The sequence below is a fragment of the Phocoena sinus genome, chromosome 3 (assembly GCF_008692025.1).
Source record: "Phocoena sinus isolate mPhoSin1 chromosome 3, mPhoSin1.pri, whole genome shotgun sequence".
In the NCBI taxonomy this organism is placed as follows: Eukaryota; Metazoa; Chordata; class Mammalia; order Artiodactyla; family Phocoenidae; genus Phocoena; species Phocoena sinus.
In genome coordinates, this window is record NC_045765.1 from 58764069 (window position 1) to 58884263 (window position 120195).

Below are 120195 nucleotides of genomic sequence, written 5' to 3' on the forward strand. Positions count from 1 at the left end.
TTTTAAGGGTTCTTTTATAGTCTGTACACAAGCCCTTTATCGGGTACATGATTAGCCAAGATTTTACTTTCAGTCCATGGTTTTCTTATTCTCTTAACAGCATCTTTCAAAGAGCAGTTTTAAACCTTCATGAAGTTCAATTGATGAGTTTTTTCTTTTATGAAGTATGCTTTTTGCTCTCATATCTAAGAAACCTTTGCCGAACTCAAGGTCAAAAATATTTCCTCCTAAAAGTTTTATGGTTTTTAGATTTTACTATGATCCATCATTAGTTAGCTTTTAAAAATAATTCCATTTTGTATATGGTGAGAGGAATGGCTCAAACTTTTTTGGGGGGGGCATATGGAGAACCAGTTATTTCAGCCTCATTCATTGAGAAGACTACCACTTTCTCCACTGAACTTTGCAACTTCGTGGAGAATCAGTTGTCTTTATATGCATGGGTCTATTTTTGGAGTCTCTGTCCTGTTCCATTGACCTATTTGTCCATCTTGATGCCAATATCACGCTGTTTTAACTATTACCATCTTAATGTCAGGTAGTGTTAGTGCTCTAGTTTTATTCTTCCTTTTTAAAGTTGTTTTGGCTACTCTAGGTCCTTTAATTTTTATATGAATTAAAAAAAATCTGATTATCAACAAAAAATCCAGCTGGGATTTTGACTGGGAGAGTATTGACTCTATAGAACAATTTGGAGGGAATTGACAGCAACATCGAATCTTTTGAGCCATGAACAAGGTATGTTTCTCCGTTTAGTTAGGTTTTCTTTAATTTGTCTCAGCACCGTTTTACAGTTTTCTGTCTATGGATCTTGCACATATTATATTCATCCCGAAGTATTTCATAAATTTTGTTGCTATTGTAAATGGTATTTTCGAAAATTTCAATTTCAGTCATTTATTGCTGTAGATGAAAATACAATTGATTTTTGTATGCTGATCTTGTATCCTGTAACCTTGCTAAAATCACTTATTAGTTCTAGGAGCTTTTTGTATATTCCATTGGATTTTCTACGTAGACAATTGTGTCATTGGCCAATAAGAACAGGTTCACTTCTTTCTGAATTGGATAACTTATTTCTCTTGACTTATTGCATTGAGTAGAACCTTCAGTGTAATAGTAAATAAAAGTGATAAGAGTGGACATTCCTGTTTGGTTCTTCATCTTAAAGGGGGGAACCATTCAGTCTTTGACATTTAGGTATGATGTTGGACATAGGTCTTTTATAGATCCCCATTATCAGGTTGAGGACGTCCCCTGCTGTTCCTAGGTTGCTGAGTTTTTTTAAAAAATCAGGAATGGATATTGGATTTTTGAATGCCTTTTCTGTATCCACTGCTATGATTTCATGTGTGTTTATGTATCTGTGTGTGCATGTGTATGTATGTGTATACATATTTTTTTAGTTTGTTAAATAGTGAACTATATGCTAGTTAACCAACTATATGAAGGTTAAACAAACCTTCCATTTCTGGGATAAACCCTATTTAGTCATGATATTTTATCCCTTTTATAGATTGTTCGATTCTGCTAAGATTTTGTTTAGAATTTTTACATCTATCTATGCTCATGGGGTATTGCCGGTCTGTTGTTTTATAATAATGAGTTTTTCTGGTGTAGTATTAGAGTGATGCTATCAACATAAAAATAAATTGGCTTCTCCTTGGGTGGGGTCTGTTCTTGGGAGGATATCCTGAGAAAAAGGCCCACATAGACCCTGGAAGACCATCAGGGCCCTTCTGGCAGGTGATTTTTGTATTCCAGTCACCTAGAGTATGATCTAGAAGAGTCCTGGGGATGCATTTTCCCTTGGTTCTTCAACAATTCTTTCCTGCCTCGTGGAGAGCCTTGCAGACAAGGCTCTTTAAAGCCCTAGGCATAGGGCAGGGGCCGTTTTTGCCCAGGTCTAAGGTACACCACCTCCAAGAAGTCTTCTGGAACCCTGACTAGCCATCCTCTGGAACCTCTGCCCACTTTGAATCTCACCCCCCTCTCACTGTCCTCTGTGAATCGTGCAAGTAAAGACACTGTCTGGGGAGTGTTCAACTTCTCCTTGCTACCGCCTCCTCCCCAACAGCCTTGAGACACGCACAAGGCTCTCATCTGAAAGCCCAACAATAAAACAAAGCTCTCCTCACTCCTGAAGGCCCTCACCACCCTTGCTTCCTCTCTCCTTTCACAGCCCAACTTCCAGAAAGAACTTAACACCCTCACTCTGTCCGCATAGCCTATTCACCTCTCAGTAAACATGACTGACTCTCATCCTCGTCACTCCTGCCAAGGTCACCAACGAACTCCTTGCTGCCAGTCACTTGGGAGCCCTTCTCTGCTTGACTCTTCAGGGCCTTTGGTGCTGTTGGCTACCTCTCCATCTTGATTCCTCTTCTGTTGGTTCCTCTAACAGCCTGGTCTTCCTCCTGCCTCTCTGGCTTTTGCTTCTTCCACAGACTCCTACATACTGGTGCTCTCCTGAGATCTAGACTCTCTTCTCAGACTGATCACCTAGTTCCAGATGACTTACCCCATCCCCATCAGGAGCTACATACATTTGCTCAGGTTGCAAACTGCTCAGCTCCAGAGAGCCCCATTCACATTGTGGTCATTCTGAAAGGCAAGGCCCAGATTTGAAGTATGCACAACACGGCCATGGGGCTTCCCTGCTTGTCCACGGTCCAAACATAACACTTGACATCCTACAGAACAATGGTCTATTACATCTCTTGACTGTGAGGCTTTTGAAGGCTGAATTCACCTCTTAATCATGTCTGAGGGGCCTGGCACACTGTAGATGATTTTAAGGGTGTGTCCACCACCCAATCCCAGCCAGTGTAGATCTCTCCACTGACAAGGGCCACCATGCCATAAGTGTGGGGCTGTACTTCCTTTAGACAATGTGTCCTTTTGGACTAGAGGAAAAGATTGTTTGCTAACCCTCCTCTCACCAGACACTCCCATTCTTTGAGCTGATACCAGCTGTGAATCTTACTCTGCCTCTCTGAGCGTCAGTTTGCTTATCCAGAAAATATGGTCTACCTCGTAGTCTAAGGCAAGGATTATTGAGGCGAAGATGTCAAAACCACCCCTGCCTTTGGGCGCCTTCACTCTACCGCAGAGCACCCAGGATGATAGCTCTGGCTAAAACCTACCCCAGGAAAATTGTTTCTTATTGATCATAAAGGGCATCTAAAAGAGAAACGGAGCCAAAACCCTGGGAAGTATGTTCTGCCTTAGCCCCTGGTAGCTCCCAATGTCAATTCTATTCCTGCTTCTTAGTCTTATTTAGTTATGCATTCATCCACTCAGTCAACACATGTTGAGTGCATGCTACTGCCAGGTGCTGTTGGCAGGCATTGGGAGATGGGGATCACATGTTAGACAGATATGGTCCCTGCCCTCATGACACTGCACTCTGCCACACTTGGAAACGTCTGGGTTTATTTAGGCGTGAACTTGCTAGTACAGGAAATACACAGGCTGATTAGACAAAGAGTAAGGGGTGGGGAACGGGGATGCGGAGAGTAGAGAGATGGCTCTTTAGACAGCGTGTATACAGAAGGGCCCTCTGAAGAGGTGGCGTATGAGCTGAGTATTAGAGACGAGCTTGTAGGGTGGGGAGATCTCTGAGAAAGAATGAAGGAGGTAGAAAGGGCATGCTTGAGGAACTAGAGGAGGCAATGTGGTTTTACAACAAAACAAGGGAAGAGGAGAGTGGCACGAGGTACTATGAGACAGGCACGAAGGCACCAGAGCAGCCAGCAAAATGAAGTCTGGGTGGGATTCTAAGAATGAGAGGAGGTGTATCAGGGTTCTGAGCGGGAATGAGTACCATCTGCTTCAGGGTTTACAAAGATGGGGGATTTCTTACTGTCCAGGGACATGTGCCCACCAGGGGGAGCACCTGGAACGCGGCCGCTGAGTCCTCCCCTTTCTGCTGGCCAGTTCTCATTCCTCAACCTGGCTCAAGGCACCACAGCCAGGGCTGGCTCAGATCAGGGGCTGGGCATGGATAGAAGTGAACGTTGGCAATTGCTTTGGTAAATGCTTGGCGAGCCTACCGCGCGCCTGGCCTGAATGAAGCGCATTATTGCAGTGTATCTTTCCAGGCCTCCATCCGGTAAATACTATCAGTAAAGCCATTTTCGGATGGCGACACGGCAATTACAATTTTAAATGTGTATCTTAGCCCAGCGATTCCACTTCTGGGAATTTATCCTCAAGATGTATTTGTCTCTGTTCGTGAAGAGGCTTGGGCAAACATGTTCACTGGAACAGTATTTGTAAACTGGTGCAGAAAACAGAAACAACTTCAATGTCCAGTCCTACCAGGAGAATGGCAAAATAAATCATAGTTCATGTTCTCTTGGGGAACTATTATAAATAATGAGATCTCCCCAGATGCTGTTGTGGGAACATCTCCCAGACACACGGTGAAGTTTCCCACAAAGCTGGTGCAGTACAGTCCTATCATATAAAGCAAAACAGAGCCGTAACCCAAACAAAGCTATGTGTTTTTATTTACTACTATATGTAAGTTTACAGAAAGAGGACTAGAAGGAGGCACACAAACTTTTTAAAAATAGCTGTCACCTCTGGGGAGGGGTTTGTATTGGTAGCCGGGAATATGTCAAGTATAGCTTTTATTGCCTGTAATGGTTTTAATTTTTCATGTGGTTTTTGTTTCATACAGCATGAATATAAAAAACAGTGCAGGGACTTCCCTGGTGGCACAGTGGTTAAAAATACGCCTGCCAATGCAGGGGACACGGGTTCAAGCCCTGGTCCGGGAAGATCCCACATGCCGTGGAGCAACTAAGCCCCTGAGCCACAACTACTGAGCCTGTGTGCCACAACTACTGAAGCCCACGCGCCTAGACCCCGTGCTCTGCCACAAGAGAAGCCACTGCAGTGAGAAGCCCGCACACCACAACAAAGACCCAATGCAGCCAAAACTAAATAAATTTATAAAAAAACTAAAACAAAAGCAAAAAAAACAAAACAAAACAGTGCAAAGTGTGAGTTTGAAGTCACATAGCTAGGAAGTAGGGGGAGCTGGGGTTCAACTCAGGTTGGTGGCAGCACGGTTTCTTACATAATGGGTTTCTACTGCCTCACTCACTCATTCACTCACTGCATGTTTACTGAGTGTCTACTGTGGACCTGGCACTCTGCTAGGTACAGGGAAAGAGTAAAGAGCAAAATGAGAGATCTGTCTAGTGGAGCTTACTAATTATTTGAAATATTTAAAAAGACAGATTCTACAGATAACTCTTCCCCTTTCCTGAGAGTCCAAACTTTGGTTGTGTTCCTGAATAAGTCTGTCGCTTTTTGTAATTTCTAATGTTTCAGTTATTTAGCTCTGAGTCTCAGTTTATTCATGTGCAAAATGGGCCATCATTAACAACCTCACCGAGTTTTTCTGGCCATTAAATGAGGAAAATGCTTAAGCCAGAGCTTGGTACCTGGTGTGTGCTCAATAAACGGAGACATCGTTATCCTTGAGGTCTCAGCCCCTGTGTTAGCAATTTATGGTAAGGTCTCCATCTAGCTTCCGAACCCTCCAAAAGAAAAGAAGTGGAGACAAAGGGGTGAGGTGGGGGAAAGGAAAAACAAGTCACGCTACTTTATCCTAGACATGGATTTTCTCCTGAGCTATGGGCCTTTAAACTCTTGGGCCTGTGGGCCCCATCTCGGCTTTCTCCTGGACTTCGAAACCCTGATTAATTCACCCACCTTCCCATGCAAAAAGCACTTGCTGACTACAAACTCTGTGTCCCCAGGGCCCAGCTCAACGCCTGACACGGAGCTAAAACAACCTGGCCTCAGCCCTTGGCAAGCTCAGAGACTGCTCATGGGTTATTTTATGGTTCCGTCCTCCCGCCACGGATTCCCGGCCCTTTCCGTGGTGCCAATAGAAGGGCGGGTGTGCCGGGCTGAGAGAGGCCTCCCTACGCCTGGGACAAGCTCTCAGGCACGGAGCTGGGGGCAGGGAAGGACAGGGTGATGCAAACCACTCGGGGGCGTGGCGCAGATGCAGCCCAGCCCCTCCTCGTCACTCCTTAAGCCTTTAGAGGTTAGGATCACTACTAGCTATCCGGGTTGGCTTTAGCTGAAGCGGTTACTCAGTTCCATTGGACTTTCTGATTCCTATATTGGGGTTTGAGACCCGTGGGTGCTTTCTCACCCTTTTGTCTACTGAATTAAAAATCCTTTGATGGCTGGATGGAGTGCATGGAATGGGTCACTCTTGGGTTCCAAGTCAGTCTGGCCCTAGATGACCGACTGACCAACATCTACTGCAAGGTCGGATAGATGCCGGCAAAAAAAAAAAAAAAAAGAAGAAGAAATGCACGCCACTAGAGATTTACAGTCAAGGTCAGAGTCCCCGGACCTTGAGGCCGTGGTGCGGATTATGGATATCCTACATATACAAGTACAAACAAAACGCCTCTGCAACTTTAATACAATCACTGCCATTTATCTTATCCTTGCCGACATTTTTTCTGTGTGTGCTTCGGTCGGTGGACCACATAGTGAGATCTCCCGTTCCTTACACTTCAGCTGGCCCTCCCTTGCAACTAACGCGGTTGTACTCCCATGGAACGATGCCCGTGGAACGATCGGCTGCACATCTCCCTCCCAACTAAAAGATCTCTGCCCTTATCTTTCCTCCACCTGGTTTCCACCATGATCTCCAGACATTGTACGTGACTTGGTTTAATGTGGGGTTGAGCCGCACTCAGGTAGGACCTTCGACCTTCGTAGTATCTGCCCCATCTAGCACTTTGTAGGCCAGATTGAGCGCACAGACGCGCACAAGTATTTTTGAGATGAAATGCCTGGAAGTGGAGTTGCTTTCTTCCGGGCTTTAGATACGTGCTACCTTCCGGAAAGGCCGGTTGGTATGAGGGTCCTTGGTTCTTGGGGAAGGAAATCCCAGCGACCCCGGGGAGGAGGAGACAGCGCGCTGGGGGAAGGAGGCCAGGGGCACGGAAAGGGTCTCCTGGAGGCACTCTCAAGCTACATTTCCGACTCTCCTCTCGGCTCTGAAGGATGGGGACCGCGCACCAGCCGACCTTGCCTGCCACCCGCCTTGGCGCGCCTTGGACCACGCCACCACGTATCCCGCTTTCAAGTCTTCTCAGGGGCCACTGCCCCACCCCCTCCCCTCACACTGCTCAGCCCGCAGGCTTGGTTCAGGCCTGGGGCTCCCAGCACCTCGCTTCAGCCTGTGGGCGACCCAGGCAGAGAGAATCCTTGGAACCACGCGCCCTCGGGCGATGGGTGACCAAGCCTCGTGTGGTCCCCTGATGCCCCTCAAGCTGGTGGGTACGAAGAAAGCTGAGGCTCGTGAACCCCTTCTTCTCCCCACCAGATCGGCAGCAGGATCCTGAAAGAGGACTGGGAACAGCGGACAGCCCGAAAGCAAACACCCCTCATCTGGGGGAAAATAGTCCTGGCGCAGAAAGAGGAGCTTCCCTCTCTTCTCCCATTCACCCACCCACCAACCACAGGACCTTGAACCGTGCAAGGGGGAGAAACTGAGTGAGAGGGGAACTGGTGCGCTAGGTCCAGCTTGGAAGCTGAGCTATTAGCTGTGACGGGGGAGGGGGGAGGGATTAAACTGGACCTTATTCAATCCTTATTTTCTAAATTTACCTGAAGAACACAAATTACTTAACTAAAACAAAACAAACCAGCAAACCCTTACTGCCATGCTTCAGAGGACTCACCCCCAACAGTCATCACAAGAGGATCTTGTTAAAACCTCACATTCCTGGGCTGCACCTCAGGCAGCCGAATCAGGGTCATTCAGTGGTGCTCTGGAGGCTGCATTTTTAAAGAACTCTAGGAGAATTATTTCATACCTCCTCCCCAACTGATGGCCCCGTCTTATACTTCATAAAATAAGTTCACGTACACCCAGGAGAATTTCCTCACTTCCCCGCCACCAGAGCCACGTCTCCGTTTCCTAGCATAGTTCTTGGCATGCAACAGGCATCCGATATATATCATTTGAAAGAATGAACGTTCAGAGGGATAATCCCACCCCCTCTTTTCAGGGAGGTGTTAACTTTCCCTATTTCCTCAGGCCAGGGAAATCCCTTTGCTTTCCAGAAGTGGATGTTTAGGCTCCAAAAAACTGATGCATTCAATTGAGAAAACAAACAAACTCTGTATTGCTCTCCCTGGCAGGTGTTGGTGAACCACTACATAGACATCTTGAGAGAGGGCTGAGCCAGATCTCATTAAAATCATAAAGTCAGTGGCTTCCTTTTAAGAATGTTGTTTTTGCATATTTGCATGATGATACCAACACGGCTGGAAACTGGGGGATTCATGCTGGGTTCCAGATGAGGCTGGCAGGACCTTCATCTGCTTCCTGCTCAACCTGACCTGACCCCCTGGGGAAACAACCTTTGCCTTTGGAGCCCAAAGCAGAGAAGACAGAGAACCAGACACCACTCCTCTGCCGGCCCTGAGCTGCTTTCCCAGCAGATGTGGCCATTTATCTAACAGTGGTTCTCAAACTCTGCCCTGCATCAAAATCACCTGGGAGGCTTGTTCAAATTGCTGGCTCCATCCCGAGTTTCGAATCCAATAGGTCTGAGGTGGGGTCCCCCAGATTTTCATTTCTGACCAGTTCACAGGTGTTGCTGCTGTGACGACACTTCCCGTGACTACGAGTTTAGGAACTTTCGTCTGTGGCAGTTCTTCCAAATCTGATGGGACTTTTGCCACTCAGAGTGTAACCCCCGGTCAAGTAGCATTAGTGTCACCTGGCAACTTACTTGAAATGCAGAATCTGAGCTTCCATCTTAGAACAATTAAATCAGAGTCCTCATTTTAACAAGTCCGAGAAGAACCGACCTGGGGTGTGTGTTAAATATGCTAATTCCTGGTCTTCTCCAGGACCAGCTGAAACAGAATCTCACAGGGTAGAGTGTGGAAATCTGCGTCTGTAACAAGGTCCCTAGGGGGTTCTTAGGCAGGGCAGTGGTAGAGAACCATTGCTCTGCACATTAAAATCACCAGGGGAGGTCTTGAAACTACTGAGGCCCTGATTCCCTTAAAACTAACTAAAATCAGAATCTCTGACAATGAGGTCTAGCCTTTGGGATTTTAAAAAGTCCCTCAGGATTCTAACAGGCAGCAGAATTGAGAACCACTGGTCTTGGGTCCCTGCTGGATGTAGGGGTTCCCCTTGGCTACCCAAAGTAGTGGTTAGAAGAGCTTTGAGTCAGAGTTGGGTCGGAATCCAAGAGAATGTGTCCTAGCGTTCAAATTATTATGGTTGGCATGGGGTGGGGGCGCGGGTTGGAGGAGCTCCAGGGCCCTTTGTGATCCAATTTCCCTCTTACTAGCCGGCTCTGCAGCCACCTGTGGCTACTACAGGATAGACACTTGCAGGCTGTTAAGAACGTTAAAATGCAAAGGTGGGCACTTGTTCCGAGAAGCCCCTATGAACACGCACAGGCCCAACTGATGGGCATCATAATTTGACAGTCAAGTGTAGTTCCACTGTGTGTGGGTGCCCTTGGGCTGACAGCTAACCCACCGGGGGGGGGTGCCCTACAACATGTGAGGAGGGGGTGTGGCCAACCCAAGGTAGTTCTATACCCCCAGCTCTCAGCAGGTCTCTTGTGGGTCTGGGACAGTTTTAGAGGCAGGGGATCACCCCACTTCCAGAGGAAGGGCCGTGACCTGCCCGGTGGGGCTTCACAGAGCCTGGTCCTGAAGCCCAGCCCCAGAGACCCCCATTTTGGTCCAGGACACAGGCTTTTCACGGAGCGAGGGCAATTCAGAGGCCCCCGCAGATGCTGAGTAAAGAAAATGAAACTCAGGCTTATCACCAAACATGATTTTTCTAATGTTGAAAATACAGTTAGAAAGTTGATCAAAGCGTTTTTCGTTTTAATCGTTTACCCGTTTAAATGCCTATGTTAGTTTCCATTGCCCTGTAACAAGTTACTGCAAACTTAGTGGCTTAAAACAACACCAACTATTTCGCGGTTCTATGAGAATTCCGGGTGGGCATGCCTGGATTCTCTGCTCAGGGTCCCCTGGGCTGAACTGACAGTGTCAGTGGGCTCTTACCTGGAGGCTCTGGAGAAGAATTGGGTTCTATGCTCATTTAGGTAGCGGCTGTTGAGGGTCTGAGGGCCCCATTTCCCTGCTGGCTGTCCGTGGGTCTGCTCCCTGCTCCTAGAGCCGCCCATGTGCCTTCTCACTTGGTCCCCTCCATCCTCAAAGCAGTAACCCCGCACGGAGTACTCCTCACGCTGCAAACTTCTGACTGACTCTTCTGCCACCAGCTGGAGAAAGTCTGCTTTTAAATAAGGGGCATGTGATTACATTGGACCCACCTGGATAATCTCCCTTTGGCCATCAAGGGAGTGAGGAGGTCAAGTAGGCCGTCTTATAATTTGGCCTACCACAATGCCTGTTTTATCTTGAAACTCATTAGTAAATTATTTGGGCACAATAAAGGAGGATTACAGCATGTGATGTACGCTCACATTTTCCTCAAAGACAAAATCTGGAAGAAGCTGTGGCAATAACTTAACAAAGACTATCACTGGTTGTTAGAGTTATAAGTCATCTTTACTTTTTCTTTCTGCTTCTCTATACTTTCTGAACCTTTTGCAAGGAGGAAGTGTTAATTTTACAAAAGGGAAAAAGTTATCTTCAAAAGCAAAGACATCTGACTCTATTAGATGTTAAAAGATACTAAATTAACACAAATTTAAGTGGTGTGATACAGGTACAAGCACAGATATGTGGATCAAAGGAACAGAAAAATGTGGTCGAGACGTAAGCTGATACCAATAATCAAATGTATCTCCAAGAAGGCAAAACAAAATGTTGGGAAAGGAAGGAACTGCTGGCTTCCTGGGGATGAGATAAAAATTTGGAGGTGAAATTCCCAATCTTAGACTAAATCAAATTCAAATTGGATTGAAAAGTTAACACGAAAATGATAGACATATTAGGAAATACAACTAAATGTACAACTAAGACCTAAAGCTAAACATAAGGTTAGAAAGATGAAAAAGGGCTTTTGTTTTTAATCATCCATTGGTGTAAATTCCATAATCTCCAAAAATGGTTGATAAATACCTTCAAAGATCTATTTTCTGTAGGGGGTATTCCTCCTAGATGAATGTCTCAAGTATGTAAACTATAAACCACAAATAAAGGTGTTTCCACATTATTCAGGTACGCAGGGGTTCCCACCAGTGTGGATTCTCCCATGTTGCAAACTGTTTAGGTTCTGAGTAAAGGTCTTCCCACACTCCTGACACCCGCAGGGTTTCTCACCAGTGTGTGTTTGCAGGTTTGCGCAGGTGGGCTGCTCTGTGAATGCTCTCTGAAGGCCTTTCCACATCACACCGGGTTACGACTTCTCTCCTCTCTTGCTGTCAAGCTGCTACTGTCCCATTGAGGGACAGCCACGATGCCCTGTTGTAGGCTCATAAACGGGTTGCGCTTTGATGGCCTACTCATTCTATATCTATTGACGACCTACTGTGTATCTAAGCTAGATGCTTTGGGGCAGAAGACTTGCTGGCCGCACCAAGAAGCGTGCAGTGCTGTGGAATTCAGGCCCGTATGAAAGTGTTTAGAATAGGACTCAAGGGGGAGTGGTCATCAAAACTGTGTTGTAGGTCCCTGTGCATTCCTCTGAGGAAAGGCTCCCCAGTTTTTGTCAGGAGTCCCTGGTTTATGGAAGATGAGGAATCCCTGCTCTAGGCTGGAAGTTACTAGGATCTGAATGCAGGTGTTTCTTCTCCAAGTCGGGCTGGGATTGGAAGCTGCGTCTTGGCACTTCAGAGACTGTTCTTCCTTCGTTCTCAGGCACGTTTGGAGGAGCTGCGTGACTGAAGAACTGAGGTCACAGGGTGCTTACACATTGGTCCTGTGTTCACTCTCCTCCCCCACCACGGTGGGACTGACCTTCTCCTCCACTTCCGTCATCCTCGCGTCTGGGAGCCCGACTGAGAGCTGTCATCAGGGAAAGGGCCCTGCGTACAGATGGCTTCCTTGAACTTGAATTATGTATGAGCTGTTGCCAAGAAGCCACAGGGACTCACTGGCCCCCCTGACAGTGGAGAGAGTAGTTTTCCATCTGTTCATTTAAAAACTCATTTCCACCCAAATAAGGATATTTAAAGGATATTTAATTCTCCTCTCTCTCTCTCTCTCTGCTGCTCCCAAATCTCAGACCTTCTTCCTTGTAACAGAACTGGAGGAAGAGGATCCTGGAAAGGGGGAGTAACTCTCTGAGCATGAAACTTCCTCCCCAAAGTTGTTAGAAGGTCAGGTCACCTGCTTGAGACGAAGTTACTTGTTCTGTGGTGTGATTTTTTTTTTTTTGGCTGCACCATGCGGTGTGGGATCTCAGTTCCGTGACTAGGGATCGAACCCGTGCCCCCTGCATTGGGAGCGGGGAGTCTCCTGCGGTGTGATTAAGTAGCCATATGTCTGTTCTCTGGACCCAGATGTTCTCCCTGACCTGGGGCCTGGTGATCCATGGGTGTGCTCTCTCAGGGAGTCTTCTTAGCCAAAGTGGACTGAAGCTGCCTCGGGGACAGGGATGCCCACAAGGCCACCATCTGCTTTTCTGGAAGAGACCTGAGGAGGGTGCTGGATGCAGGCTTCCTCCAACCTACATCCATGAGAGCCCCCCAGAAGGATACCCCAACTGTCTAGGAAGCCTCCTCTTCCTTTTCAGAGAGCAACAGGGCCCGCCATGTTGAATGAAGGGACCATTTGTGCTCTGGAAACCAGGCTCTGGGGTGACACCATTTGAATACTTACTGTGTGCCAGGCCCTGTGCTAGGCGCTGGGACCTGGGGGTGGGACAGAGTCCCTCCCTCACAGCAGATCACTCGCTAGCAGGGGAAGCCGAAAAGGAAGTTAGGGAATTACTCCAAATAAGTTATTAGGGCTGTGATAATGGATTCACAGGGAATGGAGGGAGGGGTTTCTGATCCAGGCATAAAGGATGAGGTTGAACAAATAGATTATTTCTGAACAAAGAGATTATTTCCAGTTTTTCATTTACTTACAGGCTTATCAGTCCTTGAAAACGGCATCCCTTCAAGCACTCAAACCAGAAAATGCACCCTTCTCACCCCCTCTTTCCCTCTCACTCCAGATTCAAGTCCTCTTGCCGAGGTTACTGATGACATTCATGTGGCCAAATCCAGTGGGCACACCAGTGATTTAACACGGTTGTTGCTCCCTCCTTCTTGAAAGGCTCTCCTCTGGTGACTTCCAGTCCTCCTCACACACCTTCTCAATCCCTTTGGCTGCTTTCTCTCCCTCCGCCAAACCTCTAAACGCTGGAGCAGCCCCAGGCTCTGTCCGAGGCACTGTCCTCTCTCCGTATTCTCTCGCTAGGTGATCTCACACAGTCAGTGTTTTTGAACAGCACCTACAGCATTTGATGACACCCAAACACCCCATCTCAGGCCTGACCTCTTCCCTGAGCTCTAAAGGCCTTTCTGACATCCCACTTGGATGTTGAACGACTTCTCCAATGTAAAATATACAAAGCAGAACCCTCACTTTTCTTCTACTGGCAGCTTCTCCCCCATTCATTTCTGGGTATACACCCAAAAGAATTGAAAGCAGGACTCAGATATCTGTCCACCCACATTCATAGCAGCATTCTTCACAACAGCCAGAAGGTAGAAGCAATCCAACTGTCCACTGATAAATGAATGAAAAAAGAAAATGTGGTATATACACAATGGAATATTATTCAGCCCTGAAAACGAAGGAAACTCTGACACGTGCTACGATGAGGATAAAGCTTGAAGACATTATGCTAAGTGAAAATAGTTGGTCACAAAAGGAAAAACGCTGTACGATTCTGTTTATATGAAGTACCTAGTGTAGTCAAATTCATAAAGACAAAAGGTCGAACAGTGGTTACCAGGGGCCGGGGGAAAGGGAGAATGAGGAATTCGTGTCAACGGATATAGTTTCAGTTTTGAAAGATGAAAAGAATCCTGGAGATGGGTCGTACAACAGCGTGAATGTACTTAATGCTATTGGACGGTCCACTTAAAAATGGTTAAAATGGGGGCTTCCCTGGTGGCGCAGTGGTTGAGAGTCCGCCTGCCGATGCAGGGGACACGGGTTCGTGCCCCGGTCTGGGAAGATCCCACATGCCGCGGAGCGGCTGGGCCCATGAGCCATGGCCGCTGAGCCTGCGCGTCCGGAGCCTGTCCTCCGCAACGGGAGAGGCCACAACAGTGAGAGGCCCGCGTAACGCATAAAAAAAAAAAAAAAAAAAAAAAAAAAAAAAAAAAAAAAAAAAAATTTAAAAAAAAAAAAAAAAAAAAAAAAAAAAAAATGGTTAAAATGGTAAACTCCATGCTACGTCTATTTTACCACAATAAAAGAAATCTGATCATGGCGCAGCTCTCCCAGCTATAGCCCACTGTGGCTCCTGTCAGAAAGGTAATGTCTAAGATCCTTACCGCAGCCCACGAGGCCAGGCATGGTCGGATCCCAGATATCTATCTCAGCAGAGGAATTTTCTCTCCTCTCCCCACTCCGGCCGTACAAGTATCTCCAGCACGTGCCTTGGAGACTTTATGCACTTCATGTTCTTTAGCCCAAATTCTCTTCCCCAGCCCCTCACTCTTCAGGTCTCAGTGTCAACTCTACCGCCCCTGTCATGCAAGGAGCTCCGTTGCCTGGGGTACAGATGGTTCTGTGGAACCCGCCCCCGGCAGGCCAGAGCTGGAAGTTTCCTGTGGGGCAACCAGACCTCAGCTGCTGTCTTCCTCCGCACCCAGAGTCCTCCCCCAACCCAGGAATAGGTGTGGAGTGCAAGGTATCTGTGCCTGAGGCTCCGTCTTGGGCTGCTCAGGCCATTGGAGGGGGGTGTGTGTGTAGAGGGTTGTACCAGACTCCCACAGCCACTCCGCTTCTTCTCTGAACTGGTTCAATCTGGGATTTGAACAAAGGATCCCGTGGAGCGGGTGTGTTCCTTTCCTCGCCAGGCAGGGAAGGCCAGGGAGGTGGCCCCATCTGACTTTTCAGGACAGGGCACCGTGCCCAACCCTCATTCCGTGGCCTTCTTTCCTGGCTTTAGAAAGATTTCTGAGCACAATATTCCGGGCAGCTCCTCTCAGACCATGACATTGAATTATGGTTTCAAGCACAGAGGTATTTTCCCCTGCATGAGAAATCCCTCTCCTCTCCCTTCTTTGCTGACATCCATGTGTCTGGGGTGTCCATGGCTGGTGCTGACCCCACTCCTGGCTCCCCAGCAGCACGTAAACAAGCTACGGTCTAGGCTGTGCAAGCAGAGTTCAGGCCTGCCGGGACTTCTCAGGAGGCCACCCATGTCTTGCTGGCCTGGGGCTGCCGGGGCTCCTCCTCAATGGACATTGGGGTGGGTGGGACACAAGGGACGGTTGAGTGTAGGGTTTGTGCGCCAGCCTCTTCCTATTCTGTGACCTGGCAAACAACCTTACCCCTTTAACCTTCCATTTCGACAGCAGTAAAATAGAGATTCTACGAGTATCTACTCATTTCACAGAAGGACGGATGTAAGAAATAGAAAAGATAATGCATTTAGGAGCATAGCCCAATGCAGTGGCCCTGGCACCATCACTGAGCTGGCCTCTGTGTGGGAAACGCACACCCTAGCCTGGAAGGCCCTGGGGCCCCAGTGCTGAGGGTCTTTGTGGTCCTCTCTAGCCCAGAGGCCTGGGAGCCCAAGAGTGACAGCAGGGAGCGAAGGGAACCAAGCAGAGCCCCTTTCCCTTCTCCTTCGCCTTCCTTTACCCGGCTGGTGCTCAGCAGGCAGTGCTCAGAGAGGCCTGGGCAACCTCCTGGCTTGGGCTGCTCTCTGACCTTCTGAGGCAACATAGGGCAGCACACCCCTCCCTCCAGCGATCACCCCTCCCTGGAGACATCCAGTGGCCGACCCCTTGGCCCTGGGCGTCCATCCTCAGATGGCAGCACCTAATGCTTTGCCTGAGTCTCCAGGAAAAACAGGGGTGGGGATGTTTAGGACCCCAAAAGGGAATTCAATCCTCTTTGGCTGGGAGGGGGAGGCAGGGCCATGACCGTGCATGCTTCTCAGTCACAAGGAGGACTCTCCAGCTGAAAGAATGGATGGAGCCCCCCGTATTGGGGAGGCTGGGGTAGGGACAGGGCTGGGGTCACAGGGACAGATGGAGGGGCTTTGGCATTTTTAAGGAAATGCGTGGTGATGTTTGTTTTCAATGAAAGGATCTATAGAAGTTATACTAATCACCTCTTTGGGTTCTGACGGCATCCTGTAGTGTCCAGGTGTGTACAATTCTGGGTGCTCAAACAGCAGCACCTCTAGGGGGAGCAGGGCATCCCAGGCAGCCCAAGCCTGTACGAGCCCCTGGGGGCGGGGAGCCGGGCAGAGCGGTGGGAAAGTGGCGGGAGCGTGCAGAAGGCTAAACCTCACCTCTTGGGACGTCTCCCGAGCCCCCCGCAGCCTGACCTCCACCCCTCCAGGTCAGCTCCCTCAACTCCTCTTACCTCCTCCCACATCCAGGAGCTCCTGGGTGTCCCTTCCTCCGGCCCCCACGTGCTCAGATTCCTTCCTGTCACAGAACCACGGTGCCGTCCTTCCGAGTCCACGTGGCTGGGCAGGCAGCACTGCCATTAGCTGACGAACGAGTCTCTTCCCCATGAGAACAGGGCCATGTCTGCTCCCCAAGGCCTAACACTCACATCTGAGGAACGGATGGATGAACGATTGTATCGGATGCCGTGTTAACGGCTGTCTTTCCCCAGACCGGAAGCCCCACCAGGGAGGGGCTGTCTGCTGCGCCACTGCTCTATTCCCGGCAGCGCCACCTTCGGGTAGTTGGTCCCCTAAGTGAAATGAGTTCTCAGTCAGCCTTGGCAGTGATGTGGGGGAAGGCGGGGCGTCCCAGTCTCCAGGAAAGGGGGCTGCCTGTGGGAAAGACACTAACAAAAGGCTCTCAGCTACGCCGATCCTGAGCAGCTCCAGACAGCGTGATAAGAATAAGGATACTTAATGCTGTGCCGAGTGCTTTACAAGAATCATGTCCCTTCATCCTCGCGACGGACCTATGAAGCTGATGCTATGGTCGTCCCTACAGACCATCCCTCAGGGCTTCTCGCCTAACTGCTCCTGGTGGAATTTCCGTGGAAGGCACATCACAGCCCCAAGAAACAGAAACCCAACCCTGTAAGATACCCAAGCCAGTACACAGTTCCCATCCACAAAGGCACACGTTTCTTTGGTTTTATTATTACAGACACACCATGTCTCTACCACAACCGGGGAAGCCTGAGCTCTGGGTGCTCTACCTACCCTCTCTTTTCTACCTGGACAGGTCACACAGAAGGGTCCAAGCCACATGTGGGTGCAAGAAATGTTTGACAGAGCAGTTCAACTCATAGCTTATAAGCATGCCATTTCTACTTCTCCAACTGTGAAAGAGCTCTACAGAAACAGTGCCACGACACCCCCATGATGCTGGATTGCTTGATTCATGTTCTGTGAGCTTCAGAAACTTTGGCTCCCTTTTCCAGAGTAAGTAGCATAGGCAGGAAGTTCCACATTTGGGACAGGTCCTTCCTGGAAGTGAATGTCAGGCAGTGACATCCAGGTCTCTGCATGCAATGGGCTAACAGTGTCGTTTAGGGGGCAAAAATTAAAAGTCTCTCTCTCTCCCTCCACCCTCCCAAGGCTCAGATCTCATTACGGTGTACACTATGGCCCAGGTACATTGAAGTGTGATATTTGGTTTCTAAAACATTCAGTCTCTTTGGCAAACGGAGAGAAACTGGTGGGGAGCTGCTGAAATGCATTCCTCCTGCGGTCCTTCGCACTAATGCTTCATCCTCTCTAATAACCGCTGGTAGACAGGGGCTGAAAGAGAGAGATGTGAAAGGTGAAAGAGTTGCAGGCTTCCCACGTCTGTCTAGGATACTGTCAGAATCACGAGCACGAGGGCCAAGCAGCCTTCTTCTGCCATCCTCTCCTGCACAGAGCAGGTGCTTTCTGGCTTGTGAAACTTTGTATCTTACTCAGTGATGTTCTGAACCGGGATTTTCTACGTCTACCAGCTTGGGGCCACGACCTCATCATGGGCTCCTGCCAAGCCCCTGTGCGATATTCCCAGGTTCTCAAACCTAAAAACTCATATCAACCCTAAAAAGGTTGGCACTCTTATTATCTCCATCTTAGGGAGAAGGAAACTAGGTGTTCTGTGTCTGACCCCAAAGGCCATGTTTTATTGTACCATGTTGTTCTTAGCTATAGACAGCAGATGGCAGGTTTGGGCCTGCCTGGGGGTAAGACCCAAACAAGTCTACAAGGACTTCAAACCCAGACCACACTTACCTAGTTTCACAGAGCTCTGGGTAGCCTGAAAGAAAACACAAGGTGTCAAGTTTTCTAGTGGATGTAATACCTACACCCGCTCATGGCAGTGGCTTTGCCCATTGCCATCCTAGCTCAGAAAAAAATGGTGGGGATGGGGGCTTCCCTGGTGGCGCAGTGGTTGAGAATCTGCCTGCTAATGCAGGGGACACGGGTTCGAGACCTGGTCTGGGAAGATCCCACATGCCACGGAGCGACTAGGCCCGTGAGCCACAACTGCTGACCCTGCGCGTCTGGAGCCTGTGCTCCGCAACAAGAGAGGCCACGATAGTGAGAGGTCCGCACACTGCGATGAAGAGGCGACCCCGCTCGCCACAACTAGAGAAAGCCCTCGCACAGAAACGAAGACCCAACACAGCAAAAATAAATAAATTAATTAATAAACTCCTACCCCCAACATCTTCTTAAAAAAAAAAAAAAAAAAATGGTGGGAATGAGGAAGAGGAAGGGGAATGTGGAACTGCTGGGCCCCGGGGAGCCGCTCAGTCAGTCGTGGTAGCCCCAAGTGATGATGCGCTAGCCCCAACCAAGGGGACTCTGAGGCGGACATTCCTGGGATGCCCCGAAGTCGGGCTTCCCCCCAGACTATTCGCTGGAGCTTGCGGAGCTGGGACCACACAGGGGGTGGCTCTCAGGAATAGGAACTCTGGGCCAAGAACCCTCCTCAAGGGGCGCGAAGGAGAGCCCTATGTCCAAAAGTAAAGGGACGTGTTCCAGCTCCATACCTCTGGGTTAAAGACTACCTCCAGCAGGCTCTTCTGCGGGAATGCAAACCTTCTGTAACATGACCCGTATTCCCAAGGGGCTCCACCTGACCTGAAGGGAGCCTGAGTGGGACCCCCGGGCCCTGGGCAAGCTGGGGAATGGGAGGAAAAGCACAGAAAGTCCGAGAGGTTCTGAGAGGGAGGTGGCGCTGAGGCAAGGAAGGGAGGTGCCCCACACAGACAGGGCCCTGGATCCGGCACCCACACCTCCGCCCAGCAGGGCCCCAGCACTGGCCATGGCGGGCTGCATCACAGAAAACAGATGAGTGACTCGGAGCCCAGGCTCAGGGCAGGCCAGTCCGCTGTAAGGAAAATTCAAGATGGAGTGCCCTTCTCGGTCAGCTGGATTCCAGAGCTGTGTCCGTTCTCACCAGCTACGGCTTCCCCATGCACTGAGGCTCAGACGCCTCGCTTGGAAGGCCTCGGCTGTCGCCCACAAAGGAAGCCGGGGCTGCCTGGGTTCTTTTCTCCAAACTCCACACGGGCCAGGGCTAAGGATGCCCCATGGGAGTGGAGAGAAATTACGGGAGAGCCCTGGGAGGACAGCCAAGGAAGACAGGAGCCCAAGCACAGGACCCAAGGCTGTTCAGGGCAGGGGCCAGCGTAGGCAGGCATCTTACCCTGGAGAACGCGGATGCCTGTCTGAAGATTTCAAGCGCAGAGTCTGCAAGCTCGTCCCCCCGTTCCTGAGGTCTGTTGGCTGCAGATAAAAGGAAAGGCAGCTTCAATGAGAGAGAAATGATTAGCGTGTCATTCATAACCACCAGGACTGAGGGGGCACTGTTGGGTCTTCTGGCTCACATTCTCAGACGAAGTCTTCCTTTATAACTTTCCATAACTCGTGGTGGAATTTGGCCCGTGGGGAGAGAGCTCAAAGAAAGGTGAATGCACAGGTTGAGGAGAGAGGCTAGGCTCCAGTGCAGCTTTGCTGGAGGTAAAGAGAGCTCACCCAGGGCGGGATGCTGCAGGAGGGGTGCTTTGACCCGTGTTCACAGCGTTCACATGTAACAACAACTGGGCTCTGTTCGAACAGGGCTAGGACAGCCGGGCAATTCAGCAAAGAGAGATCTGTCCTTGAGCTGCTGGGTGTAGTGCCTTTGAACCAAGAGTTCCTAAGTTACTTTTCAACCAGACCCAGCAATGCCGTCCACAGATGCTCAGTCCACACGTCCCACATCATTCTCATCTTTGCTTACGGCAGGGTTCTATCGAGCACCAACGGCTGCGTGTCGAGAAGGGCCAGCAGCAGGGTGAGCGGGGACGTGGTTCTTTAGGGCCTTACCCGGAGGCTGCAGGACACTGGAGATGGCGTGGACCACGCCATTGGTGGCCATGATGTCAACTTCAGTAACAGGCTCCTTATTGACATTCACCACATTGTTTTTCTGGGAGAAAAAGAGACAGCAATTGTTGAACACCAAGCACGTTTCCCTTATCCATTCTTAAACCCAGCAAATGTTTACTGAGCACTTCTGGATGCCAGACCCTGTGCTAAGTGCTGGGGATACTCTGGTGACTGGAACAGACCCTGTCAGCTACAGACCTTCGGTCTGGGAGACTCAATTTCATCCTTGTGTGGACCCAGCATGTTGCAATTTACAAAATGCTCTTTTGTGTGATTCCCTTATCCTCACAGCAGCGCGTGGTGAGGAGGTCGATATTATGGCCTCCTTTAAGCTGAGCAGGTGGGGCAGCTGGGAACAGAAGCCAGGCGTCCAGCTCCGGGTGAAGGGCTCTTTCCACTTTTCCTCCATGCCTGGCTTCAGAGTTTCTCACAGGTTAATCTGTCTCAGGCTTTCCTGAACGACCCAAGGGAGAAGGGGGAACTGGAGCCTGAGACCGACAGGACCCTGACATCCCAGACTAGGGGCTGGGAGATTCTCAGGTGACCTGCAGAAGTCAAACAAGTCATGCCATCCCTGCCTGCCTTCCCGTGCTCCCGGGAGAAGCTGGTGAGCACAGGGATGGCTGGAGGCCAGGAGAGAGGCGCAGGGGGCAGAAGCTGAGCCAGCCACATGCTGCAAGGGTGGTCCCTCCACGGGGTGTCAGTGGCCTCGGCTGGTACAGCCAGGGAGGCCACAGGCAGCTTCGCAGAGCTGGGCTGCCTATCTGTTCCCTCTCTTCAAGGTAGGGACCCTCGGAGGCAGCTCCAAAGTGGAATGTGCAGAGTAAGGGAAGGTTCACAGAACAAGCGTCAGAAGAAAAGGCCTCCTGGGTTGGTCTGGTTCATGGTACGGCTCAGTGAACCCCTGGACTTGGGGGGGGAGAGAGTGGGAAGGGGACTGGGAATTGATCTTTCAAGACTTGTAAGTAACTGTCATTTCCTTAAGGAAAGGGAGATTTAATAGCTTCTCCCAGATGCCAATCAGATGCTTTATTCCCCTGAAGACCTGGAAGTCCTTATTCCGGTCTAACCACAATCTCCCTTGATTTCCCTGAAGACTCTTTTTCTTTTCCTTTCCTTTTTTTTTTTTTTTTTGCGGTACGCGGGCCTCTCACTGCTGTGGCCTCTCCCGTAGTGGAGCACAGGCTCCGGACGCGCAGGCTCAGCGGCCATGGCTCACGGGCCTAGCCGCTCTGCAGCATGTGGGATCCTACCGGACCGGGGCACGAACCCGTGTCCCCTGCATCGGCAGGCGGACTCTCAACCACTGCGCCACCAAGGAAGCCCATTCTTTTTTCTTTTCTTTCCTTTTTTCTTCTCTTTTCTTTCAAAATACACTCAGAGATTCAAGATGCTTCTAAACACAGAGTGTGTGTCTAATGCCATCCTAGGGACGAGATGTGCCCTAAATCCCAGTGGTAGGGCACGGCCAGCCTTTTAATTGTTCAACGTACTCACCGAGCTGACTTCCAACTTGTCGCCTTGGAGAGACTTCAGCCGCACCAGGGCCCCGATGCCTCCGCTAACCAGGATTTCATCGCCAACGTGGTATTTCAGGATGTTGGCAAGCTCCTTGGCGTTGCCTGCAGGTTTGTGGGAAAAGAAAGCAGAGTTAATCCTAAGGCTGGTAACTGGTGTGGTCAGGGAGGGCCCAAAGGAGAAGATGTAAGCAGTCACCCCCAAGATGGAGGACCCCCTGCCCAGGTAATAAGCACTTATTGAGCACCTACTGTGTGCTCTGCCCTCCGACCCACCATGTGCATAATGGTCAGGGAAACAAGGCATATGACCGTGGCCATGACTCTACCTGGGCACTGGATGGGCTGCTAGGTTAAGTACATGCTTCTGTGATGCTGAGAAGGAGTTAATCTATACTCTTCTGTGAGTATGACTCATGTTTCCATGACTAAATATTTGCTTGGAAAGCCAGGGGCCTTTACAGCACTGGTATCTGAGACATCTCATCATCAACATGGCTCCCAATAGTTATAACACAGCAGTGAAATATTTACACATTCTGCCCACAAATGCATATTTTGAGACGGCTGTTTCCTGAAGGGAGAACTTAAAAGAGTCGACAGCTGCGGTCTGGAGGAGCTATGGAGCCGATGAGGTCAGGGCCGAAGGGGAGATCCCTCCACAGCGTCCCTCCTCGTCACGTCTCAGCATTCCTTCCGGCCCGCATCAGCTCCTCCACCCACTGCGGAAAGCAGCCAATTACTCATAAAGGTGCACAGGCAGTCCCCGAATTAAGAGTGGGAGGCGATTTTAAGGCTGCCAGCTGCCCTCTCCTCTGCATCGAGGCTGCCCCTGATACTCATGTTACCAGCCAAATGGCCGGGCATCCCCAGGGCTTATGGACGGCTATTTCCAGCAACTTGAAACTGAGAACAGAGGAAGCTTTAAAGTATTTTGGGGAGTTCACTTGGTTATGGACGAATCCACATGAGTGCCACGGGATGGAGGCACCAGGTACAAAGGGATTTCCAGACATCCACAGCTTGGAGCTGGCAAGAGTTTCCCTTCCACCAAAATACGGCCTGGAGGTGCTGAGGCAAGCCAGCCCCCAGGAGGGGAGAGGTCTCCTTCTTCTGAGATCTCTAACATCTGGATTGACCTCTAACACGGGGGACAGGCTCCATGCCCCAGGCGTGCTGGGGTCTAATCCTGCCCACAGGCCTGAGGGAGGGCGTGTAGGGGGAGCTTTGCCCAATCCCTCCCTCAGCTCCCGCACAGATGAAAATGAAAGGCAAGCCAAGCAGGCTTGGGACACCTGGGGAATATTCCGTTCCTCCTGAACAGAGAGAGAATGGCAAGTTTATGTCCAGGATGAATGTCTCCCCTCTCCTCAGGAACATACGTCAGCACCAGAGACACAGGCATTCACTTAGCAATAAGGAAAATTAAACAGGACACAAATTCAGTTCACAGCTACCCGAGCTTTTTGTTCTGTACTCCAGAGCAGGAAGGGAGGTGTAGACGATTTGGGTCCCAAGGCTTAGCCAAGATCCTTCCTCCTCCTCCTCAGACTCACCCTTCTGCACTGGGTGGATGCGTCGTTCACAGGCATGCGTCAGAGTAAACGCCGCAGGCCCATCCTACCTCCGCACCATCGTAGCCATTATCCCATTATCGATGGGGGACGTGTGCCCAGCATTGTGGGCAATGCTCATTTAATCCTTATTAACACTCTGAGCAAGGTACTCTTTCTTACCACCCCCATTTTACTACTGGGAAAACCGAGGCCCAGAGAGGTTAAGCAACCTGCAAGAGGTCACTCAGCTGGTAAACGCCAGAGCCAGGGTTTGGTCTGCTTTCAGGTAATCTGGGAGCCCAAGCTCTTCACCACTAGATTATCTCTCAAACATACTCAACTTAATTGCTCAGGGCCTTGAGGAGCTTCTCGGTAAAGCTTTCATCCCGAGGTACACGTGATGCAGGTAAATGGCTTCATGAGCAGGTTCTCACAGGTCCGCAGGGGACGCCATGCCTTGTTGACTGGGCTGGTGGTCATCTACCCTCAATTCCCTTCTACTCTTCTCTGGCTTGTTCACTGCCCGGGAAAGCTGACCACCGTGAAGTGCATCATCCAGGCTCCCTCACCCTCCTGCGATCAGCTGCCAGGCAGCCGCTGAAGGAGGCCAAGGCACCCAGTGGCCTCCTTGCCGTGGTTCTGACAGCAGCTGCTTGTGGCTCTAGCCACTGTGCTATACCCCTCCTCCTAGGGTCTCCCTGGACCGGCCCTCCCCCCACCATCCCCTGCCCCCGGCTCCCCCAGGCCTGGAGCGGTAAACACTGGGTACCATCACCCTTTGCTGGTTCCTTTAACCCTGCCCACACCTCTGCAAACAGTCTTGTCATTACATTCCTTACAGTCAAACGCTTCATAATGTGCCAACTGTTTCCTGCTGAAACCCTGACCGATACAGTTACTTTAGAGAAGCTGAAAAATGTACTTAGGTTGCTCTTTACCCAAGAGTTTGTTCAGTTCTCCCGGTGGCAAGGCTTGGAAGGCTTCATTGGTAGGGGCGAAGACCGTGTAGACCCCTTCCCGGTTGAGGGTCTCGGTCAGCCCGGCAGACTGGATGGCGGCTACCAGCATGCTGCGGATACATACACGGAAAAGGTCACCTCCCTCTGTGTGTGTGAGGGGGGGTTGTCATTTGCCCAAACACCGCACCGCTGTGGGTAGGTGGAGCCCAGAGCGCTGGCATTCACACCCCTTACTGGTTTTCGTACAGACAGGAAACGATTCCTTTCTGCATCTTCTCTCCATAGATGCTAAGCTCAGTTAAAAGCCAGAAGTCAGTGGCCAGAGGCGGAAGGAGGTAGGGAGAGGTCAGTGCCACGGCTGACCCAGAGACCGACCGAGCCCCAGGGCCCGAGGGATGTGATTCCGGGGAGTGGGGGTGGGGCAGAGGGTGGGTGGTCTCCTAGGCTCTTGTGCAGATGGCTGAAGTCAGTGACAGGAAATGCTCGATGTCACAGCACCCAGTGGTGAGTGAGCAAACCAGAAATGGAGAGAGCGAGGCCAGAAAACAAAGGGACACCAGGAGCCTGAGAAGGAAGGAAACTTCAGGGGCAGTAAGCAGACACGACACAGAGTGAGACTCATCACGCACGCAAAGCCAGGTGTGCTCAGCTTCCCTGGGACTTTAAACGGAGAGCAGGATGTTTCCCTTGCCCTTCAGGAATACAGGTGCAGCCCCCTCCCTGTTCCCACGGGCGTGAGGATCACACTCCCAGAAGCGACCCTTCTTCTCAACCTAAGTTTTCAAGGTGACCCTCGTCCTTTCCGAATCCCCGGCTTGGGAGATCACACGGGCGCAGGGCCAGTGTTCACTGGAGCCTCGAGGAAGTGGGGAGCTCGACAGACAGCTGAGGCCACCGTCCTGCCCCAGCACGGCCACTTGCAGAAGCACCGCCCTGAGATGGGGCCGGTTACCTGAAGCGACTGTCTCCCTTCAGCACATCCATGACGGTGCCCACTGGGGGGGTCAGCACCCGGTCCATGGTGAACAGGGTCCCGTACCTGCCCCTCTTGTCGTGGGCGGCGATGCAGCTGTTCTCAATGCACAGGCTCTGTACAAAAGAGGGGCAGAGAGAGGCCAGGTTACCCCCCAAACCAAAGCAGGGGCCTCCCGATTTGTTCAGGGCATGTCCTGATGGCTTCATCCGCAGAGATCAGTGAATATATACGGGGCTGCAGCGTCAAGACTAGGATAAAAGCATGTGTTTCCTCCAGGAAAGAAGAAAATAAAAATGGCGTTCCTTAAAGAAAGAAGAGCTATAGAGGCCCCAATGAATGTACAGAGAGGGCCCATAATGGGATTACCACGTGACACGAGAGGGCCATTGACAATGATCAAATAAAGAGATCGAGTCTCTTCATTTATTTATTTAACAAACGACAACCGTCTTTAGCCAAATGGTGCTGGCTGGTCCCGAGCCAGGGCTATGTTGTGTTGTACTTCCTATTTGATATTCCAGGGTAACTATTGGGTTTGAAGACAGAGAAGAAACAGGAGAAGAGGGAAGAGAAGCTTCTGGACCAAGGAGGGCTGAGTGTAGCTCCTGCTTATTGAACACTTTTTTTTTTTTTAACACGAATATAGCTTGCATTTCTTGGAGCTGAGACAAAGAAAGAGCACGATTGAGGACCCAGAACTTACATTACGGTAAACAAAAACTCTCAGTTTTTTGCCGCCCAGAGTTTCTAGGATCTGTCCGTGGTACAGATACTTAGAGGCCAGCTGATCTTTAATCATGTGGTTCAGAAGCAAATTCTTCAATCGGGCATCAACTGGAGGGGTTCCATCTGCAAGAGGAGGTGTGGTCAGGTCCAGACAATGCAGCAGAAAGCCCATCCCTCCTTCCATTTGGAAATAGAAATTGAGAAATCAAGCAAGGCTGCCAATATTCCTTAACATCTGGCATCTTCTGAGAATTAAAAAAAAAAAAAAAGTCTAGATAATCAAGGGTGTTTGGAATTTTGCCCTCAGAGGGAGGGGTAGGCACGGACACAACTTGGCCCTTCTCTGCCTTCCCCATGGCCATGGCTCAGCTGTATCCTCACTCTGACCTCCTGACTATCACATTGGCAACTGACCCCGCAAATCAAAAGACAAGGGAGTGCTCTGCTCTCCCAACAGATGCACACTCTTGAATTCTGAGGACAAGACTGCATCCTCTGCTCTACCAAATGAAATGGCAGAGCCTCTTCACTTTCTGGTGAAGTCACATCTGCTTTTGGCTGAGCTGGGTGGAAGCACGAATGGTCCACGGGGAGCTGTGAATTGGGGAGGGTGCCGTGGAGGTGACAGTGGTGGGGCAGCTGTCCCCACAGACAAACGCACAGGGATGCCTTCCCCACGATACCTTTGAAGACAGAATTCATGGGGGCCAGGAGAGTCAATCGCTCAGTTCCAGAGAGATGAGTGCCAAGGCCAGCTTGTCTGAAAAGGTCAACGGCTGTGGAAACATCAGACTCCGCAGCCAGCTCAAATAGCGTCTTGGCTACAAGGAAGGAGAAAGTGGGCTCAAAAGCTCGAAGTACTGTTTTCATTTATCATCCGTCCAACCCAGAGCATGACATACATCAGCAGGCATGTCATCTCTTGAGTCAACAACCCCTCTGAACACTGCTGGGGCACAGCGGGTTTGTGTCATCAGGGGAACGGTCACCCAGAAAACCTCACCGGTTGGGGAAGTGAGGTGAGGCTCAGTTGGGCAGAGGGCCTCTGTCCCAGCCCTTGGTCAGGGTCCTGTCCAATGCTAGGGAGGAAGAAAGCATTTGCCTGCGTCATGGCTTCTGAAGAGTGGACAATGCCAGTGACCACACCCACAGAAAGTGTTCTTCTGGGTTTGTTTTTTCCTGTGACATTCCCTCACTCGTTAGCAGTAGAACTGCCTGGAAATCCAGGATGGGGTAAGGATGCTGAAGGAGACCCAAGCCAAAGTCCATTCAGTCGTTTTTCCCTGGGTCAGTGACCCTGGGATCCTTGGGCATGATTGAGAAGGCAAACACTCTGAAGTCAGCAAATGGCCCTCTGCGCCCAACCAGCGTGGGCAGATCTTCTGGAAGGCTTCCGTGATTGAGTCGCTCCCTCCCCAGACACCTCCAATGGCTCTCCCCTGCCCACAAGGTAACGCCTGGACTCCCAGGCCTGCAGCTCAAGACTCTCCAAAATCTGGCTGCAACCTGCCAGGTGCCCAGGCTGTCTCTCCTGGAAGGCTGTGAGCTGGGTGCAGACATGGAAGCGGCTCCCAAGATCCCCAAATTCCCCCAGCCGCGCCACCGTGGACGGCACAGGGGACAGCAGACCCGGCAGGCCCGAGGCCCCCGAGGCCTGGATCACCTGAGTCTGGAATGAGCAGCTCGTCGATGAAGTGGATCACACCGTTGGTGGCCACGACGTCTTTGTTGGAGATGATGGGCTTCCCGTTGATGGTGAGCGTGTCCCCGCTGCAGCCCACCTCCAGCGTGGTGCCCTCCAGGGTCTCCAAGGACAGCCCCGCCACGATGGCTTCGGCACACATGGCCGACTTCAGGATGTGGTTGTTTAGTAGGTCTGGGGGCCGAACAGGACACAGGTCAAGTCAGTGCCAGCCGGGCTGACCTGAGGCGCCAGTTCGCCGCCTGCCCTGGCTAGGATTCCATTCTCTCCGAGGCTAATAATCAGACGAGCCTGGGGTACCACGTGGTCTGGATCCTCCTTTCTCTCCTCCTCCTAGCCTCTAAAACTAGTTGGGCTCCGTGCAGTCTACCTGAGTTTGAATCCCAGCTCGGCCACTTAGCAGCTGTGGGACCCTGGGCGAGTCACTGAGCCTCTTTGAGTCTCAACTTCCTCATCGGTCAAGTGGAGATAAGCACAGCATTCACCTCCTAGGGCTGATGTAAGGATGACATGAAACTCTGAATGTGAGCACCCAGCACAGCTGGGTGACGACAGAGTAAATGCCCAGCAAATGCTCGTGATTAGCTTCTTAGTACCTAAACTTCAGGGTGAATTCTCTTATTTGTATCTGAACTTCCCAGATAGGGGGAAAACTCAAATGAGTTTACCTTGGGATTTTTTTTTATCTACAACCTTTATGAAAATGTGGTAGAAAAAGATGAAAACTGTAGCAAATGAAAGTTCTGAATTATTTATACATTTTATTTGTTTTTGTTCATTTTACCCCAAGGGTCTACTTAGTTGTCAGGGCCTGTTAGAGGTTGGGGACGGTTATCAGTAAGACATGGTCTCTGCGGCCCCATTCACTCCACCCGTAAATCATAGAATCATTTAATTACTTGCCCAAGTGCTGCTTTAGGGACAGGGCAGGGGCTGGGGGCACTGAGGCTGCAGGAGCAGTGGAGGGGACGTGCCCCAGCCCCAGCCAGGCAGAGCCGTTCCGGGACTGTCGCTCACCAGGGTCCCCGGGGCCCTTTGTTTTGCGTGCTCACCACGGAGGCGAGTTCCAATGTGTCCTGAGTGTGGGAACCAAAACCGCACTGTCACAGGCAGGAGGAAGCTCTGAGGCCCCACAGAAGTGCTGAGGGCCTTGAAGGCCAGTGCTGAACCGATTCAGCCGGTGGGGAAGACAAAGGACGGCAAGACCGCGGTGGGAATGAGGTCTTGGGGATTTAGTTTCTCAGGGAAGGAAGCTGAAGACCGGGGGCGGGGAGGTGGGTGACCTGCCAGGGCCCCTCGGAGGGTGAGCCAGGCCAGGGCTGGAAGCCAGTCTGCGAACGGGCACTTCTCTTCCATCTGCCGACCCCGCTAGCAACCAGGAGGCTGTCAGGTGGACCGTGGCCGCCCGCCCTCCAGCCTGCAGTGGCAGCCCCCCACACAGCTCCCTCGCTTTGAGCAAACAGCTTAAAGTGGGAAAAGGCAGATGTGCAAAAGGGATACACTTGGGGTGTTTTTTTCACTTTATAATAAGGTGTTCTGATAGCTACAAAGATAAAAATGTGCCCCGTACAAAACATGTTTTAGGGGGAAAACAGCTCTAACTAAAAAGCTAAAATGCTGAGATGCACCCAAGTCTCATCTCCTCGGAAGCCTTCAGGATCCTCAGGCTGCGGACGCCCATCCCTGCCCTCATCCCCGTGACCTTGGGAGTATCTCTGTACTACGCTCAGCACATCAGATCCCCAGTGACCCGTGTTTAAGCCTGTTACACCAACGAGGTTTAAACTTCCTAGACTGTACCATGCTCACTTTTGCGGCCTGGGTTCCTGGCACCACAATATCTGGACATAAGAGATCCCCATCTGTGCTTTCAGAAATGTGCCCTTTCCCAGCCCTGCATAGCTGCGAGGAGAACGTTTTACATTTATGGGGTGTCTGAAATGCATTAGGCATTTCGAAGGTGGGTTTAAATAGATTCAAAAGGAATGAAGTCATCCCTGGATTATATTTGGGAGGAATAAGTGTGATTGGAGGGTTGGAGTGCGCAGGGGACCTGGGGCCTACTCCCCTTTGAAGGGGACCCAGGGACCCGCAAGCAGCATATCAGTGGTCCTGGAGTCGGGGAACTGGGGTGGCAGAGCCTGGCCTCCCTTCCTGATCTCCCTCACATGGTCCTTCCCTCTCCTCCAGCAATAATCGATACTCCTCCTAACTTATCAGCTCACTGAGAAGGTTAGGAAGGACCCAGCAATGAAGAGTCAAGAGTTGACTGTTTCGGGTTTTTCATTGTAATTTTGGATTATACCTGAGGCCCCCGGCCAGACACAGTAAGAGTTCAAGGGTCAACGTGATGATTCCATTTCGAGGATGCCAGCACCTGCCACCCCCTCCCCACACCTCCAAGCTACTGCCCACTCCGGCAGCCTCACTCTAGCTTTGATCATTTGGGCCTTTAACTCTTCCAGACTCCGGCCACAGCTTGCTTTGGACCTCCAGCTCCACCTCCCTCCTCAGCCCAGCTGTGTCCCTAGAAAAAGGCTGCTGGATTCCTCACCCGCCCCTCTGACCAGCGCTCTGCTGTGGCCTCTGCAGAGATACAGTCAGTTGGGCGCAATGGGACAGGACGGCAGGCAGCGTGTCTATCTTGGACAAGAGCAGGCCTTGGCCTTAGTCTGGCCACTCCAATGACGCGGCAGCAGAAGCCCAGGGGTGCTCACCTCTCAGGGCCTCTGGGTCCCCCAGGATCCGGTTCAAGGTCTCAGCAGGGATTTTCTCGAAGGCCTCATTGGTCGGAGCCAAGAGCGTGTACTGGCCGTCACCTTCGAGCAGGGTGTTGAGCCCCGATGCAGCCACAGCAGCCTGTGGGGAGGGGAGAAGATGCAGCGTTCCCTGAAGGCTCTGGGCACGCATGGTCTCACCAGTGCTCCTCTGGAGGGATCCAGACTTCTGTAGAAGCCCTGGATGAAAAGATAGGCCGAACCAAGGCTTACATCTTCCCACGGCCTCCAGGAGCCTTGCCAGCCTGAGCTCCGCCCACTCTGACCACCTCTTAGCTGCTGCCCTGCCTTTCTCCTTTCCACCCCGGGGCCGTTGTCCTGCTGTTCCCTCTGCCCTTCCCCCCCTTCTTTGCTTCTCTGATTCCTATTTGTTCCTTGGGCCTTGACGAAAACGCCATTTCTCTAGGTAGTCAGCTTGGCGTTGCCCAGCCCCTGCCCCTGCCCCCCGATGAAAATGAGTCTATTAGACACACTTGCACAGCTCGCCGTCCTTCTCACATCGTGCAATTCGATCGTTACTGGCGATAATTATTTGCGTGGGCTCCGTGAGCATAAGGATGATATAACCCCTTCTCTACAGAGCAGGAAAATGATCTTCTAAAAGCATCCGGCTGCTCCCAGGATGAGACACACTCCTCGCAGGGTCTGCAAGGCCCCGTAGGATCGGGCCTCACCAGCCTGGCCGCTCCCGCCTCGCCTGCTGGCTGCCTAGTACTCTTCACTCAGCCCTGCAGGCCTCCTTCCTGCTCATCCTGCTTCGGAGCCTTACCCTCCATCCCCCTTCTGCCAGCTCAGCTCTTGCCCCTGTGTCTTGTGTAACTGGCCACTTCCAATATTCAGGCCTCAGCTGAAAGGTCACCTCTTCCAGACAGATCCTTCCCGGACCAGCTGGTCCCCATGGGCCTCCTCTGCTCACCACTTACTGCCTGACTTCACAGCACTTAGCATGACCTGTGACCGCCTTGTCTGTTTCTTGTCTGTGTCCCCCGGAAGAATACCAGTGCCAGTGGGGACAGAGCTTTGTCTTGTTCTCCCCTGTTCCTCGGGCACACAGAGCACACCTGGGAAGTAGCAGGTGCTTAACGAGTATGTGTTAGCAGAAGGACAGATGGGCATTCGGAAGAGCCAAAGGGAAGAAGAAAGGAAGGAATACGTACCAAACCTAAACAGTAAGAGGACGTTACTCAGTGGGGACCAGCTGCTATAAATCAAAAGCTGTGCCACCAACTTTGTGGGAACATTGTCCCCCTGCAGACCCCTGACCTTTGAGTGACCCGGAAGGAAAGCATGGGAAGAGCTTAGAGGGCAGGTTCCCTAGGGCCCTCCAGAGCCATTTCCTGAGGACACCTGAGTGCCAGCCCAGCCCGGGGATGTTTGTCTCTCTGTGTTGGCGATCTCCAGGGGAAGAAGCATCCCACGCCCACTTGGTATCCTTTGTGGTCAGGAAGTTCTCCTTGAATCGGGGCAAAAACCCTGACAGGGCAGCCTGTGCTAACTTCCTCTGAGCGGCCGTTGCCAAGAGGAAGGCCCATTTGCCACCCCAGTAGTAAGATAAATGCCTGCTGGGCAGGGGGGCAGGAACAGCATTCTGGGGCTCCAGAGCAGGCAGAACTCAGGCCGGAAGTCTAATCCCAGACTCCGTGCCTGTGTCTATACTTGTGTCCTCTCTGATGGTCAGGGCTCCAAGGAAACAGGGGTATGGCTACATCAGGGGTCCCATGGTGGGGTCGTGTGACCCAGAAGATCATGCGGGCTGAAAGGCCATTTATCTAGTCCCACACGAGAGAACCAGCAACTGGGAGGAAGGGCCCTACCACCGCTGGAACCCACAGTGCATGCCCAGGCAGCCGTCCTGCTGCAGCCACCGCCTCTGAGCTTCCCAGGGGAGTCAAGGAAGGGAAAGTCAATAGGAGACCAGCAGGGGGAAGTTCCCAGCAGGGAATTATGATGTCTCCTTGGGGTCAAGGTGACAGCCTGATTAGTGGACTCGCCATGTTCATGGGAATTTCAAGGAACTTGCTCCACGTCACCTAAGCGCCCACGAACATGGAGACATCCTCCACCCCTCCCGCAGAAGAAGGCCCTGTTGGGAGGTGGTGGGTCCCCAGCTGGGCCTCCCCCGGGACAGTCCCTCACCCGAAGGGTCTCGAAGGTGTCCTCGATCTCGATGATCTGCTGGATGTTGTTGGAGATGGTGGAGATGACCTTATCGATGAGGTGCACCACACCATTGGTCGCGTGGTGGTCGGCTTTCAGCAGCCGAGCACAGTTGACAGTCACAATCTGCCCAGAGAAGGAGCAAGAGTGAGCAGTTAACACCTCGGAGGCACGGCCTCGAAGGCCCAGGCGGGGAAAACACAGGACAGAATGCGGCTTCCACGAGCGGCGGAGAAGCAGGGGCTGGAGGCAGATGACGATGCACAGCTGACCTCACCCGCGGGACACCACCCGAGAAGCCAGCCCCACATGTGGACCGGGCGCGGGCTCAGGGGGGGCACGGGGCAGAGCTGTGGAAGCGGGATGCCTTACCCCGTTGGGATAGTGGTGGATTTGGATGTTGGAATTCTGGTACATGGAGGTGAGGGCCATGCCATGTTTCAGCTCGTCCGTCAGGACCCGTCTGTCCACCATGTGGTAGCGGAGGGCGTTGAGCAGCTCGATGTTAACGTTGCTCACCAGTGAGTCCAGTACTTCCTAGGAGGAGGGTCAGCGCGGCAGTGAGGGGGCTGCAGGCCCCACGTTCAACAGAGGGGTCCCTGCCACTCTGGGAAAGGTTCCCCGGGGACCCCCATTCTGCCAAGGACCCCCACCCGTCAGCATCAACGTCTGTCTGGACACTTAAATGGGTGGGGCATTGGAAGCCACCTGGGGAGGCTTATTTTAGCTCAAGTGCCATGGCTTTATCTGAGGGCTTAAGGAAGACATTTCCTGAGACAGTGGGAAATCACTAGAGAGTCTCAGTAAGAGCGTCCCCAGTATGGGTCCCCGGGCAGAAGGAGGTCATCTCACAGCTGGCAAGGAAGCCCAGGCCTCGTTGCTGGGGGCGAAGATGGTGAAGCTGCCGGGCCCTTCCATCTCGGGCCTCAGCTTCTCCGTGCGGTCCGTGTACAGCTGAGTGGTGGTAGCACCAACGACTCCGAGGGTCTCGTACAAGTTGGAGAGCGGCAGGGCTGCAGGGGCAGAGGACAGAGCAGGAATGGCCTGTGGGATGCCCCTCCAACCAGACCATACCCTTGTCTGAGATGGGATGGCACACCCGCTGGAGAAGGCCAGAGAGCCTGCTGTCGGGGAGCCCAAAAGGCTGGTCACGTGCTTCTTAGAACAACTCCACAGGCCAAGTGCCTCCCTACTTGAACTCAACTGATTGGTCATTCTTAATCATTTTTAACTAAAGCAGAGCAAAGCTTTTGTTCATAGACATTTAGATAACACAGGTGGGAACATACACCGGAAACAGATATCCAGTTACAAGCTAGCCTTACGGATCTATCTAGCTGTTTTTGAAACTGGTTCCCTAATGGCCTCCACCAGAATGGAACAGATCTTGGAAGTACTTTAGGTATTTATAAGTAATAAAATGTTATTTCCTGAAACTAGCCAGAAGCTCAGGAGGCCCTTCCCCTCACACAGGGAGCTTCGTGTTCCTTTTAAAGGGCCTGAAACTAAGGCCCAGAGGCTGGGTCCCACCTCCCAGGTCATCTCCTTCCCCATCCCACGTTTCCCACCTGTCCTGCCACTTAAGTCAGGAAGGCCGCGGCTCCAGCCCATGCCGACCACACCCCCTTTGTGACCATGGCACCAATCAAATCACCCCCTTCCTTTTAAGTCTCAGTCTCACATTCTCAACTAATGAAATAGCGAAGATTTCAAAGTTAAAACAACAAAAAAATCCTCCTCTGTACAGTCCCCAGGGGTGTGTGGGACTAAAGGAAAGGATCTAGGAAATTCACAGGTACCACGTTGTCTGTGGACCTGCATGGCCATCGTGGGACCCTACGAGCTCCACTGGGACGGCTTCCGGCAGAGTGAGGTGGGGTGGCCTGGTGTTCCCAGCCCAGCTGGAGACCAGGCCCACGCCATCCACTCTCCAGCAGGGCTGATGAGAAATGCTGGATGTGTTTAGAATCACTCCCAGCCAGAGACAGCAAGGCCAGGAGCCTGTGCCTGGTGCAGAGGGCACAGGCAGGTCAGGATCGGAGTCTGTTCCCCCAGCGTGTTAAGCAGTCGGCTTGTACAGGAAGGAGCAGCGCAGGAAACCTGCTGTTTCCAGCTTCCATCCTCTGGCCCTGTCATGGAGCCCCATCCCTTGGACCCCCATTCCGACTCTGCTGCCCTTCACGTGGGTGCTCCTCTCTCCCTCCTTCCTTTCCATCCATGCCAACAGGCAAGGCTTATTCACCTGCTGGACAGCCCTTCTCTCCCGGGACCTTCTCATATCCGGGACAGCACTCGTAGCTGATGACTCTGTAACGAGACACACAAATGTGTTAGGCAGGACTTCCCTCCCGCTCTCGTGTCATCAGCCCTCACTCCGGGAAGGGACACGATGGGGCACACAGCCTGCTCTCAGAAGAGACCATATGCTCGGTCATCTTTGTGCTTTTCGTTGGCAAGTAGCTTGTCACGCCTCTTCAGCTTTGTACAAGGTGCCCAGCAGTTGCCATCACCTACAGCAATGCAACCGGGATACAGTCAGAGGATGGTGGCAGCATATCCACGGTGGCATTAGAAAACATCCTCAGCAAAAATGTATCTCCAACACAATTCATGGGGAACCCAGTGGGCAGCATTCCCGAGAGGCAGCAGGGAGGAGACGAAGGAGCCCTGGGCCTTTCTGGCTCTGAGTCTGCCACTAACTAAACCAGACCACGCCAGCCAGTCCCGTCTCCTCTCATGTATTGTGCAATGGTCATTGGATTAAACAGCCCATGGTCTTCTGGTTCTCTGACGTACTAACCAAGAAGGGTAGTGTATTGTATAAATGATCAAGTTTTCTCTCAATCTTCATGATCACACTTTAAAAACAGAGCCCTTTTTTTTATCAAGACGCTTGTTCTTCTGTTTCTTTAAATGAAAAACAAAAGTTTTTATGAATGAAAACATTATATAGTTTCAAAATCTACAAAGGATTTTATAGTAAAATGCTCCCCATCCACCCTCATCCCTCAACCATCTCCTTGTCCTTCCAGGAGGCAACTGATATTACCAGTTTGTGAGATTCTTTGTATTTGGATGAACAAGTCTGGCCGTTTATGGTTTTAAACTTTGAAGTCATTTGGCAGAAAAACTTAAAGCCTCCTCTTCTAACTCAGACTGGCCCACTGTGGAACACTCACCACCTCCTGGAGGTCTGAAACGCAAAGCTTCAGCTAAAACATCCTGGTGAGACCCCGAAGACTGAGAATATCCAAGAACGTCACAAGGAAGGAAGCGTTCTAGGAAAGACTTGCTTCATGTCAAACCCCCTATCCCGTCGAATGCCACCCCTGCACCAGCGGCGTGAGCACAGCCCCTCCTCGGAAGCCCTGGAACCAGAAGCCAACAGCCCTGTCCTGCCCCTTCCTTTCTTTCACATGGATGTGCCCTTCAGGACAGGAGAGAACTCAGCCTTGAATTGCAGCGGCTTTACCACAGAACCGCTCACCGCGGCCACTCACGGGGTGTGTAATGACATCACCAGAAGAGAAGCAGGCAGATCAGACAGAAGTCTGGCCTTTGGAGTGGGGGAGGGTGCTCTCAGTGAGCCCAGGACATTCTGCTCTTACTAATTCCACTGGAGTTGTCTCAGGGAAGCCCGGGTGAGTCATGTGAAGATGAAGCCTGGCTCATCTGTTATCCACGCTTCATCTGCTTTTAACTCATCTTTCAGAGACAGATTCGTTAGGATTCTCAGGCTGCTAGGGAGCTGTGGGTGTCACTGTGCCAGAAATGAGCCCCCAGGACATTTCTGAGGAGTGACACCATGCACATTCTTCCCTGCCCTGCTCTCTCCATCCTCCTGATTTCCTCTTCCCCCTTCTCTCCCAGCCTTCCTCCCAGCCTTTTCCTTTCTAACCTTTCAGCCCTATTTAAAAGGGTTAAACAGGCTGGTGGTCTCCGGACTGATCTTGACCAACCCACGGTTTTCTCTTTGAAAACCAGTCATCTCCTGCAGCAAACGTGAGATCTGACTGACACACAACCTTTCAAAGGCAACAGGATGCAACTAAACAGTATTAGCATCAGGAGACTAGGCTTGTCATCCATCAGTACCTAGCAGGGTGGCCTCGAAAGTCCATTTCTCTCTCTGGGTCTCAGCTTCCTGATCTTTTTTAAAATAAGGTGAAGTTAAAGTAGATGACCTCTAAGGTTACGTCCAATTTCACACTCAGAATTACAGCCAATGGGATTATTTCTAGGGGGTAGAGAAGCACTTTTTCAAAGTAGGATAGTGTCTGCCAGTTTCTCGTAGCTAAACCTAGGGAGAGCCGCAAGCCTTGGGCCCATAGGACCGGGAACACGCATGTGTGGAATCTCAGGCTTTCTCTGATAAATGCCAGGGCTCTATGGCTGGGGTTGAGGAAGTGGGATTTGGTCAAGCCCCCCAAAGCTTAGCTTCTTTCTAAAAGTGCCTGGTGACCTTCCCTGGAGTTGGAGAAGCACAGTTGGAGGGGGGGATCTTCTCCTCAAAGCCTTCATCATCTCTGGGATCCCCCATGCATGTGGTGCTGACACTCCATGCCTTGGAGCCCCCAGCCAAAGACTTTTCTGGCCAAAGACCCTTCTTCCGGGGTGTCAGCGTCCGAGTTCCATCCTACAAAGCCACAAGAGAGCTCAATAGCTCAGGGGGCCTCACCAGGATTTCCCTGAGGACAACAGAAAGTCAGCCCCCACAGTGTGAACTTACTGGTTCCTGTGGCCACGTGTGTGTGGAGGTGGGGAGAGATGGGGAGAATGACAGGAGAAATGGAGGCTGCCAGGCAGGGGAGCAGGGACAGACGTAAGCAGGGACGTCTCCGCATGCAGAAGGAAATGCAGAATGGAATCAGAGCTGAAAGGGTTCTGGGGGCAAAGGGGTTTCTTAGGATCACAGCTGGGGAGGGGCAGATCTAGGACTCTCCCCACATTTCAGCAAGTCCAGACCCTTTTCCGTTGCTCTTGACAGTGCACATGTTTGGGGGAAAGTGGACTGATTTGGAAAGTCTGACATCAGAAGGACGCAGGCGGTCTCTCCAATGTGATCAGAGCTAACCCCTGTCAGCACTCACTGCCCCTTCTCTCCAGGTGGGCTTTCTGTACCCGGGTCCCACAGAGGCTGGACGTGGGGGGACACACCACCCCCTGCAGGGGCTCAGCCCCCTAGCCAAAGGCTTTTTCCTGGTTAGCTTCTCCTAATCCTCTCGCCCTGCTGGCCTGTCCCTCCTCTTCCCTTGTGCTACCCATATTCTGGCATTCCCGGCACTCTCTAGGTGCATGGGGTGACCCACGCCTCTCACCCTCAGCCTGGTAGCCTTATGGGTTGAAACGCTTCCACAGCTGGCTGTTACCCTGCTCAACTATCCCAGCAATACCAGGTCTTTTCAGAAGCAGCCTGTCTGGCCCTGGAGAAGCAGAGGGCAGCTGTAAATTGCAGACCAAGAAGACAGCCCATTGAGGTGATCCTGACCAAACCCTTCAGGACTCACACGCCCTTTTCTCAGCCCCGTGTGCCACCTTCCTTGGGCTCTGGCCCTGGGGAGAACACACATGCTGTGGGGAGACGGGCCCCTGGGGCAATCACAGAGTCGTGGTTCTGACGGAGAGGTTCATCTCTCCAGGATGAACGCAGGAAAGGATGGACACAGGGAGCCCCCATCTGTGCCTCCCTGGTTCCCTGGCTTCCCTGCACAGAGAGAACCAATCTGCTGGTCTCTGGATCGGATCTTATCAGCAAAAGCTGCTCTGATTAAAGGCTCCTGGCTTCTCCTTGGCCTGACACAGTCCAATAAGCAGAAACCTCAGAAAAAGTATATCCTCTAGGGTAATGAGACATGAATTTTCTTATTCCAACTTCCCAGGTCAGAAGAGCAATTTGAGGAAGAAAGTCAGAGAAGGTGCCTGACTTAGAAGGGCATTTGAAAGAGGCAGGGGTGGGGTGCAAAAGGTAGTGTCAATCCAAGGCCTACAGAATTGAAATAGAGTCTCAAAGCTCTCCTCCATTCCCCTCCAAAGTTTTACTCATGACTGGATAGAGAGAAGCATTGGTTTTTCTCTCCCCAAAATAATTTTTCAAGGAGGTAATATAATAAGTTAAAACAATCACTCTCTCCCAAGCATGCTTCACAATGTTGGCCGCTGTGACGGCTGTAAACACCTAGGGATGAAGCTGACTCTGAAGTAGTGCGGTAAGGAACGGAGCCTGAGAGCCAGCTTCCTGTGACCGAAGGTAAACCATCCAGCGTGTCATGATTTCCAAGGGAATCACTGAACAAACACAGACTGACGTGGTCTAGACAGGCGCCTGCCTGGATGAGTTCATTTTCCGCACTCAGCTGAGCTCTCTTAAGCCTCCCAGGAGAAAATGAAAATCTTGAGCCCCCTGCTAAAAAAAAGGGCTTGTTTTAACCTGTCTACCACTAAAGACTCCACCACTATCCCATTCACCAGGGCCCAGCTTGGCGAGTGATGAGACGGAACCTTGGGAAAATACACTTACGTTTTTTGGTGACGTCTGTTTGCACATGGTTTGTGAGGGTATTTGGGTGGGGAGGGCTCCTGTATGCTGGCTGTGTCTCCTCAGTTCCCACGCTCTCCATCTGACTAGGGAGGGAGCCCCCTTGCAACAGGGGTTCTCAATGACCACCAGGCTGCGGGTGAGCAACCAGGAAAAGGTTGGTGGCTCTGGGCCAAAGGGCCTCTTTTCATCCCGAGGAGGCCTTCTCCCTGGGACTTAGAGTCACAGGTTTTAGGGCTGAAGAGAGAGATCTGGGGCAGTTGACCCAGGCGCTCCAGGGCTGCTCACTTGGGCTCCCCCCATGTCACCAAAACTAGCTGCTGGGCTTGGTTCTCCCCCGGAGGCAGCATGTAGAATAACTGGACCTCTCCCACTTACCAGCGGATGACTTTGAGCAGGTTGCTAAGGCTTTCTGAGCCTCTCAGTCTTCCCCTCTGTAAATGGGCTGACGATCACACTGATCTTAAGGGATGATTGTGAGAACTGAACAAGCTAACCTATGAAAAGCACTTACCAGCTACTTGATATTAGTTACTAAGCACTCAGTTGTGGAGCTTCTTCCTAAAAAATTCCAGGTATAAACTTCAAATTGAAGTTAGGTTAATAACTTCATTGAAAGCCGTGCCCTGCAGGAGACCACTGATCAAATCACATGTAATAAATTCCCCATAACACAGCTGTGGAAGTTAATAGATAGGGTCCATTGTGGTTAGAACAAATCATCACAAATTTAGTGACTTAAAACCACAAAATTTATCTTACAATTCTGGATGTTAGAGTCAGAATTTGGCCTTACGAGGCTAAAACCAAAGGCTGTATTCCTTCCAGAGGTCCTAGGGGAGAACCTACTCCTTGTCTTCTCCAGTTCTAGAGGCTGCCTGCATTTCTTGGCTTGTGGTCACATCACTCCAACTTCAGTTTTCATTGTCATATCTCCTTCTCTGACTCTGACCCTCCTGCTTTCCTCTTACAAGGACCCTTATGATTATATTAGACTCATCAGATAATTCAGGATAATCATCTGCCCCCCCACCCCCTCCAAGATCCTTAACTTAACCATATCCGCAAAGTCTCTTTTCCTTTGTAAGGTAACATATTCACAGGTTCAGGGGTGAGGATGTAGACAGCTTTAGGGGGTCATTATTATGCCTACCATAGGGTCTTACCCCAAATGGTACATGGGTTCATGTAAATACTCAACAGAACAAGATTCCCTGTCAGCTAAGCTGACTCCTAGGAGTCTACAGAATGGGAGAGAACCTTCAGGAAGCACTGCACAACAGAGGTGTTTGGCATATGTCAAACCTGAGTTATTTCAGAGCAGGTTAGCCATGCGGACCCAGGGGGCTGCACAGGGAATATGAAACAGGGAAGGAGGTGCTGGTGTGGGTCTGAGGATAGCTTGTTACCCCTAGATGGCTTCTCACCATCCTCTTCTTTTTCCTCTTGGGACCGAGGCTGTGGGATACAGGAGAGGGAGGAAAGGAAGGCTCTTCCTCAGCTTCACTGCAGATGTCCCTGGGTGCCCTGCCCGAATGAGATCTACAGGTAACAGCTCTGCCAAATGATGGAAAATCTCGACCATACACCAGCTGGCTTTGGTAGAAGTGAAATGTCTAAACTTGAAGGCAGTGCTGAAGAAGTATTAATATTTCAGCCCTTGGGCAAAGCAATGCTTGCTACTAGAGAAGGGGGAATGTCCTGCCAGCTCATCTTGGCTACTGTGCTTGTGAATTGCGTTGCTTGTCAAACAACATTAAGCCTTTTGGAATGGGCAGCTGCCACCCCTACCTGCTAGCTCCTGCGCTGGCCCTCCCTGTGCCACACTGAGGATGCCTGAGCTCCTGCTGTGATTCATTACATCCCCATGATGTCAGCTCTGACTTGGTTGTTAAATGGGCCTCCCTCTTGCCGGGGCTTCTAAAAGAAGGCCTGTCAGAGGCAGCCAGGCTTCCTGAGCACGATTTCCTGCACCATTGCTTCAGCTGCTGTATGTAAAAATGTTATGGTTACTGATCATAACTGAGGACTAAAATGACCCTCTTTGCTTGATTAGCTGTTGTATCATCACACTGGTGCTCTTTAGGATCTGAAGTTAAATGAATTTCTAAGTAATAGAGTTCACTCAAGTCACTAAATAGGGGCCCACTGGTAACTACTTCCTATAATAAAATCCATGCATCAGGCTTGACAAACAGCACCAAGACTCTTTTCGGTAATACAGAAAAGCTATCGTCTAAAGATGATGGATGCAGTGGCCTGATGGGAGTGCTGAGTGCTGAATGTGGCCATCCCCCTCCCTCCCTCTGTGGAGGTGGAGTCGGGGCCTCACTGCAGCAGACATTTGGCTCCAGGCTCCTGGGTCTCTGTGTGACCCCACCCGGCAAAGCCTTCATCCCTTGGTCCTGTACTTAGTGCCAATTATCTGCTTTCAAGTTCAAATTCTCCTGTGGGTCCTGGGCCCCCTGGTGACCTTTGCTGCCGTGCATCCCAGGGCACACCTCTGCTCCAGCCTCTTCCCTGGAGTCACGCTAGGAAGATTCCCACTGCCCAGGCTGACCCCATGCTGAGAAGGCCCTCTTTGCTCCAACCACAACCATGCTTGCGGTTTCCCAGTCTGGTCATCTCCCAAATAAATGCACCGAGGGACCCACTGTCACCAGGATGACATCAACTCCAGCCAGCACAACCCTCTCCTCTCCTGACCAGCTATGGCACTGAATTCCCGGTGCCCAGATGGCAGCCCCTTCATGGGTCTTAATCCCGGGCACGAGTAAACTACAAGGCTGCTCCTTCTCAGCTCTCTCGGGGACAGTGGAGGTGAATCCAACCACTTCCCCTTTCCCTCCCTGAGTTCTCTGGATTTCTCCCCGGTCAGCTTCACCTTCCTGACGCTGCACGCAATGTTCCAGGAAGGGACCTTCTTATCCTGGATCGTGAAGTTTTTTTTTATCAACTCATGATTTTCTGTCCCCATTTCCTCTTTTTTAAAAAATTATTATTATTATTATTTTTTGTGGTACATGGGCCTCTCACTGCCGTGGCCTCTCCCGTTGCGGAGCACAGGCTCCAGACGCGCAGGCTCAGTGGCCACGGCTCACGGGCCCAGCCGCTCCGCGGCATGTGGGATCCCCCCGGACCGGGGCACGAAGCCGTGTCCCCTGCATCGGCAGGCGGACTCTCAACCACTGCGCCACCAGGGAAGCCCCCCATTTCCTCTTTTTTAAGCTGTCCAAAGCAACAGAACATTGCAGAGTTGTAAGTGCAGGCCACCCCCTCTGGCTCTGTAAGACCAGCTCAATGGCTGGGACTGGGCCCTGGGCTCTGCTTGGCCCTGCTCTACACCTCCATTTCCCCACTCACACCTACCTGTCTATTCCTTCCCCCAGTGCCTGGGCTCCCCTGTGCTCACTGGTGCTGCACCATCACATCTTAATGACCCCTTATCAAGAACATTTGGCCAACATACAGCTGTGCCACCTGCACCCGTCCTGGCACATCAGTGGAGAAGGGTGCAGGTACCGAGAGCCAATAAGTCAAGGCGGCTCATCACCCACAACAGCATCAACCTGGGAACTGCTGGGGAATATTCCCAAGCTACTGTTAACTAGTCAGACAAATGCTTCAACACGGGCCACCCTGAAATACCATGGCCAATGCCACCCTGTTGCCAGCTTGACATCCTAAGTGGGTCCCATTTTTAGGGAAACCAGAAAGAACAAAAAGGTGGCATCTTGAAACCCAGGGCTCTGAGATGCTTGATACCAGGGCTTTGGTCATCTTCCAAGAAGCAATTATGTGAGGCCTGGCTCTGTGTTTAATGAAGTAATTCACTGCTTATTTTAGTAGATAATATACACACATGGGAAAAGTCAAAGAGTACTGAAGGTATTCTTTTTTTTTTTAACTTGGGTTCCAGGTAAGGACATGTGGTATATTATTTGCATAATCTCTTTTTGTCCACAGCAGCAAGAATTCTAGCTGGGGGTTTGTTTGCTCCCTAAACCTGGGAGGTGGGTCCTCTTAGCTCACTCAACTCTTGCCTTTGTGGCTGGGCTTGGTCAAGTGGGGAACCAATTGTCATGGCCCTGCCCTTGACAGGCTCCCAGGGAGCTACTGGTCTCTCCCCACCTCTGCCCTGATCTACAATTTCCCTGATCCATACTAGAGTTGATAACTGTGTTAAGACACAGTCAGGGTCACAAGTTGGGTATTTATTTCCAGGTACATCTCAAGGAAAGAGCGTTTTCCCTTCCTTCAGTTAGAGAAGACATCTGCTCAAAAGCAAGTCACAAGCAATACATTTAAAAATCCCTAACATGGGGAAGGCTTCAGGATCATGGCTTAGCATCTCTTAATCCTCTCATTACACAGAAGAGAAGAAGGTCCGTTCCTCACAAGTGGCTCAGGGAGTTATGCACGGCACATCTTCCTGTCTGTAGGAGAGAGCCAACTTTGAGATCTTTTGACTGTTGGTGCCAAAATAGATTAGCTTTCCCCGGAATTCTGTTAGAACACGCAGACCGCAGCAGGGCAGTTGGGGTGAATGCCGTCTCCCTCCGTGCTGATTGTGTTGACAGAGGCACCAGCAAGGCCTCCTGTAACCACAGGTGTCCACACCCCCCGTGTCTCACTTCTGTTTGAGGGGTTGAGATTTGCAAATAACAGCAGATCGCATTTACTGAGCACTTACTATGCGCCAGGTACCTAATTTAGCCTCTTCTGTGCATTATTTCATTCAATCCTCATAACAATCACATAAGGTAGTCCTACTGTTATTCCCACTTTACAGATGAGGCAATTGAGGATTCCAAGGGTGAAGCCACCTGCCCAGGTAAGTGGCAGAGCCAGCCCTTGAATCAGGGAGTCTGAGCCTGTGTTCTTAATATGCTATGCTGTCTTATTATGTGCATATTTCTAGGCGCTCTAAGTCTTTTGGATTGCAGAGCAGGAACTGGGTATAAGTTCACCAATGGGCTTTCTTTCCCAGAGTCAGAGGCTGATGGCTTCTCCACTGAATATTTGTGTTTGTATCACTTAGTGAGGATTAGGAAGCGCGCACACACACACACACACACACACACACACACACACAGACACACGCACACATACCCACACCATGTTTCATGTTTCTTGCAATCCCAAGTCAGCCCTGAAAAATGTATCCAAGTATTGTCAGGAGCCTTAAAAATGAAAAACAAAATTGGCCAGCCTACAAAAAACACCACTCCCAAGCACACAGTCCCCTGACATGTTTGCACACGCATCTTCATGGCTCCAGAAGGCTGGCCCCTGCCCAGCGGCAACTGCAGCCCGTGCACATCGAGGGCAGCCTCCCCAGCGGCTGGCGGTCTCGGGGAGCTCCAGATACTCACGTGGATTTGCCGCAGATCTTTCTCTGGTACCACTGCTTGCAGTTGGTGAAGTACTTCTTGTTGGTGCCGATGAGCTTCTGCACAGCGCACACGTTGGGGCTGAAAACAGAAGCTGCCGTGTCAGCAAGATGGTCAGCATGTCCACCCACCTCCACATCCTTCCCACCATGTGGGCCCTCCTGGGTCACCAGAATGTTCTAGATCTGGAAAAGATACAGTCATTTCGGTCTTGGTTCCAGGGGCTGGCTTGGGGGTTACATTCTGGCCCTCATGACCTAGATTTCCAGCATCCCCCTGAAAATATCCCCCCCACCACCGATTTAAAAATTGTCAAAGTATATCTCATACAGTGATGTAATTTCATTTAAGCATTCTTCTTTGACACAGACATTTGGTAAGCGTAACTACAAACATCTTAAAAATTTTAGACCCCGTGTTGTAGATGGAGAATATCAGCTAAGTAAAAGAGGTGTGCTTGCTAAGAACAGCAGCTTAGAGAGGCCCCCCAGCCTTCCTCTGTACCTCTCCTCCACACTGAGCCCAAACATCCACAGGCTTTAACCTGGCCTCCCTGTGGGCATTGCTGGTCCCGTGGTCATGAGGTCCGGGCCCCAGCACCTCCCAGGCAGCTCCACACACAGACATCCTCTGCGTCCCTAGGCAGTTGCCTGGCTCCCAAACACGGCCTATCTGAAGCGTCCACCCTGGAAACTAGGGGGCATGGCCAGCTGCTGTCAGGACCCTGGAAGGAGATGCTCACTCACTGAACTCAGTCGTTTATTACTTAGGCTCCGGCTTGCATCCCACTCCCCACAGAAAGCCCTCTCCCAGTGCCCCAGGTGACACACTTCTGTCCACCTCTGACCGGTGATACACCCCTTGTTTGCCGCTGGCTACCAAACAGAACCCAAAACTGATCAGGGCGTGTATGTCTTCTCTTCGATTACCCTCCAAAGAACCCTCAGGGCAGGTGTGCTGCCTTGTTCTTTCTTTCATGTTCTAGATGCGGCTGAGCACCAGATCAGGTGCAGAGGGGCTTGGAAAGACCTGCTCCCAGGAGCACCCAGCTCAGAAACATCCTGAGCAACCCTGTGCAAACACCCAGGTTCTGCTGAGAAGTCTGCTTTCCCAGAGACGTGGGCTTTTGTCTTTGCGTATTTTACCCAGTGTACCAAGTTCTGACCCAAACCATGCTCAGGCCATGTGGTGGCAGAACAGTTACTGGGAGCCCCTGGGGAAGGAGGCAGCTGTGGCTTTGTGGTGACAAGTGGGAGGTAGTCTTCCTGAGCCGGACGCAGGCAGTTCACCTGGCTGAATCACAAGCCAGAGAAAAGCAAAGCGGAGAGACGGGCTTTCACAAAACCTCTATGCCCAGAGAACCTCAGGTATCAGTTCTAAATATCATTTCCTCTGATACCTTACAAATATAATCAATAGTCATCATTTGAGATGCATGGTGTTTTTCGGGAAGACACTGATACCGCAGTGAGGGCAGCACCTGCCGTCCCCGTCACATGGCTACAGGAACTTGGTCAATTCTCAAATACTCAGAGTCAGGTTATTGGGTGGGAAGGCACACTGACCCTTTACCTCTCTGCCCTGTCTCTTCTACCACCTGGATGTCACCTCTTGTCCAGTTCGTGGTTCAGCAGGCAAAGGTGAGTGGGCCAAGGAAGCCCAGTAAATGTTAGTGAGTTACTGTTAAGAACCTGAGGGTGAGAGAAGCTGAGGCTAGAGAGGAAACCGCAGGCCAGCAGGGAGAACAGCCCTTATCCCCTTGCTCCTGGCTGGGTCTGACCAAATGCCCACAGCCTCCAGAGGATTTTTACAGAAGCCAACTTGCTTCTCAGTTTGCTGCTCGGCATTCATAGGTTACAGCAGTCCCAGATAACCCTGAGAGAGTCCCCGCTGGCCACACTCCAGCCATAGGTGCTGTTTATTGCTGTACAGTTTCAGAAGTTCTTCTATCTGACCAAGCAGGAAACAATTACTGTTGATGAATTCCCTGCAACTTTCCGTAGGCGTTTGCAAAATCTTCAGTGTCTCTTGTGGATGTGGCTCCAACATTCCTCTGCGGAGTGAGTTTCCACTGCTGCTGCCCTTTGAGACAGGAGCGGAGGCTGGGGGTCTCTGTGACGCACTCCCTCTCACATTGGGGTGGGAGGGGTGGGTTGTGTACACAGGAAATTTATGCTGAAGTTTAATCAAAATGTGCACCCCATTTCTGGGCCTTCTACCTCAAGCACAACAGCTCTGCTGTTCAACTTGGATTTGAAAATCAACTGCTTCAGAAAATTCAGTCCAGTTTTGGTTGTTGATATTTGGAAGTGTGACTGCATTTTTACTTCTCTTTCAGTACTGTTTTTTTCCTTCCCTATAGCAACACAGATAACAGCCGGGAGTCAAGAGACCACATCATAGTCACTAGTTTCCCAACATATTTCTGTGTTTGGACTAAGTCACTCCACCTCACTAAGCCACAGTTTCTCCATCTGTAAAATGGGAACGCACACTACAGAGCTCACTGTGTTGTGGTAAAGATGAAAGCAAAAGTGGTGACGGTGATAAAGGGTGAGCAGGGCCTGCTTATTATTTCTTCCTTCACGTCTTGTGAAGCACACATACATTTCCTTTAAAAAAGAGCTTACCTCTCCCTTCCCACCAGATTTCACTTTAAAAGATGGAGGGAGTTTGAACAAGGTTATCCATTTTGCACAGGGTGCCACCCCCAAGGGCAAAGTCAGGCAGCCCTGTGAGGTTTTCAGGGACAGTTAGATCAGAGTAAACGCAACTGTGTCTGCAACTGTTTGTCACAGTTCACCTGCCTGTGTGTCCAGACTTTATTGGGGGAGGGTGCACACCAGGGACTGCTTAGACCATCCTGTCCATCACAGATCACTATAGGCCTTTCCAACTGCACTGCAAGCAGCTAATCAAGAGGATTAGCCTGCAGGGGTGGGGGGAGGGCGGGGAGGGAGGAAACTGATCTAATGTCTGAACTTTATAATAAAGAGCGATTGCATTTAAAAAAGAAAAAGAAAACCTATTTTCCAGCTGGTCTGTGGCTTTCCTGGGCTTTGACAGGAAGGAGGCCTGCTGCAGAGGTGGCTCCTGCAGGAACCCTGTCAACACCATTGGGGAAGCTTCACTGCGGAGCGCACAGAGCCACCATTCCGGGTAACAGTGCTGCAGGGCATGCTATTGGGGCTTTCTCTTGCCTTAGTGCCTAAGAAGATACAGCAGGAACAGAAACCTCCCAGGAGGATTGCAACACCCAAACAGGACATGCTCCATTGGTAAGAAAGGCAGAGGGACAATGGTGAGCTGGGCAGAGACAATGACAATGCCAGGTGCTCACATTTTGACTTTATGCCTCGTCTCCCCCTCGTCTTTCTGCCCTGTCCCCTCACCCTTCTGTACCCGGCCTAAGTCAAAGGGGCATCTTTCACTTCCTGAAAGACCCCGGGACATCCCCTGTGCTCTCCTCTCTCTTTCAGGGCGCTGAGGCTGCAGCATAGCCTGGATGGCTTTCACTCTGCAGAGGGGTCAGACTCACTCCCATCAGTCCCCTCCCCACAGCCCTGGGCACCTGAAAGGCCAAGTAAGGCCACAAGGCCACACACAGGCAGAGGGTACAAGGATGACTGCTCCCAAGGAGGGGGCGCTTTGAAGGGCGGGGAGCCAAGGCTTTGTAAAGCCCTATGGAGACAACTCTGATCACTTCCAACGGTGAGTTTTGATCTGAGTACAGATCTGCCCAGTCACATGGTGGTCTGGGAACCACCTGGGAGCAAATGTCAGACCCAATGGTATTTGGGCTGTGACACGACTATCCACATACAGTTCTACCTAGTTGTGAAAAAGGGAGGCGGTGCACCCAGGTAGGCTGGAAGCTGCAGCAAAGCCTGGCTATGTGTGAAGCGGAAGGGCCTAGTTTGGGATGTAGAAACACTGCCCACCCCTGCCTGCGTCTGGGCCAGGGTCTTTACCAGGTCAGACCTTTTGCCTGGGTTGGCCCCCTAAAACCAACACATCTTCAGTGTCTCAAAGGAATATCTGCAATGATGATGTCCCAAATTTACAAACCCAGCCAGTGTTTTAAGACCGATTCCAATCCCAGCTCCAGTACATACTGAAGGTCCGTGGGGAAGTGGTGTGTCCCCTCCAGACTGTTTCCCCATCTGTACAATGTGTGCGAGGCTCAGCACACTCTCCTGCTTTTCATCTACCCAGGGGGCAGATGCCGCACTGCCCTTGCTGCGCCTGGAGAGCAGTGTCTGGGGCCAGGTCGCGGGTATAGGCCTGGACAGGTGAACAGGAGCCTGGGGGCCTTGGTTGCTGCCAGCTTGTGTGGCCCCAGCGACACATCTGAAGGTGCTGGACTGGAATCTGTGCCCTGCTGGGTGGGCTCCCTCTCTGCCCTGGCCACCTTCCCACGGTGATTTGGGGCAGAGAGCTGCCAAGCGCTCTCCGCTGGGAGAAGCTCAAAGCCCGGGATCCCTCTCAGGCTCTTGGCCTGAGTTGGGGTGACGGGTCAGCTCTCCCATCCGCTTCCTCTACACAGTGCCTTCTGCTGACTTTCGTCCATCGTCCCCGCCTCCCTCCCTCCACCTCCTGCAGGGCTGGTCCCTCCGAGCGTCCCACACAGCCTGCTTTAGGCTCGGGCTTTGTCTCGGGCGCCCCCAGCCCGCTCCGACGGCCCCGACGCCCAGTCCCTCCGCCCCCCATGGGGGCGCCCTCTTACCCGTGCTGCCGACCCCGGAGGCGGCTGTGTTGCAGCACCAGCTGGTAGGGAGATTTGGCGGGGCTCGCTGGCGTGGCGGCGGGGCCTAGGGCCAGTGCCAGGGCGAGGGGCAGTAGCTGCCCGAGGAGCGCCATGGAGCGAGAGGCGTCACGGAGAGGGCGGTCGAGCGGCGCGGGAGTGCGAGTACCGTAGCCGCCGGCAGGTTAAGTAAGCTGAGCGCAGGGAGCCGCCCGAGGGGCGGGGAGCGGGCGGAGGGCGGGCTGCGGACGCCCCGCCCACTCCCCCTCCGCGGCCCAAGGTCGTTCACAACTAGCCCCTCTCTCCCGTGCTCCCCAGCGTCCACCAACGGGACTACGGGGCCTCACTCCTTCACTCCCTCCTCGAGGTCTGCAGGGTCCTGAGCCCGAACATGCCTCAGCGGTCTCAGGCCATGCTGATTCCCACAATATTCTACCCATCACACTTGCCTCTGCATTCCACACGCACCCCTCTCCTCCCCCAGCTTGCTAACTTTAAGATGGATAGGGAGTAAATCTTTTGATTGACAAAAGACTATATATATATATATATATATATATATATATATATATATATATACACATATATGTATATATGTGTATATATATATATATATGTATATATGTATATATATGGCAGGTTTTGTTAGACTCCAAGCTACTCTTGGAAACCGTGGAGAAGGGTGGGGTCCGCCACCTTGGTACACGCTCATTGTCTTTTTTTTTTTACATATTTATTAGAGTATAATTGCTTTACAATGGTGTGTTAGTTTCTGCTTTATAGCAAAGTGAATCAGTTATACATATACATATGTTCTCATATCTCTTCCCTCTTGCGTCTACCTCCCTCCCACCCTCCCTATCCCACCCCTCCAGGCGGTCACAAAGCACCGAGCTGATCTCCCTGTGCTATGCGGCTGCTTCCCACTAGCTATCTACCTTATATTTGGTAGTGTATATATGTCCATGCCTCTCTCTCGCTTTGTCACAGCTTACCCTTCCCCTCCCCATATCCTCAAGTCCATTCTCTAGTAGGTCTGCGTCTTTATTCCTGTCTTACCCCTTGGTTCTTCATGACATTTTTTTTTCTTAAATTCCATATATATGTGTTAGCATACGGTATTTGTCTTTCTCTTTCTGACTTACTTCACTCTGTATGACAGACTCTACGTCTATCCACCTCATTACAAATAGCTCAATTTCCTTTCTTTTTATGACTGAGTAATATTCCATTGTATATGTGTGCCACATCTTCTTTATCCATTCATCCGATGATGGACACTTAGGTTGTTTCCATCTCCGGGCTATTGTAAATAGAGCTGCAATGAACATTTTGGTACATGACACTTTTTGAATTATGGTTTTCTCAGGGTATATGCCCAGTACTGGGATTGCTGGGTGATATGGTAGTTCTATTTGTAATTTTTTAAGGAACCTCCATACTGTTCTCCATAGTGGCTGTACCAATTCACATTCCCACCAGCAGTGCAAGAGTGTTCCCTTTTCTCCACACCCTCTCCAGCATTTATTGTTTGTAGATTTTCTGATGATGGCCATTCTGACTGGTGTGAGATGATATCTCATTGTAGTTTTGATTTGCATTTCTCTACTGATTAATGATGTTGAGCATTCTTTCATGTGTTTGTTGGCAGGCTGTATATCTTCTTTGGAGAAATGTCTCTGTTCATAAACATCTGTATAGCACTAAGTGTGAGAAAGATGCTGCAAAAAGATAGCAAAGACAAGATTTTTGCCCTGGAGGAGCTCAGAGCAAGTAAACAAATAGTCACCTGGCAGGAAGATAAGTATTCACTCAAGCACCTATTAATCGCCCACCAATTACCTGCCAATTACCTGGCACTGCTAGCCTGGGGAGACAAAGATGGATGCGTGAGTGAGATCCAGGCTCTTTCTGAATAAGTTCACAGGCCGGAGACCCGCGGGCCAGAAAACAAGCTGCTATGGGGAGGAGCAGCTGGGGCCTTGCGAGCCTCGAGGAAGCACCGGCCTGACAGGAGGTGGCACCTGCTCTAGGCTGGAAGGGTGAGAAGGAGTTAGCCAGGCAAAGTGAGGGCGTTCTGGGCCCTCAAAGTGTCCGGCTGGCTGAAGCACGGGGAGGCAGAGTCAAGGAGAGAGAGAAGGGAAGGCATGTCACAGGACCCAGACCCAAGCTAAGAGTCCTGCAGATGACGGAGAAGCAGGCCAGGGGCAGGAGCAGGCTAGGAGAGGATAACATAAAAATAAGCAAGACTGGAGGCAGGAAGGTCAGCTGACCAGGAGGGGACCAAGAGCTTGCTCCGTGGAAGTGGAGGTGGGCGTGAAGAAGGGTGGCACACCAGGGGGTGTCTAGGAGGTAACAGACTCGGCAGAACATGGAGGCTGTACCCAGAGAGTGGCGGGGGGGCGGGGAGGAGCCAGGGATATCTAAGGTGCTATTGGCAGGGGCATGGAGGGAGGTGCAGATTTGCCGCAAGAGGGTCAGTGGTTTTGGACATACTGACTTTAAGTGCTTGCGACTCATCCAGCTGTCTTGTGGGCAGTTGTATGTAAAGATCTGGGGCTCCATCGAGGATCCTGGGATGGAGATCCAAACATGGGAGTCCGCCTTAGCTGTAGGCAGCTGAAGGCATGGGAGCAGATGGATTCTCTGGTTGGGCGTGTGGAGCAAGAGGTGGGTGATGATAGACGATGGAGAGGAGGCATGGCAGAGAGCAGCCAGCAAGGAGGTGAAGCAGTGCTGACAGAGAGCAGGAGGCAATGGGCAGCCCCAGAAGGACGGGGGCTGTGAGCAGCGAGTACCGCCGCACACAGATCTGAAGCTTATCTGCTTTGTGGGAAACAGACAGGCGCTGGGGACTTGGCTATGGGAGCAGGAGGGTGCAGCCAGATGATGGTGGTTTGATGAAGTGATGGCACCATAGAGAGTGTGGACGATTCTTCCAAGAAGATTATCTGAGAAAGGAAGGGGAGAGTCAGTGTGGAAGACAGGGGACACAGTCTACAGAGGCCTGGACATGCTAGGACATTGCTGGAAAGGAGGGAGGGAGGAGGGGATCATCAGAGTGAGGGGAAGGGAAGCAAGAAGAGGCTGGAGCAGAGCAGTTTGGGGCTGGAGGAGGGGCAGAGCGCAGAGGGAGGAAAAGCCATTGAGGGCCTGAGCTGGGAGTGTGGCGGAGGGAGAGGAGAGGGCGGTTCAGGTTTCAGGGAGATTTCAGGGGTAGCATGGACTAGACTGGGAAACCTGAGGGCATGGAGGGGAGCGGGGTGGGGAGTCAGGGACAACCTCAGGGTCTCTAGCTGGGACGATCAGATGCAGGACGGGCACGATGGGCACACTGCGCTGGTGAAGGTGCACATCGGGTTGCCCGTGGGGAGGGAGGCACGACTCCAGGTGCGTTCGTATCATGCCTGACAAGACAGCCACGTTTCGGGGTGGAGATGTGCAGGAGGGAGCTGCCTTTGAAGGTCTGAAGTTCAGGGGAGGTGTGAGCACTGAAGATGCAGATTGGAGTCATCACACCAGCAGGTGGTGGCTAAAGCCCTGGACTTGGGCAGTCTCCCTCTGGCGCGTGTGTTGGAGAACAGGAGGAGGAGATGGCAGGCCCTGGGGAGCACCCATCTGGAAGGATTGAGGGGAAACAGAGCAGGAACCCTGACAGAACCGAGGCCCAGGGAGACCCTGAGAGGCCACAGGAGAGGAGGATTTCAGAGAGCCACCATCACTGCCAGGTGGGGCAGAGGATCCAAGCTGAACCCTATCACTGTGCGGCTCCTAGACTGCGGCTGGCTCTCAGGAAACCAAAGACCACAAGACTACGGAATGTCTTCTGGAACATCCTAATCCCAGCTTGTACCTTCCTCACTGAAGACTAGGGGATGTTCTGAGGTGGTTTTGACCTTGGGGAGAGCCAGGTCCCTCCCTGATCCCCTTGCTCGTTCCTCTCCTCCCATCTCCCCTGGAGGGAGGGTTGGGACAGTCCCTCCCCTGGCTAGCTGTGGGGCGCTGCTTCCCGGGCTGGGACTTCTGCCACTTTGGGGGAGATGATCCCTTTGCCTGTCTCTGTTCAGATGGGGCTCATTCTGCTGGCTGGTGAGGACTGTCAAACACATACTTCAGTCTGGAATGAGTGGACTTTCCTGGAAACAACTTTCTGAGGGAGGAGGATGCCTCTCCAGTGGCTTAAAGTTCAGCATTCAGGCGCCTGGGATTTAGCTCCACTTTATCTATGAGTCCTTTTTCCTCACTGTAGGGTTTATCATTTTCTTTTTTTTCTGGAGCCTCAAGAAGAAAAGCCAGGGGATAGGAAGAACTGTTTTGATGATTTCCACATCAAAAATCTTATCTGCTGGCTTTGTTCTCAGACAGTGCTCATGCAAAGAAAGAGGTGTCTTTGGCAATGACTACTCGGTGAGTCAAGGTGGACAGCTGCTAAGATCATGAGCTGGAAAGCTGGGCTGAGGTCTAAGAACATAGCAGCCTCCATGGATTGTCTAGTCTAAGCTGCTGTAAAATAACTCCTTTATAAAATCAAGGTGGTCCCGACCAGAGGGGTAGGGTAAGGAATGAAAGGAAGTTTCTGGGAAGGATACATGCTGAGAAGTGAGGAAGTAGCCTTTGGCAACTTTGCTTGATGGTTTAGGTTTAAAGCTTGGGTGCCCAAGCCAGGATCCATCAGGTAGATTGCCAGCCTTGCTGGAGTGATGGCATTGGTAAAACAAAGCTGCTGAGTGCAGGCTCTGAAGGCAGGGGACCTGGGTTCAAATCCCAGTCCTACTACTTACAAGCTGTGTGGTCTTGGGCAAGTTGTTCAACCCCTCTGAGCCTCAGTTGCTATTTTTCCCATAGAGTTGATAACAAAACCTACCTCACAGGACTCTAGGGTAGATTACATGATATAATTCATGTAAAGTGGCCAACAGATACGAGTCACCTCTCCCAGTGATTGCACTATGTAATAGAGATCACTGAAAAGATATGATAGGTTAGCACGTACAGAAGCGTAATCATCTGAAGATAATCATTTAATTGATTGAAAACAAAACATTTTTCTGTTTCAACAGGACTGCTTGGCATAGGACACTGGGAAGTGCTCCAAGAGATTCAAGCTTGGGCTTGATGTCTCCCCTGGGGGTGGAGTATTAGGATGCATCACAGTTTTAGGGAAGATGCCCCGTGTGTGTAAGAGCCTGGGAGCTGTGCCTTCCCCAGCCCAGCTCTCCCTCTAGCAAGATTTATAGGCTCCAGGACAAGTCAGGCAATCTCGTCGAAAAACTTCCCTGATCTGTAAAACTAACATTCGATGACTTGAGTTTTTCCATGAGCTCAGGAAGGAGATTACAGTAATATTTCATTTACTGTTTAGATGTAAAAAAAATTCCAACTCTGTGTCCCACCACTCGCCTCCCTCCAAAACCAGAAAATGCAGAGCCCTGTGAATGTAAACACGTTCTTCCACCACAGATTGCTGCTTTGTGGGAGGGGTGCTTTTCCACGGGAGAAGATGTTGCCGGGGAAAGGAACAGGGGTCCTCCATCCCAGATATCCTGCCACCAACTGGGGCTGGCCCCGCTCACTTTTATTTGGGAAAGATTTCCCTTTTCTTTCCATGTTAGACCAACTAAAGAGAAAGAGAGGCTTGTTTGGAACAATAATTACTAGACTTTTTCAGACACTTTATAAAAGTGACCACTTTCTTATTTTGTGGCTCTTACGAGATCACCAAAAACAGTTTAGTTTTTGAAAATAACCCTGTTGTGCTTGACAACAGGGCTTCAACATCAAGATGAGTGAGTAGTTCCAACAAGCTCTCCACAAAGGATACACAGAAAGAAACTGGTTCTGGGTCTGTCGGCAGGAGACGTGGCATTTGCCGCTTGACCAACTTCCCACCTCCCTTTTGCCATCCTCCCTGGGTGGTATTCTGGGCGATGTCAGGCATCAGTGAAGATAGATGACACGGTCAAAATAATTCCCAGAGGACGCTTGGGCTTTCTAACCTGCCACCGTGTAGTGAATGAGAGAGCTCTTACAATTCAGTTCCCTACTACACTCGCCGGGGAAAAAGAAGGGTGGGTTTTGGCATGAGATATCCAATTTTTAAGAGTACTTGAATCAAATTTGGGAGAAATTTTCCATTCCTTGTACAATACACAGCACTTAGAATGAAACTTTTTGAGAAACACAGCCATCGACCAAAAAAAAAAAAAAAAAAAAAAACCACCTGAAAATTTGTACCAAGGACCACATTGGAAATCTTTGCTCTCATGGAAGCCCAGCTCACACTGTGAATGACAGTCAAGATGCCTGGGTGACTGGCAGGTGACTTTTTCTCTAGGTCCAGCTGTTGGATATTTGGTGGCTTCCACTCACTGAACTGGGAAAGGAAATTGTGTTCAGTCCAGGTCATCTTCAATTCGTCTCCCCTTTCAAAGCCCGCAAAGGGGGCGTGGGTGGTCTACAGGTTTGTAACAGCAAGAACTTAAAATAAACCTGTAGTTTCAGGCTGTACAACCGATGGAGACAGAACAGCTGTCACAGCCCTAAAATGGCATTAGGTACCCAGTGTTTACCTTCCTAAATGACTTGTATTTTCACAACTTCTCTGAACACTGGCTTTCTTAATCAGGGCTTGCCAAATGCTACTTGTTGGCTAGAACCCAACTTTATTTTCCAGGGAAACTGATTTTTCACAAGAGAGTTGCACTGATTTGGCTCAGATAAAATATCTTACAAGAGAAGAATCCAGAGGCACTTTTGAGGTTGCTTCAATTGCCTGACCTCAAATACTCCTATGGAGTGATGCCCACTGTAGGGAACTTACCAGACGATTGTTGGCCTGAGAAGCAAAGCTTACTCATGCCTTTCCTCTGCTCCCGTCAAGTTTTCCTGCATGGAGGGCAAACGCCTCAGAGAAACAACGCCTTCCCAAGTCCACTAATCCTCATACCACCTCTGTCCAGCTCCTCTCCATTTCTGTATTCTTGCATGGAACCGCCCAAGGCTGGAAAGCCTGCTTCCAGTTTTGCCTTTCTCCCTGCCCCTCACCGCCCCCACATGCAATTGGTCACCAAGACCCTACAAGTGTTCTTTCTAAATTGCTCCTAGATGTTTGTTTCCCCATCGACCACTCAAATACCCCAGATCCCCAAGGCCTCACCTCTCACCACCAGCAGCCCACACCCCTCCTCTGACCCGCAGCCATCCATCTATCCCACCACTGCCGGTCTTATCTTCCCCAAACACCACTTTCACCAAAGCACTGCTTTCCTAGGACACTACCAATGGCTTTTATTGTTTATGAGAGAAAATCCAGACTTCTCTGCCTATTTTCTTCTTCTTCTTTTTTTTAAATGAACATCTTTTTTCGCCACTGATTTAAAAAGAAATACATGCACACTGAACAAAGCTTGGAACACACTGAAAAGGCTACATTAGAGCATAAAAGTTATCCACCCTACACCAAATTTGGTTCCTACACCAAAACACTTCCAAGGTGTTGCCCTCCCTCTGTTGCTCCTGGCTTCTAAGTCCTTCGTAGAATTCCTCTTTGTCATCCATCTTGCCTGCTCTCCCATGTGCCCCAGGGTCAGCTCTGGCTCCTGCAGGGTACGTGCTTCCTCTACCCTCCCCACACACAGTTCACACAGCCCACTTCCGCTTCTTCTGTGCAGAGCCCTGGGCTACCTCTTTGCTTCCACTTACCTGTATAATACTCTCCCTTTAAACCCAGCTTTGTTACTGAGAAGCTGTGTGTCCTCAGGCAAATTCCTTAACCTTTCTGGGCTACTGTTCTTTCAGCTGGTCTCCCTTCCATGACCTTCCCACTTCATGGAGATTCTCCTTTGCCATGTCCACCAGCTCTAGCCTTTAGCCCTTGGGTCTGCCATCACAGTTGGCCCATGTATTTATACCTGTGCTTCTTTTATAACCTCATCATAACTCAGCAAGGAACATTGCTGATTAACATTTACAGATTCATTGACTGTGTTTTGAAAGGTCTAGCCTAAATCCCTGCTGGTGCAATTCACACCTCTTCCAGTGGATTCTAGACAGAGACTGGCACTGCTTTAGGTGGGTGCTCCACCCTACACCCTGGGCTAGACTGACTTGTGCGGTCTTCCGGGTCAGGCAGAGACTCTGATGGGCATTAAGGAACATTAGTCCTGGCTCGTCTCCCCACCTTCCCTAACCGGGTGTTCAGTTCCCTAGCAGGAAGGCGTCAGTGTCTCTGGGGCCGGTGTTCCCCAATTCACGGAAGGTTCCCCCATGTTAGCTGAAAAGAAAGGCTCCACTTCCTCAGCTGCAGAGCTGTGCCAGCATCAGAGAGCAGAAAGGGGAAGCTGCTGGCTCTGTAGCAGCCATTCTAAGAGCCACATTAAAAGTGCTCAAGACAGCTTCCCTGGTGGCGCAGTGGTTAAGAATCCACCTGCCAATTCAGGGGACACGGGTTTTGAGCCCTGGTCTGGGAAGATCTCACATGCCGTGGAGCAACTAAGCCCGTGTGCCACAACTACTGAGCCTGCGCTCTAGAGCCTGTGAACCACAACTACTGAGCCCGCGTGCCACAACTACTGAAGCCCACACACCTAGAGCCTGTGCTCCGCAACAAGAGAAGCCACCTCAATGAGAAGCCCGCACACCACAACGAAGAGTAGCCCCTGCTCTCTGCAACTAGAGAAAGCCCGCGCGCAGCAACGAAGACCCAACGCAGCCAAATATAAATACATTTATTAAAAAAAAAAAAAGTGCCCAAGAAATTGCTTCTAACTTGACACCACCCTGCCTCCACCAAAAAGCTCTGGACATTCGAATCCAGGGTATAGAAGGCAATCTGCGTAGGCTGGGGAGCTTGTGAGATGAGAGCCACAAAATTTAGCCTGGTGGTTTTAACACTGTGGAACAAACTCATTCTCCTTTACCCTGGAACGAAAGGGCAAAATTAAACCCATGCGCGTGCCCCATGATACCCACCCCAACTTCTCTGCACCCTCCACTCCCCCTTACCCAGCAGGCAGGCCCAAGGGCACACCTGTCAGCATCAGCTAGTGCAACACCCCTTCCCCAGCCTCTTCCTGCATCTTCCTCCTCATTCTTTCCTTCAGAGGCCTCCTGATGTTTTACTGGACGTGAATGGGGTAAATGCTGCGATAAGAGGAGGCGCTTAAAGGGACTTGGATGGCTGCTTCTAAGGACAGCCAAAGCAGGGAGGTCTCTGCCTCTGAGGTTCCCCCAGGTGAGGCTGTGTCTAGGAAAGGCTGTGAGCCTGAGAGGGATGCAGGGAAGCAATCAGGGAGGAGAGTGGATGTGTGCCTGCACGCGCACACACACAGTCAGAGCCTAGTAAAGGAGAGCTATAGCTTACCAACGGGCAGGTGCTATTCTAAGTACTTTGCATGCATTAAGTCATTCCATCCTTAAAGTCATCCTGTGGGTTGGGTATTGTTTTTTTTCCTGTTTTACAGATGAGGAAGGAAAGGCCAGGAGAGGTGAAGCAACCTGCCAGAGTAGTGAGGAAGCCAGAAAGCCAGGGTTTGAATGCAAACAGCCCAGCTCCCAGCGCCTGCCCTACCTGTATCACTGCTCTACGCCCCTCTCCAGGTAGTGTAGCTGCACATTTTTGGAGAGCCCTGGAACTTTCTCTCCCTCACACAGCAAGGGAGAGCAAAGCCCTGCAAGTCCCCAGGAGCCACTCTGGAGAATGAGGCAGCCTTGGTGAGGAAAGCAGCCGGCACAGTCACTGCCCCCCTACCCTAGACAGGCAGGGGAACTGAGCTGTTGGAACCGCAATTTATTTTCACCAGGAAATCAGTATTCCTTGAACGGATCAGCTAGACTTATTTAGCAATCCTTAACAACCTTGCCGTGGCCACTTCCAGCCTGCAAATAGAGTGCTCTGTATCTACTGCTCAGTGAATCCGTGGGGGCCAGTACCTCCCAGGCACAAGGGTCCGGGGTCGGACGATGAGCCCAGGGCCACTGATGCTCCGGCAGCCCCGACTTTCGGCTCCTTCAAATCATCCAGTTGCAGGATCCCCCTCTGATGAAGTCTCTAGAATTTGAGTTAAACAAATAAAATTGCTCCTCAGCTAGCCTGGGCAAGAGGGGAATTGTTTCCTTGAACGTGTGGGAAGCACAGTCCTGTCTTTTCCCTGGGGTTTGGGTAGATAGCCGAAGGAATCTGCATCACTGACCCTGGGCTCCCTGCGGCCTGGGACCTCCTAAAGGGAACGTCCCCCGAGCCACACCCCATTCAGGTCTCCTCTGGGCTCCAGGGGCCAATTTACGGTCGCAGCTCACGTGGGATTCTTCAACATACTGCAGCAGGAGCTGGCAAGGCACCACCATTCCTCCTTAACTATCTAGGAGCCTCTCACAGCCTTCTGTGCTTCCACAATGACCTCTGTCTGACTCTGGTTGGCAAGATGGGTCACTTTCTTTCCTAATGTATTTCACATTGGTGATGGACTAATCTATACCTGGTGGTCATTGTTTCTCTGAAAGCACCATGAAAGGATGTAAAATAAGTGAAAGGTAATTTTTTCCTGGTAATTGGCACGACCCCACCTGCGACAACACCTTGGCAAGGAGCATTTAAAAAAACTTTCCTTTTATTCCTTTTTAAATTACTGATCAAATATTAAGTATCTGTGCCCAAGATTTCTTCAAACGAATGGCATGGACACTTTTTATTTATTTATTTATTTATGCAGTACGCGGACCTCTCACTGTTGTGGCCTCTCCCGTTGCGGAGCACAGGCTCCGGACGCGCAGGCTCAGTGGCCATGGCTCACAGGCCCAGCCGCTCCGCGGCACGTGGGATCTTCCTGGACCGGGGCACGAACCCGTGTCCCCTGCATCGGCAGGCGGATTCCCAACCACTGCGCCACCAGGGAAGCCCGGCATGGGCACTTTAATTAACATTTAATACAACAAAACCCCAGGACGATGAAAGAATTAAAATGACCCCCGGTGTCTGTAGAAAAGATTTGCCTACATTAACTGGCACATTTCTGAAGTTACAGTTGAATGAGAGTTTGAGTTAGTCCTGCTGGTCTACATCATTTACAAAAATGCTGCCAACAACGTATGGACAACCAAATTGCTCTGCTCCAGAGACTGGTTCTGGACGGATTCTAATACAAACACTCCTTAAGCTCATGCTATAAGCCCAGCGTGGATGAGTCAGGCATTCTCTAAACACGAGGCACTGAGTCTGGTTGGGGAGCCAGGCGCACATACGATGAAATAAGTGCCGAATACATGGCTTGATATGAAAGGAACTCCAAAGGGAAGTACCCAACAACTCGGTTGCTGCCGCGGGTGGTGTCGGGGCGGGTAACGGGGAAGAAGAGGGAGGATGGGGGGTGTAGCAGAGGGTGGGAGGGGTGACGGGGGACCGAGATTCTTCCCAGAAAAGGTGATTCATCATCTGGTTGAAACAGAGGCCAAGTCAGCAAGGTAGACTGCAACTCATCAAACCAGAAACCGGAGACAGGGTTAGTACCAGAGACATACTTGCTGGTCTGCGTTTCTGGTTCTCGTTAGGGCTTTACAGTTCCCGAGACAAAAGAGCCTGAAAGAATTGCTTTTCTGTGCGTCCACTCTTAATGGCCAAGGAAAACGCCATCTTCCCAAGATCATCCAGGGTTTTTTTCCTCCATTGTTTAGAAATCTACTAAATATCCTAAGGCTTAATTTTTGGTTCCTCTCAAAAACAGACCCGGGTCTTCTATGTGAGCACTTTCCACTCCAAAAGCAACAGGCACTGAAGCAGGCCCCTACGCCTTTTGGGCTCTATTTCATCTTCAGGGCACCATCAGCAACTAATGGCATGTCGTGCTGCTGGCGTGCAAACACGTTCAGGCTCCTTCCAAGCCTTCTACTTGCTTACGTTTTAAAGGGGGCAGGGTAGGCCAAGAAGTGTACGTCTCTGTGTGTGTCTGTATGATGTGCATGCAAACAGCGGACTGTGTGGGTCCAGATCCACGAAGTGCAAGTCCTATGGGGCCCTTGAGGCAGATGGGGCCGAGTTGTGCTGAGTCGGGGAGGGGTATGAGGCTCACGGCAGAGCTTATAAAGGCTTGGCTTGGTGGTTAAAGTCCAACACAATACGCAACTTCAAAAACATATTTAGATACAAAGTTCATCCAAGACCCCATAAAAAGGCCTTGGTCTGTTTTCAAAGAGTATTGTGACAGTCATGGCCTCTTTTTTAACTTTGGTTCCTATGATTTACACCGGGGACCTGAGCTGATCATTCCAAACCAGTAAATTAACAAATGGAGGAGCAGAAAGGAAGACTGCAGGGTCATAACTGTTTCCAGATGTGGGGTCTGGTACAGTGTCACCCTGGTGACAGTAACCGATGAAAGTCCTTCCTCTCCAGCTAACAGCAGGCGGCTAATGGTCCCGGCAAAATGGCCTCCTCTCTGTGTTTTCATTTCAGGGGACTTGCTCGGCTGGAAGCACGGCCCTTGCTGACTGTTTAGTGGGCACAGGCCATGGAACTGATTCCAGTCAAACACAAGAACCTCAGTGCAAGGCGTCTCCTGAAAGAATCGTATCCTTATAACGGTAGCCCTAAATGATGGAGAAAGATGGGGGCTGAATTGGGGGCAAACATCACATCACTAGGGAAATGGTACATGTGTAGTCATTAGCCCAGGACCCTGTCCTTACCATTGATGAAATGTCTCCTCTACAGTTCCCGAGAGGAGAGGTGAGAAGGCAGGCTTGCTTCTGACTTCAGGGCACTTACAACCTGAGGCAGGGCACACACCCATGAAACAAAGCCAGGAGTGAATGGGGCCAGATGAGATTTGTCAGGAAAGACATCCTATAGAACATGCCCATGAAAGGACTCATAAAGGACAGCTGGGCCTGCTTTCAGTAGCAAAAAGAGGTGCTCTTAGGAAATGGCAGGTTCTGGCATAGACAGTGTCCGCACATGGGGAACTTCACCATGGACCTCCGACCATGGTCAAGGTATCAGTCAGGTTCCAAGAGGTCCAAGGCCGTGAGGCCAGGCCAACGGAGCCCAGGCTTCTCACATTCTGCTTCCGTCCTCCTCCGCCTTTTGGGAAAGCCTCCTTCTTCTGTTGATTTTTATTTGCCAACCCGCTCATCCAATCACAGGGAAAATCAGCTCTGAAGCATATAAACTGATTTGACATACATGTGGCCTTGTCCCGCAGACAGATAGGGAGTAAGCTGCTTGTGCGGTCATTGACCAGCTTGGAGCCAAGCATAAGAATGAATTTCACTGCTTTCTAGACCACAAGCAGCACTTAGTTGTGGATTTCCAGGAAAATACCATGCCGAAAGATCACAGACAATTCCCGCTTTCGTGCCTCAAAAGATATATCTGATCTCAGTCGGTTTTGTCAGGGACCAGAGCTTGTTCCCGAGTCATCTGCAGGAGTAAACTGTGTACACTTGAACAGGAAGCCCCGAAGCGTGTGAGGGAGAAGGGGGAGAGTGTGGCTTGCCAGGGCCACCGTGGGGTAGCAAGCAAGGCTGAATCTGTCTGCTGGTGATGGGACCTGATGGGCCAGTGATAGAGCCAGAGAGTAAATGAATGATCCTACACTCCCGTCCCTGCTGCTGTCTCTCTGCCCTTCTCTGGTCTCGACATGAAAGGCAGGCTGACACAAGCCACACATTTCATCCATCCCCCAGGCCCCTGGCCTCAGCCCCAGGGCCACTGGGGTGCACACCCCTGGGAGATGAAATGCTCCTCCATAATCCCAATTTTGGAATATTGCATGAAAAGATATTTCAGAGCATGGCTTCCCAGGGATTCATGCCTTAGGGGCCAGCAGATGGGGTTCTGTTAGCCCTCTCCCTGGCTAGGCTGGGTTCCATGCACTGCTGTCCAGAGCCAGGGAGGTATGAGAAGAGCTCCAGTGAAGCTCTAGGAGGCCTCCTTTTCTAGCAAGTTCAATGCCCAGTGAGCATTTATTAAAGTGTCAGTAGTGGGCTTTGCATAGTGGAGCAAATATGGGGATAAACATAAAAGATGTAGAAGATCCTTTGTGTTTTCCAGAGCATACCACCATCTGGGAGGGCCAACAAAAGGGAAGAAAAACACTGGGAAGCCTTCATCTCCATGGCCAAATTGACTAAGTCTTTTCTGTTCTCAGAGCCAAGTATGCTCTTTCTTACCTCCAGGCCCTTGAACCCACCGGTCAGAGGCAAGCCTGCTGCTTGACTTCCAGTTGCCCATTTGATTTTAGTTTAGACAATGCTTCCTCCTGGAAGCCTTCCCTTCCTTCATGCCCTTTCACTGGGCTTGCATTGGCCTCTTTTCTTTTCTTTTTTTCTTTTTTTTTTTTTTTTTTTTACTACTGTGGCATCTGTCAGTGTTGTAACTGTCTGGTGACATCTAGACCGCAAGTTTGGAAAGGGCGGGGGAAATGCCTGCCTCATTCACTACCCTATTCCCGGCATTCATTCATTGATGCATCAACTCATTTATGCCATACCTAGAGTGAGCCAGTGAAATGATCGGAGAAGAGAAAAGTCGTGTGTCATGAGGCTTCATTACTCAGGGAAGGCCAGTTGGAGGAGGTGCATTGGAAGGTCTTCCTCAAGAAATGTGGAGAAGGGAAGACAAGAGAGCCACAGAACCTCACTGCATCACACTCCACCCTCCATGAGAGGTCTGGGCTTCCATGGGAATAAAATCTGGGACCCATTAATAAGGGGGAAGGGCATTCACATTCAAGGAGCTCATCCACATGCCAAGACGGTTCCGTTATTAACATCTGCCAGTCACCAGAGCTGGCTGCAGGCCAGGCTACTTCTGGGGCTCCCTCGTTTGATCTTTCAACAACCCTGCTGAGTGGAGCTGGTTGGCCCCGTTTTTACAGGGGAGGCGCTGAACCTCAGAAGGGGTGGGATTGGTCCAAGACCGCATAATCACGGAGCCAAATTTTAAACTTGATATATAACTTTTTTCTATCATACCTTTAAGTAACTACCAAAGATGCAGAATGCTGTATTTTGAGTACGTGCGGGACAGTGGGAGCGAGGAGGCCGCATGGGTGCATGGGTATGGAGGAGGGGTCGCTCAGGCAGGTCTGCTGTAGAAGAGCGCACGCCTGGAAGCTGAGAAAACTGATTCTGCTAAAAACTAGTTTGTCCACACACCCCCTGCAGGGCTTCCTAGAGCCCCAGGGGTATGTGTGTTTCAGTTTAAAGTCTCCATTTGCCCTTGAAGGTCAGTGAGCACTAGTGAACAAGGCTGCCCTCCCTCAGCAGGGGCCCAGCATCCCAGAGCAAACCAGATGAAAGAGGCCAAAGGTTTTCTCACTTTTTCCTCGCAGAAGGGTTAAGTTGCAGGCAGGTGCTCTGCTGGCGTGGCATGGCCAAGTCCTACAGACCTTTGCCACTCGAAGACTGTGATTCAGCCCCACCCTACTGAACCAGACTCTGCCACAAACCAGAGGTTCTCAACGTTGGCAGCATCTTAGAATCACTGCTCACGGGGAGCTTTTCACAAATCCTGTTGCCCGGGGCCACACCTCAGACCATTTAAACCAGAGCTCCGGTCCTGTGGGGCCAGCAGCAGTTTCTCAGCTCCCAGGGTGATCCCGTGTGCAGCCGATGCTGACAGCCGCTGTCGCGGACGCATCGGCATGCCTTCAGCATCCCCTTCACAGCAGCACACTCACCTCCTCTCCCTGGGGCTACTCTGGCAGCCCCCAGCCCTTTCCCTAAGCCAGATCCTCCCAACCTAGCCCTACATACTCTTCCCAAACTTGGCTCCAAAGGCTCCCCCACTTTCCAATCACACTGGAAGACTTGCTCTTCCACAAGCACCCCTCAAAGTTTCCCACACGCTCACCCCCTTCGATCTATCTTCTGTACTATTTCTCGCCCCAATCCTACCCATCTGTTGAGGCACATGTGAAATATGATCCCCTCCACCTGGTGGTGACCTCCCCGCCATGTTTTATCTGACTTTCTCATGGCCCTTCCTGTTTTCTACTTTGGACTCACACTGGGCATCTTCTTTTCCCTTTCCAAGCCGCCCCCTGAGGCTGAAGGCTTCAAGGGCAGACTAGGGTCCCACGTATCCTTGTTTATCCTGGCTCTCGGCTTGGCACACGAGAGCTACTCATACACAACTGCGTCCCCTACCCTGTTCCTTCCCCAGGCAGAGGGCAGGCCCAGGACAACTCCAGAGCCTGGAAAATTCAGGCAGGGCCTGAGAGCCCCTGTAGCGCTACAGACCATCTCCACCACCGCTGGGGATTATCTGACTTGCCAATATGTTCCATTAAATTCAAGCTCTTTTAAAATTACTACTCTAAGGGGAGTGGGCAAAACCCACATTAGGCAAGTTGCATTGGTCTCTGCAACATAAAAGTTGCCTAGAAATAAAAAGGTTTCTATCATTTGTAGCAACGTTAATGCAGAACTTCAAATGTGGGCCCTCTCCCTTCTAAATAATAGCCTTACTCTTTGGTGGGACAAGATAGGTTCACTACCACAGCCAGCAGAAACCTGACCACCAAACTTCAAAGGAAACATCTCCCCCTCCGGCTTACCCTGGCTGCCTGGGCCTGGCCTCGATTCAAGCCCCTAATAAATGCTCTTTTGACGCAGAAACTGGCATATTAGCATTTGGGCTTGGACCGCTCTCCTGTTTTCCCTTCACGTTATGGGGATCATTTAGTGATTTGCTCTTATAAAATTCAGGCAGGGAACCAGATATTCAATGTCTAGAAACAGGATGCAGGGAAGACTTCACCTCACATCACTGTCGTCCCTGTGCTTCTGAGCAGGGCTGACCATGCACTTTCCTCCCCAGGGAATCTGGGATCCAAGCCGCTGCTCCTTTAGTGTTGGTGGCCTTCTTCCCTTCATCTCCTGCCCATTGCTAGGCACACATTTTTTGTTGTTTTGAGCTATACTTGACATATGACAATGTACAAGCTTTAGGTGTACAACATGATTTGATATATATTGTGAAACGATCACCACAATAAGTCTATTTAATACCCATCACCACTCATAGTTACAATTTTTTTCCTTGAGATAAGAACTTTTCGGATCTATTCTCTCAGCAACTTTCAAATATACAATATAGTATTGTTAACTATAGTCACCATGCTGTACGTTAGATCTCCAGGACTTAATTTATTTTACAACTGGAAGATTGTACCTTTTGACCCCTTTTACCTCTACCTCTACTCCCCTGTTTGGCAACCACCAATCTATTCTGTTTCTAGGAATTGGTTTGTTTGTTTTTTTTAAAGATTCTACATATAAGCAAGATCATACAGTATTTGTCTTTCTCTGTCTTATTTCACTTAGCATATGCCCTTGAGGTCCATGCACATTTTCACAAATGGCAGGATTTTGTTCTTTTTTATGGTTGAATAATAATCCATTTTATTATATAAATGTACATACCACATCTTCTTTATCCATTCTTCCATCACTAGACACTTAGGTTGTTTCCATATCGTGGCTACTGTAAATAATGCTGCAGTGAACATGGGGGTGCGAATATATTTTTGTGTTAGTGCTTTGGTCCCCACTCTTCCTATGTCTCTGCCAGCCCATTTTTTATTTGTTTTTTTTTTTTTTTTTTTTTTTTTTTTTTTTTTGCGGTACGCGGGCCTCTCACTGTTGTGGCCTCTCCCATTGCGGAGCACAGGCTCTGGACGCACAGGCTCAGCGGCCATGGCTCACGGGCCCAGCCGCTCCACGGCACGTGGGATCTTCCCGGACCGGGGCACGAACCCGTGTCCCCTGCATCGGCAGGCGGACTCTCAACCACTGCGCCACCAGGGAAGCCCGCCAGCCCATTTTTTAGACAGGGTCCTGAAACGTATCAGTGTGGGTCACGTTCAAAGTTCACTTTGTCTCTGAGATGCAAATTTGTACTGACACGGTTGCAACTGTACAGTAGGATTTACTAAAGAGCCAGCAATTTTTCACATTCTTATCTTCTTAGCACCAAACCAGAGGTCTCAAGAGATATTTTAGAAAGTGTTGGTTCCTTAGTGCATGTTACTTAAGAGGAAGACTTTTGACAGAGACTGAAATGAGTCAGTCTCTCCCTGCGCCTCACCTAGACATGTGGTACTAAGGCAGCAACCCCCAGGGCCCCAGGCTAGAGCTGGGCAAATTGGGATTACATGTTTAAAGGATTATCTTCAGTGTTAGGCTTGGAATGGGTTGCAGAAGCTGCTGGGAGGTGTCCTGAGGAGATCTTTAGGAACATACAGCTGTCTATTACCCTTGGCTGAGGACGAGCACAGAGAGCAGAGGGGTGGGGAAAGGGACCTTTGAAAGCTGCTTCTAGCCAGGGACTTTGTGAAATGTGCTGCTGGCCTCATCCAGAGCCAGATGAGGCTGCTGTTCTTCTCCAACTTTTGCTTAAGTGCCTGTATCTCAACAAGGGTTTTCAGGACACTGTATAACTTCCACTCTACACAGAAACTTCAGCCCAGAGGGGGAAAAATTTGAACTTTTTTCTCTGGGCCAAACACTGAGAAACTTTTGTTTGCATGTGCCTGTTACATTCAGCTCTTCACAGCTAACAGAATCACCAAAGATCTAAATTCTGAACTCCCCCTTGTTTCCAAAAATTTTAAAAGAAAATGCCACCTCAAAGTTCACTAGGCACTTAGAGATTTCTATTTTGAGTTCAAGGTTTCTGATGAGAACTGCAATTTTGCTATTTATCCGGAAAAGCATGAATTAGACCCTTATAGTAAGAAGAGGAAATGGCTTACCAAATACCAGCGTTAATTCCCGAGATTCCGTTTAATTACACAATACTCCACTTCCTCTCTTCTTCAACTAATGTGAACAAGCAGTTGTTTGAAATATTAAATACACAAAACCACAGCAAACGCTAAATGATAAATCCTAAAATTATATACGTGTGCTCTTTATGGGCAAAGAAAAGCATACGGCATTATAGGAAGAAAAGACAAGGGAGAGACTCCTCACCTTCCCCGGGTTCCTTGGAGAGTCTAGAAAACCATTGTCCAAGTTCATTTCTGATTTTCAAAACCAAAGGATGATAACAATAGTTAGCTTTTAAATCTTTGGCTACAACCACCCAGAGTAAACTTCTCCTTTATTAACCTAGAGAGAATAATTATCAAATAAAAGATCCTCTGTTATTTCTCAGCCATGATTTGTTTCAAATGCATCTATTCAGTTCCACATTCAACTTTTTACACATGTGAATACTTAGACATTGGATAAGTTTCCTGTTAGCTGTCACTGTGCACTGCTTTTCAATTTTAAAAAAGAGATTTAAAAGATTAACAAATTAAAAAAAAACCTTCAAAGCTTAAAACAAATCCTCTTATTGTATTTTATATCTCTTATCACAAGGTAAGATAAAACAATCCTTTTGGCCGTTTTCCCAAACACCCAGACATATTTTATGTGAAGTGTGAGTCATAGCGGCATTGCTTTCAACAGTTTGGGACAGTCTCCTTGGAGTGAAGAATAAATGGCAGTCTTAAGTTATTGGTGATGATGAATTGGGAACTAGACATTTATCCAAGTGAAGAAAAACGAAATAGGAAAATGTTGCCTGCTAATTTTAAATAAAAAGAACTAACTGTCTTATATTAGTTGTGTCAACTAAGAAGTATGGGATGGTGGCAGAGCCTGGAGAGAACAGAAGTTGGAGAGGAGCACTCTTATGAATGAAAGAATTTAAACTCTAGAGCAAAATGGGGACTGGTAAGAGTTGTTTTTTTTTTTTTTTTCCGGTACGCGGGCCTCTCACTGTTGTGGCCTCTCCCGTTGTGGAGCACAGGCTCCAGACGCGGAGGCTCAGCGGCCATGGCTCACGGGCCCAGCCGCTCCGCGGCATGTGGGATCTTCCCAGTTCAGGGCTTGAACCCGCGTCCCCTGCATCGGCAGGCGGACTCTCAACCACTGTGCCACCAGGGAAGCCCTGGTAAGAGTTTTAGGGGAAAAAAAATTTAGTGTCTTTCCTCCATCCAATGTTGTTTTCCGTGTAGTAAAGTTTTATGACGGCAAGTTCAATAAACAGTGAAGTCAGTTACTTCTTAAAATGTCTACTTTGATCCTAACGTTATTGAACCTATGTGTGATGAGGCAAAGATGATTAATGTATTTGTGTCTCTTAGAACCTTTGCCCTTTGACAGCTCCATCTGAGGAGAGTTTCATTTCTGTCCCACCACTTACTGGAACTTTTGTGTTTTTGAATGAAAATATCAGAGCAAGGAAAAAAAGAACCACAGAAGCAGAAGGAAAAGGAGAAAACTACGAAGTCTTCATTGATCTGACTCAGTGTGTCCAAAAGAAATATAATACGAGCTATATTTATAAATATGTAATAAACATATATAAACATGAAATTAAAATTTTTCTAGTAGTCATATCAAAAAAGCAAAAAGAGACAAGCCATATCAAAAAAGCAAAAAGAGACAAGCAAAATTAATTTCAAATATATAATTTATAAAGCAATATTTTAAAAATATTATCATTTCAACATGTACTCAATATAAAAAATTATTAATCAGATATTTTACATATCTTTTTTTTAATAACAAGTCTTCAAAATCCTCTGTGGATAAAGTACATATCAATTCATAGTAGTTTCATTTCAAGTGCTTACTAGCTACACGTGGTTAGCGGCTGCCATATTGGACAGTACAAATCAAGATAATAAATTATTGGGAGAGGGGAGTAGAAATGAAGAAAAAAAAGCCCTGCAGGCTGTGGGTTTAGGACTTTATTGCCAGGGAAATGTAGAGAACAGCTTTGGAGCATACACTGAGACCCCTTTTAAATTCTTAAAAGAGTACCAATAAAATATTTGAGTTATTTTGAAATTAATTTGGGTAGATGGACTGTGTTTCTTCAAACTGGACCACCTGGTCCTGGCTTTACAACGGTTAAATCTCCAATCATGGGTGGAGGAGAGGTAAATGAAAATGTAGGGTAGAAAGATGTTGGAGGTTGTGGGCAGAGGCGAGCTATATTATTACCTAGATCTGCAGAAGCAATGCCTGTCCCATGTCTGGCGTGGGTCACAACCAACCCAGGAGGGCACAAAGTCAGCACATCAAGCAGATGCAAGAGAGGATATCAACTGTCATGACCCAGTAGTGCTACAGAGCAATGCTCTGGAAACCCTTGGAGGAGACAGACATGGCCACGTGGCATAGACCCTGACAGGTGCCATAGTTTGGAGTGGTCACCCTGGGTGCAGAAGCAGGAAACAGGATGAAGGATGCCTGCCATCATCAACCTGCTGCCTGCAGGTGCTATAGACTAAAAATGCACCACAGGGCTTCCCTGGTGGCGCAGTGGTTGAGAGTCCGCCTGCCAATGCAGGGGACACGGGTTTGTGCCCCGGTCCGGGAAGATCCCACATGCCGCGGAGCGGCTAGGCCCGTGAGCCATGGCCATTGAGCCTGCGCGTCCGGAGCCTGTGCTCCGCAACAGGAGAGACCACAACAGTGAGAGGCCCACATACCGCAAAAAAATAAAAAAATAAAAATGCACCACAATCAGAACCCAAACAGGAGAGACTGACAACTCAGGCCTTCAAATGCAGCTGGAGCCCAAGGATCAGGATAGCCCAGAGCTCTGGACTCATTCTATGTCAGACAGGAGTAAAAGTCATCCTGAATCGGCATGCTAGCACCATTCTGGTGGCCCAATCCCGTGAGACTCTATGAAAGAAATACTGTGCTGCCCTGTGAGAGTGATCTATTTCCCAAACCGTTTCCTGGAACTGGGGCCCCGTCCATATGGCCCTCAGGATAATGCCATGAATGGGAGTCCTGAAGTTCCTCGGAACATTTGGTCTACCCCACAGAGGTGAAAGGGTCAAAGAGCACCCTAAACAGAAGAAATGAGGACCAGAGTTCATATAGACGGAACCGAGTGTTCCAGCTGGCCCCTGGAATGAGAGGGGACTTAGTAAATTTCAAGCAAGTTACTCCAAAGCATGGGGCTTGGGACACAGACCCCACTTTGTGGGACTAAGGGCATTTGGAAGGAAGCTCTCCTGGAATATGAGAGAATAACACCAATACAAAGAGAGAAACAGAATGGAGAAACCAAGTGACGGAGACAGTCCTGCTGACCCAGAGCTGTGGAGGCCAGTTCAACCCCTGAGGTCAGCTTTGGCAGCCAACACATTCTCTTTCTGACTTCACCAAGTTTGCAAGTTGTCTCTGTCACTTTCAACTCAAAGAGCCCTGGACAATGCAGAGTGTTCAATGCTTTCAAGACTAAAGTTGTGGATTCCATCCTCACGAGGGCCATTCCCTTCCTCCCAGGGCCAGGGCCAGGGCCATCCCCACTCCTCTACAGGTCCAAACATGCACCAGAGGGGCTAAGCAAACAAGGCTGTAGCAAAAGAGCAGTAAGAATCACCTCCCTCCCTGGAAAACAGCATGAAAGTATGAAGGACCATCCCCTTAGAAGGATGAGACCCTAGTCTTATGATGAGGTCTTCTCAAAATGCCTCCATAAACAGATGTGTTCCACCCTTCTCCACCCAGCTCAGAGCACCCCTGTGCATTTACAGTAATGCATTTAGAGCAATCTTTGTGATCTGGCCGCAGCCTGCCTGCTGCTTCAGTCTCACGCCAACCACTCCCCACTCCCACTCTGTGCTCTTCAGCCATTCTGGACTTTTTCCTGTTCTTTAACAAGCCACATTTCATTCTGCCTCAGGGCCTTGGCACTAGCTGTCTCCTCCTCTGGAATGCTCTTTCTTCTCTCTGACTTCTTTTTGTTCTCAGATCTTACGTGAAAGGAGACGGGTCTTCCTTGACCCCAATTTTTCTTTATCATCCTATTTTCATTCCTTTAACAACTGCTGCTATTTGTTCCGTTTGTTGTTTATTATCTGTTTCCCCATTATATTTAAGCTCTTTGTGGGTGGGAATCTTATTTGTCTTATTCACTACTCCATCCATAGTATCTAAAAGAATATCTGGCACATAGTAGATGCTCAACAAATATTTATCAATTACATAAACTAAATGCACACAGGCTGTTCTGGTTGACAGATACAGCTTGTCTTCTGGGGAATGTCATCCTCCCAGCTCCTTAGTTAAGTCTAGAGCTGACTTATTTATCTGGCTTAACAAGTCACTGCTGAGCATGCCCTATGCAGTGGCTCCTTTGGAGGTGATAACTGGATGTGGTTCTTAACCTCTGGGAGTCCTAAACCTCCAGGACTGATGGGGGAGACAGACACACAGACAAATACAAGACAATGTGGTAAATGCTGTGCTCCAGCTCGGGAAACAACGAGGAGAGTGTGATCTTTCTGCTGCACAAGACATTCACGCAGTGAAGTCAGGGAAAGCCACAGAGGAAGAGCCTTTGGGATGTGTACATTTTCCCCTCTTGCAACATCTCACAGATATGAACTGTAAAAGAAATTCTCCTCACAGTCTCTCTCCCTAAAGTATGGAAAGATATATATGGCACTAAGTATCCGCAGTTTGTCCTGAAAGAAGGGAGAGTTGGAACACCATGCACTTGAAAGAGCTTGTGATTGTCTGTTTTGTTTGCATGTCAAGCACCAATTAGATTATTTATGCCTCTCAAGTGGATTTTGCATTAACCTGAATATCTGGTTTGGGCCGTGTTTTATAATCTCCTAGATTCACTAATTGCCCCTCCTATCCTGGCTTGGGGTAAGGAGATGTCACAGGAGGTAGAGGGGCCTTGTGCCTATGGAATGATCATGAGGAGAGCCAGCCAGCAGTGTTCCCACGGGGAGGACAGAGCCCAGGAGTCCCTAAGGTCCCAGGTCTCCATCGCCTTGCCCCAAGGGGGTTCACACCCAGGACCAGCCTCATCGGAGAGCAGGGTGCCACCCTGCTCCTCACCATGGGCGCTGACTCACCTCCACCCGTTAGACACTCATAGAGAATACAGAATTCCGAATACAAGACAAAAATCCACCTGGAGGGCTTCCCTGGTGGCGCAGTGGTTGAGAGTCCGCCTGCCGATGCAGGGGACACGGGTTCGTGCCCCGGTCCAGGAAGATCCCACATGCCACGGAGCAGCTGGGCCCGTGAGCCATGGCCGCTGAGCCTGCGCATCCGGAGCCTGTGCTCCACAACGGGAGAGACCACAGCAGTGAGAGGCCTGCATACCATGAAAAAAAAAAAAAAAAAATCCACCTGGAGCACAGGAGGCTCCAGGCCAGGTCCTGAGGACTTTGCACGACCTAATGTCTCAGAAGTTACTCACTTTTGCCTTAGACCCCTTGTCTAAACTTGGTCTAACAAAATGATCAAGGCTCATTGTCAAAATGAGGCATCATCCAACTCTTTATGGTTAAATTATGAATCAGTCACGAAAGGACTTTACATTAAAAAAAAAAAAAAAGCCTGAAACCCATTTTCTGCTACATTAAACACACACATACAAACAAGCTGGATGATTCAAATAGACAAGACCTTTCCAAACTGCAAACTCATATAATTTATGCACCCTCTAAAAACATAATAAAAAAATCTAACAACAAAGAGATGAGGTGGAGTGATTGGAGCTGGGCACCCTTGGTGGGACACAGGGCACTTCCTGGCTCTGAGGCTGGACACTGGGAGGCATCTGTGGTTTCTGTTTCTTTGGCCCCTAGAGGAGGTGGATCAACCCAAGGTCAGCAGATCCCTCCTTTCTACAGTATTCCCACTGAATCGCAGCAGTCGAAAAAGATGATGAATGTTGGAGCTGGAGGCATTTTGGAAACTCTCTAGACCAATCCCTTCATTTGTAAACAAGGCAAGAGAGCTCCAGAAGGGAGCCCTGCCTCGTCCGAGGTCACACAGCAAGTCCACGCTGGAGTCAGGAACAAGAAGCCAGAGTTCCTGACTCCCAGCCACGGGGCTCCCAGTGCACCCGTCATAATACATTGGTGTTGTGAGTTACGGTCCGTGTATATCTGTCCTAGCACTCTGATGAGACTCTAATCTCCACTGGCTGCTTACCGTGCTTTATTCTTTGGATCCCTTGATAGTCCCTTAATTTGAAGCTTCCTTAGAACTTTCATTTTAAAACAACACTTTGTTAACAGCCTCGCACTGAGCTGTTCCCAACTTCTCATGAAAATAACGAACACAACATTAAAAAGAGTAAGAATCTCATTCTGTGACTTGGGATCAATATTCAGCCCAACACCAGACAAGAAATTGGATTAAAAAAAAAAAAAGGATAAAAAAAAAAAAAAAGAAATTGGATAAAAAGATGCCATTTTAGGACCACCCATTCTGTGGGTTAGGGAGCCAGCCCCTAAAACCAGGACGACAAGGGCTAGCAGTCCAAAACGCCGGGATGTTGTCCAGAGGGCTCTCTGCCTTCAATGGCACCCTCTCCTCATGTCCTGGGGACAGTGAATGAACAGGAACTGGGCTCCACAATAGCCCAGGAGGGGAGCCTTCACAGGCATGGCACTATAGCCCCAGCCTACAGATGGCAGAGCCTGGAGGCAGGTGTGCCGGGTACAGTTCTTTCTACCTACTTTATAATGTGTCAGAGAGCTAGCTAAAGAGTGATGTAGGAGAAAGAGGATTTCAGCTAACAGATGTTCAGTAAATAAAAACCTGCTGGTCGCCAGGAACAAGGCCAGAAAATTGCGCCACAATCTATGACTCAACTACTGAGCGGGGCTTTTAACAGAAACCCCTGATGACAGAGGCAGCAACAAGCATGAGGCCCCACAACCTCTCTACTGGAAACTAATGGATCTAGAAAGAGCTTCCAACTGTTGGAGGATGAGTAGAAGGGGAAAAACAACAACAACTAGAAAGTAATCACGGAACATCTGAAAAAAAGCACCCAGGTTTGCAATTTAAAAGTTTTAAATGCAATACCAGAAAAAAACCAAAACAACAAAAACCCTGCATTAGGTCCATAAGAAGCTGAGCTGATACCACAGAAAAATGCATCAGGAGCACGGGACGAGCATGAGACTCAGAGAACGCAGAGGAGAAGGGCAAAGTGATGACAGCGACAGGAAGGAAAGGACAGGTTTTCTCTCTCTCCTCATTGCCATCTTGCCACAACAAAGAGCTATAGAGCTTCCTAAGGAAGAAACTCACACGGTTGGAACAAGAGCAATAATGAAAGATATAACTAAAGAAAACTTTACATTCAGTATGCACATTGAAAGGGCTCATGGTATTATGAGTAAAAATAAGTTTAAAGGGGGGCTGTGCAGGAAAGACCTAACAAAACAGGCCTAAAGCTGCTATCCTTAGACCTCCAGCTGCTTGCTGGGGTCTGGGAACTTGGCTGGTAAATAGCTCCCTATACTGATATAAAACTTAACCTAAATGGTAAGTAAGAGTGGCTCACTCTGCCTGAACTGTTTTTTACAAACACTGTGGTTTAGGCTGAACACCTGCTTTCCCTCTGGGAGTCTGGAATATTGGTGCATGCTAGGTAGAGTGCCTGCATGATCAGACCCCAATAAAAAAACTTGAGAACCGAATCTCTAATCGGACTCCCTGGGCAGACACATCACACATGTTGTTCTATTTTCCTTGCTGGGGAAAAGTCAGCTCTGAGTGACCCCTGATGGGAGACAGAGAACATAAAGAAGCCTGTGTTTGTGTTCCTCCAGACTCTGCTTGTGCCTTTTCCCTTATAAGCCAGTTGTATCCTCCTAATACATTGCTGTAACAAGTCTTAGCCATGAGTACACTTCACGTGGACTTCTGTGCGTCATTCTGGTGGATCTCCAAATTTAGCAACGGGACCCCTGATACAAGGGCTTCACTTAAAAACACATTCTAGCAAAGTATTTGAATTTTAAGAATAACTTACTTGTACATTATAAGCATCAGGGAAGAAAGACAACTTCTTACAAAGAATATAAAAATTGGCTGGCTTCAGACTTTTCCTTTACCACTCTATATGTGGCAGCCTTCAGAGGGTTTTAAGGGAAGAATGTTGGGACCCAGTAATTTTGTGGCCTTCAGAATCAAGTCAATAGACAGATATTCTTAGATACCTAAGCACTCAAGATAGACTCACACCAGTGACTGAGATCATAAACTTTAAGGGTATGAGAAGATGGAATTCTGTATATGCACTATTTTGATGGAGAGCCCTAATTCAAAAGCCAGTCTGATTGTTTTACTGGAGAACTCTGCAACTTCAGGCTTAGCCCTTCACTCTTCCCCTCAGCTGTTTTGCTGCTTCTGACATGTTACTGAGACCAAGAAATGATATTTTTGTGCCATATCTTTCACCCCATAATTTAGGAGGAATCTTCTGTTGCAGTTGATGGCCACTTAAACTATTAGGCACTACAGTTCTATTCTTAATGACTGCTAGACATACAAGACAGCAGTAGGTCTCATTTTGTAAGAGTCACTGTACTGAGGGTTGTTGTGTAGAGTAGGATTCTGAACCACATCTGAGCTCCATGGGAAATAATTAGGGGGATCAATGAGCGATGACTGGCCCGGGAAAAAACGGAGCATGGCGGTACATGTGTCGCTCGTTTGCTATCCCTAATCACATACTCAGCATATTGTGGTTTAAAAATTAATAAACAAAAAAATCTTAATTTTGTCCACAAAAGAATAGCTGCACAGTTCAATAAAAAAGACCATTTACATTTCAAGAAGTTGGAGTAATAGTTTTCTGTATTTAAAAAATTCACAAGAAAAAAAAAATTACTCCAAGAGCGACTTGGATCATTTTGTGTGTGTGTGTGTGTGTGCGCGCGCGCGTGTGTTTTAATGTACTGGGAAAGTTAATAAACCACTTAAATGCAATTATTATCTGTCATCAAGCCCGTCTTTCAATAGTTTTTCATTTGGACCTTTGTTCCTTTGTTAACTATGCTTTAAAAAACAACTACGTAGTAGTATCTCGGCTATAAAAAAGTAATGCATATTACAAAGTCATTGATGGAATCTACCAAAGGGTTAATCAAGGTTACCTCTGGAAGGTGAACTTTTGATTTTTAATTTTTAAAATTATTTATCCAGGCTATTCTCTGTTTGTGCCCCTGCTCACCATCAGGTCTATTCTCCACTTTTCTCTACCTTGCTCAGTGACCCTGGATCTGTACTGTCTATAGGTCACATTGCCCGGGCTCTCTTGCCTTCTGGCTTCTGGTTGGGTTTGGCCAATTGGGGTGATTAGAAGAGATCAGAGGGAGGGAGGAAAGGTGCCTGGGAAAGGTAACATTGGAATAACATTGGCACTCCGTGTTATTTCCCAGCAGTAGAGTGGATCACTCATGTACATATTTTGCTGCTCCTTCCTGCTTTTTGTATATCCTTCCTCATGTATATGAGTAAATTACATCATCTCTAAAGGTTTCACAGTTAGAAACTACCTAAAACTTGTTCACCTATAAGATTTCTATTCCTTCCCATGGGGAAGAAACTGATAAGGTATCAAGAGGTCTGGACTGAGGACTGGAGGCTGAGGTCAGGATGGCACTGCCTGAGTCTGAATTCTGTGGCAGAATAGAGATTATATCTTAAATTTGAACACATAGACACTGGGTGAAGTTCTATGCAAAAACTGTTTAAAGTCATAAAATGTTAGCTTTATAATTACGAGGAAAATTAAGCCACACTTTCTAATGTTTAAAGAAAACATTTATGAATTCCACTAATTAGACAAGAAATGGTGAGGTCTTCCTGACAAGTTTGAAACATCAGACCAAAAAATGAACACACATTTCTTTCTCTTAGAGTTGTTATAAAATAACAGCTATGTCAGTCTACATCTTGGTTTCACTGTCCACGCATGGGTTTATCAGTTTTGTTTTCCTGGGCCGTCAGCTGATATGCGTTCTTCACTTCATTCTTTTCCATCACGGAGTTACCCATTTTGACATCTCAGCAGTTTAGTTCACGTTGTGACACGTTTGATTTTAAACAACAGGCTAAAAATCCTATCCAATACTAATGTTTATATAATATTGTTGGGGAGACAGAAGGAAGTCTGAAAAAAAATAAAATAGTAAAGGAAGAAAGCACAAAGAAAAGGGTTGACAGACGAATTGCATAACGTTTTTAAACCTCTCTGACAAAAATACAAAAACATCATAAGATGAAAAGGTAAACAACAAACCGAGATACATATCTGCAAAGGCATCAAAGGATCAATATCCTTAATGTAATAAGCTTTTGCAAATCAATTAAAAAAAACTGGGTAAAAAGCATAAGCAGTAAAAAAAAAAAAAAAAAAGCATAAGCAGTAAATTTCCAAAAGAATAAATTAAAATTGACAATGAAAGAATGAGAAAGTGCAGTTTGATCACTAGAAAAGTGAGAAATTTAAAAAATCCTTGCCTATTTGATAGATGAAAGATTATAATACCCAGTGTTGCGATTGTAACTTTTCTTAAACACAAAGTGCCATAGCTTTCAAAACTCTTTCTAGGGCTTCCCTGGTGGCGCAGTGGTTGAGAATCTGCCTGCCAATGCAGGGGACACGGGTTCGAGCCCTGGTCCGGGAAGATCCCACATGCCGCGGAGCAGCTGGGCCCGTGAGCCATGACCGTTGAGTCTGCACGTCCGGAGCCTGTGCTCCGCAATGGGATAGGCCACAACAGTGAGAGGCCCATGTACCGCAAAAAAAAAAAAAAAAAAAAAAGTTTCATTTGTTTTAGAATGGGAAAAAACCACCAACTTGCTACGGTAAAAGGGAGAGCATCATTTAAGTCATATCTCTCAATAGGCAGTTATGGTATCAATTCATGGTAAATTCTAACCCAGCTAAATATTCATGGAAAATAGGCAGAACAGACACCAAAACCCCTGGCAGTGGGACTGTAACCAGTTTTTCCTTCTTTTTACTCTTCTAGGGTTTCTGCATCGAATGTGGATTACATTCCATGTTAAAACACACATACTAACGTCGCTCTATCAGGTTACCAGGAGTCTTGGGGAAACAGCTGAAACCCATCCTTCTAGGAAGCAAAGAAAGAAGAAATGGCCAAACGAGGGGGAAACCAGCCCCTCGCTCTAGGCAACACACTCCAAGCCCGGCCTGCGGGGCGGAGGAGGGCACCTCCCGAGCCTGTCAGGCAGCAGGCCCGGTCATGGCTGTGGTTGCTCGGGTGGGCGAGGGCTGCACACTAGCCCTTTGTCTAAGCAGGCTCTGCTGAGGTCAATGAGAAGCAGATGGCCCTTCCCCTCCTCACACACCTCGGATGCAGGGCCTACTTGAGCCCCCCGGGGCAATCTGCTTTTCATTTTATAAGCAGAGGAAAGCTGCGGAGGAAGGAGGGAGGGAGGCTATAAAGTTCGCGGTGTCAGGGGAGTTGATGCAAGAATAATTCAATTCTCCCTGACTCTGAGAGACAAGGCAGTGCAACCCCACAGGACACCTGTAGCGGCCAAGCTACAATCCCTGACTCTGAAAGACAAGGCAGTGCAACCCCACAGGACACCTGTAGCGGCCAAGCTACAATCCCTGACTCTGAAAGACAAGGCAGTGCGACCCCACAGGACGCCTGTAGCGGCCAAGCTACAATCCCTGACTCTGAAAGACAAGGCAGTGCAACCCCACAGGACGCCTGTAGCGGCCAAGCTACAATCCCTGACTCTGAAAGACAAGGCAGTGTGACCCCACAGGACACCTGTAGCGGCCAAGCTACAATCCCTGACTCTGAAAGACAAGGCAGTGCGACCCCACAGGACACCTGTAGCGGCCAAGCTACAATCCCTGACTCTGAAAGACAAGGCAGTGCAACCCCACAGGACACCTGTAGCGGCCAAGCTACAGCCCACGCTCACCTCTCACTCCCGCCGGGCAGAGGCAAGCCAACCCCGGAACCCGTGGCCTGGACCCCGAGGCTCCAGGCTCTTAGGACCAGCAGAGAAAGGGAGTTCAAAGCTTCTTCAGTCTGCCTGGTGTGAAGGGGCTAGAGAGGAAGGTGGAGGGGCCGGGGAGCAGCAGGCCTCCCACCCTGCAGCCAAGGGAATCATTGTAAACACCAGGGGGTCGCCATCCAGCATGTAGGGCCCCTCCTTTCCTGGGTAGGAGCACAGGCTCTGGCACTGTCCTGTCCAGGATCTCATCCCAGCTCTCTGCTCACTTGCTGCGTTACCTTAGGCGAGCTACCTAAACTCTCTGAGCCTCTGTTTCCCCACCAGACAGATGGGCACGAGACTTGTGTGATGTCACAGGAAACGGGATGACTGCAGGAGATGATCCATAGGAAGTGTCTACAGAGTGCCTGGCGCATAATAAGTGCTCGTTAACTGTTGGCTATTGTCACTGTTTTAACTGCCAGATTCTCTGTGTCTTCCTTCCCTCCTCTTTGCACCGTGGCGTAATTTACATGGTGACAGTCTTTCATGCATAATTTCTTCTCATAGCAGCAACTGTTCTCAGTCTTTGCTTCAGGGTGACCTCTGCCTGTGTTCCACATGGGGGTCCCCACCTGCAGACACTAATGATTTATATTGTCTTTGGGATGAGCCCAGATTATTGCATGTGATCGTTGTGTGACAGCCCAGCATGACCCAGCGTTTTCCCTCATCTGGCAGTTGTGCAGCAGGGACAAAAGTCTTGAGAGCCAGAGAATGACTGTAGATAATCCCAGTAATGAAGTGCCACCCTAAAGCCCTAAGATAAGGGAGAGGAGGATGAGAAGAAACCCCGGAGCAGAGGGTTTCAAAGGCAAGTCTACGAAGAAGGGGGTAGAGTGGTCCCCAGAGGAAGGGGAGCAAACAGAGCGTTTGAACAGGTGTGAAGGTGGCTGAGATTTGACAAGACATCAGAGAAGGAACAGAGTTTCAAAATACACAGGAAGAGGAAACTGCTGAGTGGCCTTTTGGGGGTGGTGGCAGAAAAGACCCTAAGAGAAAGCCATCGTCAGCATGAAAGTCTGGAAAAACAAGAATCGTAAGATGCTTACATGATGGACAGACAAATGATAGGTGTCGGGAAAGAAGAGAGCGAGGGTTCGGTGCAGATGGCATGGTAATTGAGATTTTCAGAAAGAGATGACAAGTAAACTGCATCAAACATCTCCAAATCAGGTGGGGCTGCATTTGACTGGCAGCTTTCCCTGAATGTGCTAATTACACTCATTTGTTCTCAAATAAATTAGCTTATTTGTCAGGAGGGCTGAGGTACTAGGGTCTGAGAGAGTGTCTTCCCTCACTCAGTGAGCAGGTGGGCAGTTCTGTTTCAATGACAGAAAATTCATGAATATAGAGCAACACAGTCACTTTTTATGAAGGTTTTTAGATTGGGTCCTCAGCTATATCTCACAGCAGAAACTGGATCAGAAGCCTGGTTAAGATGAAAACGACCTCAATGTCCACCAACAGATGAATGGAAAAGGCAAATGTAATCTATACGTACAATCGGGTATTATTCAGCCATAAAAAGGAGGAAAACCCTGCTATTTTTGCAACATGGATGGACCTTGGGTGCATTACGCTAAGTGAAATAGGTCAGACAGAGAAAGGCAAATACTACGACAAATACTATGATCTCACTTACATGTGGAATCTTAAAAAAATAAAAAAGAAAACCAAGTTCATAGATATACCAAACAGAATGGTGGTTGCCAGAGGCAGGGAGTTGGGGGTGGGTGAAATGGGTGCAGGCAGACAAAAGGTACAAACTTCCAGTTATGAAAAAAAAAGTCTTGGGCTTCCCTGGTGGTGCAGTGGTTGAGAGTCCGCCTGCCGATGCAGGGGACACGGGTTCGTGCCCCGGTCCGGGAAGATCCCACATGCCGTGGAGTGGCTAGGCCCGTGAGCCATGGCCGCTGAGCCTGCGCGTCCGGAGCCTGTGCTCCGCAACGGGAGAGGCCACAACAGTGAGAGGGCCACGTACCGCAAAAAAAAAAAGAGAGAGAGTAGATCTGAAAAGTTCTGATCATAAGAAAAAAATTTGTAACTGTGTGTGGTGATGAATGTTAGCTAGACTTATTGTGGTGCTCATTTCACGATATACACAAATATATATGTGGTACACCTGAAACTAATATAATGTATGTTCGTTATACCTCAATTTAAAAAAGACAGAGAAGGTGGCAGCAAGATTAACAGTGATACCCTCCTTTGTATCAGGCAGGGATAGGCTAGGTTATGTGGCAGTAACAAAGAACTCCAAATCTCAGGGGCTTTTAACAACAAAGGCTTACTTCTCATGCCCACTGTGGGTTGGCTGAAGCTTTGCTCTGCATCCCCCTCACTCAGGGACCCAGGCTGATGGAGCCACCATCTCAGACCTTGCCAGTCACTGTGGCAGAGGAAAAGAGAGACAAAACACACACACTGGCTCGTAAAACTTCTGCTCAGAATGACATACATCACACCCGCTCACATTTCACTGGCTAAAGTAAGTCACATGGCCGTGCTGAATCAGCCAGGAGCTGGGGAGGTACAATCCTACCATGTGCTGGTAGAAAAGGAGAAGAAAGAGAAGGGAATGAAAGAGTACATGTGTTAGCCGCCCCAACTACCCCAACCATGCATTCCACAACTTACCCACCTGCCTGTCACGTGGCTGTGCCTCCTGGCAGCCCGCACCCCTCTCAATGATTCTCAGACATCTCTGCCCACCTGGGCACCACAATCTTCAAGTCACATTTTGAAAGAGATGATTGGTAACAGTGCTTCCAACCTGACTTCATAACCATAAAATAAGGGAAACACAGAGCAGAACGTCTGGGAGGACCTAGCCCAGAGCCCCTCTCTTTCCAGGTGGAGAAACAGGGAGTCAAAAGAGCAACCACGTGTGGGAGACAGAATTCTAAGACGGCCCCCAAGATTGCCACCCCCTGGTGTGCACACTGCAGGATCTCCCCCCTGCAGGGTGAGTGGACCTGTAAACAGGATGGGATATCACTGTAATGATTATGTTACTTTACACGGCGAAAAGGATTTTGTAGATGTAATTAAGATCCCCTGAGTTAACCAAAAGGGAGGTTATCCTGGGTAGGCCTGACAATCTGATTGCCTGTAAAAGAGATGCAGCAGCAACAGGCACTCTCCTGCTGGCCTGGAAGAAAGCAAACAGCCATGCTGTGAACAGCCTATGGAGGGGGCCACCTGGCGAGGACCTGGGGCAGCCTCTAAGTCAGCAAGGAAACGGGGACTTCAGGCCTACACCTGCAGGACCTGAATTGTGCCAAGACGCTGAACGAGCTTGGAAGAGGCCCCTGAGCTCCAAATGAGAACACAACCCCAGCCAACCTGGTGAGATCCTGAGCTGAGAACCCAGCTAACCTAGGCATGACCCATGAAAACTGTGAGATTGAAAAAAATCATGTAAGCCACGAAGTTTGAACTAATTTGTTAACGCAGCGATGGCACACTAATATACCATGGCATTGGCGGGTTACGCAACTTCCATCCCCGGGGCTTCTCTGCTGAACTCCACCACCCACTGGGCATGCCTTTGCAGCTGGGAAGGCAATCAGACTTCACCCATGAAGCCATTAGGAAAACAAGCTCAAATCAACACCCACCATTCTCTCTTTTCTCGCAGTCTTTGCTCCATTCAAACCAACTCACACATTAATGACAAGGGAATCTTTCAGAAACACTGCTTTCTCCCATGCCCTTCCCTTCTCCCAAACCAGCAGCAACTCCATTCTCTTGCCTGGGAACATCAATTCTGGGCTTCTATTCCCAGTGTTCAAGGCCTTCCAGCTCTTTCTCTTGCTCTCACTGAACACAGACCCTCCAATCTAGGTCTTGAGGGTATCTGCATGGCCCGTCCTACCTGCCCGGATTGCCACCCTCTGTGCCCTTCCCTAGCCTGTTCCCAGAGGCATGACACTTGTCCCCTGGTCTCTGTTCATCTGACGGGTCTTTAATATCTCCCTTCCGCCCCCCACCACCAGTGAAAGAAAATCACCCACAGTGAGTCCCGCTCACTGTACTCTCATTCTCCGACTGTTCCATAACACCTGGCACAAATACAAGGCATTTCTGCACTTGACTCCATCCAATAATAAACCGCCACAAGTATCACATCATTTAAATCTCTTCCTGCCAAGGTTTCAAGCTCTCTAAGGGCAATAACTATGGTCACTCCAGGTGCTACATCCGGAATCGGAAAAGGCATTTGTAGTCATAGCTAACTGGAAACAACCCAAATATCTATCATTGGGTGAAGAGATTAACAAATTTTTATTGCCATTCAATGGAATACTGCTCAGATTAAAAAAGGGAATAAATTATCAACAACATGCTATCATGTGGGTGAATCTCAAAAACATTATGCTATACCATTTATAATACTACTATATTATCTATTTATATAAAAACCTAGAAAAAGCACGGCGAATCTACATTGACAAAAAGCAGATAAGTAGGTGCCTGGGGCAGGGGTTGGGGGAGAGTAGCAAAGAGGCACAAGGGAACTATTTAGGGTGATGGGAACGTTCTGTAGCTTGATTGTGGTGGTAGCTACATGAATGTATAGATCTGCCAAAACTCATCAAACTGTATACTTAAATGGATGCATTTTAAGTCAAATTATGCCTCAAAGTTGACTTTAAAAAATTCTTTGTATATTCCGAGTCAACTCAGACTTTGTTGGACACATCACAGGGCATACCTTTCGGAAGTGGAGATCTGCACATGATTTGTAAAGAGGAAGCCTAGGAAAACGCCTTACAGATGCCTGTTCAGGCACCGGTCCCTAGTACATGGGTTAAAGGTGTCTCTCCCACATAGATGAGCTCCTAGGCTGACAGCAAACTGTCGCTTAAATGGTGACTTAACCAACTTAAAGAGGCATTGCTCAGCAACAGAAGCCCAGAAGGAGAGGGAGAGGAGGACAGAAAAGGGCATGTGTTCAGCGAGAGGCCCAGATTTGGAGGTTCAAAGGGCATCTGTCCTCCCTGCAGCTCTCCCCATGTGGTGCAGCTGGGCAGGGCTCTTGCAGAGGCCTCACCCTGACCCAAAGGAAGAACTTCGGGGACCAGCTCCACCCCCCTGCTCTGAATCCACATGCCCCAGACATTAGCCTGGTTATAGTCTGACTTGCAAAGGAGCCGGGTCCTGGAAAGGGGCATAGGGCTTCCCACCAAAGAAAGGCATCCCTGTCCGCACCAAGTGCCGGAGGGCCACTGCCCGGGTCATGCTGTCTCATGTGGCCTTTGGATAGCCAGCCACGACCCCTTCTTCCTGCTGTCACTCAGGACACCTCCCACAAGATGAGGCTTGGCAAGGGCAGCAGCTGGAGTGGGAGGAGAAAATAGCAGGGCTCCAGCCCTGGAGAGAGCCAGAGAGAAAGAAAGCAATCCCTTGTTTGGTAGGAAAGAGCTCGCAACTAGCACACTGACTGTAAAGAACTTGAAACCAAGTTCTGAGGTAAGAAAAGAAAGGGAGTGTGCTCAAGGGCTAGTGCCGTGGGAAAAGCGGAGTGAAGAGCAGAGAGGCTTGGGAGCCAGGGAGCTAGGAGGCAGGAAGAGGAAGGAAGAGGCTGTAAGTTCAGCCGTGGCCACAAGCAGCAGCGGAGATGGAAAGGGGAAGAGAGGGCACTAGAGGAAAGGAAGGGGAGACAGCTCTGCTGGCTAGTGCTGGGGGTGGGGGGACACAGGGCCTGTTTACACACAGGGCTGCCGGGTGGTCCCGCCACCTGACCAAACCCCAGATGCTCCCCTTTTCGCCCAAATTCCTCGACACTCCCTTGCATCAGAGCCCCCAGCCCCACTCATCAGCACTGCCCTGACCACTGTCCACAACCCAGTGCCTGGACTCTGCTCTCCTCCCACAGGCCAGGACTTACCTGCCCCTCCTGGGTACGCTGCTGGAACTACCCTCCTGCCGCCCCCTTGCTGAACCACGTGGAGACGTGCTCAGTCGCGGAGAAGCGACTCCACATGTGTTAAGTGTGTACCATCCTAGACATGTTCATTCCAACTCTCATAACAACCCTCCAAGGGAAGCAGTCCCATCTCCACTTGGCTGTCAGAGAACCTGGGGCTCAGAGGGTTGACCTAATTAGCCCAAGTCCAAACAGCTGGTGAGGGGCCGGTGGGGACTGAAACCTCCTTCCAGCTCCTCTCTACTGCTCCCAGGTGGACTCAACTACAAATCCATTCAACTCATTTCCCTGATTAAAATCCTCCACTGACTCCCCAGTGCTTACAGCAGTGTTTTTCAATGTTTGTTTTTTGTGGTCACAGTCTACTTTCTCCAAACAATGTTTACACGGACACTCACCTACCACCTAGACAACGGCAGAGCTGACTCGGTGTGCGCGGGGCTTAGGCCCGGCACCCCGCCTGCTTTCCTAGCTGCCCCCTCCACCTGAAGTCTCAGCAGCGTGCCAGTTTAAGACTGAAACTCCTGATCTGAGCCCTGGCCTCTTCCTGTGATGAGTGGTGGGACCATCCTCTCAGGCACCTGAGGGCTAGCTTCTCCCCATGTGCTCCCTCACCCTCCATAAGATCCAGCAAGCCGTCTGAGGTGCCTTCTCCATCTCTCTTGAGCTGACGTCCTGCTCTCCATCTTCTCTGTGAGCACCAAGCACCCAAGTCCAAGCGATTATAGTCTCTTACCTGGAATAAGAGTGGCACAGCTTCTCCGCTTCCACCCTTGCATCCCCAAAGTTTGGTCCACTCCCCGCACAGCGGCCAGAGTGAGCCAAAACAAAACTCCCCGCCAAAGTAGAAGGCCACCCTGACATAGGAACTTCCTGACATTTAAATGGCATTGTCACTCCCCTCTACCCTCAATCAAATATGGCCATGTATTTCCTTACTTTTATTTTTTAAAAAATTTATATATATATATATATATATATTTTTTTTTTTTTTTTTTTTTTTTTTTTGCGGTGTGTGGGCCTCTCACTGTTGTGGCCTCTCCTGTTGTGGAGCACAGGCTCCGGACACGCAGGCTCAGCGGCCATGGCTCACGGGCCCAGCCGCTTCGTGGCACGTGGGATCTTCCTGGACCGGGACACAAACCCGTGTCGCCTGCATCAGCAGGTGGACTCTCAACCACTGCGCCACCAGGGAAGCTTTTTTATAATCTTGAGTTGAAACTATCAACCAAAAGGTAATGTGAGAGTCAAAAGAATGGGATGTGACCTGTTCTTGAATTGTTGCATGACCACTGAGTTTCACCAGCCACAGAGCAGAGTTCATAGAATCTGCTCTTTCTCTTGCCTGCAGCTGTTACGGAAATAATTTGTGTAAAATATTCAAAATTAATTACAAAGAACATATACATCTGAAGCACTCTTATGTTTCACTGACATGAAATAATAAATATGGATATATGGACATCTGGTTGACAATGTGATGTTCTAAGATCTAAAACAAATCTGATGATGTCATTAAATACCTATCTTTCTACTTTTACTTGTATTTAGAACAAGGTCCCTCTCAAAATCTATATTTATACATGGAGTTGGCCACATGGTCATATAAATCATAAGAAAATTTGGAGCAGATGTTATTGGGTAGCTGGAATTCTGTTAAGACTGCATTTTAATGGAAAAATGACACAGAGCAGACTTCCTACATGTTTCACAGATAGAGTAATGTAGCTACTTGAAAGGACTATTTATATTCTAGATAGGTTGACTTTTAATCAACAAATGTGATTGCTTATTGTCTGCTCTTGGGTGAGTCAGACAGTGGGGTATGCAGGCATTTCCGGGCAGGAGGGGAGTTGGGCCACTGCAAGAAGGTTTTACGGTACTTTCTCTGTCAGGGTGTCTTGGGCTGTTTCTCCTCTTGCTGGCCGGTGGAGACGCTCTAGGGCCTTTTCACAGTAGCCTTCCATGGCCCTGCAGCCTCAGAAACTTGTTTGAGAGGGAAGTGATAAACGTGAGCTAAACCTGAAACCCCACCAAGTACAGAAAACAACTCTTTGGCTGTGTACATTTCAAAGATTTTTGAAATCCTCTGTTTTGTTGGTGTTTACTCCTCTGAGTCTGTTTCATCTGAAGTCTATGTTTTGAACCTTGTTTGGAATAATTTTCCAGGTGTGATTTTCTAGGGTTGCAACATGTCCTTCTGAAGACAAATGGCTGTGCTTCTGAGATGCACTAGGTGATGTTCCGCTTCATGTGGCCTCTGGCTCCCCTGCTTTTATTCCTTCCTTTCAAGTTACTGACTGGAGCATCACAGAGCTGTAGTCCAGATTTTCTACTTTTTTCTGTAACTTGGAAAATGAAGAGGTAAAGCTACAGTGTTCAACATGGGAGGTCTGGTGGATAAGCGGATTGGAAAATGACTTCACTCAAACAATGACTCAGATTTTCTGATATAGAATAAGGTGGTTTAACTCTGCTTATCCCAAGTTAGGTTAGGTGTTCTGAATAACTGCAAACACCATCCTCAGTTGGGCAGCTATCTGTGATTTCAGGGGAGAGATGGGGTAGGTGGGCAGAAGAAGAAGGACCGTACCAAGTGCTCCCTGGGTGCACGGTGGGGTTTCAGAATGGGTGGTGGCTGAACGTGCCTCTCTCCCTGCACTGAGCACCTGGGGGCCGAGGCCTCACCATTAGTGTTTTCACAGGAAGACCCTGGGGTTGGAAAGGCAGCCACAGATGCAGCACCTGCCTTGTGCCACCTGAGTAGCCTGGGTTCAGCCTGGCAGACTGAAGGACAGACGAAGAGACAAAAATGCCATAAATCAGAAAATCTTTTCTGGTTGAGGTAATTTCAAGGATCACCAAAAACAGAGTAGATGTCAATAACTTGTTTTATATAGAGAGACTTGCACATGCCTATTACGATTCACGCCGAAGCTAGACCATGCTGCCCTTGTCATTTTATTGCCTCAAATATTTACTGAATGCTTACTATGTACTAAGCATTTATGCTCAGTGACATGTGGCATCCCAATTAAGCAGATTTCCACGTTGTTTTCATCAGCACAGTGTAGTATTTATAATATATTGCTGGATGAAAAAAAGTAGTTTGAATCACAGAAGGACACACACACTATAAGAACATTCAAAAATATAAAATGTTAGCGATAGCTCTTTGGGTAATTGGATAATGGGCTATTTTTATGTTTATACAGCATTATAAAAATATATATACCACTACCCAGGATATGTCTGACTCCAGCTACCAGGAAAAAGTCCTCCCAACAATGAATCATCTGACAACTAGCAAGGACAGCATGTTATTTGTTGCCGTGACGACACAAATCTTTACCAACTGGTCACTTACTGCCCTTGCCTTTGGAAGATGGTTGCTCTAGACTTCTACCTCTTAGGAAGCTCCCACACTTAGGTCCTCTTAGATTTTTTCATAGTTCCTTTGCAGTACATAGTTCCTAGGCGGACAAGTATGGTTCAAATCCCGGAGAACTCATATGTCAGGACCTAATTTGTTTTGACATACTGTATGTGTAAGAAACCTGAATTGACATCAGTTTAAAAGCCAACACGAAAACCAGACCTTCCACCAGAAAACTGCATCACGCTACTGCTTTTAATCTTTTTACTTGGGCCAAGTTTAGACAAGAGACATCCACTCCAGGTAATTCCAAAGGCACCGAGGTGTACAGAGACACCTGTAGCTGGAACCCTGAAGACTCCAATGAGTAGCACTGGGGAGGCACCACTGGTGAGTGATGGCAATGCACTTTCTTCTTATAAATACTGATTGTGTTAAGTAAGCATTTTTGGATTTCATAGAAAGGTTTCTATCTTAACATATTTGCAGAATTCGCAAGAAAAACATTTGGTGAATTAGGGATGACCAAAGGTCGTCTTACTGCAGGGAAATAGGTGTGTACTTGTCCTAAATGAAATTTGATGGTGTTATGAGTCATGGATACACCCCAAAGTCACGTGACACTTTCGTAATTATCCACAGTGTGAGAAATCCTGTCTCACTGCTGCTATAAAGTTCAAGGCACAAAGTGTATGAATATTATTTTTGCTTTGCAGTCAACCAGTGGAAAATACCAGTTTTCAATTTGGACCAGCCAAAGCATATCTCTAAAGTATGCTTTATCGCAGCATAACTTTTCTTAACTTGTTTGCTAAACAGGGTAACATTGCCATGGATACTTTCCACTGCCCTATAACTTCCCTTACACATTCTGACACTTTCTTTCAAAGCTACCACATATGATACCAACTGAACACGTTAGCATGTCATTTGTTCTCAGCATGGATGAGAAATCCAGAGAAAAAGCAGTATAAAAATATGATGAAGAGAGAGGAAGCATAAAATAAGGAGAATGAGAGGGGTGGAGACCCACAGCGTGACTAAGAAAATGTACTAGGGTCACTTAAGCCTTTCAGAGCTCAGGGAGCCTCCATGTTTTCTCTAATCAAGATCACTTCCTATGAGAAGGGATGGAACAGATGGAGATGGAGAAGTATGTTTAATTGAGCTAGCTGACACAGGGAGCGAGGAGGAGAGCTGTGGCCCACAGGATGGGAGACAGCCTTCTCTCTACTCACTGAGGAGAGAGCTACGCACCACCCACCCCTTGCTACCCCACGGTGCCCCATGCAGAGGGCCCATGCTCAGCTGTCAGCTTCTCCACACACCTGAGCTGTGTGGAATGGAAATGTCTGCCCTGCAGTCGCTTCGGAAACCCTGGCTGGGAACGGACCATTCCAGATTCTGTGTTGGGCTCATCAGAGAGGCCGACAGGACTATCGATATCCATTCAGATACCTCCTGCTGGCCTGTGACAGAGAGACTGCAGGTGAGCACAGCACAGGAAAGACAAGTGTTACTGTCACCTTGCTGCCTGTCTCTCCTCTTCACCGTCTCTGAAATCTGCCCACTTCTCTCCACGTCCGCAGCCAGCTAAGGCCCAGCTGCTAACACTGCAGCGTCCTCCTACCTGCCCTTCCTGGGTCCTTGTTGGCCATCCTCCTAACCAGACTCCTCACTGAGCCAGGGTCCTCTTCTCGAAGCACAAACACCATCACGGCTCTACTCTGCTTAAACCTTTCCGCGGTTTAAGACAACCCGAAGGCTCTCACGTGGTCTACAAAGGCTTCCCAGCTCCTCCCCACCGCCTCCGCCGTGGGCTCCTCTCACCTGTGCGTCCCTCTTCCTCCTCGGGGACACACTGGGCGTCTTCGTGTGGGGTCATGGCACATGCTACGCCCTGCGCCCAGGCGCCCTCCCTTCTCTGCCCCTGGTGTGGCCCCAGCGCCAGCCCCCTCCCATCCCCGGCCCTTCTTCCAGATCTTGGCTCAGGCATTACTTCCTCAGAGAAGCCCGCCCTGACCCTCAGTCTAGGCCAGGCTCCCTTGTTATCTGCTGTAACAGAACCGTGTTCCTTTCCTTCATAGCACATACTGCAGTTTGGAGAGACATTAAGCAACTAATCACACTGCTGGGACTATGGCTCTTCCCCTGGCGTATCAGCTCCACGAGAGGAGGAACTGCTTTTGATTCACCTCTTTATCCTTAGCTCCCAGGACAGGGCCTGGCACTCAGTAGGTGCTCGATAAATATATGTATTCTCTCAAATGATACCCACTAACCTAGTCATACACCAACTTCTCAACCTCCACAACCAGCAGTGCTGAGCAGACGACTTTTCTCTTTGTTATGCCTGTCTCTCTCCTTTTATATTTTACCTCCAAAGAGCTGACTTTGTAAAAAAAATTTTAAAATGAAGACAGATGCTTTCTTTTACAGACGAGTCTCTTGATAAATCACGTTTAGAACAGAGAATAGGAGAAATAACAGGGTCTTTCTTAACGTCTATTTGCTGTCTCGAGTTGACAATTTCTGTCTGACCCTTAACTGTCTGTCGGCAGGATGAGACCGCCTGCCCACACCAGATCACAGACAATTCAAAATGGGCCCAGGTCAGAAGCCAAAACCTTGTCAACAAAGGTCCCTCTTCCAACAACGTCACCTAGAGCTGCCTGTCCTCTCTGCCTGCGCAGCCTGAGGCCGTCACACAACTCCAAACCAAGTACAAGCAAACAGGTCCCAAGGTGCTGTCCTCAGCCATCTGCTACTCAGGAGCCACAGCGTTGGGACAATACAGGTCTTCTTAGTAACAGTGAGAGACATGAAAGCTTAAAGCCACACCTGGCCATAATGAATATTACTGTAAATAGTCCTAAGTGATGTTAGTGCACAAGAAGGAATCCCAGAGGATCTCAGCTTAGAACATGCCTAGCAGATAAGCAGGCCGAAAGAGTAAGTATTTCTGTTCTTGGACTGATTATAGGGAGCACATGTTGACCTCATACCTTCCTTCACAGAGCATTTGGGGAAGTGGGTGTGAGTCAGGAACCCGCCTTTTGATTACTTAATTTGGAAACAGAGAGATACAGTGAGTGGCCCAAGCTCTCAGAGTGGGCCAGAGGCCAAAGAACTCACTCTGACCACATCCAGTTCGGGGTTCCTTTGCTCAGTCCAAAATCACAAAAGGGTCTTACAAGGTGTGGCCCAGGGACCACCTGCATCAAAACAACTCCAGAGAGTGTGTGGAGAACACTTTGACTCAGAACCCTCTGGGGATAGAACACAGACATATACACGGTCAACAACCTTATCAAGAATTCTGATGTCCACTAACGTTTGAGAACCACAAAGCTGAACTTAAATTTCTGCCTTGACAGCGTACATCATTTCCAAGTTTATTCTTCAATCTGAATTTGTGACTTTTTGGGATATGGAGGAAGAAGGATGTAGAATGAAACCCATGGTGTTCTTAAATTTCCTGTTTGAAGTCACTGGTACTTGGGTTGAATAAAGGGACTTCTACATTATGAGGACTTGGGAGAGGAGTGTATTGCTAAAATTAGAGGAATCATTTTAAATGAGGGATGGGCCTTCCTCTCAGTGCCCTCTGGTGGAACTAATCCAACCCACTGCTTACACTTAGAGTCTGAAAAGACTTTTCACAGCCTAGGGGATCAAGCAGTGGAATCCAGGGCCTGCCAACTGGAGGAAGACAGAAGTGATTCCCCTTGCTTTGGGCTGGGACACTGAAAAGCTGCACCCCAAGAGTAGAGGGAAAGAGAAGTAGGTAAGCTTTTGCAGGGACTATAGCGCATCTCATTCTTGGATTGAGCTTTTCCGAGCTCATCCTGGCTTGCTGGGATGCTTAGGGATCTAGCAAAAGCAAACATAATTCCTCTCTGGAATTATAACCTCATCTTAGTACTCTATTTCTACAAAAAATTTTGTAAATACAATGTCCAACACAAGATTAAAAACAACCAGAGCCACTCAAAGACAACATGAGAGAAAAACAATAAAGAGAAGAAACAGAACTGAAAAGGCTTTAGACGTTAGAGTCACCACATAAACTTTAAGGTAACTCTGCTATATATATTCAAAGAGCTAAAAGACAAGCTTGAGAATTTTTGTCCGATAACTAAAAATTATTTTGAAGAAAGAACCAAATTTAAGTTTTGGAAATTAAACATACAATAACTGAAATCAATAACTTAATGAGTGGGTTTAACAGTAGATTAGATATAACTGAAAAGAAAATTGGTAAGACAGGTTAGAATACTGTACTTAAATTGTGATTTGTAGACCAGCAGCACTGACATAACCTAGGAGTGCTTTTTTTTTTTTAAATACAGGCACACCTTGGAGATATTGCAGGTTCAGTTCCAGACCACCACAATAAAGTGAGCAAGTTAACACAAATTTTTTGGTTCCCCAGGGCATATAGAAGTTATGTTTATACTATACCATTGTCTACTGAGTATGCAACAGCATTATATCTAAAAATATAATATATATATACCTTAGTTTAAAAATACTTTCTTATTAAAAAAATTCTAACCATCATCTGACACTGCCACAAAACTTCAATTTGTAAAAAATGCAATATTTGCAAAGCATAACAAAGTGAAGTACAATAAAATGAGGTATGCCTGTAGACTTTTATCTTAGAATGGTTTTAGATTTCAGAAAAGTTGCAATGGTAGTACAGAGTTTGCATATAAACCACACCCAATTATTAACATATTACATTAACATGGTACATTTATTACAATTAATGAACCAATATCGATATGTTCCTTTTTTCCATTTGGTAATTAGTTTGCTTAATGCAGATTTAATGAAGTTATAGCCTGATGGAGAAAGAACATGGGCTCTAGAATCACATAGACCCGAATGTGAATCTGGGTCCTGCTCATAACCAGCATGATGATACATTCCTACTGACTAAAACTCATACTTTATTTATACTTCCTTAGTTTTTACTTATTATCCTTTTAATGTCTGGGAGCTTTTTTAGATGTGTGGAATCTAAGCCCCCACTACAGACCTAGTTAATCAGAATCTGTATTTTTAAAAGATCCCCAGGTCATTTTAAAGACATTAAAATTTGAGAACTGTTGGTTAGAAAAAGGAAAAATTTCAGAATGAAGCATGAATAATAAATAAATAATATAGAAGAGAGTGTAAGAGGAAGAGTAAAGACAATAAATACAGACAATGAGATGCAAGTCTTACATAAGAGAAATTGCAGTCTCCAAAGGAGATTACAGAGAGAATGGATCAGAAACAATAGTTTAAGAGACCATGGCTAAGAGTTTTCTAAAACTGATAAAAGATATCAAGCCACAGATTCTAGAAGCTCTAGGAACCCAAAACAGAAATGAAAGAAAATCCACAAATCGGGGGGGACCTTCAAGATGGTGGAGGAATAAGTAAGACCTGGAGATCACCTTCCTCTCCACAAATACATCAAAAATACATCTACATGTGGAACAGCTACTACAGAACACCTACTGAAGGCTGGCAGAAGACCTCAGACCTCCCAAAAGGTAAGAAAATCCCCATGTACCTGGGTAGGGCAAAAGAAAAAACAGAGACAAAAGAATAGGGACAGGACCTGCACCTTGCGGAGGGAGCTGTGAAGGAGGAAAAGTTTCCACACGCTAGGGAGCCCCTTCACTGGCGGAGACGGGGTTGGGCGGGAAGAAGCTTCAGAGCCATGGAGGAGAGCACAGTGACAGGGGTGCAGAGGGCAAAGCAGAGAGATTCCCACACAGAGGATCAATGCCGACCAGCACTCACCAGCCTGAGAGACTCGTCTGCTCACCCGCCGGTGTGGGTGGGGTCTGGGAGATGAGGCCTGGGCTTCGGAGGTCAGATCCCAGGGAGAGGACTAGGGTTGGCTGTGTGAACACAGCCTGAAGAGGGCTAGTGCACCACAGCTAGCCGGGAGGGATCCTGGGGAAAAGTCTGGACCTGCCAAACAGTCAAGAGACCATTTTTTCAGGGTGCACGAGGAGAGGGGATTCCTCCCCCGTCTGCCCACATAAAGCAGAGCACCGCCTAAATGAGCTCCAGAGACGGGCGTGAGCCACAGCTATGAGCATGGACCCCAGAGACGGGCATGAAACGCTAACGCTGCTGCTGCAGCCAACAAGAATCCTGTGCAAGCACAGGTCACTATTCATACTTACCCTCCCAGAAGCCTGTGCAGCCCGCCACTGCCAGAGTCACATGATCCAGGGACAAGTTGCCCAGGAGAACACATAAACATGGTGCACCTCAAGCTGCTGCAACGTCATGCTGGCCTCTGCCACTGCAGGCTCGCCCCACATTCCAATTATAACTACCGTACCCCTTCCTCCCCCTGGCCTGAATGAGCAAGAGCCCCCTAATCAGCCTCTGCTTTAACCCCATCCTGTCTGGGTGGGAACAAATGCCTGAGGGCGACCTACATGCAGAGGCAGGGCCAAAACCAAAGCTGAACTCCAGGAGCTGTGTGAACAAAGAAGAGAAAGGGAAATTTCTCCGTGCAGCCTCAGGAGCAGCGGATTAAATCCCCACAACCAACTTGATGTACCCTGCATCTGTGGAATACCTGAATAGACAACGAACTATCCCAAAATTGAGGCGATAGACTTTTGGAGCAACTGTAGACTTGGGGTTTGCTGTCGGCGACTGATTTGTTTCTGATTTTTACATTTATCTTAGTATCGTTTTTAACGCTTGCTATCACTGGTGGATTTGTTTATTGCTTCGGTTGCTCTCTTTTTTGAAAAATTATTTTTAAAATCTTAATAATTTTTAAAATTTTATTACTATTATTTATTTCTTTTTTCTCTCTTTTCTTCTGAGCCATCTGGCTGACAGGGTCTTGGTGCTCCAGGCTGGTGTCAGGCCTGAGCCTCTAAGGTGGGAGAGCCAAGTTCAGGACACTGGACCACCAGAGACCTCCCAGTCCCATGCAATGTCAATCGGCAAGAGCTCTTCCAGAAATCTCCGTCTCAACACTAAGACCCAGGACATATTTAAGACCCAGTTCCACCCAACGACCAGCAAGCTCCAGTGCTGGACACCCCATACCAAACAACTAGCAAGACAGAAACACAACACCACCCATTAGCAGAGAGGCTGCCTAAAATCATACTAAGTTCACAGACACCCCCAAACACACCACCGGAGGTGGCCCTGCCCACCAGAAAGACAAGATTCAGCTCCACCCACCAGAATACAGGTACTAGTCCCATCCACCAGGAAGCCTACACAAGCCACTGAACCAACCTCACCCACTGGGGGCAGACACCAAAAACAACGGGAACTATGAACCGGCAGCCTGCGAAAAGAAGACCCCAAACACAGTAAGCTAAACAAAATGAGAAGACAGAGAAATATGCAGCAGATGAAGGAGCAAGGTAAAACCCCACCAGACCAAACACATGAAGAGGAAATAGGCAGTCTACCTGAAAAAGAATTCAGAATAATGATAGTAAAGATGATCCAAAATCTTGGAAATAGAATGGAGAAAATACAAGAAACGTTTAACAAGGACCTAGAAGAACTAAAGAGCAAACAATGATGAACAACACAATAAATGAAATTAAAAATTCTCTAGAAGGAAGCAATAGCAGAATAACTGAGGCAGAAGAACGGATAAGTGACCTGGAAGATAAAATAGTGAAAATAACTACTGCAGAGCAGAATAAAGAAAAAAGAATGAAAAGAATTGAGGACAGTCTCAGAGACTTCTGGGACAACATTAAATGCACAAACATTCAGATTAAAGGGGTCCCAGAAGAAGAAGAGAAAAAGAAAGGGACTGAGAAATATTTGAAGAGATTATAGCTGAAAACTTCCTTAACATGGGAAAGGAAATAGTCAATCAAGTCCAGGAAGCGGAGAGAGTCCCATACAGGATAAATCCAAGGAGAAACATACCAAGACACATATTAATCAAACTATCAAAAGTTAAATACAAAGAAAAAATATTAAAAGCAGCAAGGGAAAAGCAACAAATAACATACAAGGGAATCCCCATAAGGTTAACAGCTGATCTTTCAGCAGAAACTCTGCAAGCCAGAAGGGAGTGGCAGGACATATTTAAAGTAATGAACGGGAAAAACCTACAACCAAGATTACTCTACCCAGCAAGGATCTCATTCAGATTTGATGGAGAAATTAAAACCTTCACAGATAAGCAAAAGTTAAGAGAATTCAGCACTACAAAACCAGCTTTACAACAAATGCTAAAGGAACTTCTCTAGGCAGGAAACACAAGAGAAGGAAAAATCTAACAAAAACAAACCCAAAACAATTAAGAAAATGGTAACAGGAACATACATATAATTACGTTAAATGTAAATGGATTAAATGCTCCAACCAAAAGACACAGACTGGTTGAATGGATACAGAAAAAAGACCCGTATATATGCTATTTAAAGGAGACCGACTTCTGATCTAGGGACACATACAGACTGAAAGTGAGGGGATGGAAAAAGATATTCCATGCAAATGGAAATCAAAAGAAAGGTGAAGTAGCAATTCTCATATCAGACAAAATAGACTTTAAAATAAAAACTACTACAAGAGACAAAGAAGGACACTACATAATGATCAAACCAAGAAGAAGATATAACAACTGTAAATATTTATGCACCCAACATAGGAGCACGTCAATACATAAGGCAAATGCTAACAGCCATGAAAGGGGAAATCGACAGTAACACAATCATAGTAAGGGACGTTAACACCCCACTTTCACCATTGGACAGATCATCCAAAATGAAAATAAATAAGGAAACACAAGCTTTAAATAATACATTAAATAAGATGGACGCAATTGATATTTATAGGACATTCCATCCAAAACCAACAGAATACACTTTCCTCTCAAGTGCTCATGTAACATTCTCCAGGGTAGATCATATCTTGGGTCACAAAACAAACCTTGGTAAATTTAAGAAAACTGAAATCATATCATGTATCTTTCCTGAACACAATGCTATGAGACTAGATATCAATTACAGGAAAAAAACTGTAAAAAATACAAACACATGGAGGCTAAACAATACACTACTTAATAACCAAGTGATCACTGAAGAAATCAAAATGGAAATCAGAAAATACCTAGAAACAAATGACAATGGAGACACGACGACACAAAATCCATGGGATGCGCAAAAGCAGTTCTAAGAGGGAAGTTTAATAGCAATACAATCCTACCTTAAGAAACAGGAAACATCTCAAATAAACAACCTAACCTTACACCTAAAGCAATTAGAGAAAGAAGAACAAAAAAACCCCAAAGTTAGCAGAAGGAAAGAAATCATAAAGATCAGATCAGAAATAAATGAAAAAGAAATGAAGGAAACGATAGCAAAGATCAATAAAACTAAAAGCTCGTTCTTTGAGAAGATAAACAAAATTGATAAACCACTAGCCAGACACATCAAGAAAAAAAGGGAAAAGACTAAAATCAACAGAATTAGAAATGAAATAGGAGAAGTAACAACTGACACTGCAGAAATATAAAGAATAATGAGGGATTCCTACAAGCAACCATATGCCAATAAAATGGACAACCTGGAAGAAATGGACAAATTCTTAGAAAAGCACAACCTTCCAAGACTGAACCAGGAAGAGGCAGAATATACAAACAGACCAATCACAAGCACTGAAATGGAAACTGTGATTAAAAATCTTCCAACAAACAAAAGCCCAGGACCAGATGGATTCACAGGTGAATTCTATCACACATTTAGACAAGAGCTAACACCTATCCTTCTCAAACTCTTCCAAAATATAGCAGAGGGAGGAACACTCCCAAACTCATTCTACTAGGCCACCATCACCCTGATACCAAAACCAGACAAAGATGTCACAAAAAAAGAAAACTACAGGCCAATATCACTGATAAACATAGATGCAAAGATGCTCAACAAAATCCTAGCAAACAGAACCCAACAGAACATTAAAAGGAACATACAGCATGCTCAAGTGGGGTTTATTCCAGGAATGCAAGGATTCTTCAATATATGCAAATCAATCAATGTGATACACCATATTAACAAATTGAAGGATAAAAACCATATCATAATCTCAATAGATGCAGAAAAAGCTTTCGACAAGATTCAACACCCATTTATGATAAAAACCCTCCAGAAAGTAGGCATAGAGGGAACTTACCTCAACATAATAAAGGGCACATATGACAAACCCACAGCCAACATCGTTCTCAATGGTGAAAAGCTGAAACCATTTCCTCTAAGATCAGGAACAAGACAAGGATGTCCACTCTCACCACTACTATTCAACAGAGTTTGGAAGTTTTAGCCATAGCAATCAGAGAAGAAAAAGAAATAAAAGGAATCCAAATCGGAAAAGAAGTAAAACTGTCACTGTTTGCAGATGACATGACACTATACATAGAGAATCCTAAAGATGCTACCAGAAAGCTACTAGAGCTAATCAATTAATTTGGTAAAGTAACAGAATACAAAATTAATGCACAGAAGTCCCTTGCATTCCTATACACTAATGATGAAATATCTGAAAGAGAAATTAAGGAAACACTCCCATTTACCACTGCAACAAAAAGAATAAAATACCTAGGAATAAATCTACCCAAGGAGACAAAAGACCTGTATGCAGAAAATTATAAGACACTGATGAAAGAAATTAAAGATGATACCAACAGACGGAGAGATATTCTATGTTCTTGGATTGGAAGAATCAACGTTGTGAAAATGACTCTACTACCCAAAGCAATCTACAGATTCAATGCAATCCCTATTAAACTACCAATGGCATTTTTCACAGAACTAGAACAAAAAATTTCACAATTTGTACGGAAACACAAAAGACCCCCGAATAGCCAAAGCAATTTGAGAAAGAAAAACAGAGCTGGAGGAATCAGGCTCCCTGACTTCAGACTATACTACAAAGCTACAGTGATCAAGACAGTATGGTACTGGCACAAAAACAGAAAGATAGATCAATGGAACAGGAAAGAAACCCGGAGACAAGCCCACGCACATATGGTCACTTTACCATTGATAAATGAAGCAAGAATATACAATGGAGAAAAGACAGCCCCTTCAACAAGTGGTGCTGGGAAAACTGAACAGCTACATGTAAAAGAATGAAATTAGAACACTCCCTAACACCATACACAAAAATAAACTCAAAATGGATTAAAGACCTAAATGTAAGGTCAGAGACTATAAAACTCTTAGAGGAAAACATAGGCAGAACACTCTATGACATAAATCACAGCAAGATCCTTTTTGACCCATCTCCTAGAGAAAGGGAAATAAAAACAAAAATAAACAAATGGGACCTAATGAAACTTTAAAGCTTTCTCACAGCAAAGGAAACCATAAACAAGACAAAAAGACAACCCTCAGAATGGGAGAAAATATTTGCAAATGAAGAAACTGACAAAGGATTAATCTCCAAAATATACAAGTAGCACATGCAGCTCAGGATCAAAAAAGCAAACAACCCAATCCAAAAATGGGCAGAAGACCTAAATAGACATTTCTCCAAAGAACATATACGGATTGCCAGCAAACACATGAAATGATGCTCAACATCACTAGTCATTAGAGAAATGCAAATCAAAACTACAATGAGGTATCACCTCACACCAGTCAGAATGGCCATCATCAAAAAGCCTACAAACAATAAATGCTGTGGAGGGTGTGGAGAAAAGGGAACCCTCTTGCACTGTTGGTGGGAGTGTAAATTGAGACAGCCACTATGGAGGTTCGTTAAAAAACTAAAAATAGAACTACCATATGACCCAGCAATCCCAGTACTGGGCATATACCCTGGAGAAACCACGATTCAAAAAGAGTCATGTACCACAAGGTTCACTGCAGCACTATTCACAATAGCCAGGACATGGAAGCAACCTAAGTGTCCACTGACAGATGAATGGATAAAGAAGATGTGGCACATATATACAATGGAATATTACTCAGCCATAAAAAGAAACGAAATTGAGTTATTGTAGTGAGGTGGATGGACCTAGAGTCTGTCATACAGAGTGAAGTAAGTCAGAAAGAGAAAAACAAATACCATATGCTAACACATATATATGGAATCTAAAAAAAAAAAAAGGTTCTGACGAACCTAGGGGCAGGACAGGAATAAAGACACAGATGTAGAGAAAGGACTTGAGGACATGGGGAGGGGGAAGGGTAAGCTGTATCAAAATGAGACAGTAGCATTGACATATATATACTACCAAATATTAAATAGATAGATATTAAATAGATAGATAGTGGGAAGCAGCTGCATCTCACAGGGAGATCAGCTCGGTGCTTTGTGACCACCTAGAGGTGTGGGATAGGGAGGGTGGGAGGGAGACACAAGAGGGAGGGGATTTGGGGATATATGTATACATATAGCTGATTCACTTTGTTATATAGCAGAAACTAATATAACACTGTAAAGCAATTATACTCCAATAAAGATGTTTAAAAAAAAAAGGAAAATCCACACGCAGATTCATCATAATAAACCTGTTGAAAACCAAAGACAAAAACAAATAAAATCAGATGACCTTCAATGGAGTCCCTACTGGACTTAAAGCTGACTTCTAAAGAGAAATAATGGGAGTCAAAAGACACTGGAGTGGTATCTTCAGAGGGCTGAAAAATACAATGGTAACTTAGAATTCTATACCCAGGAAAAACATTCTTCAGAAGTTGTGACATGATAAAACTCAGACAAATAAAAAATGAGGTAAGTTTTTCTCCAACTACTTTGCACTATAAGAAATATTAAAAAGTCTGTTTCAGGTAGAAGGATAATGATCCCAGATGGGAGTCTGGAGATGCAGAAAGAAACAAAGAACAATGAAAATGGAAAATATGTGAATGAATCTAAATGACGTTCAACTGCATATAATAATAACGATGTATTGTGTTTACAAGATAAAATATTAAAATACAAACAATAGCAGAGAGTTAAAGTATTAAATAAAACCACTGGAGCGTCCAGAAGGCAACAAAAACACCAATTAAAACTGGATTTGGATAATGCACGCTGTAATCTCTAGAATAAGTATTAAAAGAATGACTACAAATCATACAACTTTCAAGTTTATGGAGGGGTAAATGCCATATAGAAATAATTAGTCAAAAGGAGGTCAAGAATGGGAAGAAATAATATAGAATAGGCAAGGAAAATAGAACACACTGAGTAAGATGGTAGATTTAATTGAAAATGTATCAGTTTTTACATTAAGTGAATTGGTCTAGGTAGTAAAAAGTCTGCCTCCGTTTGGGGATGTTTCACTGCTGACAGTTCTTCAGTCTCTGCCTTCCCTCTTCCCTTCTGTTCTACATCTGCTAAGAAAAACATGGGTACTTCCTCCTAAGGCACCAGTGGGAGGTTCAAGCCACACAAGCCCTGTTGTTTGAAGGCATCCCAATCCCAACCCAGTCTCCTAACTACAGTCTCTTTTCCTTGCTCTCAAGCTATTTCAGGTCTGCTTGAGAGGTCTCACCTCTTCTCCCAGACAGCCTGTTACGTAAGTAATAAATCTTTTCATACCCTCTTGGTGTGTATGTATGTTGTCATCGTCTCAACATCCAAACCAAAATTTGGGTAAGGGTCTATCTTGCTTCTTCAGGGTGGTTAAAACAGTTTTACACGTCCTAATTAAAAGACCAAGATTACAAGACGATTAAAACTACAAACCCAAACAGATGCCATTTACAAGAGCTATATCTAAAACAGACGGATACAGAAAGATTGAAAGGATTGAAAAAGATAATATGGAAGTCACTAAATAGATTTGGTTTTGCTATATTAATATCTAAAGATAAAGTAGACTGCAAAATAGAATGCATTACCAGACATAAAGAGGAACACTTTTAAAAATAGTTTAATTCAGAGAACAATATAAGTATTCTAAAACTGTAAGCCTCTCATAAAATAGCCTCAAAATATTAGCACACAAATGAAGCTTCAAACACTAAGAGAAAGAGAAATGTGCAATCGTAGTGGAAATTATTGCACACCAATTTCAGTAACTGAAAGAAGCAGCAGACAAAAAGCCGGTAGAAATATGGGAAAGGTAAACATGATCAGCAAACTGACACAGTGGACAAACTTTCTACACTTCAAACTGCAAGATACATTTTTTTCCTCAAGTGGTATTATATAGAGCTTTCTTTATTGATAAATCATTGAGCTGTATTGAAAATTTTATTCACATTACTCCTTTTTACTACTTTCCACAATAATCTGGAGGTTCTCCACCTAGGATTAAGACTCTCCATGGTGTCAGAAACCCAGCCTTGTTCTACCTTGTTGTTCCACTATATATATTTTCCATTTTGAAGCTGCCTCAGTCCAAAATGGCTGCTGAAACTCCAGCTATTAGGATCACATTCCAAATGCAGGAAGGAGAAGAAGAGGGATTTCATAAGGTCCTCGTAAAAACACTTTCTAGAATTTGCAAGTACTATTTCTGCTTATATCTGATTGGCCAGAACTTAGTTACTTTCACATCTAGCTCCACAGAAGGCTGGGAATAAAGTTTTTATTTTGGTTGGGCAAGTACCCAGCAAAAAAAAAAATTGAGGGTTTCATTGTTACACAGGGAAAACTATAATGATATCCAGATGCTGAAATAAAGAGAGGAAAAAAAAGGTTCACATTTTATCTTATTTAATGGACATTTTCTCCAGCCCCAGCCCCAGCCTATCACCACCAACAAAAAACAAACAAACTTTGCTCCCTAGGATCCCCTCTGTCTGTATTCCTTTGTCGTGGTATGAAGGGGGACTGGATGGGGCAGGGAGGAACAGGCAAGCGAGCAATTACTAAGTCAAGCGAGCTTTGCATCCATACCCTAACATAGTAGGTTTAACGAATAGGCTGTGGAGGTCTTGCTTTGCAAGTTAAAGTGAGTGATTGCACGGAAACTGAAGTCATTAATAAATACAGCCTCTATTTCATGTAGGATGTCCAAGTCTAAATCAAATGCAACTGCTGAAAGGCCAGATGTTATTCCCATTGCTACACTGCAGTGTTTTCCTGGAAGTGATCTCACCGTGATGGTAACGCTGTTGTCCAACTGTTCATACTATTTATATCTAGAACCCCAGTTTTCAGGTTTAAAATGCATCAAGCTGCAAACAGCTATTGCTTTCAATGCCGAGCCTGACAGGGAAATCAAGCAGAATCCTCGAGCTGTGAGGTGTTAACTTCGATGGCTGTCAACAAGGCAAAGCCTTACGTAACTTGTAAACACATGAGTCTATCGTTACGCATGGTTCTGGGCCACACTGCCACATTAACCCATATGGGGGATTCATGTCTTTGCCGTCCTCTTCTATGAAGAAAAAAGTTAACTGCGATTATGTCCTACAGATTAGAAAGTACATAACCCCAAAGCCAAAAGGGTTGTTTGGTCAGAGCCATAAACAGAGTGCCAATCCTTAAAAGAAAAAACAAAACCAACTATCAGAAAGAAGTGTGAAGATGCCCTTTACCTGGAATATTTTCTTCTTTTTGTTTTTCTCTTTTAGAATTTGAGGGTAAAGAAAGGCATTGTGAGAAAATAAGCTGTTTTTGAAGAATAGATTTTTTTAAGGATAATTATATCATTTTGGTTTTATGTATTCATCTCACAAAAACATTATTGGTACGATGAAGTGAAAACAATACAGTTATTAACACATTGGTAGTTATACACACTCAATAGTTCATTCACATTACAAATGAGAAATAGAACATTTAGATGGTTCTTATGTTGAATGTCAATATGAGACAACTAATGCCTAAGACTGATAAAAACGATAGCTCCCATTTCTGGGGGTACTTCCTATGGGACAGGTCCGGCGCTAAGTGGCTTGTTTGCATTATCTTACCAAATAGAAACAGGTTCTATAATTATCCTCCAAGTTCAGCAGAGGAAAGTGAGGTGCAAGCAGGGTGTATCACTCGTCCCAACCCACATGGCCCTTGAGAAGTGCAGCTGGGACTTGAGCCCAGGTTGCTTGCTCCAGAACCCATCCTTATAAGCCTGAGATTAAATGAGACATACTGCATTTTGGGAGTTCAGCCCAGCACCTGGCACATAATGAGCTGCCAATAAAGGTAAAATGAAGGATACTTACACAAAAACAGATTAAAGCAAGCTGCAAATCACATACCTTCCACATCACTGAAGGCACCTGAGAGGACAGTTAATGAAAGATAAGGGGAACCACCTGGTTGAAGGTCCCTTTTTGGTTCTGCTTCTGCTTCACAATTATCCCTGGGCTCCAGCCCTGAATCACCCCCTGAGAGGCTGTGTGGCTTTGGACTAATCACTTCTCTCTGGACTGGACATTCTTCTCTGTAAAACAAGAGGATCTGGCTGGAATGATTCCTAAGGTTTCCCTCTGCCCTGAACTTCTACAATTTAAGTCACTTCTAAGATTTTGCCTGTGAAAATCAATCCAGGAGCCCAGGGATGCTGAAACCTAGCTTTACTATGTAGAAAAAGATTAACTGCCCTATGAAGAAAGAGAGCAAGGCTTTAGAAGGATCAGCATTTTCCACAAAGGAAAAACTCTGTTTCAACGGCAACAGGCCGTGGTGGCAAAACTGCAAAGCTTCCAGAATGGGCACGACTCAAAACCAGAGGGCCAAGGAAGACCTTTAGAAGAGCTGACGGAATCGAATTAATACCAGTGACTTTCATAATCCTGCTCCATTTCAGACCCAAATGCCTCCAGATGGGAAAGGCACGCAGGCTGCTCCCAGGGGCAGTGGCAGACACTCTGAAGTCTGCTCCATGGCGTCCACTAGTGGAAGACCACATTGTAGCGATGCAGACCTGCTGATTGCGGGGGTTCCAACAGCTCTACACTGTTTAAGCCCAAAGTCCACCCATGCAACTCCTGACTAGGGAAACAGGAGAAACAGGAAGTGTCTTGTCCAAGCCCATCAGCTAGCTAGAGCCAGAGGTGACCATTTGGTCCACACAGAGAAGGTGTCTTCTATACAACACACCAACAGTTCTCTATCATAACCTATCATTTAATATTCATTTGTTGCAAGATCCTGGTCACTACATTAAAAGAAAGAGCAAACTTGCTCTATCTTTCATCCAAGGAAATATAAAATGTCTGGACAAAGTCAGGTCTTCTGATTTTGTCAGAATTTAATAGCTGTGCAATTATATTGGAAGTAAGAGTTATTTGACAGATATTTTGAACTTCTCATGGGTGACCTGGACAGCATATTGCAAACTCTCCAGTATAAAAAAATCCAACAAAATCCACCAAGTAGTCTCAAGTATATGGTAGTAATGCCATTTATTTACTGGAAATCAACCTATACTTGAAACATTAAGCATATTTGTTTTCAGTGTTTAACCACATCAGGAAAATAAAAGCAGCGTGTGACAGTTCTTATCCCGAGAGGCCGCACATCTTCACAAGGAAGATGTACACAATGGATACAATATATGACTATAATTCTGAAATAACTTAAATGCTCCAGAAAAAAAGTTGGGAGGGAGTCTCAAGAAGGGGCACTGACAAACCTAGAAAGAGCTAGGAGAACTTCATGGAGCAGACAGGACTTGAACTGAACCTTAAAGAATGGGAAGGGCACTGAAGTAGAAAGAAAGGCAAGTGATCAGAAAAGGCACACGCACAAGGACGCAGGGTGGTGGTGGCTGAGGCAGGAAGGCGTTCCATGGACATGTCCTGTCATGGCTCATGTCATCATGACTTTAGTTTCTCAAACCTCTCCCAGTTCCCAGCTGGCTTCTTTCTTGCCTCTCTGTCCAGCCTAGATGTCATGGTCAGCCCTTCCGATCAAGCTTGTCGACTCTATGCTTTAGCTACCTTGGGGCTCCCTCTCCTTATCGCGTCCTCTTCTCCCACTCCTGCGCAGCTAGACACTCCTGGAGCATCACAGAGACTGGCCTCCTGAGTCCCAGATGCTTGGCAATCCTTTCCTTCATTTCCCATTTATCAGCTCCCATGGCCAGTACAAACCATGCTTAATCTCAAGTTCCAGGTCATTTCCTTGCCACTCTCACATTTTCTACCCATCTCATCTCAGAAGGTTGAGGCTCTTCTACATGGGCTCCAACATACCTTGTCCCCACTTGAAAATGTTTCTTTATTGCCACTTATTCTCCTTCCATGTTCCAGACCACCCCCTCACCTTCACACATCACATCCTCAGGTAAGACTATAATTAGGTCCCCCAACTCCCCAATATTTTCTGTCTCTTGCAGAAGAGAGCACTATCTCTCCTTTGGGGCATTCCATGAATTAGGTGAATGGGAGACTTACAAGGGAAAACATTTACCCTACATATTCAGTCCTGGAGCTCCTGTGATTCCAAGAGACCCAGGATTAGTAATTGCCCAAGGAGACCGTCGTTGGAGATAGGAGAATGGACACAGGACAGCTTCTCAGGAGTCAGACAGGCATCGCTTCACATGTCTGAGCTTCAGTTTTGGCACAAACAAGGAGCAGGGACAAATGAGGCAGTAAACTTGAAAACAAAAAGGTGCTTTGTTTTCTTTAAAAGAAACACACCAAGGAATGAAGTCCCCTCAATCATGAAACGAAGATCGACGCGTAAGCCTTCTAATCTTGGCACAGTAACGTTTTTTCTTTTCTTTCTTTCTTTTTTTACAACAAGGTTTTGGGAAGAAAGGAACAAACTAACAAAAAGATGTTTCAGAATATTTGATAATGATCAACAAAAACACGAAGTCATTTAGCAGGTGACTTGTTTTTCATTTAGCAGGTTTTTGTTTCAAAAAATATGGGCCAGAAATTCTTCTAACATTGCTCTTAAATGATAAATTGGAACAGCTTATCATTTGCTATTTGTTATTGAACACGTGGGGGGCTGCAGGCTAACCTCAATGCACATTCCCTTGCGGGATTCTCCATTTGCTCTCTACAGCACCCACTCTTTGCTCTTCTCTCACAGCCCTTCTGTTTCTGTATGGTTTGGCACTGGTAAAACACAAAGAGATGTGCAGAGCGCTCACAAAATGCAAAACATGCTGATGAAATGTGAGAATTAGGGCTCCATCATTTTCATTATGTCTTATTTCTCCTCTAACTCCTCATCAAAGGTTTTAAATTGAACAGACCGTAAGGAAAGTTTTCAATGAGATTGTACTTGGGTATATAAAGCGTCCATAAATTAAACCAACAAAATGAAATTTCCTGAAGTCCCATGAAAGCCCCCATGGCATGCCAAGCTTTTGCTTCTGTTCTGGTTCAACTCTTGAAGTCAAAGCACAGAGTTAAATTTTTATTCCTGAAGCAAAGGTGCTACAATGTTGCGATAGTTAATTTTATGTATCAACTTGCATAGGCCATGGTACCCAGGTATTTGGTCAGAGACCATATAAATGACTCTGTGAAGGTACTTTTTAGATTAACGCTTAAATCAGTAGACTTTGAGTAAAGCAAATTACTCTCTATAACGTAGGAAAGCCTTAGTCAATCAGTTGAAGGTCTTGAGAGAAAAAAGAGGGAGGTCCCCCAAGGAAGAGGGAATTCTGCCCCTAGACTGCCTTTGGACTCCAAGCTGTAACATCAACTCTTCCCTAGGTCTCCATCCTGCCCACCTGACCTGCAGATTTTGGAGTTGCCAGCCTCCACAACTGCATAAGCCAATTCCTTAAAATAAAACATACTCTCTCTCTTTAGAATATAGTATACAGAGGGTTATTTTGTGTATATATTCTATATAGAAAAAATATATTCTGTTATTTTGTGTATACACACACACACACACACACACACACACACACACACACACACACCCTACCAATGCTGTTTCTCTGGAGAACCCTAATACAAATGGATACGCTTTTGTTAATTGCAGAGAGAAAACATCTCCAGCAGAAACAAATTTTCTGAATTCATAATTACAAAAGATACTTCTAGGCTAGCACTGTTACAATTTCCCTGAAAAGTTCTGTTTACCCTGTCGTCTGGCAAAGGTTTCCTTAGAGTCATCTACTCTGAAGGTCATGCTCTCTGTCTTTTATGTCCAACCAACATCAGGTCCAACCAAGTTCCTTTCCTTGATAGTTCCTATTTAGAAATAACAGAAAAAAAAAGTTTTAAATCTCCGAGATACCTTCTGATGAAACAATTTAAAAGTAAACTTTGAAAACAGATAAAAACACAAGTATATTTAGTCTTTGCACAAATATCTAAACATCCAACAATGACTTCCCTATCCTCTCTCACAGCATCCAACACGTATTCCTGGAGCAGTTCCAGATCTCCCTAGGGTCAAATGAAATTTTTCAATTCCATCTTTATTGTTAGAAACAAGCAACAAAGTGGGAAATCAACACACACAGTCTTGATTTCCAAGGCCCTCTGAAATGCTTCATGGGCTTGGCCAACTTCAAGACCATCAACACTCCCCACACCTGTTGCACTCCTCCTGGGCCTGCACTCACCCTCATTCTCACATCCAGGGTTGACCCCTGCCATGTTCTCAGTCTTTTCTGGCTTGCTCGCCTCCCTACGCATCTTCACATTCTCACAGCGCTTAGTTGAGCGCCTTGCACAAAGTACTCACTGAACATGACCTTGAGTCATGGAACAGTGAAGCGGTACTGTAACTCTGACAGTCACCCATGTTGACAGTTCCTTTTTTAGGAGGTATCAGTAGCTAGAGAGATAATTTAGTCCCCAAACAGGAGAGCATCATTTCTTCCATTATCATAATCCACTTGTTACTCAGTTTAAGATGTTCAGCTGGTCTGAGTCAGTCCGAACAATGGCGCCAAGAATGTGTGTGTTATAACCTCTGGCAATGTTCTGACCGTGTCTGTGTGTGGTGCAATTTCAGGGTTCAAAGCCCAGTGGGCCAATCACATCTGTTTACCATGGCTTGGGGTAATCTAAGTCTTTGTTTCCCTAGGTGGCCATGGGATGTTTGCTTTCTGTTGGTCAAAGTACTAGCAGATGGTGAAACTGGGTGAGGAAATATGCCCACTGTAGGTCTGTAAGTATTTGATAGAGTGAGGACTGTCTATTGACTGGGCTTAGTACATTCTGGAACCTTAAACTCAAATGGTCAGTTCTGACAAAAAATTCTCTGGCAGGATTTTAAAACCAAGAGACTCTCATTCAAAAAGAATGGATTTAAATAAAGAACAGATCTTCCTTGATTGCATATTTGTACCCAATGAGATAAAGAGCAGTTTTTTCAGTAAAAGTTCAAGTCTAATTTAAATTTCACAGGCTAGGGCTTCCCTGGTGGTGCAGTGGTTGACAGTCCGCCTGCCGATGCAGGGGACATGGGTTCGTGACCTGGTCCGGGAGGATACCACATGCCGCGGAGTGGCTGGGCCTGTGAGCCATGGCCAATGAGCCTGTGCTCAGCAACAGGAGAGGCCACAACAGCGAGAGGCCCACGTACCGCAAAAAAAAAAAAAAAAAAAAAAAAAAATCTCAGAGGCTAGAATGATCTTATTTTATTTTGTATAGATGACTACCACTCTCTTTTAGCTACAAAGGTATGCAAGAGATAGAGAATCAATTGGTTCACAAGTGTTCTTGACGGCAACCTTAGGTAATATTAGTGGTTGTAAACAGAGAAGGCAGACACTGTAATTTAATGAGTTGTGAGGAGTAGCCTCCTCATTTTTGATCCTCTGCCCTTAGCACACAGTAGATAGAAAGAGGGAGGATGTTTACATCCTACATAGGTACAAGCATTTCCCCTGGGGTCATCGTTCTGATGGCCAGATACAGGCACACGCTTTCACGTAGGGACTGCACACAGAGAATAGCCAGTACATACAGTCCCTTAGGAAAACCAGATATTGCACATACTAGACCAAGACTATAAATCAGCTACTTTAAACATTCAGAGAACTAAGGGAAATCATGTATAAAAAAGTAAAGTAGGAGAACAATGTTTCACCAAATAGAGAATTTCAATAAAGCACAGAAATTATACGTAAAAGAACCAAATAAGAATTCTAGAGTTGGAAAACACAATTACTAAAATAAAACATTCTCTTCTGCCCAGCAAAAGATTTGAGCAGGGAGAAGAAAGAATCAGGAAACTTGAAGATATGTCAATTGAGATGATCCAATCTAAGAAACAGAAAGAGAAAAGAATGAAGAAAAATGAACAGAGGCTTAGAGACCTGTGGGGAACCCCCAAGAATACTAATATATGCATAATGGAAGTCCCAGAAGGACAGGAGAGAGAGAGAAAGGGGCAGAAAGAATATTTAAAGAAATAATAACTGAGGGACTTCCCTGATGGTGAGATGGTTAAGAATCCGCCTGCCAATGCAGGAGACACAGGTTCGAGTCCTGGTCCAGGAAGAGCCCACATGCTGAGGAGCAACTAAGCCAGTGCGCCACAACTACTGAGCCTGTGCTCTAGAGCCCATGAGCTGCAACTACTGAGCCCTCATGCCAGAACTACTGAAGCCCATGTGCATAGAGCCCATGCTCTGCAACAAGAGAAGCCACCACAATGAGAAGCCTGTGCATCGCAACAAAGAGCAGCCCCCGCTCACCTCAACTAGAGGAAGCCTGCACGCAGCAACAGAGACCCAGCACAGCCCAAAAATAAAAAATAAAAATTAATTAATTAATTTTAAAAAAAGAAATAATAACTGAAAACTTCTCAAATTTGATGAAAAACATTAATCTACATAACCAAGAAGCTCAGCAAAATCCAGGTAAGATAAACTGAAAAACTCAAAGATTGGACACATCATAATCAAACTTTCAAAAGACAAAGCCAAAAATAGATTCTTGAAAGCAATAAGAAAGAAGGAATTCTTCACATACAAGGAATTCTCAAAGAGGTTAACAGCTGATTTTATCATCAGAAATCATGGCGGCCAGAGGCAGTGGTATGACATATAAGAAAAATACTGCCAAGTACTGAAAGACAAAAACTGCCAACCAAGAATTCTGTATCTGTATCTGGCAAAATTATCCTTCAAAAAATGAAGGAGAAGTTAAGACATTCCTAGGTAAACAAAAACTGAGAGAATTTGTTGCTAGCAGATCTGCTCTACGGGAAATGCAAAGGAACTCCTTCAGGCTGAAATCAAAGGACACCTGACAGTAACTTGAATCTCTATGAAAAAATAAAGAGTACTGGTAAAAGTAACTATCAATACATAGGTAAAGAAAGCAATAATTACAAATCTGTATGTTGATGAGCATACAATGTATAAAGGTATAATTTATATGACAAAGCACGAAGGAGGAGGGAAAGAGTGAAGCCATATAGGGACAAAGTTTCTGTATACTACTGCAGTTAATTTGGTATTAATCTGAACTAGATTGTTGTAAATTAATTTATAATCACCAGGGGAACCACTAAGGAAATAACTCAAAAATATATAGTAAAAGAAATGACAAAGAAATTATACAGTACAATAGAAAATATTTACTGAACACAAAAGGCAGTAAATAGATGAATAAAAAGACTATTTTCAGATTAAATGACCTTGTATATAGAAAATTCTAAGGACTTCATCAAAAAAAACCTGTAAGAGCTAATAGACTTATTTGGCAAGATCACAGGATACAAGATATATATACAAAAAGCAGTTGTGTTTCTATACATTAGGAATGGACAATCTGAAAATGAAATTAAGAAAGCAATTTCATTTACAATAGCGTCAAAAAGAATAAAATACTTAGTGATACATTTAACAGATGAAGGTGCAAGACATGTACCCTGAAACCATAAAACTTATTCAAAGAAATTAAAGAGGACCTAAATAAATGGAAAGACATCCCATGTTCAAGGACTGTAAGACTTTATAATGCTAAAACGGCAATAATCCCCAAATTGATCTACAGATTCAACTCAATCTCTCAAAATTTCAACTGCATTTCAATTTTCTTCAGAAACTGACAAGATGATTCTAAAATTAATATGGAAATGCAAAGGATCCAGAGTAACCAAAACAATTTGGAAAAAGAAGAAAAAACTGGAAGACTCATACTTCCAGATTTCAATATTTACTATAAAGCTAAATCGAGTCTGTGTGATACTTCCATAGGATATGCATATAGATCAACGAAATAGAATTGAGAGTCCAGAATGGCCAAACGAATTCTGACAAGGGTTCCAAGAAAATCAAACGGGGGAAATAATTGTCTTTTTAACAAATAATGCTGAGAGAACTATCTACATACAAAAGAAAAATGAATTTGGACCCTCTACTTCATACCATATAAAAAAATTAACTCGAAATAGATAAACCTAAATGCAAGAAATAAAATTATAACATTCTTAGACTAAAACATAGGCATAAATCTTCATGACCTTGGATTAGATAATGGTTTCTTAGATATGATATCTAAAGTACAAGCAGCCAAAGGGGAAAAAAAAGATACATTTAACTTCATTAAAACTAAAAACTTCTATGCTTCAAAGGACACTATCAAGAAAATGAAAAGACAACACACATGGGAAAAAATATTTGCAAATCATCTATCTCACAAAGATCTTGTGTCCGGAATATATAAAGAACTCTTACAACTCAAGAAAAGAAAGATAAATAATCCAATTAAAAACTGGGAAAAGGGGCTTCCCTGGTGGCGCAGTGGTTGAGAGTCTGCCTGCCAATGCAGGGGACATGGGTTCGTGCCCCGGTCCGGGAAGATCTCACATGCCGCGGAGCAGCTAGGCCCGTGAGCCATGGCCGCTAAGCCTGCGCGTCCGGAGCCTGTGCTCCGCAATGGGAGAGGCCACAACAGCAAGAGGCCCGCATACCGCAAAAATAAATAAATAAATAAAACTGGGCAAAGGATTTAAATAGACATTTAACAGACGAAGAAAATATACAAAAGGGTAATAAGCACATGAAAAGATGTCCAACTTCCTTGGTTATGAGAGAAATGCAAGTCAAAATCACTATTAGATACTACTTTACATCCAGTAGAATAGCTATAATTAAAAAGACAGATAATAACAAGTGTTGGTGAGGATGTAGAGAAACTGGAACTTTTAAACATTGCTGGTGGGAATGTAAACTGATATAGCCACTTTGGAAAACCATTTAACAGTTCCTCTAAAAGTTAAACACAGAGATACCATATGACCCAGCAATCCCACTCCTAGGTATACACCCAAGAGAACTGAAAATATATGTCCACACAAAAACTTGTACATGAATGTTCATAGCAGCATTATTCATAATAGCCCAAAGTGGAGACAATCCAACTGTCCATCAACTGATGAATTGATAAACAAAATGTAGTATATTCTTTCAATGAAATATCATCCAGTCATAAAAAGAAATATAGTACTCACATATGGTAAAACATGGACGAACCTTGAAAACATTATGCTAAGTGAAAGAAGGCAGACATGAAAGACCACATATTCTATGATTTCATTTACACGAAATGTCCAAAACAGGCATGACCATAGAGTGAAAAAGTAGACTAAGAGTTGCCAGGGGCTGGGGAAAGTAGGGAATGAGGAGTGACTGCTAATGTGTCAGGTTTTTCATTCTGGGGTGATGAAAATGTTCTAGAATTAGTGGTAATGGGTGTATGATTTGGGGAATATACTAAAAACCACTGAATTATATATTTTAAAAGGGTGAATGTTAAGATATGTGAATGAAATCTCAATTTAAAACACATCAAGTATGTTAGCAGATATAAAAACATACATTATATTTATATGTATATAAATATATACAAAAGTATACTGTTGTTATGCCCCATTTCCAAATCCTAAAGAAATATTGACAACCTGTGTCACCATGTTTATCCTGTGCGTTTTTGTGTTACCTGGCCCACCTCCAGATATACTCCTGGTTGAAAAACATGGGCCGAGGGAGCCAGAAAGGGAATCAAGGAGCAAGATGTTTATGGGCCCATTTGGTGTCACTGAAGGCAGAAACATTTTCTAGTCCATTTTATCGCAGAAAAGGAAAGAGACTTCAGACGGACCACAAAGTTGGTTGGAAAAGCCCTTAGAATTCTTTACCTCTTTTTGCTCTCATTCTACATTCATCAAACCACTTTCCCAAGGGTTTTAACACCAAGAAGGGAGCATATCCTCCCATTAGAGAGGAATCATCTCCATTGAAAACATCTATTTGTCTGTCTGTCTGTCTGTCTGCCTGTCTATCTATCTCTGTGTGCATTTGGCTTCCTGTAACTTGAGGAACTTGAATCACTCTCCCTGCGTTTAAGTCTTAGACAATGAAAAAACTAAGGGCCAGACTCTGGATTAAGGTAAATTCACCTCAATCAAGGGATAAATAGATTTTAATCTATATGCTAACTGACCGGGCTGGCACCATGATCTTGGACTTCCAGACTCTAGAACTGTTAAGAGAAATTTCTGCTCTTTATGAGCAACCCCGTCTATGGGGATCTGTACAGCAGCCTGAACAGACCAAGACGAACACAAAATATTAACATACCAGAATCAATTTGTTCATAAACTCCCGCAATTTGGCCAGTATTATCACTTTGATATTTCAGCACAAGTTCACTACCTACCTCGTCAGAAGCAGAAGACAGTTACAGAGAAGCAGAGACAAGACAGGAGGAAACAACTGAGCCTTGCAACTGGGTGAGCTCTTACATTCCTTTATCTCAAGCTTTTCTAACAAAAGATGAGAATGATGTGCTGAAAGTAACTCTTAGTAAATCTCAATATAGGAAAAATAGTTTGATCACCACTGCCTTCAAATTTGAATTATAGCCAGTTTTGAATTTCTCCTCACCCTGAGCCTCCCTTCCTTTGGTGAAAGTGCTAAGAAAAGTATAATGGTCAAGGCATGAGGCCTGGGGTGGGGCAGTGGAGGTGGCGGGTGGTGGGGGTGGGTAGGAGAGAAATGTGAGATCAACTTACAATGCTGAGGGCTGACCACTTCTTGCAAGAGTTAAATGCCCGTCAGTAACTGTAGCCCAGTAAGAATGTGTACTTCCACATGTATTTCTTTATGAAGTATAGCTCAGAGAAGATAAAGGTCTCCTTCAAAGTTGCCTACTGGGCTTCCCTGGTGGCGCAGTGGTTAAGAATCCACCTGCCAATGCAGGGGACACGGGTTCGAGCCCTGGTCCGGGAAGAGCCCACATGCCGCGGAGCAACTAAGCCCATGCGCCACAACTACTGAGCCTGTGCTCTGCAACGAGAAGTCACCTCAACGAGAAGCCTGTGCACCGCAACAAAGAGTAGCCCCCGCTCGCCGCAACTAGAGAAAGCCTGCACGCGGCAACGAAGACCCAACGCAGCCAAAAATAAATAAATTAATTTATAAAGCTATTAACAGATAACTGTTTCTAGTAAAAAGATCTCTAATATATAGCAACCATCTGATCATTCCTCAGAATCACTGATTATACACAAAGAACAATGGCAGTGCCTTCTGGCCCTGGGATCCTACTCCAAAATGGACATCTGCCAGCCTTATTCAGAACAAAGGTTCAGTTAGCTAGCTTATATCTGCTTTAATTCCCTTACTATTTCCTTAGACACAATGGAGTTTAATTATTGTGTTCAAAAATACTGAGAGCTGATTTTCTAATGTAAATTAAGGAATATAGTCCGGGTTTAATATGCTAATGCCCATCGTGATGTTTTTAAACCTGTCAGTAAATCACCCAGACAAATTTAGTTCAACATGTTCTTAATTCTAGTTACAAACAAAATATTGGGTATACCTCAGATCACAGTTTTGCAACCTTGGCACAATTAACATTTGTGGCCAGATAATTCTTTGTCGTGGGGTCTGTTCCGTGCCTGGTAGGGTGTTTAAGAGTACCCCTGGCCTCTATCCACTATGTTCCAACAACACCCCTGTAGCTGTGACAACCAAACATATCTCTAGACATTGCCAAATTCCCTAAGGGACAAAATCATCCCGGGTGAGAATCAATGCTCTGGATAAATGACAGATGCCTCAGAGAGAATGTCTTTAGACGATTCTAACACGGCAAAACTTCCCCACTTCCCCATAGGTTTGAATCCCAGATCTGCTACTTCCTCCCTGTATGATCTTGAGTGAATTTACCTACTCAAGCTGTGCCTTTGTTTTCTCCTCTGGAAAATGGGAATTACAATAGCACCTACAACTCAAGAGGCGTAAATAAAATGATCCACTTAGCAAATAGCAAGCACTCAGTAACTGCGGGCTGCCGTAATTGCTATTGTTAATATTTTCATCTCAATTTCAGCCTTTCGAGGTCCTCACTCTGCAATCAGTGAGCTAGGGCTCTTAGGATATTCAGCTGGGAATTAAGATTCTGACTGAGGGACAGTTGCTCTTTTGAACAAGCAATATGATGCAGGTGGTAAAATATGGATTTTGGAGAAAACTGGGATCTAATTCTCATTTCCTTGGGATTTTCAAATCTCACACTTCCCACCTTCATGAACATTATCCTCAAAATAGGGCTGGTAGTAACATCATCAACACCGTGTGTGAAAATTAATGACGAAGCCTGTATTTTTAAAACTGCTCTGAAAATTACTGCAACGTGGAGCTGGTGGCCGTGAAAATGCTGCTCCCAGGGCCTCCCCTAGGGACCGTAATTGACCAAGGTCCCCAGCTTCTGTGCTTTGAAATCCAACACCTCATTTGCACCAAAGACCATGCCTCCACCTGGCTGCTCCCCACCAGTGACTGCATTGGAGGGAGGATACTAAAGTAGGCCCCTTCCTGGGAGACACAGCCCTCCTCTGTCCTCGGCTCTAGTGAGAATGAAATAAGATAAGCAGTGAGCAGAGTGTCTGACACATACGCTGCACTACACAGTGCACGGCACTATAGTTAAAAACACCAGCCCGATTCCATATGTTAATTCCTCACTTCTGTTCTTACAGATCCCAAGAAAGAAAAAGCATATTTGGACTTAACAGTATCACCTTATGGTTTGTGATACTGTTGCCGGACACTGTCCCACAAATCTACACATATATACATTTTATGTGACTATGTGTTTGATTTTACGTTTTGATGGATTAAAATACATATATGTGTAAACCAAATAGAATGCAACCCAAAGGAAAAAAAAAAACAATTTGGATTTGCTGGCACTGTTTTTCCTCTAGTACAGAGACTCAAGTTCTTTGATATAGTAAATGCATAGGCAGTCCGCACTTTACACATGAGATGCCTCCTTGAGAGACTGTGTGTGAAGTAAAAAAGTGGCATATACTCTAACTGGTATTGATTAGTTACTGCTACTTAACATACCATCCCAGAACTCACCCGCTTCAAATGACAACCAGTTATTGTTGCTCACACATTTGTGGGGCATGCTAGGCTGGCTTCAGGGAGCTGCCTTGGCTAGGGTGACTGCTCCAAGGTGACCTGCATTCTCTTCCTGAGGCCAGCAGGTGAGTCTGGGAACGCTCTCCTCACAGCGATAGCAGAACACAAGAAGGCAAATGGAAAGACACAGACCCTGTAGGACTCAGGCTCTACAGACACACTGCCACTTCTGCTTCATTTTATTGGTCAAAGCAAGTCATATCACTGAACAACAAATCAAAGGTGGGGAAAGCTCCTCTGCCCCCAGTGAGACACAGCAAGGGCACTGATGCAGGGAGGCGTGAAGAACCAGGGCTACAATCTCAGTCTCCTGCAGACCCTGACAAATTACTTAAATAGGGATGTTTCCATAGAAAATTCCAGGGCCTCAATTAATATTAAGCATAAAAAGGCGGAGGTGCTAATACATGTTGGGAATATACAGAAAAGTAAAGAGAATAATATAACAAATACCCATGTATTGACCTTCAATAATTAATAAATTAACGTTTTAACATAGTTGCTTCTGATCTTTTTCTCTTCTATAAAGTATTTTAGAGTTTAAGCACTTTGCATATCCTTTCACAATTCTATTTCTCTCCCTCCTCAGAGGTAGCTATTATCCCAGAGTTAGTTTGTGCACATTTTTGTATTTTTACTATACATGCAGCTATTCACAAAGATAATACACTTGCTTTCAAAATTTAATAAGTGGTTAAATTTAATTCTGTGGATAACATTTTAAAAGTAGCTTTTTTATTCAAAAGTGTTCAACAGTAGATCTAGCTGTTTTAAAACATACAGACTGCCTTCATTTGAACTGTTAAATTATATTCCAAATGTTATTATTATACTCCATTGTATGACGATATCCTAAGTCATCTTTTCCTCTATTTATGGATACTTTGGATGTTGTTAATTTTGTAACATTGTTACAAACAAGCAAACATTTAAAATCGTATATTTAAAGGAAAAAAATATAATTTTATCAAAATAGTAAAATTATTTGCAAACATTACACAGATGAAACTGAACTGATGATCCAAAAAAACCCAAGGGATATATACTAAAGAATATGTTACAGAGGGTCATACATTATTAATGGTCTTTTCTGAAATATGTCCTACCCAGGAAATGAAAGGTAGATCTTCTAGAAGATAGTACTAAGCGTTCAATTTTTCACGGGATATTCTCCCA

General features: G+C 47.2%; 1 protein-coding gene across 11 annotated transcripts; it reads right to left on the bottom strand.

Annotated features, from left to right (window-relative positions):
* Nucleotides 1–17264: 17264 nt before the first annotated feature.
* On the bottom strand, nt 17265–86524 carry TGFBI (transforming growth factor beta induced). Of its 11 annotated transcripts, none has more exons than XR_004349013.1 (18): nt 49555–49749; nt 44811–44909; nt 35143–35207; nt 33753–33913; nt 33273–33437; nt 32880–33026; nt 30684–30825; nt 27928–28140; nt 26948–27085; nt 26242–26387; nt 25515–25651; nt 24542–24672; nt 22028–22152; nt 20468–20570; nt 19806–19885; nt 18383–18407; nt 17597–17908; nt 17265–17466 (listed from the first exon to the last, which is right to left on the bottom strand). XR_004349013.1 is itself a non-coding variant. In XM_032625053.1 (18 exons), exons 1-17 carry the CDS (start codon nt 49686–49688, stop codon nt 18389–18391), a joined length of 2151 nt encoding a protein of 716 aa, XP_032480944.1. In that variant the 5' UTR covers nt 49689–49751; the 3' UTR covers nt 17265–17908; nt 18383–18388. The 11 variants fall into 11 exon arrangements, 8 of the variants coding, with proteins under 8 accessions (XP_032480944.1, XP_032480945.1, XP_032480951.1 ...); XM_032625053.1 differs by adding an exon at nt 20135–20280 and having other exon boundaries at nt 17265–17908; nt 49555–49751; XM_032625054.1 differs by adding an exon at nt 19147–19277 and having other exon boundaries at nt 17265–17908; nt 49555–49750.
* Nucleotides 86525–120195: the final 33671 nt, after the last annotated feature.

What these genes read in the sequence shown, in the direction of transcription:
- TGFBI (XM_032625053.1), bottom strand. Translation starts at nt 49,688, where the DNA reads ATGGCGCTCCTCGGGCAGCTACTGCCCCTCGCCCTGGCACTGGCCCTA. An exon ending in ACACCTTCGAGACCCTTCGG is followed by an intron (nt 30,826 to 32,879) that starts GTGAGGGACTGT and finishes CCCTCCCCACAG; the next exon opens with GCTGCTGTGGCTGCATCGGG. An exon ending in GCTGCTCATTCCAGACTCAG is followed by an intron (nt 27,086 to 27,927) that starts GTGATCCAGGCC and finishes CCTTCCTTGTAG; the next exon opens with CCAAGACGCTATTTGAGCTG.